Here is a 108,956-nt window from a genome sequence, read left to right as displayed (position 1 = left end):
GCCCCAGTACAAGGAATAGGGCTGATAAATAATGAATCAGCATCTTGCTCAATTGGTGGTGTTTAAAATTCTTTTCAGGTGAAAAATTACCACAGTTTTGTGCTCATGGCAGATTTCAAAGGGAGACTTGAAGCAGAAAATCTTTAAGGGACCCCTGCACAGCCAAAAGTTCTTTTCAGGCTGAAGTACACAAAATATTTAGTAACCAGGACTGTAGAAGGACTAACGAGGAGATCCAGGGCCTGGAAAAAGGCCGTTTCTTGAGCTTATCCTTGGGGTCTTATGTAGACAGGCTCTATATACACTATACACATGGTTGGTGGGAATCAGCAGCAGCTCTGGGGGACCTGGGCGATCAGGTAGGCGTCCAGCTCCTGGCACTGGTAGAGGGCTACGCTGTCCAATACCCACTCTCGGGTCACCACCGGTGTCTCACCCATCTGCCCAATCACTGAGGACAGAGAACACAAGCAAAAATTAGTGTCAATTCACATTTTACCAGACCAGACTCAGTCAGTCTAGCCTGGGGGCCTGGTTGTGAGTTCTCACGGTTACTGAGGAAGGAGCAAGAGTTAATTTTAAGCAATACTTCAGGACATAGAACATTCCTCAGAAGGCTGAGGAGTGGCTGCTGGTGAAAGCCTCCAGCTTCTGACAACTTTAGTAACACGAGCTCTAGTCTGTTAAAAGAAAAGTCATCACAAGAGAGCAAAAGAGTAATGAAACTTAATGATGGGGAAACATATTTGCAATATCTTAAGTGAAAAAGCGAAAGAGTATGATGAGCATGATCACATTCATGTGACATATATGTGAACATACACTCTCCTGGTAGAATTTTATGCATTCATGTGACATATATGTACACACACACACACACACACACACACACACACACACACTCCTGGTAGAATTTTATGGTGATCATCTCTAAGTGGCAGGATTACTGGGATTCTTTTATTGTTTATTTTCCTTTCTATTTCATGTAATGAATATTCATATTTAACCCACCAATGGATGTAGTTCATGGATTACTTTTAAATGCAACAAACAACAAAAAAGTTTTAAAAGGACATTTTAGCCATTCATTCATTCAACAAATATTTGTTGAGCACCTCAGATGTGTTAAGAACTGTGTTAATTAAGCACCAGGTAACCTGTGGTGACACAGGACTCCATATGACACAGACACATGCTTGTGGCCTTCTGGAGTCCCACACAGGTGCACCATCCACTCCAGTTGATCTCAGCAGGAAACTTAGACCTAAAAACACTACAGTGTGTTTGCACTACAGTAATCTGCATACTTAACGTGGGCTCTCTACCCCACACTCCTCTGGATGAATGTGTGACAGCAGGACTTACCATGGGAGCCGCTGTCCTCTGTCCAGGCCTCTGGCTGCATGACCACAATCGGGTGAGTGCCCTGCATCCCCCGGGAGGAAACAACATTGAGGCTATCAGAACAGGACTTTGGGAACGGTCACTTCACCATTTCCTGATGTGTACTAAAGCAGGCTGCTCTGGGGCAACTGCACAGAGGAGGGGGAAGGGCACATGGCAAAAAGGACTGGAGGGAAAGAGACTTCCCTCAGTATTTGAAACACTTTTGGCTCTCAGGTCCTTGCCCGCCCCTTACAGATGGAGTCTTCTGGCACAGACACGTGGTTGGAGAAGGCTTGGGGGGAAGACAAGCTTCCTGGGCTACACTGAGGCACGAAGGGGTGGTTCACGGGGACTGATGGGGGCCGCCTCGCTCAGTCACCAGACAGAACACCGTGTCCTCCCCCTGACAGGGCACCAAACGCTTACCTCGCTGAGGGTGAACGCTGAAGGCTCCTTCACCACAGAAGCCCCACAAAGCTGCACCATCCACTCTAGCTGATCTGCATGGGCATTTAGACAGAAAATCACCACAGTGACCTACACATTCAACCCTGGTCCCGTACCCCACACTCCTCTGAGAGAAGACTTACAACAAGACTTCTCGGTGGGAGTCCCTATCTCTTTGCCCCAAAGGGACAGAAAGGCCTTAAAGTAGAGGAGTATGGATTCTAAGTTTATTTGTCATTGATATGCTACCTATTTTGGTTATCAGTCCCCATAAGGCCACTTGGTAGATAAGGTTTAATAGTCTCTGAAATAAAACACAAGACCTAATTTCCATTAATTTGCTAAATTGCTGGCTAAGATACTGTGAAAAATACCTCCTGTCTTCCCTACCTCCTTGCCTAATTCTATGCTGGTAATTGACAATCACAGCCACTGAGAGCACCGTACTCAGTGGTAATTACTGTAAATGTCAAGAGATGGGAAGACAATTTATTAAAAAAAAGAAAAGAAAAAGAAAAACCCTTGTAATCCTGGACAGACACTCAGTATGTCAGCTGGAAAGGCTAAATGGTAAGCTGGTATCAACAATGTCAGGGGACTAGAAATCAGATGAGATTGTACCTGGATTTGACTTGTGCCTGGAAAATTAGGAGAACTGACCAATGGGTGGCTTCTGGACCCCTTTGGGTACTCTTTTCTATCAACCTATTTCTGGAGATTGCTAAGGTGCTCCTCTTTGTTTGAATATATTGAGGTCAACTGACTCATCTCCAAAATGATACCCACTAGAGGCCCTGGTTTTCATTATACCAAAGTGCAAAAACACTGGGAAGTCTATGTGTGGCATGTGGAAAATTCATAAAGACTCAATCAATAACCAATAAAGAAGACAGAAGCAAAATTACTTTGCCAGGTTTTCTTGCTGCCAGTCATCATGTATCCCTGACCAGATGGCAAGACCCTCTTCTGAAAAGTAAGAGGTCTTGATCCCAGGGGCAGAAGTGGGCACAGGGGTAGAGGTAGTTACCTTTCCTTTGGAAAATAACAAACCAAAACTACATATATACCAGGGCCTAGGCATCACACAACTCCACAGTGGAGCCCCACAGCACTCCCAAACAACATTGCATTTAGCGTCAAATTTAATGAGAAAATGTTTATCAAGCCTTCCCCTGCTCTGGGCCTATACAGGGGGCATATGCAGCTGCTGTGCTTTCTTCATTATCAAATGAAGATGGTTTAGGACGAACAGAATATCCCCCTAGCTTATTTCTCCCCCCTTCTTAGACCAAAGAGTAGGTAAGAGCAGCTCTACCCCATCTGAACACAGAACACGCTGTGTCCTAGATATTGATTCTTCACTGCCTTCTAGCTCTTGAGAAGGGGCACAAAGCTACTTTATTTTTTTTATTTTTTTTATTTTTTTGGTCACGGTAACATTTAGGTCCAGTTTTGTCTGAGAGGTAATAGAGAAATAGAACAACCTCTCACCAATGTGAGGAACCCCCATAAGATGATCCCTCCTGTACATTCTGTTATGTAAGGGGAAGGCTGGTGCTGGACTCTGCAGATCTCTGTCTCTTACCTGTGGGCATGTTGGCAAAGGGCCCATAGCAACAGATTTCTAGGCCCCTGAAGATCTGGGATAGAGAAAAAAGAAACAAAAAACATTGAGTTTTATTAAAAAACAACATAAAGAGACTCTCAGAAAATAAGTACTTCCTTTTTTCTTTTCTTTACCATCTGATAATTTCTGCTGCTACTTCCCAGAGACAATCAGCCCAATGTTCAGAACACTGGGGGAACTTAGGAGACGTTTCTGAAGTGTGTGTGCAGCTGATCTGCTCTCCAGTCATGCTTTGTCAGTCAAGGGCTGAGCATCCCGCTTTGCCGTCAGTCATGCCCAGGCTTCTCCCTGATGACTTTTTCTAGGTGACTCCACTTGTTAGAGATGAGAGGGGGAAAAGGTCCTTATTTTGTTTAATGGCAAGAAATTCAGCTTTTAGCTGACATTTGATGTTTATTCAAACTTGGTACATCAGTACTAACTAAATCTACATGACTCTAAATGGCAGAGAGGTCTACATCTATTTTCTATGTCCACCCCCCTTCTGTCCTGGCCTCAGAGCATCTGTTCCTGCCTCCACACTGCTCTGAGAACGCCCACTGTTCTTTGAGGAACAACGAAGTGAAGCCTGGTTCTGCCTCCCCTTACCGAGCTGACCTGACCGCCTGGTTTCCAGGAGACAGACCACACCGCACCTCCTAGGGGCCTCTTCCACTTACAGTGCTCAACAGCACCATGCAAAAGAACTCTCTCTGATGATGGAAATGTTCTATATTTGTATTAGTAAGGTAGCTATGAGTCACATGCAGCTACTGAGCACCTAAAATGTGGCTGAGATAAGTGAGAAACAAAACTTCGTATTTTATTTTATTTACAATTTAAACAGCCCATACGGCTGGTGACTACTGTGTTGGACAAATTCTTACACATGCACTGGCACTGGCTCTTAGGAAAAGACTGGGGTATCATTTAAAAGAAGAAATCTATTTTGTGACAGTTGGCTGGATATATATCATTTGCGTAAACCTCGTTTCCTTCACCTTCTTTCTTTCTCCTCATTCCACTAAAAAAAAAAAAAAAAAAAAAAATTGCCTAGGCCTAGAACTCGCCTTGCTTCAAATATAAGACTGGGGTAGAGAAAAATCAGGAAGTTAAAAGCACATGATTACCTTTTAAGAAATATCCTACCACCCCCATTATAGCCAGAGGGCAGAGGAATGAGAAAGGACACTAAAACAGATCTGTTTCTGTTTTAAGCGACAGCTTCCATCTGTGCCTTTCTCGCCGTATGAATAAACTGAATCCCCAACCTGTTAAGAGGACCTAGATGCTCATAAGTTCTCCCTGGGCAGCCTGCTGGAGCCCAAAGTCGCTGCAAAAAATACAAAAGACTGGAATTCTTTTCCACCCGGGCTGGTTCTCACTGATGAGTATGTCTAGTTATGGGATAAGAAATTTGAAGTTTCACCTCTATAAATACATTTCTTTTCCACGAGAAAATACTACGGTGATAAATTGTATCTTCAAATGTCATTACTTGACCAGGTCCTTTGCATCACTGCCACCCCAAATGCAGGAAAACCCCCGAAACACTGAAATTTCCTTTGAAGGAGGGGAAAATCTGGTGCCAATTCTGCTTGAAGAAGGGGAACAGAAACAAATGGCTGCTTGCAGAACTCCCCTGGGTGAACGCAAAAGCAGGGCCACAGCTTTCCTTGGCATCTGGAAGTTCCTGGAGAGGTTAAAAAGGTGAGGGTGGGCTGATCCCAAGGGTTCAGAGTTCCAGGGCTTGATTTGTGATCATCTCCCAAAGCAGTTTTCCTTGGAAAATCACCTCTTATTGGTTCTCCCTCAAGTTCTGTAAAGGGACAGAAGGGGCTCCTTGCAGGGATGTTCTGAAATGCCTGGCGGTGCACTTGAAACAGGGAGAAATGCAGACTGGAAACACACACACTCAGCTGGGGACCTAAGAAAGCTATCGGCTTAGGCCTGACAGGCAGGTTTGAAATCTTGCCTGAGCTTCTCCCTCAGGGCAGGACATAGGCTTGGCCACATCATTTGCTACAGGATGATCTGGGGCACATCACTTGAGTGTTCCTGGGCCTCTAGTCCTTGATTTTCAAAGATGTTAGACTAATCTATTTTTCTCCTCGGGGAAACGTTCTATAATTTCCCAAGAAACTATAATATTGTCATTAAGAGCTCAGATACTGAAGCTAGACTGCCTGGGTTCAATTTCTAGCTATGGGTTCACAATTGGCTGTGTGAGCTCAAGCAACTTACCCCACTCTCTGAGTAATTTTCTCATTTATAAAATAGGCATAATTACTGTACACGTCTCAGAGGTTTGCTGTAAAATTGTTAATCAGTTAAAATACGTCTGAGTATTTAGTACTGGTATACAGTGAACACTGTATAGATGTTAGCTACTGATTATCAATCACTTTCTCTTCCATGCATCCACTGACCGCGCTGTGTACATCGCCTTTACAGCACTTCCACACTGCTTTAGAGCAAGACACTATGGTGAAGTGCAAAGGGCAAAGGCTTAGATTCCTATCTGTTTCAAATCCCAGCTCTTCCACTTATCAGCTGAGATTTCAACCCCAGGTTGGACTAAATTACACTGCTTCTCTAAACCATTCATAACATGGATGTAATACTTATTTACCTTGTTGGCTAGAACGAGAAAAGAACCTATAGGGAAGTACCTAGCAATATGTAATACCCCTTAAAAGATAAACTAAGGGGGCTGGAATACATGCGGAAGGCGGGCTTTACCTTTCTGTCCTGGGATTCTCTTGCTCGCTTTGGACCTTCATGGTTCCTTCCATTGACAACATCTCCTCTGACTTCAAAATCACGCTGAAAGAAACCAAACCCAAGCCACAGGGGTCAAAGAGAAGCCTCCTTCACTGGAAGCAGAGTAGATGAGTTTTATATAAGGAATTGAGTATTGCTAGGCTGCTTCCCCCAAATCACACTTTCTGGTGGACTGGATGAAATGACCAGCATCTCAGATGCTGAAATCAATTCCCTGAAGCAAATATTTGTGGGCAGAAATTAACAATTGGTTTTTCACCTCACTGGGACTTAATGTATTTTAGTTTTCAACATCTATGTCCTCTCAAAACATTCACTTAGCATTTAGATTAGACTGCTAATACGTGCTGTTATAAAGATAACTAGAGAATTCCTGACCTCTTAAATCAATTGTGTATTACCATCTAAGAGCTTCTCAGATTTGCATTGAGAGACTTTGTTAATGAAGCCAAAATGATAAAATATATTCAATACATTTAATACATTGAAGAAAAAGGCTTTTCTTAATCACCATTTTGATTGGTCAAGGATGAGGATAATGGGATTGGGGAGGTTACACCTTTTGGGGGAAATGTATGGAAGAATGCATAAAAACAATCCTGACTAAAACTCAGATTGTAGGGGAAGATCATATCTGTTGCCAAGAGTATTACAAAATAGTCATGATAGTATAACCACAGTCTGAAATGAGGGGAAAGACTACTTAACACTTCCTAGTCACTTAGGAGAGAAGAGTCTGATGGTAAATGTCATCTATTTGGAAATGACTCTCAAATTTATAGGCTTGATTATGCCCCTGTCCCTGCTTAACCTCTCTACCTAGATGTCTAGCATATATGCCCAAATTTACGCATCTAAAATGGAGCTCTCTTTTTTAAAAATTGATTTTATTATTGATATCATTTAAAACAGAGCTCTTGATTCTAACCCCCCTCCCACTATTACTACTACTAACATCCATCCCATGGTTTACCCCCTCAACACCTCCCTTTACCTCATGTTGCAAATTTAACCCATTAATAAGTCCTATCTCCAAATATATGTCAAACCAATCTCTTATTACCACCTCCATGTCTCCAATTACCTTACACAGAAAATTCAAATTCCTTACCATGATTTACACCAAATCCTATCTCATCTGGCCTTTGTCTCTAATTTTCTCCAATTCCTTGTCTCATCTCTGCTCCCTACATATTATTTACCAATTACCACCTTCCAGCTACAACTCTATTTTTCTTTAACAAACAAGCTCATGCCTTCTTCATGACCTTTATGCTTACTGTTCCTCTGCTTATGCTTTGTTACCTACATTTTTCAAGGCCAATTCTTTTCTGTGTCTTAAACTAAACACAAAAAGTAGCCAATACCTGCCTCCAGACAGCCACTAACCTGCTATTTGTAGTATTTATTGGTATCTTAAATGTTCCTTATTATTGTGTATTTTCCCTCAACAGAACAAAAATCAGACAAGTGTATGGACCTGTCAATCTTGTTTACTGCTGTATTCCTGGTGCCCAGCACACAGTAGGCTCCCAATAGCATAAGCTGCTGAATGAAAGTTCAAACTAACAAAAACATCACTTAATTAATTATGAATACACTGAATAGTACACAACAGTTTAAAGCTTCTTGCTAGTTTTATTTTCCCTGATCTGTTGTCACCAGCAGCTCTTAGATGGCTTTGGTCTAAAATTATTCCTCCTCCTCCATTCATCTTAGTTACCTCCCACTGTTCTCAGTATCATAAAAAGTAACATCTCTTTGATGGAATTTGATTTCAAAACAAATAGATTTGTGTATCAGTATAAAGGAATTTTCTTAACTTTTTTTGGGGGGAGGGGTTTTATTTTTATTTATTTTTAGAGAGAGGGCAAGGGAGGGAGAAAGAGAGGAAGCAAAAACATTGATCGGCTGCCCCTTGTAGGAGCTCTGACCAGGGACCAAATCTGCAACCCATGCATGTACCCTGACTGGGAATCGAACCGGTGGCCTCTCACTTTGTAGGACAATGCCCAACCAACTGAGCCACACTGGTCAGGGCTGCTCTGCATAACGCTTGATGAGTCCTATCATCAAAGGAAGTCTGTGGAAAGTTGTACAAAGAAGGGAGCAGCTAAATTTTCAGTGTGTGTATGACTCAATGGCACCAAGTTTTTTTTTGATTAGTTTGTAACATTAAGTACCTACCTCATCTAGAATCTTTCTTTCTTTAATAGACTGGGTCACCCCTAAAGAGATCACAAAAAAGACAGGTCATAATGCAGAAGAACATGCTCTTTTCATCAAGGTGGACAATGAAGCAATTCACATGAGAGCTCGGGAGGAATAACACTGAGCAGAGGTCCCCTCTCAATAAAGCCATAGCTCTTTAATAAGACTTGTAGCAGAGACTTCCTTTTGGAGACATAGTTGATGCTTAATCCAAACATTATAACAGTGCCTGCTGCACACAAATTTCTGCCTATTATTAAATAAATCCCTAGTTCGTATGTTAACCCTAACATTGCTAGGAGCAATTAGGTCTTATTAGTTATAAAAAGAAACCCATTTTCCCAACGTCACCAGCTTATCTGAACAAAGAGACATGCACTAAAGATAAAGCTAGTTTAGTGTTATCGTTAAAGACCTTTTGGTAATTTAGATTCAGCATCAGCAAAAAACCCTTAGGTGTTAAAATGCAATTCTGAGGTGTTAAAGGGAGGAGGAAAAAAATACACTGTACTTACAGAAATAGCTAACTACCCATTTTCCTCCTGCAATTCCCAGAAAATATTTCAGTGTCCGTTCACAAACAAACTCAGCATCTGCAGAATGAAAAATATCTGAAGGATTAGCAGAAGTTGAAAACAAAATCAGGAAGTGCTGCTCTAACAAGCTAAAGAGGTCCAGCTCCATATACTTGAAATCAATCTGGATCAATGATTCCAATATCCCAGTGTTAGAATCAAAGGCTGGAAGCACCTCTAATTATAACCAACATGTGCAGATCTTTGGAAGCTGTTAAAGACTGATAGGAAGTTACAACCAGAGAAAATGTCTGCCCTATCTTCTAGATGCCAAGACTAGCTAGAGACATCGATTACCGTATTCAGGGAATTATCCACATTGTAATATTGATACATGTGGATGTGGAAGATCTATTTTACTGGATGGCAAAATGTGGAAGGAGAAGAGTATTGTTGAAATCCTGTATCTGAAATGTCAACATAAATTACAAATCTTCACCCCCAGATTTCTACCTGGGAAATCCTAATTTCCTAATTCCTCTGAGAGGGACAGGAAAATAAGAGTATTTTCATGGCTTTTCTCCTTTCTACCTAAGTATTTCAGAGACTAGTAGCTGAAGAATCACTTATTTCCTAGTATTTCAAAACCCCCTTTGAAGAATAAACAAACTGAAGAAAGAAATACATTTAACTAAATCCTAAACACAGCAGCCCATCTGCCAGTAGTAGCAATAGCCACTCTTCCTCACAGAATTCTTTACAAATTATTAAAATCTCTTCTTTCATCACAGTTTTATAGATTTTTGTTTAACTCCTGCAAAAGTTGATTTTTAAAAAAGATTTTATTTATTTTTAGAGAGAGGGGAGGGAGAAAAACATCGATGTGTGAGAGAAACACTGATCAGTTGCATCTCCCGCGCCTCCAACTGGGGGCCTGGCCCACAACACAGGCATGTGCCCTGACCAGGAATCGAATCCGTGACCTTTCTTGTTTGCAGGACAACACTCAATCCACTGAGTAACACCAGCGGGGGCAAAACTTGATTTAATAATATGCTTTAAACTCAGAAATTTTAGCTCATTTCTAGTTCAAAAGTTATACTGCTTTTGAGTTTAAAGATTAATTACTTCAGATTAAATTTACATTTTAAAGTTTCCTTTTCACCTTCCAGGAGCCTGGATGCAAACCTGTAGCTTAAGATACATTAAACTTTAATGACATTCATTTCTAAAATAGTACTTGGTTCTAAGCACTGAAGACTGGCATTTGGTTCCTGTATTGCCCTCTGACTCTGTGGTATGATCTACATACAGTAGAAATCTAACATCTTAGAAGTTCTAAGGCAATGTGCCCCTGGCAAAGAGTCTGGACCCTCTACTCTAACACCTGTAGCAATGCCAACAGAGTGGACCATTATATTTCCAGAGAGCGAATTTTGTTAGAAAGCTTTTAAGAGCTGCATCTCCTATGCATGTATTGGTTTTTGCTTCCTGGAGCCCATGAACTAGTCTAACTCCCAGATAACAACTCTTCAAATATATGAAGACAGTGGGCTTCATTCCTCCATCTGTTCTTCAGATAACCTTGTTCTGAATTTAAAAATAAATAAATAAATTATTTATTTATTTTTAGAGAGAGGGGAAGGGAGGGAGAAAGAGAGGGAGAGAAACATCAATGTGTGGTTGCCTCTCATATGCCCCGTATTGGAGACCTGGTGTACAACCCAGGCAAGTGCCCTGACTGGGAATTGAACCAGCAACCCTTTGGTTTGCAGGCCGGCACTGAACCCACTGAGCCACACCAGCCAGGGCTAATCTGAATTCTTTTTCCCCATCCTCATCATTTACCTCTGGAAAAATGGTCACTAATGTGTCAGTGACCAGCTGAAAAAAAAGGCATATGGTGCTCAAAACAGAGCACATACCTTCCAGGCAGTCACTCCATCCGAGAGTAAGTGAGGGGTGGGGAGGGCAGTATCAGGATTTTTACTTCAGTTGTTCCAGACATTAGGCTTGTATTAATGAGGCCCAATTTCAAACAAGCTATTTAGCAGCCCTGAAATGTTTACTTAGATTTAGCTCATGGTCAACTAAAAGCCTCTGAGGTCTCCGTTTTCATGGGAGTCATAATTAATATTTAAAAAAGGAGAAGCTGAAGGACAAATGAATTTTTCTTTTGTTGTTCCTTTTTCACATGATAGGCTCTCTCAGAGCTTACACTGGACTTGTTTCCTGAAAAACTCTCAACCACCCTCAACCTAGTGCTTGTGTGGAGCTAGGACATGGAATTGACATGGAGGCAGGGTTTCCAGCCACCCAGATTCTGAACACTCATTCCTGTCCCATTCTCCTCTTTACCCCGTCTGCTCCTCCAGGACTTGCGCTCTGCCTTCCCAGAAAGCCCGTCACACAGAGTAGCTCAGGCAGGGTGGACTAACAGAAGTGGTTCATTGTTCTGGTTCACCACTCTCCAAATCTTTTTTTTAAAATTAATTTATTTTTTATCCTTACCCGAGGACATGCTTATTGATTTTAGAAAGAGGGAAAGGGAGGGAGCGAAACATCAATGTGAAAGAGAAGCATCGATTGGCCGGCTGCCTCTCGTATGCACCCCGTCCAGGGACTGAACCTGCAACCTAGGTATGTGTCCCAGTTGGGAATCCAACCCCGCAGCCTTTCAGTTTATGGGACAATGCTTCAACGAAGTGAGCCACACTGGCCAGGGTGACTGCTCTCAGATCCTAACCCAAAACTATAGGATGTCAGGAAATAGCAGAACTATTATTTTTCTTTCACAAAATAATAATTGATGGACTAAAGGAAGACTTTCATCCCATGCTATGCTTAACAAATACTCCCATTTCTTCATGTAGTTCTATGCAACAAATGAGACACATGCTATAAAGGTTCTTGGTGTACCTGTTTTCATAATGACATGAGTAGTCTCTTCAGTAATCAGGTTCGTTAAAGTGATGTGGTGTTTTCTGGCAAACTTGTGCACAAGCATCTGAAATCAAATAAAATATTATGTTATTATAAATTACCTCTAGTGCATAGCTTAGGATATTAGTTATCTTAACTTTGAATCTCCATTTTCCTCAGAAAAGGTACATTTATTCGAACATGTCTGAAGCCTCAAAGTAAATAGCAATTTAATACAAATTATGTACAAATCAGAAGAAGAAATTCTAAAGTAGTTCATGGTAGCAGACATGAACTATAACCAAGGACTCAAAATAATATTAATATTCCCCTTCATAGCAGATATCATTGTATTCCCTTGCAGAGTGATACTCTACTATAATTTAGATTTATCAGCCTACACTGTACAAGCTGAGAGGTAACTAGCTTACACAGAAAGTTATTCTACAGATATATGGCTTAAAAACAAGATACAATCCTCTGATAGTTATAAAACATTCAAGTCAAGAGTGCAAAAACTATCAATTCCTCTTAAGGAGAAGAACTGGAAGAGACTCATATTATTCCCAAAAGAAATCTAGAGCCATCTCACTATTACTTATCAACGAAAAAAAAAAAATCAATAGGCAGATAAAGAAATTAACCAGATCCATTATGAACACAGTTGACATAATTAGTAGCTACTGTTTGGTAAATAACAGTGTTTACCAAGGCCATCATTTATTAGCCATTGCCACCCATGCCAACATTTATGCGCTGCACAATACCGCCATGGCAGCGATCAGTCCATCTTTCTTCCATGCTGCCTCATTCCATATTGCCACAGGGCACTAAAAAGGCAAGCTAGAGAAGATAATGATATCCTCCCCGCTTTTGCCACTGCCCTCTGCCTGGATCATTAGCAATTCTGAACTGATTAATTGCTGAAATCCCAGCCTTGAAACAGTGTTCAGTGAGAAGAGCAACTGCTGAAAAGATCATCTTAATATGGGCTTCAGAATTAATCATGTGTAATGCAGTCAGCAGCTTTCATAATAAATTTACCACACTTCAGCGAGTCTGAATAGAGCTGAAAAGTTTTCCTCTTTGCTTGTTTAAAGACAATGTGTACCCAAGCCACTTATAGTCTAATCTGCAGCTCAGATTCGCCCATGGCAAGAGAGATTAGATCATTTTAGCCTTTTCTGAAAAGCCGAACTCACAAAACATGGAATGCTAACTTTCAAAGAGTAAATGGGAATTCTAGGTATGTAGGCAAATGATCAAGAGCAACATAGACACAGCTATGAATTTTCAGGGCAAATAGCTGGTCTGGGCACCTGGTTTTGAAATTAGAATTCTGGAATTACTGATGAGAATTTATTCATTGTACCTTCTAGGGCAGACATAGCTTACTTTGCCCTTTCAGCAGAGGGACACATCTGGCCACAGAGAATGTGATGCTGAGCTTAGAGAACTTAGGATGAGAATGAAAGATGGTTCTTATCCTAGGAAGCATATATTGAAAAAGATACTAAGAATGACTGGGTCATCTCTCAGTGTGTAAAAAATTACACCTACTACTTAATCCATTTGACATTCTAGTGTGTCATCTTATTATGGTTCTTTAAGATATATTCACTCAATTATTTTATTATGAAGTGATACCAATGGTGATTAGTTACGGGGAAGGTAAATTTCTAAGATGTCTAAAATTTATATTCTGTCCAAGTAGAAACAATGTTTCATTGGTCTCAATATTTTAATGGGTATTTTTCCACAGTGTGAAACAAATTCCTGTTTCCCCCATGAGGAGATCAAGGAGATGTCAAAATCCTAATAGGAAAAATGGGTGTTGTAGGGTGGAAGTGATACGTCAGGCTATTAAATACCTGTGTGACAAGCCAGGATTAAGGCAAATAAATACTGGAGAAATGTCATTATCTGGCAGTGTTCTTGGAACCAGTTTGAATTTAGTTAATCATGCCTGTTCATTCTCTCAGATGTGAGTCAAGGTGGGGAAAAGATGCCTTTTGGGAGGACAGCTACATCTACTTGCTTTTTAAAATAAAAATAAAATTAAAATGTTCTATATCATACCCAAAACTATAATCTAATATTTAATAATTATTTCCTTAAGTGAATATATACAAAATAACCCACGTTACAGTTTTATCGAGGTCCAAAATTTCTGAAATTAGCAATGGAAATTAAATTACATAGAATTGCTTCTATTTCCTAGATTTCTTCCTCTAAGTTATGTATTTGTAGTACATTATTCAAGTCTCAGTTATTAGGGAAATGCATATGGATATACTTACAAATTCTTTTGGGGTCAGGCCTGATGCGACCATAGATATTCTTTTGTTGACTGTTTTTGTTGAAGATATCACTTCTGGCTTCTCCCTGCTCACACTTTCTTCCCCCACATTACACCCAGCAGTACTAGTAGTTTGAGCCGCATCTGGACTCTTGGCAGATTCTTCAACTTGAAATTGGGGTAATTTCAATGGAGGGGTTGAAGTTGGTATACTGGAAACATGAACTGGCTCTAGGGCTCTGTCTTCACAGGAATCAGACTCTGGGTCATCAAAGAGTCTGATTCCAGATTCTAGGGAAGGAGTCCCCTCTGAAAGAAATGGGGGGGAAAGTTTAATTTATATGACAATAAATCTTGAACTACAAAGTCTAATCTCTGCTAAGAATTAAAAATATAGATCAAGCCCTGACTGCTGGTGTGGCTCAGTGGGTTGGGCCTCATACCACAAACTGAAAGGTCACTGGTTCCCGTCAGGGCACACAGATTGTAGGCCAGGTCCCCAGCTGGAAGCATGCAAGAGGCAACCTATCAATGTTCTTCTCGCACACGTAAGTTTCTCTCCCTCTCTTCCCCTCTCTCTAAAAACAAATAAATAAAATCTTAAAAAAAAAGATAGATCGAGTTAGGTTAAAAGAAAAATGGGTGTGCTAATTTAATTAATACACTGTTGGTGGAGGTGCAAAGTGGCTTAACTTTTCTAAAGGACTATTTGGCATTATATTCCAAAAGTCTTGTGTGTTTACACTTCCAGGAAATAATTCAAGTTTTTAAAATGTACCCTAAAGAAATAAAAGATGCACGCACGAGTTTAGTCATAGAAGTGTTCCCTGCAATATTTTTTATAAAAGTTTTAGAAACAACCTAAATGCCTAATAATAGATTGGTACATCTATTCCAATGGCGTACTCTTCATCCATTACGTTTAATTACAATAAAACAGAGAAACGCACACACCTATATGTTCATTGCAGCATTGTTTACAATAGCCAAGAGTGGAAGCAACTCAAGTGCCTATCAATGGATGATTGAATAAATAAAATGTGATTTATACATACAGTGGTTTTTAAAAAGCTAAATGAATAGCTTTATAAAAAGAAGAAAATCCTGTCACATGCTACAACCATGGATGAACCTTCAGGACATTATGCTAAGTGAAAGAAGTCAGTCACAAGACAAATACTGTACTATTCCACTTATATTAAGTATTTAAATACATATATATTTAGTCCTTGCCCGAGGATATATTTATTGAATTTTACAGAGAGAGGAATGGAAAAGCGGGGAAGGGGGAGGGAGAGAGAATCATTGATGTGAGAGAGAAATACCCCGGCACTGAACTTGCAACCTAGATATGTGCCCTGACTGGGAATTGAACCTGAGACCTTTCAGTGCACAGGATGCTCCAACCACACCAGCCAGAGCCACTTATATGGGGTATTTAAAGTAGCTAAACTCTTGGAAACAAGTAGAATGGTGAATGCCAGGGAATAAGGTAAGGAGAAATGGGGAGTTGCTGTTTAATGGGTACAGTTTCAGTTTTGCAAGATAAACAAATTCTAGAGAATAGCTGCACAACAATGAGAATATACTTAACACTACTTAACACTTAAAAATGATTACCATGATAAATTTTATGTTTTTACTGAAATTAAAAATTTAGAAAAAAAGAATGCCTTTGATTTTAAGATGCTATCCTATTTTAGAGTCCTACCATGAAAAAAATTTGCATTTTAGAATCCATGACATTCTATATTATAAGGTATGCTTTCTATAATTTTGGTCATTTATTTTATCTAGTTTTAATATTCCTTTTTATTATTTATATTATCTAACTGTTTGGCAATGCACATATAGTGCTTTAGCAAGGAAGGGAACAAAAGGTTGAAAATGAGAAATATTCAATTTTTGTTTTGTCATCCATGATGATATCAATTACCTTTTTCACTTAATAAATCATCAGGTATCATTACCCGATTAAAAATAGAAGACCATCGAGAAACATTTCAGAAATTTCACTCCATCAGGAAGTAAGCTCAGCTAAGTAGAATGTGTGAGATTCTTAAAATGACCCTAATTAAAACGGCCAAATACCACATTTAGATGACAAAGAGCACCTTTTATTATAATGTGTTTTTGAGGATTCATTTAAAATTTTCTTTAGTAATTCAAACTTTGATTCACAAGCCATAAAACACACCATTCATTTAAAGTGATTTATAAGGCATAGAATATATAGTCATTTATATTCATTTATTCAGAAAATAAGAACTTACTTTGGAGAATTGACTCATTTTTCAATCAAGGACTGGCCTAAAATTTTATTCGAGGGCTCTAGAACTCTTACCTAACAGTTGAAATAAAGTATTTAAGAGGACACCAAGACTCTCTCATCTTCAAAAAGAGTTAACCCAATATAGACAAATTAACAACTGCAATAATTTTCAAGTAAACTTTGACTAACATTCCAGCTATTTTTAAAAAATGAGTTTAAGTATACCAGATGCATTCATGATATACCAGTACATCTGAAAGATAAAGATGATGAACCAGAATATCGTTAAGTAAGATTCAGAGTAAAATAAAAGTGTTTTCTCCAACAGAGCAGAGGAGATATTACCTAGATCTTGTCTTGACAAATAAGACTGCTCCATTAAATCTTGGGCCTCAGACTTGGTCAGCTGTTGCTCTTCTATATCAATACCTTTGATGAGCTCCTTTTGAGATGGGCAGCTTCTGTTTTGAAGACTCTGTGAGTAGCTGTGCATATACCAGTTATCATCTAAGGACTGGGATTTAGAAGGAGAAGACCTAGAAAGAAGGAAAGAAGAAAACTATCACCACAGCTTTGTGTGAAAAGACATATACTTTCTGGGCAGCCAAAGCATAAGTGAAACAGCTCATTGTCAGAGCTATACTCAAATGATGGCCAAAAGTCTGAATTCATGATTCCCAACATGTCAGGGGTGACAAAGAACGTCTCCCCCTAGGATCTGGTCTGAGGCAATAAGTATATCTCTTTGTTGTTTAAAAGCATGTCAGCAAATTTCAGCAAATTATCTACCACCACTCAGTGAAATTCATGAGTTCCCAGGGATCTCTCATGAAAGTAGAAAGTTGATTAATTTTGACATTGTTATACTCATTCTTTCTACCCAATTTCAGCAAAATTCATAGAATCATCCTTATTTCCTGCCTTTTCAACGTTAAGTCATTCTAAAAACAAAAGCCAGTTACAAAATATAGTTAGACAACTATATTCAAGTAAGTAACTCCTTTACTCTTTCAGATTTTAGGACTTTGCTAAATAAGATACTTAACAGATTTTTTAAAAAAAGATTTTATTTATTTAATTTAGAGACAGGGGAAGGGAGGGAGAAAGAGAGAGACACACACACACATCAATGTGAGAGAGAAATGTCAATGGGTTACACCTTGTACGTGCTCCAACTGGAGACCTGGATCACAAGCCAGGCGTGTGCCCAGACTGGTAATCAAACTGGCAACCCTTCAGTTTGCCAGAGGATGCCCAACCCACTGAGCCACACTGGTCAGGGTGATACTTAACAGATTTAAAGGACCCCAGAGATCAGCTACTTAATTCAATCAATTATTGGGTATTGACTGTGAGGCACTGAAACTAGCCGTGTGGATTAAAGATGAGCAAGACCTAAACTGCTGCTCTTAAGTAGTCTAGTAGGAGAAATTTCAATCATATGTGTAGGTTCTTTAACAGGAGTCTCTTAGAGGAAGGGGGAGGAAGGGCAGAAATGTTTGGTCTAAATATTAAATAGGTGGTTAGCTTAACTAGTTAAAACTTGGCAATGAAGTCATTACCTCTAAACATGGGTCCAATGACCCATAGACATGAACAATAGTGTGTGGATTACCTGAGGGAGTAGAGGGTTCTAGGTGGAGAGGGGCAAAGGGGAAAAAATTGGGACAACTATAATAGCATAATCAATAGAATATAATTACAAAATACATCTTTAACAATAAAAATAAACAAATGAACACGTGTTTAGTGACTATGGAGGCCAGACCTTTTAATTCTGTCGCAGCCACAGGGCCGATCCTCAGCCTCAAAAATACATCCTCGGCCCAATCCAAGAGGATTGGAAAATAAGGCGTGATGAGATTTTTGACAACTTTGTCATGATTATCAGAAAGATAAATATACTTACACTCAGTAGGAACTCAAATATGACTTCCTTTTCCTTCGTAGAGCAGTGAGATTTGACTCTAATGACCCTGAGGCTCTTTCCTGAATTATCAAATAGGAATAATATTGTCTTTTTACCTTCACAGTGTTGTCATAAAGATCAAATGAGAAGTAGGTTTTTTTTTAAAGATTTTTTTTTTTTATTGCAATGTAAAAATATAGAACGCTTCACGAATTTGCGTGTCATCCTTGCGCAGGGGCCATGCTAATCTTCTCTGTATCGTTCCAATTTTAGTATATGTGCTGCTGAAGCGAGCACTAAAGATTTTCTTTCTTTATTTTTAGAGAGAGGGGAAGAAATGGAGAAAGAGAGGCAGAAAAATCAGTGTGTGGTTGCCTCTCACATGCCTCCAACTGGGGCCCTGACCCCCAACCCAGGCATGTGCCCTGACTGGGGATCACACCAGCGACCCTTTGGTTTGCAGGCCAGCACTCATTCCACTGGGCCACACTAGCCAGGGCCATATTTTTGAAAATATATACAGTACAATACAGTCTAATCTCAATAGTGATTTGAACAGATACACTTAAAGACATTATGAATAGTTTCTGGAGTGAATAAAGGCAAAAACTTTTCCTTTAATTAGGGCAACGGCTTCCTAGGAGAAATCTACCATTAACCTTCAGGCTTGTTTAGATTTTAGTTCTGTGCTTTATTCTGACCTTCAGAAGGAATGGATGTATCTTGCATTTCTCATGTTGTAGCTCATGCCTTGTGTAGACCCAAAAAGCCTATATACAATTATATAAAAGAAGTATTCTAGTCCTGGCTGGTGTTGCTCAGTAGATTGAACGCTGGCCTGCAAACCAAAGGGTCGCCAATTCAATTCCTGGTCAGGTCCCTAGTTAGGGGCATGCAAGAGGCAACCAGTTGATGTGTCTCTCACATTGATGTTTCTCTCCATCTCTTTCTCCCTCCCTTTCCATCTCTCTAAAAATAAATGTAAAAATCTTAAAAAAAAAAAAAAAAAAAGTATCCTAGAGCAACGAGAGGTTAGAAATGTCTGTGTACAAAAAAACTAGAGACAGTATGGTGAAAATATTTAACAATAAGGGTTCAATATAATTAAAGATGCTACTTAGATACCTTAATTTGACGTTTACTACTTCTTACCCTTCCACTCCTGTTTCTTTATTTTTACTGGTGGAATTATCCAGAGACTCTTGAAGCTTGTCTGAAGAAAAGCTTTCTGGATTCTGACTTATAGGATATTCACTACTTTTCTCTGATGGTAGTGCTGTTTTAAAAGGAATGAGAAAACAAAGAAATTTACTGTTTTGTCCTGATAGTGATAATTCAGGTGAGTATATCAATTTTTTTTCAAAAGCAGCAACCTGTGACAATCAAATTGGTTTTTAAGCAAGCATATCAGACAGAATTTTATAAACACAAGTGAGCCAGCACCAAATGGAACTAAAAAATAAATAAATAAATAAAAGGAACACTATACGGTTGGGTAAATAAGGATTCCCAACTGAGACGAGACTGAAAAACCCATAGATTTACATTTTTTGGCCTTGAATGATAAGAAAACAAGAATAGGGAAATTTTTTTTTTTTTAATCTCTAATGAAATGAAATTATACTCAAATCCCCTTAGATAACAGGGAATAGAAAGTACTGGAAAGCAAAGAACATTCCCTTTTCCATCCTTACTGCCTCTGCATCCAACGTTATAAAACGGGGTGTGAGCTTTTACACGTGTGGGAAAACAAGAGAGAAGGTGTCACACGAGAAAGAAAAAACAGGTGAAATTTTGTTTCATATTTTCAATTAGTAAGAAAAACAGAAAAAACAAAAAAACCCCATATACACAAAAAAACCAAGGTGCTGACTTTTTAAGGAACCCTGACTACATGGAACTAATGATGAAATGGCACAAGAAAGGAAAAAACACAAAACAGACCCAAGGCAAAGATCTGACACGTTAGTATATCCTTTTTATTTATTAATTCCTCCAAATGTATTACTGTGCCACTGCTTTCTAGGAAGTAGCTTAAAGGCAGAAATATTTAAAAAGCAAAAACAAATACTTAAAAATTACAAATGTCTTCTATCCATTAAAAAATCATTGATGACTGTAATTTATTTCAAGCTTTTATCAGAAGAGCTAAAATCCATAAATTGAAGCAGAAAATGTAAACAAAGGGCTGTATTAATTAGATTGTTTTTTAAGACACTGTGTGACCTGGGGGGAAATCATTATTGATTTCCTGAGTTAATTCTCAAATGCATTATTTATGGTTTTCCTTGTGCTCATCTCTTCTGGACCTGTGAATTTCCAGCGGCACAAGAACTCTGCCTCAGAGCCACCAGCTGCTGAATATAGGCAGAGTCTAACTATGCAGGTTTTTCTTTCAACTGCAGATGTAAACCTTTTTAATACAGGTATAATTTTCCCCCAAAATATAGGGTGATAATTGGTAAAGGGTAATGTGCGGTTTCTAAGGAATCATGCCAAACAAAATTAACCACTGGAAAGGGTTATTAAACAAAGTAAAAGGGTAGGGAGGAAGCCTCAGACACACAGATAGTAAAAATTCCTTCCATCACATTTGTACATTTAGCATATGAGGTCCTCTTTTCACTACAATGGGATAAAGCTATGAAGAAAAGTTAAACTGAGTTAGAATTCGATTACTCAATAGTACCTAAAAACATGGGGCAAAAATTTTTCTGTTCTTCTTTTCCCTTAATCCTTATTTCAATAATGCAAGAATCCAGAGCCCAAGTACTGGGACAGTACCATAGTCCCCCTTAAATCATTTCCTTGTCTGGGGACCTTAACATGTTATATATTTTTCATGGGTAGGGAATATTGACCAGACAAAACATTTAATAAATTTACTGACTGCCTATTGTATGCCAAGCACTATGCAAAGTATTGGGAGAATCAAAGGAAAAGATATTGGGGAAGAAGAAAAGAGATATGAAGACATGATAAACTATAAAATATAGAACCCGTAACAAAATTCAACTTTAAAAAGGACATACGCCATCCACCCAGTTGATTCAGAACTTCCAGGGGAGGAGCCTAGGAATTTTTAACAAGTACTTCCAGGAATAAATGTACTACGGGATAAAAGAAGCTCAGATGTGTCTGAAAATCACTTCCCTTATAATGGACTATGATCTTACAAATGCTAATATTTGCTTTATGAATAACAGGTAATCCAGGAGGAAAAAAACACCAAAGTGCCTGATATAAAATAACTTTACCTGCAGAGGGAGGCACACATAATTTATAATGGGTAAGTAAACACATTTGCACAAAAATATTTTTTATTGTTTTAGGGAGAAAGAGGAAGTGGTGGAAGAAAGAGAGAGAGATACACTGATTTGTTAACTCACTTATTTATGCACTCATTAGTTGATTCTTATATGTGCCCTGACCAGGGATCGAACCTGCAAACTTGGTGTACTGGTATGACGCTCCAACCAGCTGAGCTACCCAGCCAGTGCTCCACAAAAATATTATGCAGGCTTGAGAATGACCCTTAGATAAACAATAGGGCAGATCTATGCTGAGGGCAGAACATTTGATGCAATGACCCTACAACAATGAATTAAGTTTACTGTAAAGGATAAGGTAAAACCTAACAAAAATGTTTTATATAGAGATTCAGAAATTTTCAAAAACGTTTAAATCTATAATAAAAATATATGAAAATACAGCATCTATAAAATTAAAAAAGAAAGCCACAGAGAAACAGTTTGTTTACAGATCTTCAGGAAAAAATAAACACCCTTCCTCCAAAGATGAGATAGATTTATACACATGATCAAAGCCAGACAATAATGTTTTATAAGTTGTGCATAAAAATTAAGGGTCTGGTTTGTTTTTAGACTGAAGGTGGTAAAAGCACCTCAAAGAAGAGAATTGTACTGGGGCCTAGACTTTGGGCTTCATTATCTGGGGGCTGAACTAATGAAGATACGGTTACAAAGAATGCATTTAAGGATATACATTTGAATCACTGCCATAGCAACAGATTTTCTAACTTCTCACACATAAGGTACTGTTTCTCCCAAACATAAAAATACCCCAAGGCACACTCCCTGACCAAGGCCACAATTCTGAGTAATTAAGAGTTGAATTCCTAGAAAGACTCAAAGGAAGGCCTTATTGCCCCAAGTATGACTCTGGGAAGGAAGTGATGACTTGGACACTAAGTTAGCTGGGTAGGTATCACTGAGATAGTCATGAAGAACACTTAAGGAGGTCTCGCCACACCTGCCTATTCATAAGCACCAGCTCCCCCTCTGAAACCCATGCCTGTGCCTAACCTCTCATCTACTTGGCTACATATTTGCCCTATTTAAAAAACCTGTCCAATGTGCTGTCTTCCATAATGCTCCTTCCAATTATAATGGTACCTCAGAACTCACTGTCTTCAGAACTCGTCAAACCTGGTACTTGCCGCATTTTGACGAGAAATGTTTCAGCACTCGGCACTTGCTCGCCACTGATCGTACTTGCTAGAACTTGTACAGGTCATAATGCCGCCCCACAAGAGAAAATGCTTCATCAATCATCACTTGCTTGCTACTTGTCAGAACAAAGTAATGATGAGTACCAAGGTACCACTGTAAATATTCAAAATTTCATTTTATTGTCCTTCATTTATGCCACATTATCCCTCAGCTCAGTTCTCACTTCTTAAAGGAGGTCAGCTCTGATCAACTCCACCCATTTTCTTCCTCCAAATGCCTCCTCAGAGATCCATCTGGCTTTGTCAATAACTATAATGCTGGGATAAAGCACCTGACTGCCACATAATTGGGATTTCTGTGATCAAGATGCAGTTCCTGAAGTAAAGGGCATCTCTTCCTATAAACCAGAAGACACATGGAATAGGGCTTGTGATCTGGCACCTGTACTGTAAGGAATATAAGTGTTTTCTTAAAAAATAAGCTTTCTAAACTGATGGGGTTACCTACTTCCAATCTCTCCCATGACACTCAGCTTCCTATGGACTCCTCATGGGTACTCAGTCAGACAATGACATTTTGTGACTACCTTGGCCTCTCTGAATGGTAAATTAACTGTAAGCAAGTACTAGATCCAAGGCTCTAAAATCACCCATGGAGTGATGCAAAAAATATATGCTGAGCAAAGATCATAAAATGTTCAAGCTAGGTCCACATTTTTCTGGAGATAAAGATTTAAGAAGGGGAAGATTTTTGCTTAAGAGGAATTTAGCCAATATTTCAAACCTTTTTCTGATGTGTTTTGTTCCAGATCTAGTGGGTCCTCAGAGGCACAAGAATCAGCTATGAGGGAAGGGGACCTGTTGGAAAGCTGGCTCTCCTGCTGCTCCAACACAGCTTCCAGGTGGTCCATTTCCTGCTTGATCTTTATCAGGTTATCTTGCATGGTATCTCTCTGCTGCAAACACAAAAAAAAGACAGAAAGTTATACATTTTTAGAAACTTGCCAGAGCGCAAGACTATGTCATACCAATTAATTTTAGCATGGGAATTAAAATCACCTAGTATGGTATTATAAATTCTGGCTGAACAACTTTTAATCCAACCATATTCATGCAATTAATGCCCATGAAATTATTTCAGAATGATATTAAAGAAGGAAAAAAAGTCCCTCAAACTCTCCCAAATAGATTTGCTTTATTGTGTTGTCATTTTGAATCTGATTACAGCACTTTCTTTTAAAAGTTCAGGAGCAAAACAAATAATTAAGGTGGTTAAACACTTTTGATATTTAAAATTAGCATGACTCTGCCCTGGCTGGTGTGGCTCAGTGGACTGAGTGTGAGCCTGTGAACCAAAGCGTCACCAATTCAATTCCTGGTCAGGGCACATGCCTGGGTTGCAGGCCAGGTCCCCACTGGGGGGCATGCAAGAGGCAACCACACACTGGTGTTTCTCTCCCTTTTTTTCTCCCTCCTTTCCCCTCTCTCTAAATATGAATAAAATCTTTAAAAAAATAAAATTAGCATGACTCTGTTAACATTTACACAGGCTATGTTTCAAAGATTTAGTATAGTGGGATTCATAGGAGACTTAGGTTAGTCCACATAAAAATGTCTGCTCTCTGGCTTGTGAGAACACTTCTTTTTCTGGGATTCTTTGAACATTCTGTTTCAAACAGAAAGAACAAAGAGCTAATTCATTAATTTATCTACTTGTTCATTTAACAACTATTTGTTGATCATCTATTATATATATGTCAGACACTGTCCTAGTGCTGGGGATAGAGCCCACATGGTACTGCCATTCTAGATGGTAACGGTGTACCCAGAGAGCTTCACAGAGAAGGTCCTGTTAGGGAAAAGAATCAACAGAAATAGCCCTAGGAAACCATGTAAGGAAAATTATTGTTTCAACTCAAGATAATGGGCTCTTCTTTGTATATGGGGCTCATGATGTTTATTTCCCATTTCAGAAGGATATCTGTTAAGTGTAAGGTTTTTGATAAACAAAGCAAAGTATCTGATAATTAAGGAGATTTACAAAATATATCTTTATTCCTTACTTTTAGAAAGAACATTAATGGTCACCAGCAAACCCTGGGGAAACACAGATTGTTTCACCTTCCTATTTCTTCTTCTGATCCCTGAAAATGGCTTTGCCCTCCACTAAAAACTAGCCATCTACTTTCTCATGCTACATGGAGGTAATAGTTTTCAGGACATTTTTATGACCAGAAATGTATTCCCCACTCCACAAAGGCTTCCAGTGCTGCCCTGACACGGGTTTGCTGCCAAAGTCTCCAACAGCGCCATTGCCACCATGTGGCGCTTGTGAGTAGTTCCACTGCTAATCAAAAAGCCTGACGAAGTATATTTCGAATGAAACCACAGCCCCATAAGCTTTAGAAACTGTATTCGACACTGCTGTTATGACCATTGCATCTAACCTCCACGTGGCCATTAAATAGGTTAGAAAATCAGAAAAAACAGTAATGGGAGAATTGGTTAACTTTCCTTTGGGTTTTTCCAAAGGAATTACTTTATAGTTTAGACAATTCTCCTGTAGGCAATTACATTTGGGAGACCAAAACCAAATTGGTTACCAAGTTTTCTTCATTCCAATTCTTCAGTTTCTCAAATTAGCCCTACTCTTCCATTTCCCATTTTGCTACTCTGATTTCTACTTATAATACAGCTACATTACTGTGAAAATTCCTTAAAAGCAAGTTTATCATGCCTTTCTTCCATAAGGACCTTGGTCATGTACCACTGCTAAGTTAATGCTTTCTGAAAACTACATAGTTGTTGCTCATTACAGCCTGCAGAAAAAAGTCCAAATTGCTAAGTATAGCATTCAAAAGGCCCTCCATACCCTCTCATCTTTTATTTCTCCCCCGAACCATCCAAATGCCCTGTTTTCTAGTCACACAGGACAATTTTGTGCTTCCTAAGCATTACATACCCTTGTGCCTTTGCCTGGATTGCTGCCTCCCTTCTTATTCCACCTTGAAAAATTCTCACCTCTCAAGGCCCAGTTTGATTATCTCCTTCAGACGTTTCCACCAACAAGAAATATATCAACAGATGATTCCTCACTACTTCATTTGTACTACTAATGCATCACTATACCAAAGTGGAATATATGACCCTCCCTCTGATACAGTGGTGCTTCCATATGTTTTTGCTATAGGATAAATGGGTTTTGATAGTTTAGCAGCTATCAAGGGTGTCCAACCTTCTGGCGTCTCTGGGCCACACTGGAAGAAGAGTTGTCTTAGGCCACACATTAAATACACAAACACTAATGAAAATTGATGAGCAAAAAAAAAGAAAAAGGTTCTAAGTAAATTTACGATTTTGTGTTGGGCTGCACTATAGCCATCCTGAGTCACATGTGGCCTGTGGTTTGGACACCTAGCTTACTCATTAAATTCAGTATTAGTGAGGTTGGTGGTATGTATATATGTATGAAATAAAAGGTTGTTTGAGTTCTATCTAAATAAGTGATTATAGCCCTGGCTGTTGTGGCTCAGTGGAGTGAGCGCTGGCCTGCGAACTAAAGGGTCGCCGGTTCAATTCCCAGCCAGGGCACATGCCTGGGTTGCGGGCCAAGTTCCCAGTAGGGGGCATGTGAGAGGCAACCACACATTGATGTTTCTCTCTTTCTAAAAAACAAATAAAATCTTAAAAAAGAAAGGTGATTATAATGTGATTTGAAGAGACAAGGCAACACGCACAGCTATTACACCACTGATTCTAAGGGATGATATAGGCAAATGTAAAATTGCAGGATGCATAAGAATACAGAAGACACCATACAAACATACCTACGCATGCTTTTTACCTGAGTGGTTAAAATATCGCTCTGAGAGGACAGCCCTGAACAGTCTTCAGAGAGGCTTGTTTCACTCTCATACTCAGATGCTGCTTCATCTTAAATGATAATAAAAATAGAGATTCAGATATAAAAATAGGCCATACTGCAATTTGCTGTAGTTATTTCTTCCCATTGGCAGGACAAATACCACTTCCATGTTACAAAAAATGATTATACTCCTTGTTTTGGGACACCTGGATTTCCTCTAGAAATCATAACAATGAAAACCAGAAGCAAGTCCACCAAAAATAAGGGCATTTAGAGATGTTCCAGCTAGGTAAAGGACTTTTAAGGAAAAGCACCTTAGAAGGAACATGCTTACAGTTGAAGAAGCAGTTACTTTAATTTTATTTGGAAACTCATAAAATTTGCTCCCTCAAAGGATAAGCACTTAGCTCATTTCTATAGAACAGACAGTTCCAATACCTAAGTTTGAATCCACACTCTGCTCTTCTTGATTATCCTCTTCCAGGTCTGTTTCCCTTTTGTCATCGTCTGAAATCAATTCCTTGTCACTTAGAACTTCTCGGTTTTCAGACTGATGGCTCACTTGTTTAGAATGAGAATCAAACATCAAGAAAGAATCCTGGGTGTTTGTATTAGCAGTGAAATCTGCTACACTGCACTGTGAGGAAAATAAGCTAACAGAACATTTCGCTTCTTCACTAAGGTGATGTTCCTGGGATGTGTTTGCTGACATTACCTGGTTACTGCAATTATTTAAGCTACTCTTTAAAGATACTTGGTTCTCTCCTGTTTTCTTAGACAGACTGTCTGTGGCAACAGCATTATGCCTGGTAGATGGGGAAGGTATATTGGTTACTTTACCAAATAGCAAATGTTGGAAGCAGGGTAGCTCTTCATCCTCACTAGACGTGTCCTCTTCTGAGGACTCTAATTTCCTGGCCCGTCTTGGGTGACCCTTAGCCAGTGCATGGGCTAAGGGACTAGGGCTCTTTCTGAATTCTTTCTGGACACTTTTGCTAAAAACAGCAGATCTTTCTTTAATGCCACTTTCCACAAAGCTGTTATTCTCCTTTATTTTGTCATCATTTAACAGGTCATCTGGTGTCTCAGAACAAACCCGAGAAGCAGGACTACTTCCCATAGGTTGTTCCAAGTTATCTAAAGTTTGACAAGGAGAGAAATCTGCATCGACAGCCTGAACTACTCCTCCATCTTCTCCTTGCCTTTTTATTTCAGGATGATTACAATTACTTATAGGAAGGCTTGGCTTATATACTTCAGGTTGCATGAGACCTACTCTGAGAATAGCACTTAATCTGGATCCTCTGTTTCTACCTGGTTCTGCTTGAATATTTTCACCACTGGAGCCTACTTCATTAGTACTGCTTGAGCTGCCTTCTTTAAAAGTACTTTCTCTAATGTTATTCTGGCTAATTCTGCTCACTGTACTTTGAATGATGTTCTCATTTCCCATTGCTCTTTCAGGTGACATTGAATGTTCCTCAAACTTTTCCTCTGACAAGTTTTTCTTACTTACAGTTTTAACAGATGACCTGATGGGAGAAATGGGTGGTATATGATACAGGTCTTGTGAAGTTCTGTGTTTATTTTCAATACTGAGTTCAGTTTCATTGCTTCTGAACTGAGATGACTGACAAAGCCTAGAGATTCCTTTCATACTGTATTTGGCATACTCTCCTGACTTTTTATCTTTCTCACAAACCACAGGAAAGCCTGCAGTTGTGTGAATTGCTGGTACGTGCTCGATTTTAGATTCTTTCTCTCCCTGATTTTCTTCTTTTTGTCTACATTCAAGAGTAACTTTTGGACTTTGATTCCTTGTAGATCTGGAGTGGGCATAAACGGTTGCACATTCCTTTTCTGGATTTCCTGGGTTTGAAAACAGAGCAAATGACTGACGCTTTGAAACCTTAAATGTATTCTGTAAACACTGTGTATCAAGTTCACTCTCTTCCATTTCTATGCTTGTCTCCTGAACTTCACATCTCAATAGATCCTTAAAGCCCTCTGTGTCATTAGAACAATCATGGCTAAGTTTCTTTGGGTTTTCAATTGCTGCACACCCACCCAAACATTGATTTGGTGCCGTTTTTGCCTTCCCGGGGGTATCAGGTGCCAGTAGTGAGATGCTATCCTGGGTGTCATAATCAGTTTCAGGTACCAATAAAATATTGGGACTCTCCATAGATCTATCAGTTTGCAAACCTCTTCTTCCACTGAAAATCAAATCTTTGAGGTCTTTGGTGCTATTAGACACTTGAATTGCTCCTGGGTTCTCTTCTACTTCTTCTCTTTGAAGGTTAGAATTGACAGACTCTTTAAGTTTATTAGAACTTGAACCACTAGTAAAAATACCAGATATGTTTGTTAAATTTAGTTCTGGAAAAGCATCATTGGCAAGTCTTTTATCTATTTCTTCATTTGACTTGTTAGTCTTCTTGGCTCCAGTTTCAAGTTCTTTATCTTCCATGAATTGAAGCTTTTTGCTGTGTCTCACTGGTATTTGGTCAGAATTTTTTTTCTTCAACTCTTCACTGCTAGAACAACTATCAATTTGTAGCTCAGTATGAGTAGGTGGGCTTGGATTTTTACTGACTACGAGTTCAAGTGCATAAACATGCTTGGTAGTGGTTTTCCTCCTCTGCTTAGTCTTCTTGGGTACTTTTGAACTATGGATATTTAATTCTAATTCCATATTGCTTATGCTGCTGCTTATAGGTTCAGCTGTAGTTCTGAATGCAGATTCTTTTTCCAATGATTCTGTTGGGTTAGCATTTTTCTCTTTCTGAGCATAATCACCTTTTGTTTCATTTCCATGACCATTATTAGTGATAGCCATCACATGACCACTCTCTTCTATTTGGTCAGTTCCTTCAATTATATTTTCAGGAGTCTTATGACCAACTGTCAAATCTACTTTCTTGATAAAATCCTCAGGATGAAGGCCTGGTGTAGTTCTCCGTTTACGCCTTAGTTTATTTGTGAGGGGACGCTCTTGTGTTATCCAAGGTTCCGGAGCAGATGCTCCTATAATTAGATTTTCATTTATGTGGCTCAAGTTAGGGAGGCTTGCCTTCCTCCGATAGGTTTTCCCAAATATTTTATCTTCAATGTTACTTTCTACTGGTTTGGAGTGGACTCTTTCACTTTCACATATTAAAGCACCATGAGGTTCACTGGCCAGTGAGACTATTTTCTCTGGAGAACCAGAATATTCATCTACTTCACTTGGAACTTCTAGTGCATCAGCTACTTCCATATTTGATTCAGACCTCCCTTCACGCGAGCCATCAGAAGTTAATGTTTCATCACGTCTGGAAAACCACTCATTAACTTTCTGTATGCTACTACCCCGTGTTATCCAAGGAGCATCCTGGGAATCTCTAGGACGGTCAGAGCATGGAGATTCTTCTCTCCCATTCAGGGGATCAGCATTCAGAACTACTCTCTTCTCTGTGCTGGCAGTCTGCCTATCATTACATGTTTCTTTACTTTCAGCCCATCTGCTCTGCTGGCTCCTTGCTAAGCCAGGCTGCTTGTTTTTAGTACAGAATTCAGCCTTTTCTACATTCATCCTGTCTTTAGTGAGTAGTAAACTGCTGTTCTCATGCTGTAATGAGCTGGCATGAATACTTGTGCCACGTGGCTCCACATGCAAGTTTGAAACAGAAATACCCTGATACTTTTCTGGAAGCTTCTCAGTTGCATGCTTCTTCTCAGTGATGGTCAAATCTTTATTACCAGGCTGATAATGTTCAATATTTGTTATATCCTCAGAAAACTCACAAGTAGCTGAAAGTATACAAAAATAACAGGTGATCAACAAGTAAATTATCATGAAAAGATATGTACTTAATGCAACTTGGGAGTAGAAATGAAATGACTGGCTATTTTTAGAGAAACTGTCTTTTTAAACAACCAAGTATACTGAAGATATAGCTCCTACTCTTTCATGTAATTCCTAGATTCTCATTAATTCCAATCAAGATAATTAAATTTAAATTTCAGAATTCTTCCTATTCATAAACCACACTTCCTATTTTTGTAACCTGTAACAGTGAATTAAAAGCAGACTTTGGGCTAGACATACTGTGCGCTGTTCTATCTTCAGACTCATACACCCTATATTTAAATACCAGTACACAAAAGACGAAATATAAACACATAAATTTAAAGTAAAAGACAACAGCCGACTACATAGGGTACTATGACAATCACATCAGTCTAGTGCCATTAAATAGATCAGGCTGTACCATAACATCAGAGAAAGAATGATATTCTACCTCTGCCAAGAGATGTTGTAAATTTTAAATGTCCCAAATAGTCTTCAGACTCATCTAATTACAGTACTGTATCTACCCATTCTCTCTTCAGTGCCTATTATGTTGGGAAGACTTGCCATTACCGTTTTTTGCGGAACTCAAACTGGCTTCAGCCCTGGCTCCTTGAGGGGTGATTTGTAACAATTCGTGATCTCCCATACTATAGGGAAAAGACAAAGGCCTTGATGAGAAACACTAGTCACATGCTCAAAGAGTTGTCAAATGAACGAAATCAAGTATTTTAGCTTGTTTAGGTAGGGTGGCAGAGAGCTGATCAATTTAATTCACTTTTTGAAATCTACTCTTTAGTAACTACTCGTCAAAATGAAAGTGTCAAAGACTGACATACAGTCACAAAAATCAGAGGGCAGGAATGCAGAATATTGCTTTATGGACATGCAAATGAGAACCAAAATTTAAATGACAGCTCATTTAAGTACAAACAATAACCAAAATATAGTAAACCAAAACCAAACAAGAAACATTCCCACAAAACTTAAATATATATCTTAATGAGGATGCAAGAACAAAGATATCTAAAAAAAGGGAGTACTGGGATGAAGCAGACATCCCAACAGAATGCAAAGAATGCACCCTTCTGCCACTCTGCCTTCTGTACTTCTTGTCAGGCTAAAAACCACTTGCTCTCAATTGAGAAATTAGGAAAAAGCTATTTGCAAACAAATTCTGATTGGCAGTGACATCATTATTGTTCACACAGATACCACAGATCTTAAGGTTGAGCAATAATTCCTAAGGAAAGCAATTTGCCAGGTAACACAGTTCGGGGCTGCTTGTAGATTATTATATAAGTTACAGAGGTAAAGTTTGAGAGATAGATGAAATTAAAAAACAGAGGAAGAAAAGAATAATGGAGTCCTTTAGCCCTGACCAGTGTGGCTCAGTTGGTTGGGTGTCACTCCACAAAGCAAAAGCTCACCAGTTTGATTCCTGGTCAGGGCATATGCCTAGGTTGAGGGTTCGGTCCCTGGTTGGAGCGTGTATGAGAGGCAAATGATCCATATTTTTCTCTCATATCTATGTTTCTGTCCCTCTCATTTTCCCTCCCTTACCCTCTAAAAATGAATGAATGAATGACTGAATGAATAAAGCTTACAAAAAAGTAAAATGGAGCCACAATTACCACTGTGTCGGTACCAGTGTACATGAGGAACTAAGCTAGCACAGAGCAGAACCATCCGTTGGGAGTGAGTCTGTGAAGAGCTGTTATTTTAAACAAAAGACTTTAAACAAACAAAAAGGGTATATTTCTCAGCTATAAAATGAGATTAAAGTAGATGGTCTATTTCAGTTCCATAATTCTAACCTAAAACAATACCAAACCTTAATATTAACTAAATACAATGCCAGCTTCACAGACAAAAGCTCTTTGACTCACCTGTAACAACTTGCCTTATTAACTGTATCTTCAGAAGAATCAGATCCTAAAAAATTCACCAAATACCAAATCAATAAAAGAATTTTTACTGAAAAGTTAAACTAAAAAAAACGTACCTTTTGCAAAACAGATATTCATTCAAGAAATATTTACTAAGCACCCACTATATGGCAAACACAATGATATACACGTCAGACAATACAGAGAAGTAGTTAAAAGCACAGGCTCTGAAGCCAGATTTGAATCATGGCTTTGCCACTTACTAGCTTCACTACCTCTCTGTGCCTTAACTTCCTCATCTGTAAAATAAATATAATAATAGTAACAACCTCAGGGGTTTGTCAGGCCTCTCACATTAATTTTATAAGTAAAGTACAACAGTGCCTGGACTACACCAAGTGCTCCTAAATGTTAGCTATTATAATTTTGATTATTGTTGTGTCACAAAAATGATCAAAATTAAAAAATTGTAAGTCTAGGAACTTATGATTTTAAGAGGGGGAAAGACATACCAATAATTTCAAGAGAATCTGATTCAAGTGCTACGGTAAACATAAGGTGGTGCTTGGGAGCCCAGAGGGCCACTCTTTCTGATTATAAGTGTATTCTAAAGGATAAGACAGAGAAAACTATTTGAACTGAACTCAGCTCTTCTTAAAAGTCTTTCTAGTCTAGTACAATTTATTTTGGATCCTTCCAAATGCTGTAGCCAACCCATCATGTTCTTTCTTATCCATCCTTCCAAAGTATAGTAAGTCCTCACTTAATGTTGTCAATTGGTTCTGCAACTTCAAGCAAACCAATTTAAACATATAACAAACCAATTTTATCATAGAATGTTATAAACAAGAATTACTTTCCTCTAGAATCTCATTATGTTGTAACAAAACAACATTGAAAGAAATGTTATTCAAGGACCTGCTGTATATTTACACATACTTATAACCAGACACCTTTCTTTTGTTCTCTTTATAAAGGAAGGTTCAAGGTAAGAGCTTCATCTTTTGCATAATTTATAAAACAGGCCATAAAGCTAATAATACAGTTTTATTTTTACTTCCCGAAGTTCGCTGCCACTGTGTCAATTATCACCAAGGTTTCTGGTAAAACTGTAACACAAAGAATCTAGCAGCTACTATTCTAAACTTAAAAAATCCCAGACTCTTACCCAATTCAATGTAGACAGACTTATTCTGAGATTGAACCTGCTGCTTTGTCCTCAGTGATTTCACAATTTCAAGGTTAGAGAGTTGGACACCAAGACTGGTTTCCTGCTAAGCAGTAAAAAATAATCAACTAATTATTGATCAATTCTTTGCTTTTTTCCTTCCCCCTGAAGAGAAACTCAAGGTCATAGAAAACACAAATAGACCATAATAAATTAGCTAAAATTTATGACACCTAGAAAAATCACTTGGCAAACTACACATCAAAATGTATGTTATGCTCTAATGGTTTGAATATTTTTTTCTACTGTTGTTTTAAATTTTTCTAAACAGCATATGTATTATCTGTGTAATTTCTTGAAATATAAGAAAAGCACATGCTGGGCCCTAGCCAGGGAACTCAATTGGTTAGAGCATCACCCCAATACACCGAGGTTGTGGTTCCAATCCCTGGTCAGGGCACATATGAGAAGCAACCAATGAATGCATAAATAAAGTGCAACAACAAATTGATGTTTCTCTCTCTCTCTCTCAAATCAATAAATTAAAAAAAGAAAAGCATATTTTGAAGCTAATACTTTATAGTATAGAAGGAGAATAAGATTCACTTATTACACATTTCTAATCACATCTGATAACAGGGCTGGCAACGAAGATAAATTTTAAAAAAGAATAAATAAAAACAACAAAAACCCAGCAATCCCAAGTTCATGCAGTATAAGAATATTTAAAAACCCACCCTGGCTGATGTAGGTCAGTGGATTGAGTGCAGGCCTGGGAACCAAAGGGTCTCCGGCTTCATTTCCCATCAGGACACATACCTGGGTTGTGGGCCAGGTCCCCATTAGGGGGCACATGAGAGGCAACCACACATTGATGTTTCTCTCCCTCCCTTTTCCCCTTCTTCCCCTTCTGTCTAAAAATAAATAAATAAAATCTTAAAAAATAAAGAATATTTAAAAACCCAACATTACTCCAATGAACTTTCCCTTTTTCTTTTTGAGCCTTTCAACATCTACTGAAAAATGAGCGCTGATACCGTAAGAACTATTATTTTTGAAATCTCCATTACTCATTCACATATGAGTAACAACAGAGTAAATCACTCATTTTTTTTTTTTGACAATTACACCTTTTAAATTGAAGCAATTTTCAAACATAAAAACTGATTTTCTTTTTAGGCAACTTTTCAGAAGAAATAAAATAAATACACTTCCTCAAACCTGGAGGATTGCCATACTAGGTACACAAACCTTCTCTCAACTTCTCTAACTCTTGTTCATTAGGACACTTGTCCAATCACTTAATTTACCATTTTACCTTGTTCACTGACTTATTATATAAATCCATGAGCATACAGCACATTCACTAATTCACAATACTTAATAAAGAAATTTTACCAGAATAAATGAAAATGGCTTTACCAAGGTAGGATTTTCAGGTTCATTCTGTTGAAGTCTTAGGGTGCGGTTTCGGTAACCCAAACTTTGGATGATAGACACTTCCTCCTTTAGACACTCAGGAGAGTTATTCCCCTTTTTTGAAAAGTTATAAGTATTTGCAACTGTGAATTACAAGGGCAAACATATTTATAATTGGAAATATATATTACTTGTACTCAAAGAACCAAGAGAAAGACAATACATTAAAGGTTACTTATAATTTTTTAAAATCAACTTTGGAAATTCCACTGCTAGGAAACAAACACACAGATCATCAAAGCTATTTCTACTCCTTTTTCCCACCCTGACACTGAATCTAAGATACCAACAATGTAAGAAGCACCATTATTTTCTATGCCATTAAGAAAGAAACACACAATGACACACCATCGATGATAAAGTGTCCTCAACTTTGGAGACCTTAAAATGTGACAAATATGTATCTTAGGATTGATAAAATAGAGTGTGAAACCAGTGGGAATGATTTAACAAATAGATTACAGATGAAGGGCTAAAATTAACCTAGACCAGGGGTCCCCAACACCCGGCCTTACAGGGAGGTTCACCTGAGCTCCACCTCCTGCTTCCGCCCCTCCCCCTGCCTGCCCCGCCCCATCCCGGCAGGAGGTGAGTGGGGTCCTGAAAGTGATGCTCCCCCGAGCTCCACCTCCCGACCTCCCCAACACTGCTTGAGCTCCTTCACCTGTCCCATTCCCTTCCCTGGTGGCCTGTCTGTGGTGCCAAAAAGGTTGGGGACCGCTGACCTAGACCAAAAGGTCTTATCACCTATTCACAGTAAATAATTGTGTAAACCACCTCCTGAGTTTTAATGACAGCCACTTGAGCATTGGCCCCTGGGGCTATACAGCACTTACATTGCAATCCTGTGTCAAGCTCAAAAGCATGAATGATTTTCAACAGCTCTTCAACAAGTTGACTAAATCTTGTACTTTCTTGTAGGCTTCTGAAATTAAATTATTTGACAGACACTTAGCAAGTAATTATCAACTTTTTAAGGACACTAACATAAGGAAAGACGTGTAAATTAATTTAAAAAAAGAAGTAGCAGCAGTAGAAAAACTATATTCAAAGAACAGAACTAATAGTGAAATCATATAATCAAAACATCATTGACATCAGTATTTTTATTTTTTATTTTTTTGACATTCAAGCCTACCAAAAGCCTGTAACTATCTAAAATAGTACTCTGAAGACACAGCAGATATAAATCCACTGCACAGAGAACATGCTATTCTTAACATCTAAACCCCATCCACCCAACCTCTCACTTCTAGCTCTCAGGGATTCTGTCAAATGATGATTACATTGTTTTAAAAGCACAGACGTCCAAAGAAAGGTTCTGATTTAAGAAAGTTGTAGGAATTCATTTTCTTTACATATCTGAGTGACTACTATATGCCAAACACTGGAAAAACAGTATTGACTGAGACAAAGCCAGTGACCTAATACAACTTAAATCCTAGCCAGAGGGATGCACAACATATGAATACGTGGTATGTGTATATAATTAAGCAGAAATTGAGTGTGCAAGGAAGAAAAATACAAGGATCAGGAGAAATGGGGGCAGTCCTACTTTAGGTAAGATTGCAAATTCTTGCACCACTCAGAAGCATTAGAAAAAGGCAATGAATTACTAATACCTGTATAAAGTACCATAAAACTTCCAGGAAAATAACTTAAGAAATAATGTATTATTTCAGCTAAACACCCTGTTACACATTTTTCTACTGAGGAATGGTTTGATAGGAACACCAGCTATGGTGTTAAGGAATTTCTACTTTTTCATGTTGTTGCTTCCAACCTCCCATCACTACCCAATTATATACCTTTTGGTTATATCATTCTTGCACAAAGGACACTGTGAAGGCCCTTTCTTCTGGTTGAGAAGTTTCAGCATACAAAATCTATAAATTATGAAGAATAAAAAGAATAATTAAGTTACTTTTTTGTAGAGGGAATATTCAAAAGGCAAATAGCAATGAAAAAAATCTCACAACTGCCATTAAGAGCCATTTTAAAGGTAATGGTAGGTGAATTACAACCAATGGCTTTAATTGTTTTTAGATGCTGGATAAGCAGAAAACCAAACCACATAAGCAATGATCTATGAAAACTGAATTTACATGCATATGGCTTACTGTTTTGAGCAAATATAACTTATTAAATAATGAGTTAATAAGGCATACTTAATAATTATTTCATGCTGTATAATCAGACATAAATGGTAAGTATTTCAAGTAAGATGACTATAATTAGTTTAAAAACTCAGCACCTCACTACAAAGCTACAGTCATCAAGACAGTGTGGTACTGGCTAAGGATAGACATATACATTGATAGAACAGAATTTAGAGTACAGAAATAAACACATCCATATATGGTCAACTGATTTTCAACAATGGCACCAAGACAATTAAATGGAAATAGTCTTACCAACAAATAGTGCTGGGAAAACTAAATATCCACATGCAAAAAAATGAAGCTAGACTCCTACTTCACATGCTACAAAAAAATTAACTCAAAATGGATCACAGCACTTAATATAAAAACTGAAACTAAATCTTTGTGGCCTTGGGTTAAACAATGATTTCTTAAATAAACAAACACCAAAAGTACAATCAATCGAAAGAAAAAATAGATATATTGGACTTCATCAAACTTAAAAATTTTTGTGCTACAATACCACAAAGAAAGTGAAAGAACAATCAACAGGAGAAAACATTTGATAAGAGACTTGTACCCAGAATATAGAAAGAATTCTTACAATTCAATAATAAACTGAGAAATAACCCAATTAAAAATGGACAAAGGATTTGAATAGACAATTTCTCCAAATAGTCAACAAGCACATGAAAAGATGCTCAATATAGTCATTATGAAAACGCAAATTAAAGCCACAATGAGATACCACTTCACATTGTCCAGAACGGCTATAATTAAAAAGGCAGGTAAGAAGTATTGGAGAAGATGTGGAAAAATTGAAATCTTTATTCATTGCTGGTGGACATATAAACCAATGCAACCACTTTGGAATAGTCTGACAGCTCTTCAAAATGTTAAACAGAGTTACCATATAGACTCCACAATTCTACTCCTAGATTTCTTTCCTGGAGAAATGAAAACAATACTTCACAAAAAACTTGTACACATTTGCACAAAAAAAATTTTTTTATTTTATTTTAGAGAGAAAGAGGAAATGGGCGGGGGGTGGGGGGGAGAGAGAAACATTGAATTGTTATTCCACTTATTTATACATTCATTGATTGTTTCTTGTATGTGCCCTGACCAGGGATCAAATGCTGTTAATAGCAGCATTATTCATAATAGCCAAAAAAGTAGAAACAATCCACATGTCCATCATCAATGCACAGAAAGACACAATGTGGTACATCCACACAAAGGAAATATTATTCAGCCATAAAAATGAATGAAGTACTGATATAACCTGCAATATTGGATGAAACTTGAAAACATTACTAAGTGAAAGAAGCCAGACACAAAAGCCCACATACTGTATGATTCCATTTATACGAAATGTCCAGAGACAAATCTGGAGACAGAAAGTAGACTTGTGGTTGCCTAAGAGGAGGTGTGAAGTGGGTCTAGGGAATAGCGGCAAATAAGTAAGAGTTTCTTTTTGTGGTGATAAAAATGTTCTAAATGTAGATTGCAGCGATGGTTGTACAACTCTGAATATACTAAAAAAACTAAATTGTACACTGTAAATGGGTGAATTTTATGGCATGTAAATTATATCTCAAAAAAATGTTTTTAAAAAACTCAAGGCAGGGAGAAAACATATTCATTTTTATATTCACAATGCCTGACACCGTGAGGCATAACCAAGCTCCTCACGAGAAGTCTAAGGAATGAAGAAGGCTCCAGCCTTCTAGGACACTTGGGCTTTTAGAAAGGCTCCGAATGTAGAACAATTTTGTTGGTTGTCTCAGACAATGAATATGGCTAAGACTTGAAGAACACAGGCAACAACATATTCTAATGCGTCAGCTTCCTTAACCAAGAAAAATATCACTTCCATTGGCTGGAGGTGTCTATAAAGACTGATGTTCCCTAAGAAAGAAGACAAAAGAAAACTCAAAAGAGAGACAGAAAGAAAAAAAGGGACAAGAGCAGCAGAGATAGTGATGGTTATCCATAAAAACAGAAATTCACTCATGCAAGCAATGCTTACTACATTTCCAACATTGTTCTAGATGGAGGGGATTCAGTGGGAAAACAAAATAAAATCCCTGCATTATAAAGGACATAATATTCTGGCTAGGGAGGTAACCAGGGAATGGAGTAAAGAGCTGATATTGACACTGAAGAGAGCCAGAAAAGACAAGATTAAGGATGCTGAAAAGGCAGCGGGATTGGTGAACCAGCCAGCAGACACTTACTAGCCAGGTCCTTTAACACACATTGCCCTCTCTTCACCCATACAAAATCCTGAAGTATTACTTTATATCATAGTAGAGACGTCGCAGATCACACAGTAACCAAGTGATGAAGGTGATATTGGATCTGAAATTGAAGTGCAGCGAAGCCCATGGTCTTCCTACCAGAGACTGAAGGTAAATAGGTATATGGTCAAGGAGACTCAGAGGACCTTCTTCACCTATATAGATGCTTTACCTGGTAACAACTACATGGTTTATAGAAAACGGTATCAAAAAGCTACCTGTATTGTATGTTAATCACCTTTAAATAATCACAAAATAGAGTCTACCACTCCCTGAGAAAATGCAACTACTACCTGTAATCTACCATAATGGCTTTCGGAGGCATCAATGCATTATAGTGGCAAATGGTACAATTCAACAATTCTGGGTGGAAGTAAGGAATTCCCTAAACATAGTACTGCAGAATACAGTAGCTAAGCTATAGTGTTGTAGCCTGTAATAATCACATAAATAACAGAGGAGCTTGGTATATGTAGAAATCAACCAACATATGGGTTCCAATCTTTCTTTATGCTAGAAAAAGAACATATGCTTAACGGTTGTTAACTCGAAAGTGAAAATGGACTTGTACATGACTCAAAAAGACTGAACTAAGGAAAGTATTATCATATCAACAGAATATTAGTATACCTTTCAGGCTCAGAAGAACTTATTAGATTCTGTTTTAGAGCTCTGGGGAGTTTATGTGATGTACCAATTAAATAAGGACACATACATAAGTTTTACACAAGGTTCTTGGCGAAAAGGTCTGAGACGTTTTAGGCTTCTTAGATTTCTAATGCTTAAGGAAAGGCAATGCTCTTTTAAGTAAATGCAGTATGTTTTCTGAAGAGTAGCTTCAACTTTGTAAGAAAAAGCTGATGAAAAATAGTAAAATCATGCTGCCACAAAATAATTTGGGGAACTTTTCAAAATACTCACTTTTGAACACATCTATCTATACCCTGAGGAGTTTAACAATATTATGGCAGCTCATCTAATTTTGAGTTACTTGTCCAAGTCTACCCTGGCAGGAAGCAATAAAGTAATAGTTCTTTTTTTTTTTAAGATTTTTATCTATTTACTTTATAGGAAGAGGAGAAGGAAAGGAGAAACAGAGGGAGAGAAACATCAATGTATGGTTGCCTCTCACATGCCCCCTACTGGGGACCCGGCCCACAACCCACACATGTGCCCTGACTGGGAATCAAACTGGTGACCCTTGGGTTCGCAGGCTGGCACTCAATCCACTGAGCCACATCAGCCAGGGCTTTAAAAAAAAAAAAAAAAAAAAATTAATAGTTCTAAGTCTAGGCAAAATAAAGATGGGCTGACTTTTAGCTACCTTTGATTATAATGGGTGCTCTGGATTGCTTCGACAGAACTAAGATTATGGACCAATACAGTCCCTAGTTAAAGTAAATAAGTAACAAGAGAGTCCCACAGCTTAGCATTCACTTACGTTGCTGGTTCCAGCAAACCTTGTCAGTTTCTATAAGGCAGCTGTTTTCCTGATCAGACCTCTTGTCTGTACTTTAGTTCCAACAATTAAGAATCTATCATGCGCTCTTTACCTGGAAGAGTGTGCCTAGGGTCCTTGCCTGGTATCACAATCCCATGGGTCAAGGTTCTTGTCTCCTAGGGACAAGTCTTACCCCTAACCTTTAGCATCCTATGACTATATCCCTGCTACTTTTCTTCCCTTATAATCAGCACTGTGAACTTCTGCTTATTTCTGCGGTTAGACTCCTGAGAAACTATGTTTGATTTACTTGCTAAATTATCCATTTCTTGCCTATCTTGCCTACTTCTGGATGTCTGACATATCAAACCATTTCTAGACTCCAAAATTCCCTGATATTATGATCTAATGTATTTAGCCATGAAATCTCCCAATACTAACGCACCACTTATCTGAACTTCCTTAGTAGTCTCTAAGACTTGCTTTACTTGGTCTATCTGGTCTTTAGGCCTCAGCCATCCCTGGTCTGGCTCCTCTTACTATCCTCCAAATAAGTGTATATGAAGGTCATCATTCTAGAACACTGCTTCTCAAACTTTAATGTATATAAGAATCTCCTGGGGACACTTGTTAAAATGTAGATTCTCATTCAGTAGGTTTGGAATAGCGCTGAGATTCTTGCAAATTCCCATGTGCTATGGTTGCTGCAGGTCCATGAGTCCTACTTTGAGCAGTAAATTCCTAGAGCTGCATTGTTCACCACAGCTGCCACTAGATACATGTGGCTATTGAGTACCAGTAATGCGGCTAGTCTGAACTAATATGTGCTGAGTATGAAAAAACACAGGCTCTTGAAAGCGTACTACAAAAAAAAAAAAAAAAAAAAAAGTCAAACAAATATTTCATTAATATAGTTTATAGTGACCTGGTAAAATTTTGGTCATAATTGGGTGAAATACAGGTATAAATATATAATTAATTTTTAAAAACTTTTTAGTAATGTGCCTACTACAACATTTAAGTTCCACTCATGGTTTCTTTTATATCTCTTTGGACAATGTGGTTCTAGATTTTCCAAAAAATATTACACATTTCATTTGTTGTTTGGAAACTGTAAGACAATGCATGGACAACCTAAGTAACTTTTTTCTAGACTGGTACTATTACGTTGTTTGCATATATCATGAAAGATTTCAGAACTATAGGCTTACCCCAGTCAATAATGGTATTTTATCATTAGCAATTAGAATTCATCCTGTGAAAATACAATTAATGCTTGGAATATTTTTCCCAGCTTTCTCACATAGGGATTGAAGTGTTATTCAGATTATAAAGGTATTACAGAAGAGGTTTCAGGAAAAGGTTGATCTGTCACATGGGTATTATACTAGACTTTTAAGTGTGTAATACAACACTTAACATACGGCTGGTTCTTCTGCTTACCATATTCTCCACGTTAGGCATTACAAGGCTTTCTCACTCTCCACTAGTTGCCAACTTTAACCCTTTCAATCTCAACAGATGTTTTCACCTCCAACTTCACTGAGATCAAACTACCTCAACTCCCCCTGCCCTACCTCAAAATCTTTCTGTAGAATTATTCTCCTTTAAAAAAAAAAAAAAAGATTCCATCCATTTATTTTTAGAGAGAGGGGAAGGGAAGAAAAGAGAGAAGAGAAACATCTATTGGTTGGGACCTGGCTGGCAACCCAAGCATGTGCCCTGGTGGGGAATTGAACTGTTGACCTTTTGGTTAGCAGACTGACACCCACATTAAGCTACACCAGCCAGGGCATAGAATTATTCTCCTTTTCTTTCATTACTGCTTATGAATAATAACTTCATTTTTCTTGCATCCATTTTCTATTCCCAATCCCTTCCACATCCTCCTGCAAATGTCATCTCCCTTCTGAAGGGCTTCTTCCTTTTCTCACACAACTACTATACATGTATACAAAGTTAGTTCCTTTTTTTTCTAGACATATTCTACTTTCTTCTCTTTGTACCTCTGCTCATATTATTTCCTCCGCCTGTAATTTCCTTCTTCCACAAGCTCTCAAAGTAATGAATAAGTTCATAATTTAATTTTTCCTTTATCACTATAATATTATGTATTTATCACCCAAGGTGACAGGAAAGCACACAATATATTTCAGAAAGTTTCTCTTCAAGAAACAGACAAAGTTCCACATTTAAAAGGTTAACCTTCAGCTATCTGTAACTTTTTAAATACTATGACTTTTAAATTTTGTTTTACACAAGTATCAATCCATGAAGAAATTGGTCCTACACTACCGATAGTTTGAGAAACTTCCCTCTAGACACCACAAAAGTAAAAATTTCCAGAAGCAGCGAGGTAAAGCTGTGCTGCCCTGGCACCTGACTGAGGAGAAGGGCCTTACAAATCAGAAGGAAGTTATTGGGAACGTACCTAGGCCAGTGGGGTGACTTGAGAAAGGGGTGAGAGACAGTGGAAATGGGCTCGGATCCTTGTTAGGACCGATGAATAGGAAGAACACAGAATGCAGAGGAAGGAAAGGGCCAGCCCGCTGGCAGACTAGTGCTCCGATGATATCCCTCCAGAACGAACAGGTTTCCCTGAGCTGCAGCCAGCCCTCACTTCTCTTAATGCAGACACTCTTCACATTTTTTAAGTTATGAAAACATGCTAATAATCTGATGAAAATTATGGTCTTCCCCCAAAATTGCACGTGCTCATAGTTTTTAATATGAGTACAGCCAAACTTAAAATTAAATATAATTCTAGGACATTCATAAAAACCAACGAATCCCAAGTTAAAAACTCTTGAAATTTAAAAATTCCTGAGAAGGTACATAACAAGTTGATCACTGAAGTTGTTTCTGGGGAAGGAAGAGGCAGGCAGGGATTTGGAGTTAGGACGGAATTACAGTCTGTGCTAGTAAACTCATTACTGTGGGCATGGCTTGCTCTTTCAATTGAAAAAGAAAACAATACTTAAATTAGTTGGCATTCAGGGCAAGTCTCAAATTATAGCTTAACATCACAGAAGTGAGAAAACCCCCTTGTTCCACCAAAATACCTACCAAACTTTTTCCTGAAATTCTTCCATCAAGAAACATTTTCATTTCAAAGGGCGAGATTCTTAAAAATGTAAATATAACTTAAATCATTGGTATGAATGAATTTCAGCCTAAATATAAACTGATATCAGATCCTTTCCTATCTTTACAAGGATTATGAAGCAGGCAAATGCTGAAACTTAGGACAGGTAAAGTGGGCCCTAACTGGTATGGCTCAGTGGACTGGGTGTTGGCCCACAAACTGAAAGGTCGCCGGTTTGATTCCCGGTCAGGGCACAACCCTGTGTTGCAGACCAGGCTCTGGGCTGGGGACATGTGACATGCAAACTGGTCAATGTTTATCTCACACATCATGTTTCTCTCCCTCTCTTTCACCCTTTCTTCCCCAGTCTCTAAAAATAAATGAATAAAATCTTTAAAAAAAAGGGGGGGGATGGGACATGCAGAATGTACAGAAAACAAAAATTGGCAAGGCCAAAACACATTTTGTTTATTTCACAATTGCTTGCAATCTGCTTTTACCCATGGACACACACACACACACACACACACACACACACACACACACACAACAGCTGTTCAAAGTATGTTGATATCCCACTAGATAAACATGTCAATATTTTACCAAGAACTATGGCTACAACCAACTTAGGGTGACTTTCTCAGTATTCTCTGAGATAGAATGAAATCAAATTGGGTATTTCTTTTTTACTTGAAAAAGCTAAAGTTTCTATAAAGTTAGGTGTATCCTGTGTTATGAAGAATAAGCACAAAAGGTAATAATGGAGTCATATAACATATTCACACTTACTTGCAAAATATGTGGTCACACTTTGTGGAAACAGGCTCTTTGATTAACTCCAGACTAGAAGGGAAGGGAAAAAATAAAGACAGAAAATGAATGCAGCTCAATAATTCATTTAAAAATAATCTTAGCAAAGAAGTTCAACTTTGAGTGTCTATAACTAAGTCACGATAAGGTTTTAAGTTCATTCAACAAATATTTATTAAATGTCTGCTGGTCTAGGAGCCAAAAACACAGCAGAGAACATAATTCTTAGTCTCACTGAGCTTTCTGACATAAAAATGGAATATGTATTACTCTTTTCAATATTCTGTATTATATCTATAGCATTTAAAAGGTTAGCTAATATTACTTTATATCAATTAGGTTTCAATGATATACTTTTTTGAGCATCAATGGGTGCATATCCTGTATCTTTACACTTTCGGCTCCACAAAGACAAAAACTTCTTGCATTTCTTTTGGATGCCCTCACAGCACTTGTTTTTTTGCATGTGATTGCCTTTTAAATTTCTTCATATGGAAAATTTCAAGCATTTACACAAATAAAACTGTAATATGAACTCCATGTACCATCCCAGTTTCAACAGTTATCAACTCACAGCCAATGTTATTTTATCCATGGCTGACACCCGCACAAGGCCCAGGTTATTTTAAAATAAATCCTAGCCATCATATCATTTAATCTACAAACATTTAGGAACATATCTTTAAAAGAGACTTTTTTAGAATAACCATGAAACATTACTACTTCTAAAAAAAACTTCCTTAATTTCACCTTATATGTTTTAATTTTCCTTGCTGTCTCATAAAAAATTTAATAATTAATTGACCTGTAGAATTCCCCACATTCTGGATTTTGCTGATTGTAACCTTATGGTATGTAGTTTAACATGTTCCTCTAACTTTCATATCCTGTAAACTTAGACCTACAGGCTCGATCCAATTCAGGTTCAATTTTTTGGCAAGAACAGTTTTGGGTACTGTGTACTTCATTACATCACTTCAGGAGGTACATAATGTTTAGTTTATGACTATTTTGTAAAAACAAAGTAATAAATACTAACTGAGCCCTGGCTGGGTAGCTCAGTTGGTTAGGGTATTGCTCAATACACCAAGGTTATGGATTTGATCCTCAGTCACGGCACATCCAAGAATCGTGAATGAATAAATAAATAAATGGAACAACAAATCGATGTTTCTCGCTCTCTCCCTCATTTCTTCTCTCTCTCTAAAATCAAAATAAAAAAGAATTTAAAATACTAATTAAAAAATAAACTTAGAAAAATACCAAAATTTCAAGAAAATACATCACCCAAATTCCCATTCCTACCCATCTATCCACAAACTCTCAGTCTTCCTGAGATTAGTTCATTTATTAATATAAAAAGTGTTTACTGAGCACCTAGTACATGCAAGCACTGTCCTTGGAGATGGAAACACAGCAGTGAACAAAACAACGCCTGCCCTTAATAGAACTTCCATTCTAGTTGTGGTAGAGAGTTGACTGAGAAATAAACAAGAAGGTATGGAAACAGTGCTAAAAAGAAAAATAAAAGTGAATGGGACAGGGAGTGCAGTGTGTTTGAGGGAATATACACAGGTCAGGAAAGGCCTCGTAGAAGGTGACACTGGTGGACAGAACATTGTGAGTAAACAAGCTGTGCAACAACTGAGTAAAGAACATTCCAGCAGAGGGAGCCGAGAGGAGAGACTCAAGCAGGACCATGACTGGTGTATTGAAAGACAGCGAATAAGTAATGTGCTAGGATAGAATGATCAAGGGGAAGAAGTAAGTACTAGAAGAGGTCAAAGAGGGAGCTGAGAGCCTGAGCAGGTAGTTTTAAGTTTTTAGCCTTCATTCTGAAAGCTTTAGAAACTGATTTTTTGTAAAGTTCATTTCAGGCAGGACATCGAACAATAGGTAACCTATGTATGACAGCAATGTGGTTCTTTTCATTAAAATGTTTAACTTCTTAGAAAAGGGTCACAAGAAAAGCTGGGGGGCGGGCGCTCTCCGGCTAGGAGCGTGCCTGCATCTTCCCTGTCCCCCTCTTCTCCCCACCCCAGGCCCTCTACCTTTGCCTTTCCCTCTCCTAAGCACCAAGGGCCCTCCTTTTGCTTCTGTACCTTGTTTCCTGAGCCTAACAGCCCAGCTAGCTCACCTCTACTACCTCTAACTTTCTAAATAAACTTTCTCTTATAATTTGAGTGCCTGGCTCTGAAATTTTTCTTCACCCATCTCAAGGACCAAGGTCCAATTTAGCCAACAGAGGTTAACAGATCAGGGATGAACAAACAGAAAAAAGAAACAGAGAAAACAGGGATAATGCAGAGAGAAGGTAATCAGTAACTATGAAACAAGAACAGGACCCTACTGGGAAAAAAAAGAAAATAGCATTCAGAGAATGGTCCTGGAAATTAAAATTTAGTAAAAATGAAAAAATGAATAGAAGTTTTGGAAAATGAAGCAGAAAATGTCAAAGCTGTCATTTGTACCCAAGTTAGCTTGACCCCAAAGCCCATGAAAATAAAAGATTTAAAAAAATAGCTGGGGACAATGGCCTCGTTGTGAAGGGTTTGGTAACACAACTCTTGTAATCATGGGGTTTCTGACGCAGCACAGGGAAAGGAAAAGAAAAATATCACAGTAAGTCAGAAGGCTGGGTTTCTTCTACCAGATCTCCTTTCTATTAGCAGAGTAACCTTAGGCCAAGCACTCTGCCTGACTGAACCTCAGCTTCCTGTAGGAAACTCACCCACTCTACCAGTCTCTTCAGGCTACGGTGAGAATAAAATTAAACGCCTCTTGGGAAAATGTTCACGACCTGAGATGACTTATACTAATGTTAATATTATTATTGGGACTGAATGAGATTTAAAAAAAAAACAACACAACAACCTGACAAAGAGAACTCTTGATTTGTTACGCTATTCCTCAGATAAACAAGATATCAAAGACATTTGCAGTAAAAGAGAAAGTGGATTTAGCTATACCAACCACATGGCTTTCATTCTCACCACTGACTCAATTCTGAAAATAATTATATTTCAGTATGATAATTACAAGCCAAACTATACAAACATACTCTAAACAAACTTTGAACAGATGAAAACTCCACTATGTAAAAAGGTAGAAACTGTTAGAGAAAAAGTTTGGAGAATGGGAATGAAAAGACAAAAATGAAATGTTCCTCTAATAGGTCCTGATGAAAGTAAATGTTTACTATAAAAATGACTCAAATATTTTAAACACTTTTTAAACCAATCAGTACTTTAGGCTTCCTTCATGTCTACACTTTGAGCTTCTAAAATGGATACATAATTGAAAAAAGCACCTAAGTTAGGTTCCAAAACTAACAAGCACCCCCCCAGGATACACATTTTAGAATACTGTTTTGAAAGTCAAAAATTTTATATAATCACATGTAAAAAGTTAGAAAGAACTACCAATTATCAGAAATAAAATGCCAATAGTGACTTAGGGACCAAATGAAGGCATTTTAAGTCTAGAGACTTCAAAAAAGTTGGAAACCTACTCTACAGCTACCATAAGTATCAGTGTTTCCAGTAATTATTTATTTAGACATAACAGCAAAGTGTAGTGTTCTTGGCTCTGCTAAAAAAAGAAAGAATAAAAAAAGTGCAGTAATTATGATTCCCATACTAGAATTTAAATGAGTTTAACAATGACTAGAATTCAGTTTTATTAATAGTTTAAAAATCTAAGTGTATTTCTAATGGAAAACAGATTTTAAAATATAAGCTGTAAAATATACAACATTTGACTGACATAAAAATTTAGCATTAACTTTCCATCTTGCATCTTTAATTTTTATGTATCTGAGTTTTTTAATTGATGGTTTAATTTTCCATGGAAATGTAAAGTAAATGGACCAAATGCGACACTATTGAGGACTTTTTGATCACTCTTTGTAATTACGAGTTTTATGACTTTTTAAAAGCAATTTTCCCCCAATTGCCATTTTCTGCTTCTCTGGCTCTGATGTTTCATAAATGAGCCTATAAATCTCATTTAGCTCTTGTTTTTGTTTGGCTGAAATGTTGAGGGGCAAGGGAGAAGATGGTTTCTTATAAATCTTGTACCTCTCTAAAAACACAACTTGCATTTTCTCTCTTTAAAAAAATATTTTATTTATTTATTTTTAGTGAGTGGAGAAGGGAGGAAGAGAGGAAAAGAAACATAGGTTGCCCCAGCAAGGGACCTGGCCCTGTAACCCAGGCACGTGCCCTGACTAGGGATCAAACCAGTGACCTTCCAGCTTGTTCGCAAGCTCGTGCTCAAACCACTGAGCCACATAAGCCAGGGAGTATTTTCTTTCATCCTATTTACTTGATTCCAATTATGATAAAGAACTTTCACAAGGCAAAAAGGAAAATTTACTTAAATTTACTTTCCTTTGTTCAAGATAAGGAGCAATAGGTGCAGCTTCCCAATTTATTTTTTGAATGTTACCCACCACTATCACTACGTTAAAAACCACTAAACTATCAAAGAACCAGTTTAGTTTATTATTTAATATCTTCAACAATTGTTTACCAAGTGGCTACTATATATCCCAGGCACTGTTCTAACTCCTGAGAATACGGAAGTAAACAAATAAAAACCTCTGCCCTCATGGAGTTCATATTCCGTGGAGATAGAGAAAAAAGTTAAATAAATATTATATAATGTCAGATACTAATAAGCGTTATAGAGAAAAATGAAACAGGAAATGGTATAAGGAATGTGCTGGTGGTGGGTGGGGGTATTACAATTTCATATAGAAATGTCTGAAAATTCCTCTTTGAAAAGGTACTATTCCAATCAAGATTTGCAAGCCATGAAATTATCATAGGAAGAACATTCCAGAGGAAACACCAAGCATAAAAGCTCAGAGGCAGGAGAGTATGTCTCAAGTCTGAAGAACAGTCAAGAGGCCAAAATGACCAGACTAAAGAGATTAAAAGGGAAAAAGGTAGACAATAGTTTTTCTAAATTGTCTCACTGAATTTTCACCAACAGAATGAGGTGTGGTTTTTAATTTATTTTGTAGGTTTGAGAGATACCATGGAGATCATCAATGATAAAGTTCTTAAACTTTGTTGTGTATGGACCCTTTTTGGCAGCTGGTGAAGCTCATGAACCCCCTTCTCGAAGTAATGTTTTTATTTATTTATTTTTTAAAAGATTTTATTTATTTATTTTTAGAGAAGGGAAGAAAGAGAGGGAGAGAAACATCAATGTGTGGTTGCATTTTGCACACCCTGCTGGGGACCTGGCCTGCAACCCAGGCATGTGCCCAACACTGGGAATTGAACCGGAGACCCTTCGGTTCAAAGGCCAGCGATCAAACCACTGAGCCACACCAGCTAAGGCTATTTTATTTATTTTTAAAAGATGTCATTTATTTATTTTCAGAGAGAGGGGAAGGAAGGGAGAAAGAGAGAAAGGAACATGGATGTGGGGGAGAAACATTGATTGGTTGCCTCTAGCACACCCCTAACAGGGGACCTGGCTCCACCAGGGCATGTGTCCTAACTAGGAATCAACCAGCAACCTTTCCCTTCGCAAGCCAGCGTTCAGCCCACTGAGCCACACCAGCCAGGGCTGAAAGTCATGCTTTTAAATGCATAAAATAAAAAATATAGAATTGTATAAGAAACTAATTATATTAAATTACAGTTTCATTCATAGGCCTCCAAGGGTCATGGAGAGTGGCCAAGTTAAAAGTTCCTGAATACACACAAGAAATCTCAGGGTGATGAAAATGTTCTATATCTTGACTGGGTTACACCAATTTTACTCACATATATAAAACATTTATATAATTATGAATACTTAATTATATAATATTAATTACATAATTATAAATTATAAACACATATATAAATATATAATTATATATAGCAACATATAAATACATAATGGTACATACTTGTATTATGGAATTATATAATTATATAATACTTGTCAAAGCTCATTGACTTACACACTTGCATTTAACATATTATACTTCAATTTTAAAAATTGTGACTATTCTAGTTCCCTCTTTATTTTACAGATGAAGACAAAGGCTCAGTCAGAGAGACTTGTGGCTTTGAGGACGCAGTACTCTTATTTAAGTATACAGGGTTAGTTTCAGCCAAAGGTCCTCCCTAACACCTACTCATTCACAGACACCAATCATTCCTAATTTTATTTTGCCATTATTAAGTATGTCCATTCCAAGTGATCAATCCGGCTTTAAAGATGGATAGACAGCCCAAGTGTCACTCAATCTAAACCAGATCCCTGCCCAAATGTAGAACAAGTCAAGACAGTTGTGTGGGCTAGGAAAGCCATGAGGTTGTGTGTGTTGAGGTGGTACAGAGGGAGGGGAGGAAAAGTGGAGGAAAAGGAGTTACTTTCTATATTCTTGAAGCTCTTCAGTTAAGAAAAGCAGCTTTAATAGCCTAATCTTAACAGACATCATAATTTTTTCTTCTTACTATGTAAGGTCAATTCTGTTCATTTGCCTAGGAGATAGTCATACAAGAAAGAATCTTGAATTAATAAAATCTGTTGACTTACCAGATTGGACACTCTAAGATTTTCTGCATAGCATTAAGGACATTTTGCACTTCTTCAACGCGATCCACACGTAAATTCATCTCTTCCTTTTACAATGAACTGTAACGTATAAACAGATGCATTTACAAGTAAATCACTTTAAAAGTCTTAAAAAACAATAGCTCAGTTTCATTGTCATTTTTTAAACAAGAGAAATTTAAGATTGGAGTGCTTTAAAATTACATCAACCATAGAACTAATAACAAAAGCTCTATTTTTTTTTAATTCTATGTTTTTCATTGTAACTATGACCACTTTAAATTCTGTTTTTTCACTTCCTTTTTGGTCTCTTCCTTTGTCCAAGCAAGGGAAAGCCACAATAGGTGACTGGGTGAGAGGTGGTAGCCTCAGGTTTCTCCCATCATCCTTGCTGTTTTCATTTTCTTGCAAAAAAACCAAAATGGAAAAAATAAAATAAAACCAGCACCAACCAAGTGCTGGACCCCACCCTTGTCCTTCCCCAGTGGCCTACACTCAACTCAGAAGCCTCAGGCACATCCCTGCGGGCAGCATCTGTGACTAGTGATGCAACACTATTTTTCTCTTGGCTCTTCCAGGAAGCGCATTATGAATTCAGTTCTTAAGGGCTCTCCCTCCCACAGAATCCTGCCTCCTCCTCTTCCCAGACACATGCCTGCCCCTATTCTTCCTCAGGGTCGCCTTCTGACATATATCAACCCGTCTCTTCACACTATGGTGTCCTCCAGCTCCTATCATCAGGATTCCCCTTCCCACACACCCCGCCCCCCGCCTTATCCTTGGTGCCTCCCCCCCCCGCGACCCCAGAGTGCACCCCTCCCCACGATTATCTCATATTCAATATCTTGGGCTTCTCAGGTTCCACCCTCCGCCCTCCCCCGCCCGCCAGACATAACACCCATCTTGCAATCCTTCAGAAGTCCCCTCTCTCCACACCTGTTCTTCCCTGTCCCCCAGAGCATCCCTTGGGCCCTCCTCCAAGACTCTCTCACCTCTACTCAGAGAAAAGCGTCTGGCTTTCCGGGCCCAGGGACCCAGTTATCTGAAAAATGTCCCGTACCCCCTCAATCCAGAAAACTGAGTGAGTTTACGCTGCGCAGTCGCAGTTTTAATTTATCTGAAATTCCCGCGCTTTTCCGTTGCCACAGAAACCTGTCGATGCGGCTGAACGAGAGCCTCTCAGAAAGCGAGATGGAAACACGTTACAGAAGGGCGGGGCAGAAAGAGCAAAGTCCGTTGGGGCTCCCAATTGGTCATCCCTTCTGTCCCTGTGTGACGTAATTAGTAAGAGACGGAAGAGAAGGAATTCTCCCGGAGTTTTCTATTAGGCGCCCGCCCTCTCACCTCTGCGCTTGCATTGGCCGTTTATTACGTCACAGTGATTGCTGAATTAAGGTCGGAATCGCTGAGGCCCGAACTGAGCGCAAGGCGGTGCCTACACTCTCACAAGAAGAGTTCTCGTTCCCTCACCCCCTCCGCCGTAATGGAAATCTCCAGTTTAGGTAAATAAAAGGAGTGTAGGCAAAAAAACTACGATTTCCAGCATGCATTGCGGATCAAAAGACCTTCGCCAGAGTGTTCCTTGGAAAGTGTAGTCTTATGGAGGGGAGCTTCCGCCACTGGAAGCGGGCAAGATTCTCAGGGCAGCCCAGATGATAGATTGAAGAGTTCCACACGCTGATGCACGTCACCAGATATGAGTTGGAATGTTAATGTTTTCGTACGTTGAGGGCGGAGAATAAGCTAAAGAATTTACAAGTCCTAGGGAGACTACAATTCCCATCCACCCTCGCGAGTCTCGGGTAAGTATTCTTTAAGGTCACTGACCTAAGGGAACGCAGTGGGTGTCGAACTTACCTGGGAAGGGGACGCAGGTTCCAGCCCAAGGCTGCGCACTCGTAGTTCCGCCCCTCGGCCCCAGTATTTGTTATTGTTTTGCAGTTCTGGCTGCTCTTGTCCCGCCCCCGCAGGAGCATCCTTAACCAATCAATAGGGTGGTAATTTTGAGGGACAAGTAGTAAAAGCCAATCACCTTGTCGGAAACTAAGAAACTGGGGACTAGGCCCGGTCTCTATCCGCCATGTTAGATTTACCCCGCAGGGGTAGCAGTAGAGCTGGCAGCGAACGGTCCCTGCACTGGCTCAGGCGGCGCCCCCCGGGGGCGGAAAGCTGGTAAGGAAGCCTCTGCGATTACCTAGGGGTGGGGTCAGGTCGCACTGAGAGGGTTTGGGGAAGTTGAAAGGAGTCCTTGATAGAAGAGGGGCGACTTTTTCCCGTGTCTGCGGGCAGCCGTTCTTTTCAGTGACCGGATGGGAGAGCCGTACTTGTTTTGAGGGGCTGAGGGGGCGGATACCACCGGTGGGATGGAGGGTTCACGGCTCAGAACGGCAGGCTTTTGCTAATGGAAGGCAGAGATTCACCGGCACGAAGAGGGCCTAGGCAAAGAAAACGAGAGAGTCCTTAGAGGGTGGTGACACTCTTTGGGACATGGAATGCTAGGAAACAATAACTGGAAGACTAAGATGAAGTCTGCAAGGAGGGAAAAAAATGACCACACAGGCTCCTCACAGCATCCCCCTTTTCTTTTTAAGAACCTCATGAAATAGGCTTCTTGGTCAGGGACCTCTGGTATTAAAAAGGTACCGTTTTTCTATTTTGTCAAACACCCAGCTTTCCAGGTCACACATTTTAACGTCCCGGATATCTTCTGCAAGCCTCTGGTGGAGACAGTAATCAAAGCTCAGGTTCCCAGGCCTGCTGCATTAAAGAGGTTTTTGGTATCCTGAAAAAAAACTGACGTAGAGGAAAAGCTGACTTGTGCCAAGCGAAGGTGAGTCAGTAGCATGAAGTTACAATAACGCTATTTAATAAAAGCCGAAGGCCTAGTCGCCAGCTTCATGATTTTGTTGTCTTTAAACCTACAAGGGCAGATGGGCCTAACTATAGCTTTGGTGCTCCGCAAGACCAAGATATGTGCTCTTGCTATAAGAATTTTCACGTATAAGCCAAGTGGCAGTTCTTTGTGAAGACCTGGATGTGATCCAGCTAAACTAGCCTCCCCCACTTCCTGTTTTCTCATCAGCCGACTAACTGGATGAGCTCCAAAGTATCTAAACTAATTTCCAATTGTGCAATTTGAGGAAAGGGGAGGAAGATTAGTTTTCTCTGGATTCGGAAAAGTGTGGAAGTGTGTCCCTCGGAAGTTGAAAAGTGAGACCGTTTCAAGAGTCCCCGCTTTTGGCAGACTGAATCAGTCTCTTCATTTCCCTGAATTTTTTGCCGAAGATTCTGGGGGGTTGACAGGGAATTCTTTCCAAGTTTCAAGGACCTCCAAAACTGCATTCCATATCGCTAAATGTCGGCAGGATTTCTAGAAACTGGTATTAATATTAATACTTTACTTTGGTGTTGAATTTGACTCTAGGTGGAGACAAAGAATGACAAAAAATTGGAGGATAATTATTTTTGTAGTAAAAAAAAATTTTTGATCCTCAGACCTTCAAGGTCTTTTTTAATGACCTTGTATTGTTTCACAGGACAATGCATTATGCTATGGAAAACTGAACTACTTTAGGTTCTAAAGACTGTTTGTTGTAATTTTTACATTTGAGTAACATTTTCAAACAACTTGCACCCACGCTTCTATTTGATCCTTATGATAACATTGTGAGGTTGTCAAAACACAGATATTAAACCTATTTTACAGATTAAGGAATTGAAGCTCAGAGTTTAAATGATTTCCTCGCAGTTATATGGCTAATCATGTGCTGGAGTAATGTGTCTGGAACGCAATTCTTTTCAACCCTTTTGCCCCCTCCCTCATTACACTGTAAATAAACTTCTCGGACTTAATCTTACTCATCTGTCTCCTATTCCTGAATCAAAATCTGGCTTTTTATAGATGTTTAATAAAGGTACAGCAGTGAATGTGTTCAAAAGCTGGCATTTTTCATTACAGCTTATGTTTAGCTTTAAACAAACTTTTTTCATGCAGTCAAAAACAAGTCAACCTAACAACTATAAGTAAACAAAATCCTTAAGTAAAAACAGGCCCTGGTTCGGTAGCTTAGTTAGTTAAAGCACGTTATCCCAGTATGCCAAGTTTGCAGGTTTGATCCCTGATCAGGTACGTAGAAGAATCAACCAATGAATGTATAAGTAGAAAAGTAAATCAATATTTCTCTCTCTTCCCCTTTTCTCTCTCTAAAATCAATCAATAAATTTTTTTTAATTATTAAAAATAACCCACCAGAATAAACATTCCCTTAAGGAATTGTTAACTTCTTAGACATGATAATGGTATTGTGGTTATGTGTTTAAAAATTCTTATCTTTTAGCCTTGGGTGGTGTGGCTCAGTGGATTGAGCGCTGGCCTTGCAAACCAAAGGGTTACCTGTTCAATTCCCAGTCAGGGCACATGGCTGCATAGCAGACCAGGTCCCCAGTTGGGGGTGTGCAAGAGACAACCACACATTGATGATTCTCTGACTTTCTTTCTCCCTCCCTTCCCTTTTCCCTAAAAATAAATAAATAAAATCTTTTTAAAAAATATTCTTATCTTTTAGAAGTACATGCTTAATTATTTTATGGGTGAAATGATGCGCGTCTGTCAAAATAATCCAGTAGGAAAAGAGTATTGCTGTGAAACAATTAGTCCTCAGTTGAAGTTAATTATGGAAGATAACTGTTGTGCCCATAGGGGTTCATGACATATATTTCATTATACATATATATACACACACATATATATGTAGAGAGAGAGAAAAACATTGATGTAAGGGATAAACATTGATTTTTTGCCTCCTATATGATCCCCAGTTGGGGATCGAACCCACAACCTTCTGTTGTATGGGATGATGCTCCAACCAGCTGAGCTACCTAGCCAGGGCTGATTATATATTACTGGTAATCTCTTCTTTTTTATAGGGTTAAGCATTCCCATAATAACTTTTTAGAAAATTAGATTGCACCCTGTCCGGGGGTGCCCTGGTCAGGGCACATACAAGAGTCAACAGTGAATGCATGAGTAAGTGGAACAACAAATCAATTTTTTCTCTAAAGTCAATAAATGTTTTTAATTTTTATGTTAGATTGCTGTGATTTTGTTAAAGCATTTGTTGACTGCAATCAATCCACATTAGGGGGATTGGGGGTAAGTGCAGGAGTGGTAACCTTAGATTAATGTAGTTAGGTGTTCATTACACCCCCACTTTTATGTATGTTTGAAATTCTTCATAAAAAAAAAAAAAGATTACAAAAAACATCTACTTGGATGAAGAGGGTTAAACGCTACCCTGGTGTAGTTTCTTGGCTAATGTTTTGGCCTCTTAAGTTGTTAAAATCGATCTAAAAGAGAACCTGGGTTGCTAAATTTAAGAAAAGACTGCTTTTCCAAGAATTGTAGAATGTTATTTTCAAGTTATTACATAAATTCCCTAATGATAGAGACGTAATCCAACTTTTTTATCTTGATATCCTGCTATTAGAAGATGGTAGATATCTGTTTAGTTAACTAATTATTATAAAGTTTCAGAAAGTTCTAAAGGATTTTACAAGTATTAGATGATTTCTGTGGGTATGGCCAAAACTTACATTCTCTTAGCAAACATTTACACTTGAGATTTGTTTTAAACCTGCGACTAGATTGTAAGTGGCAGGAGAGCAGACATTGTCTTCTTATTCACTGCTATGTCCTCCTAGCTTAGTCTAGCCTATATTAAATCCTCATAAGAATTTGTCAAATATGTATTTATGCAGATTACACTCTTTCTAATGTGTTTCTCTCTTGCTCTTCCTCTCAACTCTAGCCCCACAGCATGGACCCACAGGTTACTCTAAATGTGACTTTTAAAAATGAAACTCAAAGTTTTTTGGTTTCTGATCCAGAAAATACAACTTGGGCTGATGTCGAAGCTATGGTAAGTGTTAACTTTTCTTTTTTTAAGGTTTTATTTATTTTTAGACAGAGGAGAAGGGAGGGGAAAAAGAGAGGGAGAGAAACACCAATGTATGAGAGGAAAAACGGGGATCAGTTGACTGTTGCACACCTACAACCCAGGTCTGTGTGCCCCGATGGTACTCGAACTGGCGACCTTTCAGTTTTGGGGACAGTGTCCAGCTCAGTGAGCTACACCAGTCAGGGCTGTGTTAACTTTGCTTTGTTTCTCCATCCTTTAAGCATAGATTTTGTTCCCCCCTAAAGGTAACTATTTTTAGCAGTGTTGTTTCATAGCTGCAAAGTCTGTTATAATGATCATTTCTGAGCCTTTTGGAAAATTATTTTTAACAAGGGTTCAGTATTCACATAGGAGATGTGTCCCCCAGTAAAGGGAACAAATAAATACATTTCTTTTGAAGAATTTAGAAAGGAATGGTAAAGCTATTTCTTAAGTGAGATAAAACATACAAAACCTATTAATTTTAGAAGCAGTCTGAGGAATGAATTGGTATGGGCCCCACCCTAACCAGACCCCAGAGGAATGTTCTCTTGCCTGAGAGCAAACATGTTAATGTGGTTTGTGAACCATTTAAGATAAAACTTATGTTTTGCAGGCACTGATTGCTTGCTTTTATTGCTAGGTCACAGGTTATTTCAAAGTTGAGCAGAAAAAACTCCTACTGGTGCTTAGACAGAAGCTCTTTTTTGTTTGTTTGTTTGGGGTTTGTTTTTTTTTTTGGTTTTGTGTTTTTGGGTTTTTTTGGTTAATGCTTTGCTTCTTGGTTTACCCTTTGTACTCTTGTTTGATTTGCAGTAGTGAATGTTTTACTTTCTGTATAACTGTTTATCTAACAAAATCCTTTAGTAAAACCTGCTTTTACCTTGTTTTAAAAACCTTTTAACTGGTTATGTTTTACAGCAACTAAAAAAAAAGAAAGAAATCATGAAGAGACCATAAATTGTGGTCTAATCTAGTCCTCTGTCCTGCACCAAATAACTTCTTTAACTGTCCTAGACAGATGGTTATCTAGAAAGTTGGACCTTGTTTGTTAAATGATCTGAAAATCAGTTACTTTTTTTCCTAGTAGTTAAATTAGCTGAAAGCTTGCCTTTTTTCTTTATTGTAAATTGTTAAATTATAAAAGTGTAATATGTGCCCATGTTATAAATATAAGTGAAACAATCTAAAAAAGTTAAAATCCCTCCATTGCTCCTTCCTGCATCCACTGTTCCCAGCTCTTTGGGGTAATCAATGTTAACATCTTTATATGTACTTAACCACATTTCCAATGTTCATACAAATATCATATTAGGATCATATTATAAACATTATAGTATGCAGCTTGCTTTTTTTACCCAACAATATATTATGAACATACTTTTCAATGAATAGATAAGAATCCAAGCTCATTTTCTTTTAAAAGCATAGATTGTCCACAGTATAATTGGTATTCTATTATAATTTAACCATCCCTTATTGAAAGATTATTTATAGTTTTTTTTAATTGACATATTAGTTTCAGGTGTATAACATAATGATTCTATATACATACCGCAGTAAATCTAGTTAACATCCATCACCACACATAGTTACAGTTTTTTCAACTGGAAGTTTCTATTTTTTGACCACCTTCCCCGCCCCCCTCCCCCGCCACCTCTAGCAATCACAATGTATTTTCTGTGTGTCTGACTTCCTTTGTTTCATTTATTTTTAATGTTCCACATGTAAATGAAATCATACATTGTCTTTCTCTCTCTGACTTACTTCACTTAGCATAATGCCCTCAAGGTCAAAAGATTTTGGGGTTTTTAAAAAAAATTTATTTTTAAGAAAGGAGAAGGGAGGGAGAAAGAGGGAAACGTCAATGTGTGGTTGCCTCTCGAGCACCCCCTACTGGGGACCTGGCCCACAACCCAGGCATGTGCCCCAGGCATGAGAATTGAACCAGCAACCCTTTGGTTTACGGGCAGGTGCTCAATCCACTGAGCCACACCAGCCAGGGCAATGGTTTTTTGTTTTGTTTCGTTTTAACCACTATAAAATAAACTACAAGGGATAGTTCTTTGTGTATAATTTATGCACTGTTCTGTAGGATGAAGTTTCCCAAAGTGGGATTAATGAGTCACAAGACATGTGATTTTAATACCTAATGAATATTGCCAGATACTCTGCAAAACAGTTTTGGCATGTCACAGAAATATATTATACTAACCTAAATTTTTGACAACATTGAATGTTATGGCTTTTTTTGTTTGGTTTTTTTTTTGGTCATTCTGTTGAGATGACATTTCATTGCCTTAATTTGCATTTGTTTTGACTACTGTTACAGTTTAACACCTTTTCATGTATGTTAGGCATATCTGATTTCTTTTTCTATGAAATTTCTATGCATTTTTGCCCACTCTGCCTGGGTTGTTAATCTTACAATTAGCAGTTTTGCTGATGCTTTTTGTATTGCATATATTAACCTTTTGTCTGTTGAGTTGCAAATATTTTTCCCAGTCCGTTGTTTGTCTTTTGACTTTGTTTATGGTGTTGTTTTTAACCGTATGAAATGTTTACTTTTTATGCCTGTCCTGTCTTTTATGACATACAGGTTTCTGTTACAAACCAGCTTTTTGATATCTTGATCACAGAGTGTGTACATTTCATTTGCAGGTAAAAGTTTCATTTGATCTGAACACTATTCAGATAAAATACCTGGATGAGGAAAATGAAGAGGTAAAGTATATTATGGTACCCATTGCCAGGTACCCAGAAAGGGATCTTATTTCTCAGGACTGATTAGGGACTCAGAAAGTTCAGAATGCTGTTTATCTCATTTGTTTAGTGGTTTAAATGTATTTGATAGTTGAATGTTCTAAACTGACTTGTGATGTTTGAGATGGAGTTGAGAAAAGGGGAAGCAACATGGAAGAAGAAAATTTGAGACACAGCTTTTAAACTATACAGTGACCTTAAGTTTAAATATAACACAAGTTGCCATTTAGTTTATAATAAAAATGATAATGGCCAGTGGTTACATTGTGTCAGTCGAAAACCAATACTATGTTTTAGGTACTTTATTGTCATTGCTATTTACCCATGAGGAAACTGATGCTCAGAGAGGTTAAGTAAGTGCCCAAAGGCACAAAAGCTTGGAAGCACAGTAGAGTAGGGGTTCATTCCATACCCTCAGGTTCCAGAGCCCAGGCTCCTAATTACTATATTATGCTGCTGCCTAGTGTACCTGAAATAAAAAGAGGATAAAGTAGTTAAGCAGTAACGTTTCTTAATTAGTAGTTACAAGTAGTTCATGGTACTGGAAAAGCTAAACCCCTGACCTGAGATTTTGCACGTATCCTGTGAGGCTGGTCCTAGAAACCTCCTCTGAGAGGTTTATAATCCACTTTTGCTTTTTTTTCTTTTGCAGGTATCCATCAATAGTCAAGGTGAGTTAGAAGCCTTCATCAGTTCATGGGCGTATGCATTTCCATATACACTCAATCTTGCAGTATTCATTTTAGAGTAGAATTGAGTATACAATAAGTTGACATTGTAGTCACTCATCCATGGGCATTAAGTTGCATAGCAGATTATTATTTTATAGCAATTTTTTGTATATCGGTAGGTGCCTTTCATTGGAGCCTAAGTACAGCTTCCGTGGGAGGTTCTCTTATATTTAAGATGCTAATTTTCTGAAAATATGCCTCCGGGTTCAACACATATAATTTGTTCTCCTGGTGTTGCGTTTTTCTCTGACTTGGTATATATGTTAATGTCAATTGATAAACAAATGGTATTCCAGGAGCTTATTTATAAGATGATTGTTCAGAGGTTAGACTGCATTTTCCCACAAGAACAGTGTCACAGTTGAAGGTTAGGTTCCCAGGCTAGCCTCCAAAGGCTTATTTTAACCAGCCGAAATAATACTAACACTATTCACGAACTTCCCTGAGTCCTGAGCTTTACTAATCCTAGTGTGAGGGAGCTGGGTAGAGGTTTCATAACTGGGAACCTTCAGTAGCAAAGAGAGAGGGATTTAAACGGGAGAACTAACCTGCAGGGAGCTTCTGTTGCAAGGTGGTAAGAAAGGGGATTTGTCAGCAAAAACATAGTAGCTGTTCATATGTAAGGAATGTAATCTAAGAATTCTTAAAAGTAAGGATTGGCTATACTTAATAGAACCTTTTGGGCTGGTGAAGAAATATCACAGTGTGTGTTTTTTGTCCTTTCAGGAGAGTATGAAGAAGCACTTAAGGTAATGGTTTTTGCATCTTATTTTCAAGTAATTTTTAAAATATTTATGACGAAAACTTGAACCTGAATTCCATTAGCCATGAGGAGAAACTAATAAATACAAACAGAGAAAAACCTATTTTTAGGGAAACTGTAGTGAGTACAGCATACAACTCAGCAAAAGCCAGCTCCTAACACAAAGGCTTTTTTCAGTTATTCTGTCTCATTTCTGGTCTCGGTGGCAGCATTTAAAAATACAATGAACTCTCTGGAATGGTGCTTTCTGGTTGACATTTTTAATCTTCCTTCACTTTGATCCCCATATAGAATGTTGCAGTATAATGTGGGAGAATTTAAGGTATAAAGCATCCAGTTACAAACAATCTCTTGTTTGTCAGTGATGAATTAGAGCATTCCTCAAGGTCACTTCTTCAAGGTGTGCCAGCTGTTCTTTCATTACCGCCTTTGTATTTAAGGTTTTTCTTTAAAGTTTGAATGTCCTTATGAACTTCTAGTCCAAGAGTAAGCTATTTTCCATAATCACTTTTGGTCTAGGGAGAGAAAGGCAAGATTTTTCATTGGGAGTTGGAGTTACCCTTTTTGGTCTCTGGTCAAAATTGCTGTTGTGAGTGCCTCTTGTTTCAGTAGTTTAGCCAGTGTCCTCTCGATTTTCACTCAGAAATCTTATTTACCAGCTGATCTCTTGGTTTCGGGTATTCAGACCCTTCCCTAGATTCTCATAGTCAAGATACCCATTTCTGTTAATAATTTCTCATGCTTCATAATTTTCCCTATGCCCCAATTTCATGTGGTCTTCCTATTTCCTCTGCTTTTAAGCTATTCCAGCATGCTGTTCCCCCTATATACTCCATCAATTTTCCACAACTTTTCCTGGTTTTCTTTTTTGCTATTATCAGAAGCTACAGTATTTTCATTTTAAAAGTCTTCTTGAGATCTTCAAAACTAATACCTTTCCCACAATCACTGTTAGTTTACCTTGCCAGTCAGAAATCTTGGACCCCAGGAGTCTAGAGTTTATAAAAGGCTGTCTTTTTTCAGGAATCTAGACTTTATATATAATAGTACTATTTAATACTTAAGGTCCCATGTTTATTTTTGAACACTTTTCCTTGAGCAATTTTTTTTCTACAAGCTTTTCCACACATTTTACTAAACGTTTCTTGAATTATGGTCTAAAATAGGGTTTGACAAACTATACTTAGTGGGCTGGCCATATATTTTTATAAATAAAGTTTTATTGGAACACAGCCAGGTTCATTACTTTTATATTGTCTGTGGCAGCACTTACAGCAGAGTTGTGATAGGAACTGGCCTGTATGCCTCAAATATTTATTATGTAGTCCTTTAAAAAGTTTGCTTACCCCTGATTTAATTTTTATTGGCCATGGAATGGTGTTTTAAAGTGAAATTTAAGAAGACTAACGTAAAATATTGAAGAATAGCTCTTGTCACTGGGTGACAAGTTGGGGGAGCTAAAACCCCCATGGACTTCTAATTTTTTGGACACTGGAGTACCTTTATTGAACCTCAAATACTCCTTGAAGTACAGTGTTCAAAATAGGATTTTTAAGACGTCCTTCAAAAAGGAGTGACCACTTAAACATGGATTCCAAAATACTATTCTTAGTGGGAAAATAAACTCTCAACTATAGGACATAACTTGAAGTTTCTTGGGTTCTGGTATTCTGGTATTGACTTTTTTGAAAAGCTGAGATTGAAATCCACAAAGGAAGACCTACATAAAAACCAATTAAGCAGAAAAGTAGTAACCCAGTTAATAAAAACATCTCACCTAATAAAGTGCTGCACCGAAAACCTACTTTTGTGTTCTTAATTACAAAACCATTCCTAGTTAACATTCTTGGCAAAGAAACAGCAGGCTGACATGGTATATGTCACTTTATGTAATTAAACATTTCCCAGCATATTTTACCACACCTCTTCTGTTTGAGTGTCATTTTTGTTAATCTTTAAATTTTTCAGTTATAGTTGACATACGTTATTAGTTTCAGGTGTATACCCCAGTGATTAGACATTATATAACTTACTAAGTGATCATCCTGATAAATCTGGCACCATCTGACACCATTATTGACTATGTTCCTTATGCTCTTGTTTACATCCCCATGTACAACGGATTTGTACTTCTTAATCCCTTTACCTTTTCCACCCATCTCCCAAACCCCGCTGCCATCTGGCAACCATCAAAATGTTCTCTCTGTCTACGTTCTGTTTGTTTATTTTGTTTTTTAGATTAAATTATTGATAATGTATTTATTGCCATTTTATTGTTTATATTTTTGCCCATTTTATCTCCTTGTTCTTAAAGAAGACTCTAACATTTCATATAATACCGATTTGGCAATGAACTCTCTAGCTTTTACTTGTCAGAGAAGCTCTTTATCTGTCCTTCGATTCTTTTTTTTTTCCCCCTTGTCAAGCAAATGAATTTATTCAGGAATAACAAAGAATTGCAGTTCTGGACAAAGGGTCTAATGGTGAACCCCACCCAAATCCAGAGGACAAAAGAAGGGACTATTTTCAGGGGTTTTTTTTTAAATAGATTATAGAGAGGGAGAGTGAGGGAAGGGAAAAGGGAGAAGGAGAGTAAAAGAGAAAGAGAAACATCAATTTCTTGTTCCAGTTATTTTTGCATTCATTGGTTGATACTTGTCTGTTCTCTGATGGGGGAACTGGGATCAAACCAGCAACCTTGGTGTATGGGGAAGACACTCCAACCAACAAGATACTGGCCAGGGCAGGACTGTTCTTTTGAATGGGGGCTGTTGTAAACAAAGAATTAATTGGAGGAAACTGGGAGTTGGAAGTGCCACGGCTTTTCATTGGCTGAGCTATAACAGTATCATTGGTCAAGTAGTTGCTGCACAGGAAAAGATCTTCCTTCCTGCTGGAGTAGCAGAGTAGAAAAGCTGCTTCGTTTTTCTTTCTTTCTTGTCTTGGCCATCTTTGGGAATGTTTCATGTGTCTGGAATCTCTCTGCATCCACGCAGGGCTTCAAATATTAACTCATTATTTTTCAAAACTCACATTGTTCTTCAATTCTAAATTTTAACTTTGCTGGATAGGGTAATCTTGGTTGAGTTCCTTGCTTTTCATCACTTTGAATATTTCTTGCCAGTCTCTTCTGACCTGCAAGGTTTCTGTTGAGAAACCAGCTGGCAGTCTTATGGGAACTCTCTTGTAGGTAATTAACTGCTTTTCTCTTGGTGCCTTTTATTTTTAAATCCTCACCTGAGGACTTGGTTATTGATCTAGAGAATGGGGAGGGCAAGAGAAGGAGATGAATAGCAATGTGAGAGAGAAACATCAATTGGTTGCCTTCTCGTATGTTCCCCAACCAGGGACTGAACCTACAACCTGGGCATGTGCCCTGACCAGGAGAAGAACCCACGAACCCACAAACCCACAACCCCTTGGTTTATGGGACATCGTTTAACCAACTGAGCCACACGGGCAAGGGCTCTTGCTGCTTTTAATATTCTGTTTGTCTTTAACCCTTTGCATTTTATTATTTTTTAAGATTTTATTTTTATTTTTTTAAAGCTTTTTAAAAATTTATATTTAGACGAGAAGGGACGGAGAAAGAAAGGGAGAGAAACATCAATGTGTGGTTTCCTCTTGCGCGCTCCCAACTGGGGACCTAGCCCACAACCCAGGCATACGCCCTGACTGGGAATCAAACCAGCAACCCCTTGGTTCACAAGCTGGCGCTTAATCAACTGAGCCACACCAGCCAGCTCTATTTATTTATTTTTTAGAGAGAGGGGAAGGAAGGGAGAGAAACGGCCAGTGTATGGTTGCTTCTCACACACCCCCTACTGGGGACCTGGCCCACCACCTAGGCATGTGCCCTGACTGGGAGTTGAACCTGCAACCCTTTGGTTCGCAAGCTGGCACTCAATCCACTGAGCCATACCAGCCCAGGCTTTTGCATTTTAATTATGTGTCTTGGTGTGGGCCTCTTTGGGTTCTTCTTATTTGGGACTCTTTGTGCTTCCTGGACTTGTATGCCTATTTCCTTCATCAGATTATGGAAGTTTTCTGTCATTTTTTCAAATAGATTTTCATTTTCTTGCACTCTCGCTTCTTCTGACACCCCTATGATGCAAATGTTGGTATGCCTGAATTTGTCCCAGAGGCTCCTTACACTGTGCTGATTTTTTTTTTTTTTTTGGATTCTTTTTTCTTTTTGCTGTTCTGATTGGGTGTTTGTGTTTTTGTTTTTGCTCGCTTATTTCTGAAATCTCTGATTTGATCCTCACCTTCATCTTCTCCACTCTTGATCCCTTATAATGTGTTCTTCATTTCAGTTAATATGTTCTTCTAGAGTTTTGTTCTGTTCTTTCATTTGGGATGTGTTTGTCTCCTCATTTTGGCAGCTTCCTTGTGTTTGTTTCTATGAATTAGGCAGAGCAGCTACATCTCTCAGGCTTAGTAGAGTGGCCTAAGGTAGTAGGTGTTCTGTAGGGTCCAGCGGCACAGCCTCCCTCCCCAAGCAGGGTACTAGAGATGTTCTCCCCTCCCCGTGAAGGCTGTGTGTACCCCCCTCTTGTAGTTGAGCCTTGCTTGCTGTTAGCATGTCAATGGGAGGGATTTACCCCCAGGCCAATCACCTGCAAAGATTGGCTGCAACCACCTACCTGTGACGCAGTGGAGGATCAGTTATGCAGGAGCCCACCCCATAGAGCAGGACTGACTTCAGCAGGACTCTGGGGTCTGCTGAGATCGCCCCTTGAGTTTGTCGCTTGTGGAGGTGGGTGGTGGTGCTTCAGTGTGCTCTAAAGCTGTCCACTGTGTGCACTGGCTCTGGGGTCTCCCAGGAGGTGCAGGCCAAGGTCAGCCACCCCCAGAGCCACCCGGCGTGAACTACAAAGCAATCTTCAGATGGCTGCTACTTGTGCCAGGCTTAAAGGTATCCAAGCTGTGAACTGAGTTCGGCTGCTGTTAGTGCCCAGCCTGGGGTCGGTTCGTGAAAAGTATGGGGCTCACTGACACCAGCTGCAGCTTGTTGAAGAGATTTTAGGAAGACCTGAAGCTTGAGCCAAGACATGCCATTCGTATGTCTAGATGGGCCCAAAAGTTGGGTGGGGCAGGGCAAACAGTGTGAGCCAAATTGTTGGAGTCTGAGATATGACACCTGCCTGCCAGCTCTCTGGGGAGAGGGCTCATCAAAGGAATAACGGCCCCTGCCAGCACTGCTGTCTGGGAGAAACCTGCCTGTCCCCACCAGCTGTTGCCCTCACCCTAAACTATTTAGTTCCTCCTCTTATGTCTCTGGTGCCTTTCAAACTGCTGCCCTAGTGCTGGAGCTCAAAGGGAGTGAGTTAAGTAAGTCCATGTGCTGGCCCTTTAAGAGGAACTACCTGGGACTCCAGAAGCCCTATGTGTCATTTAGCCACAATCTCCACTGGTTTTTACAGCCAGAATTTATGGGGACTTCTCTTCCTGGTTCTGGAACCCTGGGCTGGGGGGCCTGGTGTGGGCCTGGGACCCTTTGCCTTCTCAGTGGGGACCTCTGCTGCTGAGATACCATTCCCAATTTTTATCTCCCACACGTGGGTCGGAGACCAGCCTGTTTTATGTCTTCACCTCTCCTCTCAGTCTCATTGTGGCATCCTTTTCTTTTTCTTTCCTTTTTTTCTTTTTTTTAAGATTTTTATTTATTTTTAGAGAATGGGGAAGGAAAGGAGAAACAGAGGGTGAGAAATACCAGTGTGAGAGAAAAACATTGATTGGTTGTTTCTTGTATGCACCCCAACTAGGGATCAAACCCACTCCCCAGGCAGGTGCCCTGACTGGGAATCAAAGCAGTAACCTTTCACTTTGCAGGGCAACACCCACCAGCTGAGTCATGCTGGTCAGGGCTGGCTGCTTTTTTAATTCCCCAGATTTCAGGCAGTTCCAAATGATGGTGGTTCTGTAGTTTAGTTGTAATTTTGATGTGGTTGTGGGAGTAGGTAAGTATTCCATTTACCTACTCCACCATCCTGACCAGAGGTCCTGTTTAAGTGTCTTTGAATTTTCCTTTGGGAAAGGAGAATCACACAGTTGTTTTTATTTCATAACATATGCTCTCAGATGGCAGTTAAGCAGGGAAACCAACTGCAGATGCAAGTCTATGAAGGCCACCGTGTTGTTGATGAAGCTCCAACCCCAGTTGTAGCAGAGAAACAAGCAGGTGCCAGGGCAGGGAAGAAGCCACTTGCACATTATTCATCACTGGTGAGAGTTTTGGGATCGGACATGAAGACCCCAGAGGACCCTGCAGCACAGGTATGTCTCTACAGTCTTTTTACTTTTTTTTTTTTTTAAGATTTTATTTTTTATTTTTAAAGAGAAGGGAAGGGAGGAAGAGAGGGAGAGAAACATCAAACGGTTGCCTCAAACCCCCTACCGGAGAACCTAACCCACGACCCAGGCTTGTGTTCTGACCAGTCAAACCTTTCGCTTTGCAGAATGTCACCCAGCCAACTAAGCCACACCAGTCAGGGCACTGCAGTTTTTTCACCTTAGTGTTTCATTCTCTCTAGTTTAAGATTTGAGCTCTCCAGAAAGATTGGAAGTTAGGATGACCATCTCGGGCTGACTTCTTTTTTCTTTTAATCCTCACCCGAGGGTTTGTTTATTGATTTCCAAAGAGAGAAACATTGATGTGAGAGAGAAACACTGATCATTTGCCTCTCGCACTCGCGCCCAACTGGGCATCAAACCCGCAGCCTGGGTCTGTGCTCTGACCAGGAATCAAACCGTCAACCTTTTGGTGTACAGGACAATACTCCAACCGAGCCACCTGGCCAGGGCTCTGTCTGACTTTTTGAAATTGGTAACAATGGTAACTTCTGCAGTGGGGTGGCAAACTCCTTCATATTGTCTCTCTCTCTTTTTTTTTTAAACCACGTTTTATTTGACAACAACAACAAAAACCCTCATAATAATACATTTCAGGAAAATTGTTTTAAATACAAATAAAAGATAACTTCCAAGATTTTGGATTGTGTTTTCTTGCGGCAGTTTCCACTTGCTCCACGTGATGCAGACCAGCCTCAAGACAAGCCCCCAGACTGGTTCACAAGCTACCTGGAGACAGTAAGTGTTCCCTATGACTTGGGGTTTAGCAGCAATGTGTGGGATGTGGAAGAAATAGAAAGCCAAACCCAGATGGCTCCTGCCTCTGGTAGCGAATAATTTCCAGTCTAGAGTAGTTCCAGTAAAGAAAGCTCTCAACTTTTGCAATCATGTACCGGAAAAAGAATGCATTTAATTTTTAATTCTAAGGATGTAATGGAGAGGGACAAATCTCTATGCTTGAGAAGGAAGAAGTTGGAAATTTACTCAACAAAAGGATTTCTTGATATTTTCTTGAACTATTTTAGCTGTGGGAGAAATATACCTTCTTTTGCTATGTTTCTGTCCATTCATTCAGTAGATACTAGCAGTTTATTATGTTCTTACATTATACCACAGATGGCGAGGTCTCAGATCTATTTGGTATCTTCATGCCTTTTCTCAGGATTGGAACTGAGGGATTTTCCTACCCCCTGCTCCCAATCTTCTGTTCTGTGTTCTAGTTCAGAGAGCAGGTGGTTAAAGAAACTGTTGAGAAGCTTGAACAGAAATTACATGAGAAGCTTGTCCTCCAGAACCCATCCTTGGGTTCCTGTCCCTCAGAGGTCTCAATGCCTATTTCAGAGGAAACACTGTTTTTGCCAGAAAACCAGTTCAACTGGCATATTTCTTGCAACAGCTGCCAAAGGAGGATCTTTGGTGTGCGCTACCAGTGCAGGTAAGCAGTAATTTTGGGAATGAATAGCTATTAGTAGACCACAGAGCAGGCCTTCCTGGCATTATGGGTAGGTAACGGGAAATTGCATGTACTCTTATCTGTGAGCATCAGATATAGCAGGTCTGGATTGGAGACAAGCTATTCTTCACCCACAAGAAAAAATAACTGTCCAGACCAGCATGGCTTAGTTGGTTGGAACATCGTCCCATTACCAAAAGGTCGCCAGTTCAATTCCTGGTCAGGGCACATGCCTGGGTTGCGGGCATGATCCCCGGTTGGGACATGTGCAGGAGGCAGCCAGTCGATGTTTCTTTGTCACATCGATGGTTTTTTCTCTCTCCCTCTTCCCCTTTCTCCCAAATGAGAATAAAATAAACTTTAAAAAGGAAAGGAAGAGTAACTATTTGAATAACTATTCAGGCTGTTGGGTTCAGATACACTTTTGAATTAACAGCCTCAGATAAAATTATGTTCCCCAAAACAAAATTAGGTCACCAAAAATTGTCTGCCTGTTCTAAATACTTTCATACCTTGTTTCCTCTCATAGATTGTCCTTTGACATAGATATAGGTTAAATGTTACTGTACTCATTTTATTAATGAAGAAGATTGAGACATGGCATGTTTGAGTGGCCTAGCTGGTAATAGAGCAAATATGGAAATCTTGTCTCATATTTCCCTACCTCAGGTACTTCCCACTGAGCCATTTCTTCTCCCCATAGCCTATGCCCATCTTACAATATCTGTGAAGATTGTGAATCGGGTCCATATGCCCATGACTCCAACCATGTCCTGCTGAAGTTGCGGAGACCTGTTGTGGGTTCCTCTGAACCATTCTCTCACTCAAGGTTCTCTACTCCTCGTCTTCCTGCTGCCCTGGAACAGGCCAGGTGAACCAAGTATACATAGGGTGCATGTTCTCTGTCTGGCCCTCTTGGTTCTAGTGACAGGCTGTGAATCACAAAACTACAAATAGTCTACTTATTTGCTGCCCGTTTCTAGTTGATGTGCAATGATTGGGACAGTTATCCAAAGCTAATGAAATGAGAACTGTAGAAAGAGGTTAAGAAACTGAACTGTATACCTGAAACCTATATAATTTTACTGACCAATGTCAACTGTTTCTTAATTTTCTTTGTCACATCGATGGTTTTTTCTCTCTCCCTCTTCCCCTTTCTCCCAAATGAGAATAAAATAAACTTTAAAAAGGAAAGGAAGAGTAACTATTTCTTTTTGCAATTAAGAAAAAGAAAAACTAAACTAGAAGTGGACTCTGATAGAGACTTCAGGTGGCTCAAAATAGCTTCAGGATTTGTGAGGTTTGTTTTTAATACTGTCCTTTTTTTTTAATCTCACAGGCTCCAGAAACAAGTTGACAAAAACTTTCTTAAAGCAGAAAAGCAAAGGTTGCGAGCTGAGAAGAAACAGCGTAAAGCAGAGGTCAAGGAACTTAAAAAGCAGCTGAAACTCCGCAGGAAGATTCATCTGTGGAATTCCATCCATGGACTCCAGAGCCCCAAGTCTCCCTTGGGCCGACCTGAAAGCCTCCTGCAGTCTAACACCCTCATGTAAGCCCAGGGCCAGGGTGGGTGCCAAGACTTGAGGTCCAGCCCTCGAAGACTGGAACTTCAGCCAACTTCTGTGATATTTACTTGCAGATTAACACCCAAACTCTTAAAATTCCCCATTATCTGATCCTAACATTTATTTTGACACTTCCTTTGTTCCTTCTCCAGAAAGACAGAAACCAATAAGGTTCAGAACTGGTGGTGTGACCTCTTTTCACTGCAGGCAGTCTGGAAGGAGTAAATACTTTAAGCCTGATTCTTTGGTGGTTTTATTTATAGACTCTTTTAGTTATTCTCATCATAGCTTTTTAGCTCAGAAGTCAGATCTGTCTTCTGTTTATAAAAAATGTTATCAGTATTATAAGTCAAATGCATTAGTACATCCTCAGGAGTCAGAGTCTCAGACTACAGTGTTGGTTACTTAGAAGCCATCACACCCAACAGCAGGTGACTGAGTGTCTGAATTTCTGTGCAGGCTCCCTTTGCAGCCCTGTGCCCCAGCCATACCAACCCTTAGTGCAGCATTTGTGGATGAGAATTTGCCTGATGGGACTCACCTTCAGCCAGGAACCAAGTTTATCAAACACTGGAGGATGAAAAATACAGGAAATGTAAAGTGGAGTACAGACACAAAGGTATTTTTCCCACAGAAATGTAAAGATGAAGTGTGATTTGAAGTGACAGAGTGTTCAGCTGACAAGCTTGCTTTTTTTCTCCTGTCACTGTTCATTTCAGCTCAAGTTCATGTGGGGAAACCTAACTATGGCTTCAACAGAAAAGAAGGATGTTTTGGTTCCCTGCCTGAAGGCTGGCCATGTAGGAATTGTGTCTGTGGAGTTCATTGCCCCAGCCTTGGAGGGAACATACACTTCCCATTGGCGTCTTTCTCACAAAGGCCAGCAGTTTGGACCTCGGGTCTGGTGCAGTATCATAGTGGATCCTTTCTGCTCCACAGAGAGCTCTGATAACATTGAAAAGGGCGTGATCAACCCAAGCAAAACTGATGATCTCACCTGCCAGGAAGAGGTGAGCATTGGAAGGGGTGACCAGAACTAAAAGAGCCCACTCACAGTGGTCTGTCTTTCAGAAACCTGGAAAGGCTGGCTTCCCCCCACCCTGCCCCCAACATGCTTGTGTTGGGTCTAGTCCTCGGGGGCTTTGCCTGTGTATCCTTAAGATCTGGTGCTGACGCCCCCACTACTTTGTATCTCTTTGTAGTGATGCATTGCCAACCTCTTTGCTGTGCTAGGGAAGGCAGGGCTGCCTGGCTGGCCTGTGGAACTGCTGGACCGATGGCTTTGCTCCTAAACATTCATCTCTTCTGAGTGTCCCTTGTGTGTGTTCCCTAAATACTAATGAAGCCTTGCCCTAGTTGTTAGTGCAGTTTTTTTTGTTTTTGTTTTTGTTTTTTTAAGGCAATTTCCCTGTATTAGTTGGGCACTTTTTTTAGAGTGTTTACTGTTTAAATTTAGTTACCCAGTGTTAGTGTCCTAGTTTTGACTGTTGTTACTATGGTTGATCTAAGTTGTCATTGTGGGAAGCTAGGTGAAAGGGAGTCATAAGTGAACCCTGTACTATTTTTGCAACTTTTCTATTAAGTCTAAAATTACATCAGAACAAATTTAAAACATGAGATGTCATGTTGTTTGTGAGCTTGCCTTTTTGAGTTCTGTTGAAGGGCCTAAAATTTGTCCCAATGGTTTTTTGTTTTTTTTTTTTTCTGTAGGAAGCTTTTCTTCTGGCTAAAGAAGAAATTCAGCTAGGTGAGGCATCTGAGCAGACAGAAGGGAAAGGAACCTGCATCTCCCAGAAGACAAAAAATGTTGCCAGTGAGAGGGAGCTCTACATCCCATCTGTGGACCTTTTAACTGCCCAGGTGGAAGACTGAACACTTTGAGGGGCAAGGGACAGAAATATTGGGGAAAGAGTTCTTAATTTGTTGAAGAGAAGGTGGTATAATCATAGATGGTGCCCAGAAATTTAGAGATATGCTCACTGTGATTCTATCAGATGCATTGAATGGCAAGGAGATATGTAGAAACAAGTTTTTAAACAATGTTTGTTCTTCCAATTGGGAGCTCAGTCTTGTGCTTCATCAGAACTTCCCTTTAGCTGCCTCTTCATTTCTGCCTCTGGGTTCTCCTTCACGCACACTGCCTTTTCTCTCCCCTGCTATTTGGTTATTTGAACATCTTAATTCCCATTGAACTCCTCTTCTTTGTTTTCACTTGACTAAGGTAACACATGAATTTGAACAAAATTTAGCCTAGGATAATGTTTAGTCTAGGATAATGTGCAGCTCAATGGTCTGCAAGTCCCATGAAGACAAAACATGGCTCCAGTGTGTACCACCTAACATTGCCCATTTTTCCCCCAGGATCTGCTGTCCTTTGAGCTGTTGGATATAAACATTGTCCAAGAGTTGGAGAGAGTGCCCCACAACACTCCTGTGGGTAAGGATGTCACTCAATCCACCTTGTTTATTTTATTAACAGGCGCAAAGGAACCATAGCCAAGACTCTGGGTACTGTTTTATTCTGAGTAAACAGATGGCAAAGAGTACTCACCCGATGTGATGTTAAAACCACACCCATGTGTCCATTTTCCCTTTTTTCCCTGTTGTCTCTCAGGCAACACTTCAGGTTTGTGTAAGGCCTCTCCACCATGGTTCTGTCTTAGACATGGCCTTCTGGACCAAACAGTTGTTTATGATCCTTCCTGCATTAAATCACATGTCTGAGATACTCACCTAATAGTCTGGAGAAATTCTTTGCAACGGGCCTTGAAGCATGCCTGGATCTATTTTAGCCCTCTAGGAAGCAAGAAACCTATGAGCTGCTGCTCCTGGACACTGACTTTTGATGATGTGATGCTTTTTCTTGGTTGATGGTTCTCCTGTCTTCATTCTCCAGATATGACTCCCTGCATGTCTCCTCTGCCACATGACAGTCCTTTAATAGAGAAACCAGGCTTGGGACAGATACAGGAAGAGAGTGAAGGGGCAGGATTTAAAGCACTCTCTGGTAAGGGGTTAAATATTTGTAAAGCATTTGCATCCTCCCCTTCCATACCACACCCTGTTTTTACACAGACTGGTGCCCCCTCCACCCCCCGCAACTAACCTTACCTTAGTGTGTAAATGGGTTTTCTGTAGCGTCTCATTTTTTAAAGTCTCCTCACCTTGACATGGCACAGATAGCAGCTATTCCTTGACATAGTATCAACATGGGTACAGGACTGGTGAAAGGTTCTCAACACTTTAAACGCCAAGCATAGACAAGGTTCATGTCTTCCAGGTTCCACGGCGTCAGTGAAGAGGAGGGCTGACAATACTACTTTAGTAGAGGAGGCAGAAGATGACCTGAGCGGGACCCAGTTTGTATGTGAAACTGTAATCCGATCCCTTACCTTGGATGCTGCCCCAGATCACACCCCACCTTGCAGACAGAAGTCCCTGCAGAGTGAGTGTCTTGAATTCCCACACCAGGAGGGTGGTACCTGAATTGTGATGGTCGGGCCTGAATAGGTAGTAGTCAGGTCTGACCACAAATAGGTGTCTTTACTGAGAGTGGATCTTTCTTACAATTCAGATCATAGTTGTTTCTCTAGATTTTACATACTGTACCTGGCCGTTTTAGATTCAGGAGCAAAGCAGCCACTATAACTCATTTCTGTACTTACTCAGGGGCAGAATAACACCTGCAGGCCACAGGAACAGCAACGAGTTGTGCTGCCTGGCTCTGCAGTAAGGCGTCTTCCTGTAAACTGACAGAGCTTCTTAGTAGAGTCCTCCATGGGCAGCTGGATTGTCTCCTTTCTCCAATGGTGGCAGTCCAGGAAATAGTGGGCAGGAGCAAGAGTACAGAAATAAGTTTCTCCAAGTTAAATTCTGCTATAAGAAATTTCTTTATAACAGAAGTTTCTAGATACCAGATACGTAGAACCAATACCGCATATTTCAAGAACTATACAAAAACTCAAATCCTAGTACATCAAAATAATATGGGAAAATCTCTTGTGTTTATTATAATGAAATTTGACCTATAACTTTAAATATTATTTGTTTCACTTTTGTTTAAAATACATGCATAACAAAAAAGTTCTGGAAGGACTTAAAATGTTCACAGGAGTTATCTCTAGGATTATAGGTACTTTTCTTCCCCTTCATCCATGTTTTGCCAGTTTTCTGCCATGGCTACTCATTAATTTGCAAAGAGGGAGAAAGTAGGCCTAGAGTCCTACAATACTCACCACCTAACACCTTCTCTTTTTATAGCACTGCAAGCTAGCGTGTCAGTTTTGACCCCTGTGTCAGTATATTAAACATTACGTGAAGAGGAAAAGGGATGGGGCCTCCCTGTTTTAAGAATCATAGCACTTCTCAGAAGCCTGGTTGCTTCTGCTTACCGTGTTTTTGTGAGCTTCATTTCTATCCAGCTTTACATAGGCTTCAGACTTAGATATGGCCATGATACGGTTCCAACAGCAACCCTTCCCTCTGAACCGTCCCTCTCTTCTGGCTTTTATAATTGTAGCTCATGACCCACAAGGCTTTACCAGGTAAGGGTAGCTCCAGGGGCTGCTTTTAGCTTATGCCTTAATATTGGTTGCTTTCATCCTTTAGTGAAATTTGCCTCACCCGAAGAGGGACCTCTTGGAGATGAGAGAGAGGAGATGGTCCGTGTCACTGAGGAAGAAGCTGTTGTGGAGGAGGAGGAAGATGAGCTCAAAGACGAAGTTCAGAGTCAGTCCTCTGCCTCTTCGGAGGACTACATCATCATCCTGCCTGAGTGCTTTGATACCAGCCGCCCCCTAGGGGACTCCATGTACAGCTCTGCGCTCTCGCAGCCAGGCCTGGAGCGAGGTGCTGAAGGCGATCCTGGGGTTGAGGCTGGGCAGGAACCAGTCGAGGCTGGGGAAAGACCCCCTGGAGGGGAGAACCAGCCGCAGGGGCACAGCATCAATGACATCCTCATGACCTCACAGACTCTGGACACAGTGCCCCTAACCCCAGAGGTGGTGGGGCCTCCACCACAACTGCCCAGGTACCATCTACACCCCCCTCAGCTGGGCTGTTCTTCAGAGGTGAAATAAAGAGAGAGGAATCAATTTGATCTCAAAACCTGTTTTATTTCCGCCCCCCCAGCATGGAAAGAGACTGTTTCCCATAGTAAAGTCTGAATTTAGATGAATAAAAGTTGTACTTCCTAGTATTTGTGGATTCTGGATTCAAAGAAATACTTGTTTTAGTTAATCTTAATTATCTGAGTATCATCTATCTACATGTTTTGATCATTGAAAGCCAATTTTAAACACAAACATCCCTGGACCTTCCCTACCTATTCTATTGACTCATGGGCAAAGGCAGCAGAAACTCAACTCTTATTAACCAAATAAAGTATAATTAGGCAGTTTGATCTGTTAGGGAAAGAAAGAGTATACTGTAAAACCAGAGAGAAGTTATTTCTAATTCTCTACTGGATTCTGTGTCATTGCTTTCTCATAGGATGGAAAATAGTAGAGCCTTGACTATAGTTTAAACCATTCTCCCAGGGAGCTGTTTCCCTTTATCAGCACCAGCTAATGTATGGGGAAGTGAGTAGACTACAGCCCGTCTTAACTGTGGCTGAAGAGGAAACCAGGAGAATGAGCCCTTCTCACCTGATCCCTAAATACAGACATGTGATCTGGACCAGAAATGTGAAGCTTCTGTAAAGAATTTGGCACTACTGTGCTTTGTGTACTGTATCCCTACCATTACCACAGGTGCCTTTTCAACTTACTTTCAATATTGTGTCTTTCTGAAGGAGCCCTCCTTGTGCACAGCTTCATGGCTCCCCAGGAGTGGATTTACCAGTTACCATACCAGAAGTTTCTTCAGTCCCTGATCAGATCAGAGGAGGTAATGACCAGCCTGAGCTGTATCTCTTTTGCTCCTTTCTAATGGAAACCAGGTAATAGGCACTCTGTATTTGTGATTCTGGGCAGTTTTTAGAAACTTGCCCTTTCACTCTTTCTGTGCTCCTCTAGCTTAATATTTATTAAATGAGACCTCATAAAGGTTGGCATTGTGCTGCAGTAGAAAGAACACAGGCTTTAGAGCCAGACCAGTCTAGGTTCTAGCCCTAGATCCACATTTCCTCACTGTGTGACCTTACAGTGGTTTGGCAGGTTTGTAAGGCCTGCAGGTCTGTTTCCTTACCTACAAAATAAGGAAATAGAACTCCTTGAAATTGTGGGTAGACCCTCAGAAGTCACTCTCCACTCTTCCTCAAAACAACAAAAAAGTAGTTAAAAACTCATAAACCAGTATGATAGGGTTATAGAATTCTTCTGATTAAATAAACGGTCACCTTGCATTGCATTCTGGACAGTGTCTCCTTATCCCTTAAACCACCTGGGAATTTTCCCAAATATTTAAAAAAAAAATAAAAGGCATTAAGCACTGTGATCGGATTGCCACCTGCCTCAGTGATAGCCTTGCTAAAAGGTAGGAAACACTAGGCACTGTGGATGCTGCTTCTAACCAACAGCTCTTTTGCTTTTAGAGCCCAGAGGCTCATCAGGACTTGTAAACAGCAGACAGAAGAGCTATGACCACTCAAGGTAACTGGACCTTGTGCAGCCTTTCAGAAGCAAGTGGATATCCTAGTGTTGCTTCTGCATAAACAGCCTCTTGGAGCATGTGCCACTCCAGAGAGCAAAGAAGGAGGGCCATCATTCCTTCTTGTGCTTCTTCCTCCTAGAGCTTGTGAGCAACAGAGAACAGAGGGCTAAAGTCAATGTTCAGGAGTGCTCACATTCCACACCAGAAAGGAGTGCTCGCAAATGCAGCTTGCCCTTAGTCCCAGAGGAGAAGGCAGGAAGGTCAAGCCCAATGTGCATCTTAGTAACTTTTCCTTAGACATATCGGCCTCTCTGCTCCCAATCATCTCAGAGCCTTGTCAGGGTGGGCCCCTCCCTACGGGGTCCAGAAACATCACATTTCCTTTGAGAGGTGTGTCCTCCGAGATGATAATTGAGCAGACAGATTGCCAATACCCTGCTGTGCCCGTGACCACACTGATTTTCATCTGGGCCTGAAAGCTGGCACGCTAACCAAAGTGGTGTGTTTTCTGCAGTGCCTGTATCTCGCAGCAGTAGAACTGGGCCCTATGTTAAGCCAAGATTGGTAGCTACAAAATTGATATGAAAACAGTTACATTCTTTTTATAGAACTGATTTTTTCTAAAGGAAATCTCATTTTCTTTTAAGTGGTAGCGCTTAGACTCTTTTGTAGGAAGATAACAGTTTGTGTTTCTTTAGGGAGATAATATAGTTTTCCTCCACAGGCACCACCATCATGGGAACAGCATTGCTGGAGGACTGGTGAAGGGGGCTTTGTCAGTTGCTGCCTCTGCATATAAGGCCTTGTTTGCCGGACCACCAGTCACTGCACAGGTCAGAGCATGTTTTATTCTCCCGAACCATATCCACGTCATCAGTGAAGACAGTGTCATCTGTCTGCGTTGGAGAGTAGCATGGCATTGTATGAAGCACAAGCTTTAGGTTTAGTCTTTGGTTGACAGTTCACTACTTTTGCTGTAGGACTTTGGCCAAGTTTCTTAAGGGAGGAAAGGAAAATAATGTTTGTTGAGGAGCTATTATGTGTAGCGAGCTCTTGAAGTGCTGGCACTACCAGATGAATAAGACCCCAGTCCTGCCCATAGACAGTGGGAAACAAGTGAAGTCAACAGATGTTTACAGCAGAGTGTGAGATACTGTGTTGACATTCTTGACAGCTGGAACACCTTAGCCTGGCGTGGGTCCCTGGGCCAGACCAGGGAAGACTTCCTGGTAGATGGTGCCTGAAGTAAGTTTTAAAGGACAAAATAAGTGTTTGCCAGGAAAGAGAAATAGGAAGGGCATTGTAGGCTGAGAGCGGCTAGTAAAAAGACTTGGAAGTGTGAGTCTGGAAGGTGAATTTGGGCTAAGACAAGTAAGAAAAGACCTTAGCTAGGCAAGCCGGTGCTGTGTTAAGTGGTTTGGAGTTTATTTTAACACTAGTGGGAGGAGCTATTGAAGGGTTTTAGGGAAGTAATTAACATGATCAGATTTGTTCATTGTAAAGTTATTTTAGTGTGGAGGCTGGTGGAGCTGGGAAGTCTATTTGAGAATCTATGTGTAGAAAGATAGGAAAGAAACAAATGGCAGAACTTGGAGACGATGATTAAATGGCTAGAAGTCAAGGATAAATCCCCAAGTTTCCATTTAGGCAATCAGTAGTATCATTCATTAAGAGACGATGTGCAGGAAGAATATATTTAGGCAGGAGGAGAAGAAAATTAGGTCAGTTTGGGCAGTGCTGAATTTGAGACACATCCAGGCAAAGTTATCCAGGGTGCAGTTGGGTATGTACATCTGGGTCACAGGAGAGATTTGGCCTGGAGATAAAGTCATTTGTATACAGGTTATAGCAGGAGCCATGTGATTAGATGAGATTTTCCAGGAAAAATGGGGAAGGCAAGAAGCAACCTTTAAGGATCATGGAAAGAAGGAGCGCCCCTTCAAAAAAAACTTGGAGGCACATGAAGAGAGAGTTCTGTGCTGGAGTTTAGGAAAGGGAGCCTTAATGAGGAGGACATGGCCAGCAGTGTCAGAAATGTGAACAGGTAGAGACGACTTTGACAGTGAAAGAATGCCTCACTGAACTAGTTGGGTTACCTGCTCTGGCTCGGGAGCTCAGTCGGTTAGAGCATCATCCCAATACACCAAGGCTGTGGGTTTGATCCCCGTTCAGGGCACATACAAGAATTAACCAATGAATGAATGAATGAATAAGTGGAACAACAAATCAGTATTCCTCTTTCTCCTTCCTCTCTCTCTAAAATCAATAATTTTTTTAAAAAATAGATGGATTACCAAGGGGAAAAGAGAGTGAAAGCATGGATACATAAATCAGAGGGAAACATTTTTAAAGATGGGCCAGTAGCAAAGGAGATTAACAAGATGAGAGGATAATTAATAGAAAAAGATCTCTGAGCTAGAGGTAATAAAACACAAAGCAAAGTAAACTTGGAAGGATTAACTTGGCAAGAAGGATGGATCATTTATTCTGAAATAAGAGGGAAGAAGAGAACAGTGTGATATTACATATAAAGGGAAATGACAGTGACTGTGCTCAACACATTTACATACTTTCTCATCTTAATACTCTCAACATGCAAAATTGGGGGTACTCTTATCTCCGTTTTCATAAGTAAGGGCAATTGATACTCAACACAGTTAGTAAACGCTAAGAGTCAGGGTATTCCAAGTATTAGGATTTAAGGTTGTGTCTACCATGGGGCGTGGCCCAAAGAGGGAGTAAATGAATGTTAACTCCCTCTTACCTGGGTCGCTTCTACCAAAATAGTAATAATAACAAAGAAAAAAAACCTAGGCGGTCACCTAGGATGTAATTTTCCAAGCAGTGTTTTGTCCAGCTCTTTGGTATATCTGATTGACTATCCCATACCAACTTCCAGTAATAGTCTCTTCTCTTGCTTATACTTGTCCCATTCTCACAATTACCTTTATTTTCATAGGGCTTCCAAAGCTTGTTTGCATCCTTTCCTTCACTGGGCCAAAGAATATTTCCTCCTAAAAGTTCCCTCCGAAGCCTTCTCCTCCTAGGTCTAAGGACAGTTCATTAGTTGCCCGATGAGTACAGACCGTGCCTACTATAAAACAGGGCCTTCCGTGTTTTCCCCCGCTCAGGTGGCCTGTTATCAGGTGTACAGGACTGCCATGCCCTTGCATCTAACCTAATATTTTGAATAAATCTGGAAATATTAGTATGACTTAGAAAATAAACACATAAATGTTATTCTGCTTTTCTTGACTCTACACAGCCTGTAGTTTCTGAAGATCAGACAGCAGCCCTGATGGCTCATCTCTTTGAAATGGGATTCTGTGACAGGCAGCTGAACATGAGGCTGCTGAAGAAACACAATTACAACATCCTGCAGGTTGTGACAGAACTCCTTCAGGTCAACAACAATGACTGGTACAGCCACCGCTACTGAGGAGTAACCATGTATTAAATAACGTTGCCTGCTGCTCAGAGATGATCTTTATTGTCATTGGGGTGTGGGTTAGAAGCCCTTGCTTATTTTTTAATCTGATGAGTCTGTATAGAGCCCATCATTGAACTGTCAAGACAATACCTGTATTACAATATTTTTTGGAGCAAATGAAAGACCAGAACATAAGTTTTCACTTTAGACATTGAATGAACAGTAGGAAGACAGCTTTTCAGTTGGAGAACTCCTTTCTCCATTTTAGTGCGTTGAAGAGTATAACTTGAACTTCCTATACAACCATTTTTCTTTCTGCTTGTGTTGAAGTTGAGTATTTTTCTTGGTTAATGTGGATGTTTTTATGAGGGTTATATGTTGTCAGTTTTTAAAAGAAATTAACCCTGAAAGTTGGTTTCAAGAATTACGCAGAATTTCTTTACCCTACCCCAAGCCTTGTAGTTACGTGGTATTGAAATGATGCCCAGAGCATGATAGGAATGTTCCTCTTCCTTTCCCTAGCAGAAGGTCATTTCCCTGCAAGACTTAGTAATTGGCGTCGTTGCTAAAGAGCCCATTGATAAACTTAATATCTACCTTCTGGGTCTCTGCACTTCAGTGAAAGGAGGAGGTACTGATAGTATGCTAATTAAACCGCCAGCACCTTTTGAGCAGTGTCTATTGTAGTAATTTTGCATACATTTTTCTTTTATTTAAGGGAGAAAAAAATTAGGTAGTGTGAAATATTTTGCTAATCCTATAGAGGAAAGAAAAATTTTATTAAAGGAAAAGTAAATTTAAGTTACCTTTTTTCTTTTGTCAGGACAGATCTTATTTACAGTAGTAGAGGGAGGGGGAGTAGAAACAAGTGAAAGGTGAAAGGCAGGCTCCTGTGTTAACCTCAGGAAAGTTCAGGGTGGGGCACGTAAGTGTGCCGTGAGGCACAGGAAATCCTGATGACTTCCTGAAAGTTTGAAATCCGTTCAAGGGTACCTATCAAGGGTATCTAGAGAGTCCAGAACAGAGAGAAGAGGCTGGTGTTTTCCAAAACTTGGTTGGGCGGAAACATTGAAAAAGTTTTGGTTTAACCCCAGGATGAGTGGAGTGGGGAAGAGCTTCCTGAGGTGCAGGTTCTCACTGTTTGAGTCTTGGGTACAATTGATGAAGAAAGAGGTTACAAAAAAAACACTAAAAGATATATTCATGAAAGTAACTTAAAGTAAAAGAATCTTGCCCCAGCCTGAAGGGGGGAAGGATAGTTAAATAGTATTATTTAACCCGGTTGGTATTTATAATTAATGATTTTAATTAATCATTAGCCATAATGATGATGTTTATTTACAGTATAACTCTCGAATGCTAATTAATAAGCCAGGATTCATACTGCAAGCCAAACAGGCTGTTCATTACTTAAAACCTTTTTATCCGGGCTTCTGGGCAGAGACTGAGCGGCAGAGTGTGTGTAATTGGGTTGATGTGGGGCGGGGCCTGTCTGACCATCTGTGTCGTATTGTGGGGATGCAAGAGGGCGCTGGGTCCTGTCGTCCGCCCCTTTGTACGTGTACGTAACCGCTGGGGGGGGGAAATGGTGAAATAAAGGTTCTTTGAAACTCCCACCTGAATTGGCTGGTCCTTGCGGAAGTGGCGTCCGGAGCCTGAACAGCCTTTGAAGAACCCGGAGCATCTCTGGCCGCTGCATCCGGGGTGGGGCGGGGCCGGGCGGGCACCGGCCTGTAAGGGCGGGGACGGGACGGGGCGGAGCTTCCCGAGGCCGACCGTCAAAGCCTGGGTCAAGCCCCAAGCTCCCGTGCACACTTTCGATTCTGCTTGCAACCGGTTCTGTCGCTGTGTGACCTGGGGATGAGGGGGGTAAGGCGCTCCTTTCTGTCTCTTTGGGAGGCAAGGGTCAAGGCACCTTCCGTGCCTCCTAGCCCGACACACAGGCGCACACGGAGACCAAACTCGACTAACGGCCACTCAGGGTGTCTGGTGGGACGTGAAATCTCTCCCTCCATGAAATTTCAGTCTCTCCGTCAACTCCTACCCTCCCAACCCCACCCCAGCGTGTGGCTGGCCTCGGAGTAGGGCGGGAAGCAGCTTGGCCCTCTGGGGGTGCTACGGTCGTCGCTGCTCTTCACTCCTGCCAACGCGGTGCATTGGGTCCCCAGGACTGCTGAAGGGGCCCGGTTGCCCTGGCCAGCCCCCGCCGTGGCTCCTCGGACCACCCTGCCCTGCAGGCCCTCCTCCCCATAGAAGCAGTCCCAAATCTGTTCTCGCAGCTGAGAGGAGCCCTGGATCCCAGACCGAAACCAGGTGAGGCTCCCTTTATTTTATTTTTTAATTTTTTTTAATTTATTTTAGAGAGCGAGGAAGGGAGACAGAAAGGAAGAGAAAGAGAAACATCAGTTTGTTTCACTTATGTATTCATTGATTGTTTCTCATGTGTGCTCTGGGGATCGAACCCACAACCTTGGCATATCAGAGCGATGCTCTGGCCAACTGAGCTACCCAGCCAGGGCCATTCCCTTTATTTTACCCCAAGAAGTTCTGAGTGTGGCTTGTCTTGCCCACTCACAGTGCTACACTCGAGTTTGGGGGAAGAAGCTAAATTTAACCTTGGCCTTTCCCAGTGAGAGACCCCGACATTGCCACCACCTGCCCTGAGGCGTTCTTTCCTACCCCACCTCAAAAAGCAGTGAGGAAGATATTTATGCCACCTTCCAGGATAATTTTAGGGTTTTTCCCCCGTTCATGTGACCAGGTTAGCCTCCTTTCTCATGTTTCAAAGAATCCCTGCCTTCCTATTACAGCCTGCACCTGCCCGGGTTCAGGACTGGAAGCTTTTCTTCCACACCTGGGCTGGGAGACCCCGGGCATTTCTGCCTGGGTGCTCTGGAGATGTCTTCAAAGTCCTGTTCTTGCACAGAAAGCAGAAACTGGACTGACTTCCTTCCCCTGCCCTATCCAACTTACTTCCCTTGAAGTAAATGGCTGCTCAGCAACTTTCCTAGCGGGGAGGGGGGAATAAGTGCTCTGCCATTCACACATGAAAGTCCCTTAAAGTGAAATAACTTCTCCTTTTCTGTTCCCTCTTGTAGGCAGATTGAGCTCTCCTACAAAAATGAAATGAATTGAAATGCATTGAGATTTCCAACCTGAGAGTCCAAAGTAACTGCTCGATTTTCCATACCCCAGCTTGCTTAGGCTTGAACTTGCTGAAAATGTGGTGGGACTCCTTGCCAATCTTGAGAACCTAAAACTAGAGTGACTTTCAGCATTCAACCCCTAATGTTAATAGGTCAACATTAACAAGCTTAGCACTGAACTTGGTTCTTTTCTCATTCACGAAAAAGCGCCCTGAACGATGATGGGTGAGATATTCTCCCAGCTGGGCTCTCAGGAGGATGAAAAGAAGCCCATCCTACCCCCTGCCTCAGCCATTGTCAGCAAGGCTGCCGGATACGCCAGCAAGGGTAGCAGCAAGTGTTTTCCTTCCCCTGCGTCTTGTGAAAGGGCTGCTGGTGCCAGCTGTGTGACTTGTCCCACCTGCCAGGGCAGTGGGGAGATCCCTCCAGGTGAGTGGCTCAAGGCTCCGGAAGTAGCCTGAATCCAGGAAATGCTCTTAGCGGTCAGCTGGCCTATGGTCAGGCGCTTCTGAGACTCCTTGAATGGGATTGGGTCTCCCAGCTCTGGTCCCCCAGTTGTAGGCTGGCCAGGGAGATGTTAACCCCTCGTGCCCTGGTGGTTCTCCCTAGCCCCAGGGGGTTTCCAGCCTCTCTGCTCCCTTAGGATTCAGGGAGCTACAAATGACTTCAAAGAAGCTAGTCCCTGATTTGCTGGTGGCTTGCAAAGGTTCTTCACATGTGTTTATGAAAATCTCACCTTCATTCTGGAGATGGTAAAATGAGCTGCCAACTTCAGCAGCGCAGCCCAGTGCCTCCTGCTCTGGGTGGCCTGCTTCTGACGTTGCTCTGTGGGGTGGAGGGGTACTTCTGGCAGGCTGGCCCAGGAAACATTTGTCATGGGCACTTCCCGGCCCTCCCTCTCACTTCTTTCTCTCTACAGAGCTAGAGAAGCAGCTGGTGGCCCTCATCCCCTATGGGGACCAGAGGCTGAAGCCTAGGCACACGTAAGTCCCTCTTTCTACCCCTCAACTCCACAGGCTGTTGCCCGTGGTGGGTGTTCCTCTTTGTCTCCTCTGTTCTGCCTCCTCTATTTTTTCTCCATTAATTCTCCCCTAAAAAGCCTGAGCCTCACTGGGCTCAGATGTACTAGTCCCATTTCTGTAGATTTTCCTGATGTAAGAAATCTGGGACATAGCTACCTAAAGCCACTTGGTGTCCTTCTCATGAGCACCACTGTCTTCAAGAAGCATGGCTCCCTTTGGAAGACAGAGAGGACGTCTTGAGCCTGCGAGTCCTTCCAGGGCAGAGGGAGGGGCCCTGGCTGCAAAGGGTTTGGGGAAGTTATTTTTCTGAAGAGCATCCCTTGCTGTGGCAGTTCAGACCTGCTTGTCCTGTTCCCAGTAGAGATGGAAAACCAGCTGCTCCCTGTTCGGAGACACTTCAGAAACTCAGAGGCAGCCCCGACTTTCACTGGGGCTGGGATGGGGGTCGTGACCCTGATTATCATCTGCGTCCATTTGCCATGGGTCCCTATAACCCCTTCCCAGGGCACGTCCTCCCGGGGCCCTGCGGGGGACTTCAGTCTGGGAGCCAGCACCCAGCCCTTCCCACAATGACACTGGGATCTGATTCTAGCAGTATCCCTCATGAGAGACTTGCGAGGTGCTACCTCTTTAATGCACGTCTCATTTTTTTATTAGATGGACAGATGATGCCCTGTTCTGAATATTCAGAACTCTCAAAATTCACGTGGACTAACTTTTTCCAGGGGTAACGACTAACATTTGTTTAGCTTGAGCTATGTGCCAGGACCTAGGATTGGTGCTTTTTTAAATGCCTTAGCTTATATCAAATCCTGTGAGGTAGATAACAATTATCTCCATGCTACAGACAAGGAAACTGAGGCTTAGGGTTGCCCAGAACTACTGGAGAGGTAGGCATAGAAAGCTGGGAATGAAAGCTGAGCTCTCTGCCACCCAGTCCTGCGCTCCTAACTGCTCTGGGCCACTTGCGCACATAGGCTGGTCCTACACATCCAGGGGGCTGAATATACATGTGGGGGTGGGGGGGCTGGGTGCAGAGGAGAGCCTTGTATATGGAGAAGAGTGTCTGAACGCCCCTGCCTGAGTCTCCTCGGTCCTCTCCAGTCCTCTCCCTGGGCCCTGCTTTCCCCACAGGAAGCTCTCCGTGTTCCTGGCGGTGCTCATCTGCCTCGTGACCACCTCCCTCGTCGTCTTTTTCCTGTTTCCCCGGCCCATCACCGTGCGGCCTGCGGGCCTCAACTCCTCCACCGTGGCCTTTGACAAGTCTGATATCCACCTCAACATAACGGTGGGTGGATGCCTGCGCCCCTGGGCACCCAGAGGGTATGAGAACCCCAGGAAGAAGCAGGGGCAGCCTTGAGCACCGTAACAGGTTATGTAGGATGGGGGACTCTCCACAGTGAGGGGTCAGAATCAGGGCCCCAGGAATAAGTCACAGGGTGTGATGGCGGTGGCTGCCTGACACTCCCTGGGTGGCCAGGCTGAGGCTGGGGCTGGGGCCTGAGGCAGCTGAACGTTTTGGTTGAAGAGGCCCCTCACTGCTAAGAGCCCCTGCGAGGGGCCGCTGCTCCTCCGCAGCGGGGGACCATGCTGGGGGTGGAGCTCAGTCAGGCTGGGGGTTTTGAAACTGTTTGACTTCCCCTTTCCAGAGATGGCCGCTCTCACCCTTCCCTTTCCTTGTCCCCATCCCGCAGAACATCTTGAACATCTCCAACAGCAACTACTGCCCCATCACTGTGACACAGCTAACCATCAAGGTTCTGCACCTGTCCCTCGTGGTGGGCCAGGTCTCCCACAGCCTGCTCCTGCACATAGGCCCTTTGGCCAGTGAGCAGGTGACTCCCTGTCCCTGGCTAGCCCTGCCCACAGGAGTGTGGGTGTGTGTGGGGGTGGGAAGGGGGCAGCGGCGGAGTTGGGGCTGAGCCTCTGCCTGTTCGGTTGACAGGTGTTTTATGCAGTAGCCAACAAGATCTTGGATGAAAGCACATAGTGAGTGTTCCTTGATCTCTTCTCCCTCGGTCTCTCTTCTGATTAGAAACCTGGTTTTAATCCCCACCAGACCTCCTGATTGCTTAGCAAACTCTGCACCCAGCATTTGGCCTGCACACTGGGCTGAAGCTGCAACGATTCAGGATCCCCTCCTGTTTGGACCTAGATTGTAATGAAAAACAGGCTAGAATTTGGTTAATCTTAACAATGTGACCTTCGGCTCTTCAGCCCTAATTGCTGAGAAAGATAAGTGTCTTGTTTTCTGCCGAAGGAGGGCCCAGCTTGTGCTTGGACCAAGTGGGCGGGGATTGGGGGAGTGATAGTGCAGAAAGGGTGACATACTCATCTTAGGTAGAGGGAGAGACGGGGGTGGAGTGGCATTTGGGGCCCCTGATGGAAAGGAGCCAAGAAGGTGCGGAGGCTGGGACCTGTGGGGCTCTAAGCCTTCTGTTAGACTACTCAGTGTGAAACATGGTCCACTGTGTGTGTGTGTGTGTGTGTGTCTGTCTGTCTGTCTGTCTCTCTCTCTCACAGCAAAATCTGTAGCTGGCTCAAAATCAAAGTCCACCATGTGCTTTTGCACATCCAGTAAGTAGTGCTTGGAGCCCTTGTATCCCGTCTCGGGCCTCTGACTCCGGTTTCTCCTCAGCCCCGCCTTGTGAGAGGAGAGTCATCCAAGCTGACCCCATGAATCTTAGTTCTTGGGAAAAGCAGGTCCAGCCCCTTCTGTATAAACAACCCACCTTGTTTATAAGCTATTAGTGTGACAGCCGTAGAGCCATCCAGAACACAGGTGGGGCAGCAACCCCAGGTGCCTTAGCAGAGTGGGGAACCAAAGAAAGGGGGCAGTACCTGAGGGAGCCAACCCACCCTCCCCAGTCTGCAGAGCAGGGCCTGGGCTTTTCTCTTCCTCCCAGACACAGCAACAAAGTCGCTTCCTCTCCAGGGGCACCGTGACCTGTACCTACATGAGCCATTCAGAGCAGCTGGTCTTCCAGAGCCATGAATATGTGGACTGCCGGGGAAACATGTCAGTGCCCCACGTGCCTCACCTTCCGTGACCTCTCTGCCGTCTCCAAAGTCTAGGCACCTGCCAGCCTGCTCCGTGTCTCTCAGCTCCATGGTGCCCAATGAAGGACTAGGGTGACTTTGCCAAAGGCAAAGCACTGCTCTATCATACCCTCCCGTCCCCCGCCGCATACACACCCCCTCAGCACAGGAAGCTTTCTGTGGAAGTTAAGTGTACACACACACACACACACTCACAGCGATATCCTGATTTCCACAGGAACAGAGGCCTGGCTCTTCTAGGGGCCGCCCCCAGGTTTTCCCCTTGGTCTGTTGAGGAAAGTTGGACCTGATGTTTCCTTGGAGTCCCCGGAGGGGCTCCTCCCCTTTCTTGCCCAGCTTCTCAGGTCGAGCCTTCCTCCTGCCTCAGGATGGAGAAAGCTTTCCTTGTATCTGGCTTTAAAAACATGAATTCTTTCCAGGTTCTCCACCTAGTGATAGGAAAGCAACTGGGGGACATTCAGTGCTGTCTCCAGGGTCATTTAGGGTATGCGGGTGCTCTCCTGTGCCTCCCTGCTTTGGTCGTGTGACAAAGTGATGGTGATGGTCTGCTTCTCCCCAGGAATTTGTCCCCTGCCCATCTGACAGCTGGCTTGGCCCAGGCCCTTTGGTTCAGCACCCTTCCTGGGTAAAGGCTGTCCTTGTTCCCAGGAAGACAGCCATTCTTCAGCCCAAGCTTCTCTCCGTAAAACAGCTTTATTCTCTTCACCGCAGGAGAAAATTACTGGGGGAGGAGAGGGGAGGGAGGGAGCGATGCACCTGGCACCACTTGGGCCACATGGGAAAGTCAGACAAAGCCAGAGTTGTTTTAAAATGCATTTATTGAAGGAGAGCCCATGTGAGTGGACAAAGCCAAACGGTGGCCTGGCTGCCGTCTCCCCGGAGGCCAGCGGAGGTAAGGCTCTCGGTTCCCAGCCAAACGGCTGGGCTGGGCTGGGCTGGGCTGGGCTGGGCTGCGCCAGGAGCTGCCTTCTGCTCCCGGAGGCTGCTGCTTTCCTTTGGGCCTTGGCCGTCTGGGGCAACACATCAGGAGGGACTGGTTTGGACCCTCTCCACTTTGCTGTCACTCAAATGAAACTAAGCTCCAGGTATTCCAGGTCCCCCTGGGCTCCAAGTGGAGGCAGTTTCTGTTCTTGAGCTGAGCAGAAATGGTGTTTGCTCATTCAGGTGGCTATGGTTTTTATTGGACAGGCAGAGAGATGAGCTGAGGTGACGGGGAAAGCTGAGCTTGAAGTAGGATGGATGGAGAAGGGGAACCAATGACAGAGGCTGGTGACTGGCTGCCTCGGACCACAAGAAGGAGGCTGTGCTGTCTCTGCACTTTGATGTCTAAGCAACTGGGGTCAAGGCGGTGCTGGCAAGAGCAGAGAAGTCCAGGAAGCCGGGTTAGAGCTGCTGTGTGTATACATCACTAAATGTAAAGAATTTATCTTGTAGTCAATAAAGTGAATACTTAGTGTTTCAAAAAAAAGTCCCCTGGGAGTGAAAGGGGAGCTGGTGGACATGCTGCATCTCAGCCTGCTTCCTGAGCTCCCAGTGGGCGTCAAGCCCTCCTCCCCAGGCCCTGAGCCCCTTGGTCATATTTTCAGGCTTCAGAGTGATGGCTCCCAAGGAGCTTGCTCCCTCCCTTTCGCTCACTGTTCAGCTCTAAGGTCGGTCCCTTCTAACTTTAGTCCTGTCCTGTGTCCCCCCCCACCCCCAACCCCAGCGGCTTCCCTCAGGAAACACGGCACTGAGGCGCTCCTGTCTGACCAAAGGCGATGCTGTGTGGGCCATAAGAACTAGCCCGAGGTGTCCCCTTCGCTGGCCCCAGATGGGAGAGGCGGCCGGGCTGGAGGCCCCTGGTGTCAGCTTCAGGAACTGGCAAGGGAGCCGCCTGGGCCTTTGGAGCCTCTTGGCTGTCCCTGCTCCTTGGAAGAGCTGAGACTCAGAAGGGTCCTGTGCAGTTTGGTGGGTCAATTTCCCTCCCCTTCCAGGGTCAGGAGCCCTGTTCCTGAGGCTATAGCTCCCCTTCACTCTGAGCTCTGTCTCTCCATTCCTGCCATTCATCACCTATCCGATAGCTGAGTGCCCACTGTGGGCCAGGCATTACACTGGACTTGGGGGGTCCCTGTCTGCCACCTCTTCCCACAGCTGCCCCAGACCTGCTCTGGTGGGAGGCAACCCCTCCTCCCCCAGCTATACGTCAGTAAGCATCGGCTAGGGGGAAGGGGTCATGGCTTCTGGGAGAGTCAAACCTGAAGCCCCCACAGAACTATCATTGCTTTAAAAAAAAAAGAAAAGAAAAGGCTAATAGTGGCGCTATAGACCTGGGAGTCCAAGGCCAAGCTCTCCAATTGGCTTTTCACTTTCTTTTCACCCTCTCCAACCCCTTCATGGGTCTTCCTGCCCCCTTCCCTCACCCCAGTCTTACCGAGCTGGCCAGCCTCACTTTTTTTCCAGCAAGAAATCACATTTCCTTCCCAACTAGCCTCCTGTTCTAGAGTAGGTCAGCAGGGTATGGCTTTTGGAGTGGAGATGTTGCTGGGTGGTGAAATTGCAGGTGCTCTCTGTTTTTTACTGATGGCCAGTGGGGTCTTGGGCTCCATTTCTGGATCACCACTGCTGTATGTAATCCATTGACTGAGAAAAGGAAGAAACAGGAAGCAAAATAGGTTAGTTAGCAGTTTCTGAGCCTGCTGGTTTCACAGTGTGAGCCTTTCGGGGCCAGAGGACTCAACAGCTCCGTCCTCATCCTAAATGGGTTAGAGGTGAGCCAGGCTCTAAGCTGAGTGCTTTTGATGCCTTCGCTTGTTAATTGCCACATGTCAGTGACCATGAAACCTCTGTGAAGGAGGTGGTGTTACCGTTACTAGCTTCTGGAGGTTCAGAGATGAAGTCACAGTACTAGGGCGTGGTGATCCTGCCTGAGATCAACACCCGCCGGACTGGCGGTCTTGAGTTCCTCCTGCTCCAGCTGTCTCTACCCGATCAGCACTTCCAACAGCCTCATCATTTGCTTCTCTGCCACCTGTCCCCTCTCTCCAAATAGATTGTCAACCCCTTCACTTATGCTTAGTGCTTAGCAACAACTCCTATGTAGGCATTTTTAGGGGCTAAGGAACAGGAGAATGGGCCATCCAGCAGTGGCTTTGACATAATTACAGCCTTGGCCAGTGTGGCTCCATTGGGTGGGCACCATCCTGCAAAGTGAAATGTCACCAGTCTGATTCCCAGTCGGGGCACATGCATGGGTTGCAGGTTTGGTCCCTGGTCGGGGCATGTGCGAGAGGCAATGGATTGATGTTTCTCTTCCTCTCCTTCTCCCTTTCCCTCTCTCTAAAAAATAAATAAAATCTTTGAAATAATCACAGCCCCTCCCCCTCTCCTGCCAAGGATGCTGTCTAGACTCTCCACAAGCGCGCTCAGACACGCAGCTGGAGTCTGCAGCCTTCCTCTCTCTGTCTCACCTTGAATCGTGAGTCCCTGGTGCATTTATCCAGGCACGGTTGGTCCGATGTCCTGAAACCTGATGACAAAACAGAGCATAGGTTGCACCTCTGGCAGTTTTCGAGACTGGAACAGGGCAGAACCAGACTCTTTACTACGTGGCTGGGGGACCTACATGGAGCCAGGCACAGACTGAGCCCACCCTGAAAGTTCCCAAGGAGGAACTGTGCTGGCCTGCTCCAGGACTCACAGGGCTCAGGGTGTCTGTTGCAAAGGCTGCAACTCACAGTGTATCCTCAAACCGCCCTCATCCCCTCTGTCACCCTGGAGGAAGGCCTAACAACTTCTCGGCCACCCTCTCCTGAAGTTGGCACCCTTCTTTGCAGTGCTACGTCAGTGCACACACACTTAGAGGGAGTGGCCAAGTTAAGGCCAACGGGCTCTGGGGAAAGTCAGGGAGGGTGGGGTAGCAGGTGTGGATTCTGAACTATAGGGCTGGGACGGGGGGCTTCCCACTTACCAGGACCCTGAGGGGTTTTCCACCCTTCTTGGAAGTTATTGTTCAAGTAGTTGGATTGCTCTCCGTCTTGATGGGTCCCCACTGAGCCATGCTGGGGACCAGGCTTTTGGGAATTCTTGCACTGGTGCATGGAGGTGCACTGAGGAGGAGGGTCTTGGGCATTTTGTTGCCGTTGCCAAGATGGTGACTGTGGCGGTGGCTGCACCTGCACCTGCGACAGCCACTGCTGCGCTGCTGGCCTCGGCAGGGGCGGCTGTGATTGCAGCAACGATGGCCGCACCTCCTGCTGTGACTCTGCAGATGCCTGGGGTCGTTTCTCGGACTGGTATCCCTGCTCTTGGAGTGTCTTTGGTTTCTGGCAAGAAGCCCCGGGCAAGTGACATCCTTCTCCCTCCCACCCAGTCACCCAGCCGCCAGATGCCATGGGGAGCAAGACAACCAAATCCAGAGGAAGAGGTGTCCGAGGGTCTCTGCTCCCTGGAGTTGGAGGCCGAGGCCAGAGTGTGGGCTATCTCCCTTCACCCCAGAGCTGTTCCTCGGGTGACAGTGCCCCCAGTGCCCCCTGGCACAGTCCCTGCCCAGGAAACATCAGTCTCTGAGCACCTACCTCCTTAGCTTGAGAATTGTGCACTGAACAACAGTTTGCAGGGCAATGAAGAACAGTTTGGTGCAAATACTTTGAAACAGCCCTGGCCAGCCCTGGCTGGCATGGCTCAGTGGATTAGGCACTGGCCTGCAATCTAAAAGGTCACTGGTTCAATCCCCCATCAGGGCACATGCCTGGGCTGCAGGCCCAGTCCCTAGTTGGGGGCATGTGAGAGGCAACCAATGTTTGTCTCATACATCTCATACATTGATCTTTCTCTCCTTCTCTTTCTCCTTTCCTTCCCTTCTCTCTAAAAATAAATTTTAAAAATCTTTAAAACAAACCCAAACCAGCACTATCCAATAAAAATATAATATGTGCCACATGTAATTTTAAATTTTCTTGTAGCAACACAAAGAGTAAGAAGAAAGTTAAAAGTAATTTTAATAATAATTTTATTTAACCTAATACATCCAAACATATAATCGATAAAAATATTACATGATTTATAGTCTTTGTTTTTGTACTAAGTACTTAAAAGCCAGCATGCATTGTACACTTACTAGCACATCTTATTTAGGACACAACAATTTCAACAAAAATAATTCAGATTTAGATTTCATCAAATTTCCAGTTGAAAAAGTAGATTCACATATCCAAGTTGTTCCAAACATGAAGCTTTCCAATACGTTAACTGAGTATTTATTTCTAAATTAATATTTAAATGAACTAAGTGTGTATAAAACTAAATTCAGTTCCTCAGCCTCACTGGCCACATTTCAAGGGCTCGATTGCATGCAGGCTGGTGGCCGCCCTATTGGACACCGCAGCTTTAAAACCTCCCACGCCTGAGCTCCCTCAGTGCCCCTCTAGGGCTCAGCAAAGCTGAGTGAGTCACCCCAACACACACACACACACACACACACACACACACAAGTTCATCCAAGAGAGCACCAAAGGACCTTGCTTTCCTCCTATCCCCAGCTAAACAATGTTCACAAGATAATAGATGGCTTCCTAGGGGGTCTATCTTCCCTCCCTATTCCCTGAGGAACTTGACCCCTCCTCACGCACCTCCTCTTGCTGTTGCTTTTGTTGGGCCAGCATCCACCGCCTCCGGTCCAAAGCCATCTGCCGGCGGCGGGCTTCCCAGTGGTAAGCGCTGCCCATGGCGGTGGAGGTGGGCGGGGCCCCAGGCAGGGGACGGGGCAGGCTGAGCCCGGGACGCCGCCGTCGCCCCCACCACCGCTATCACCTCTCTCACCCCAACCCCACTGCCTGTCACCAGAACCACCTCACAATGCGGCCACTACCACGACAACAGGGCAGGACCCCCTGCCCCGGGGAGGAGGGAGGTGCTCTTCCCAAGCCTCCCAGAGAACCCCTGTCATGCACCTTTCTTTCCAGGGCCCTGAACAGGGGGAAGACGCTTCCACCACTAGCTCTGAGTCCCACATGGCCCCATGGACAATTCCGAAGTCAGCTGGCTTTTCTCTCTGGCTTTTCTCCTACCCTTCCTAGGGTTCCGGCATCTTCATCCGGCCCTCTGCTCTCCCCGCTCCCGCAAAGGTCTCTGGAATTGCCTCTCCCTCAGTCCCCCGTCTCCTCCTGTGCTGAGTCAGGAGGAAACAAAATGCAAAGTCCAGGTAATTCTCCTAGGGCCGAGCCCGTGAAGTGTGGGGTGGCTGATGGGAAAGTGCCCTAGTCTCAGGATTGGTAATGCAGGGCACAGGCCTAACATCAGGCTCTTCCTCTGACTGGGCAGACCCCACCCAACCTCTCCAGGCTGTTTCTTGCCTGTAGAATGGGAAGGATATTACCTGTTACCTTCTTCAGAGGACAAGTATCAGGACCAAATGGATTAATAGATAAGAAATGTACAAGAGGAACTACTTGCAGAGCTACAGGTTGGTACTGAAACCAGAAAAGCTGGCATTTGGGCTGCCTGTCACCTACCAAACCCAATAAATAGAGACAGGGATTGACTTTTTAGGTGCACTTTACTTAGGTGGCCTGAGATCTGAGAAGATGGCGGAGACTTTCCTTTCAAGCCAACCTTTTTATAACAGAGAACAAAGTGTGGTGAGAGGTTTGGAACTCAGGAAAAATTAGATTTTAAAAAAACTGCAGCACTCACGCCCTGGGCAGCTAGCTGTGCCCCAGGGGGTCGTCTGTCTCTCCCTGGAACACAATGGCTCGGATGCCACCTTGATCGTTTATGGTCTCTCCTGGAGCACAAAGGTCAATCGCTGTAGTCTCCTGGGGTTAAGGCGGGCCTTACCTGCAGTTCCCGAAGCAACAGCTTTTCACATGCATTAACTTCTAGGTTTATTAACTATTACCTGACACTAAAATTTTCCAACTTTTTGAGTCCCCCATCTGTATTATTTATTATCCTACCTGACTTGTGTCCCCAGTATGTGGAGTGGCCAGGGGAGAGGATCATTTTCTGCTGCCCAGAAAGCTTCTGGGGACAGGGGCTGGGCAGACTATTGATGTACCTCCTACAAGTACATTCCATTACACACAGATATAAATCGTGAGTCTGGCTTTAGGGCTGAGGGCAGGGTACAGGTATAGGTGAAAGAAGGGATTTCATACCCAGTCCCAGCCTCAAACACAGGGTGCAGGGAGCAGCCCTCGAACTAGAGAACAGGTGCCTGGAGAGCCTGTCAATTCGGGTACCCCGTGTGGTGGGTCAGCTTGGGCTTTGAAGTCGAAGACTCAGACTCAGGTTCAATCCTAGCTGTGTTGCCTTCTAGCTGGGAGGACTTAGGCAGGTCCCTCAGTGTCTCTAAGCCTTTCCCCAAGAAGGCTGTGAAAAGACTCCATGGAATACGTGGAAAGTGCCTGTCCTCACAGTGGCACAGGGCTATGGCCAGCTGGTGGCTCTACTGAGGGGCCCATAGGGCACTGCACCTTGCTGGGTCTTTCTTCTCCTTTGCTAGCACCCAGGGGTGTCAACTGCAACAATAGATGACAAAGGTTTCCAGATGCAGATGATATTGAGGCTTCTCACTGGACATTTACCTTCATATAAACTAACTCTAAAAATATTGAGATGGAAAAAAATGATAATAGGAGGAAGAGAGAAGCACTCAACTTCCCAATTAAATGTGAAAAGGAGGAAGTGGGTTCTTGTTTGCATCTCTTCCTCTCTCACTTTCCCTCTTACTCTCCTCCTACCCTAGAAAGAACAAGGATCAGATTGCCAGATGCTCAGGGTAGGGCAGGTGGAGTGGGCTGAATTTAGGGAAATGTGCCCAACCCCCTGAGCCAGTCCTCAGGCCAAGGAGATTTCAAGGCAACTCTGCAAAAATGGCGCCCCTTCTTATCTTCCTTTCTGAGCCCCACTCCTGCCTCCCCTGTGCACACTGTCCCCCAACCCCACCTCGGACTTCCCTCCAGTTCCAGGATTCTACTCCACATCCCACTCTGCTCCTTCCAGTCTGGATTTTAACTGATATTGGCTGTCAGGGAACTTCCTATGTTGTCACCTAGCCACTTGCATTTTTAAAGCAAGCTTGTCATTATTCAGGACCTAGAATGCTTTGCAGGGGAAAGAACAAAGTATAGTCAGAAGCAATGGGCCAGGTAAGTCCTGTGAAGTACCAGCTACATTATTTATTAGACGTGCAAATGTGGTCTAGTTCCTCTATCTCTCTGATCAGTTTCCTCACCTGCAAAGTACGGGTAATAATACCTCCTGGAGGTACTGTGATGATTAAACGAAATAATTCCTGTCACACATGGGGTTCAATAAACCAAGGTTTTTATTATTACAGTATCCCACAAACGTAAGATGTTATTGATTGCGATAGACACCATTACTTTATGTACCCCCTAAGCAAGAAAGGAAAAAAAGAAGAGAAAAAAGACTCACTGCCATGTAAACAACCGGCAGAGTCTTCTCTTGGCATCGAATGTAAGACGCATCCTGGTTTCTCTTCTTTTTTTTTAGAAAAAAATTTTTTTTCTTTTATATCTAGAGAGAGGGGAAAGGAGGGAGAGAACTACTGATCTGTTGCCTCTTGCACGCGCCCCAACTGGGGAAGGAACCCGCAACCCAGGCACGTGCCCTGACCGGGAACCGACTGTGCTACCTGCAGGGCTAAGCCTAACCACCTGACGCCCAACCGAGAGCCACCCCAGCCAGGGCCATCCTGGTTTCTGAGAGAGGAAGATGTGCATCTTGGAGTGGATGAAATCGGGCACCATCATGAAGTACGACCACCTCTGTGGCTCTACTTCATGACACAGCGCCCCTAGGCGTGGCGAAGCGCAAGTAAAGGAGCGGAGTGGCCCCCAGCCGGTTGGGTTCTTAAACACAGGTCCAGGCTTCTGCATTGTGGCCTGAGCAGCAAGGTTTCTGGCTTCTTGAAATCAGCCTGCACACGAGGCTGTCTCCAGAAGGTTCGGTGAACCCGAATCTCCTTTCTGAAACTCAGTTTTCTCATTTGTTACATGGGAATCATAAAGCCTGACATGAACCACTTTCCTCACAAAATGGATGGGAATGAGGATCCTCCCCTAATAGAGATGGAAAAATGGCCGCCTGGGAGAAGGGGCCCCTTCGTGCTGGGGGAGGAAGAAGAGAAAGAAGGCTGAGGACTTGGGGATGTCCGCCTCAGCAGCCTCAGCTTCTTCAGATGTCAAATCAAATAAATAACATTTTTTGTTTGGGATTGTTGAAAGAAAATGTGAGGATTTGCCCTGGCCTGGTGGCCGAGTTGGTTGGAGCATTGTCCCAATGCGCCCAGGTTGGGTCAATCCTTGGTCAGGGCACATAAGAGAGTCAGCTGGTGGGTAGGTAGAGCGATGGGTTGATGTTTCTCTCTGGAGCCAATACTTTTTTTTTATAAACAGAAAGAAAGAAAAAGAAGGAAGGAAGGAAGGAAGGAAGGAAGGAAGGAAGGAAGGAAGGAAGGAAGGGAAAATGCGCATCTGCTGGCACACCAGTGGCTGTTCGATAATGGCAAGGAAGTTTTGAAGCCCAGGTCTTGGTTGAGTGTAGTTTTTTGGGCTTTTTAAAAAAATTTTAACTTTAAAAAATCTTTTTTTTTTAAAGGCTTTATTTATTTTTGGAGAGAGGGGGAGGGAGGAGCGACATCTATGTGGCGCATTGCCTCTCATGCGCCCCCTACTGGGGACCTGGCCCACAGGCCAGGCACACACCCTGACTGGGAATGGAACTGGCAACCCTTTGGTTCACAGCCCAGTGCTCAATCCACGGAACCACACTAGCCAGGGCGTTTTTGGGATTTTTAAAAGTTTAATTTCATTCTTCTTGAGTCTAACTAGTTTTATGGATCCAGTCTAGCTGGCCATGGAACTTGCTCCCCAGCACACAAACTCTTATGTTTTAGTCACAGGATCCTGAGTACACTGGGGATGAGAGGAGTGTGGGGCAAACATTCCACGGTCCATATATTATATATACTCCCTCAACCTCTACCATATGTAAATCTCGGGAAATCATACATCCTGGTTCTCAGGGCTGGAGTAACATTGCCTGTCAAAGAAATACAATGTAACAACCCCAAAGCTCTGTTAAAAAGAATCCATTTTTTGTTCCTGTCTCAAGAAACATTAAAGAGAAGCCAATTAATAACCCTTGGCAACCTAGTTTTTTCTATGCTTTTTTATTATCCCATCCACAGCTCTCCTCCCATCCCAGAGTTCTTGGAGGGTCCTAGTCATAACTCAAAAAGAAAGAACGAGGATTTAGCGTACATGTAATGGGCGCCTTCCTTTCTCTGTCTCTCACAGCCAGAAGATTCTAGAAACTGCTTTGCAGACTGTGCAGGGAGTTAGAAGATAAGAGGGCGAAAACGGTGGTGAGAAATTGGGTTTCAGCTATTGATAGCTGGAATCGAGAACCTGAAAAATGCTGCTTTTCCTTCAGACTCTCCTTCAGTCATCAAGTCCTGTAGGAAAATGCTTCTCAAATTTTAATGTATATGCACATGCATTGTAGGAGAGTTTTGTTAAAAATCAGATTCTGTCCTGGCTGGTGTGGCTCAGTGGATTGAGCACTGGCCTGCGAACCAAAGAGTCACTGGTTCAATCCCCCATTAGGGTGCATGCTTGGGTTGTGGGCCAGGTCCCCAGTAGGGGGTGCATGAGAGGCAACCACACATTGATGTTTCTCTCCCTTTCTCCTTCCCTTCCACTCTCTCTAAAAATAAATAAAATCTTTTTAAAAAATCAGATTCTGATTTGGTAGGTGTGAGGCTCATGGTTTCATGGGGGTCTTTTTGTTTTTTAATTGACTTGAGAGAGAGACAGACATGAATTTTTTGTTTTACTGATGTATGCATTCATTCGCTGCTTCCTGTATGTGCGCTTATTGGGGATCCATCAACAACCGTGTGTGTCAGGAAGATGCTCTAACCAACTGAGCTAGCCGGCTAGTCCCACATTAAGGCGCTCCTAGGTGACACCAGTGCTGCTGGTCAATACCACATTTTAAGCAGCCAGGCTGTGGCAAAATGTCCCACCTTGAAATAGTTTTAAATTAAAAAGGGCCATAAAGCCCTGGCTGGTGTGGGTCAGTGGATTGAGTGCTGGTCTGCAAACCAAAGGGTCGCTGGTTCAATTCCCAGTCAGGGCACATGCCTGGATTGCGGGCCAGGTCCCCAGGATGGGGCACATAAGAAGCAACCACACATTGATATTTCTCTCCCTCCTTCTCCCTCCCTTCCCCTCTCTAAAAATAAAGAAAATCCTTTAAAAAAAATAAAAAGGGCCATATGCCCTGACTGGTGTGGTTCAATGGGTTGGGTGTCCTCCCCCAAACAAAAAGATTGCTGGTTCAGTTCCTGGTCAGGGCACATACATGTGTTGTGGGATAGGTACCTGGTTGGGAGTGTGCCAGAGGCGACCGAGCAATGTTTCTTTCTCTCTATTTCTTCCTCCCTTTCCCCTCTCTCTAAAATAAAGAAAATCTTAAAAAAAAAAAAAAAAAAAAACCCAAACCCAGGACATATGTACTCCTAACTATGCTGGCTGTTGCTAGAAAACAAAGTCTCCTTCCCTACTGCCAAGTCAGACAGACTGACCTAGTTTTATTGCTAGTCTCAGAAGTGTAGACTTTTGAGTGAATACTTTTGCTTTGTAACTGGGGAAAAAGAGAGGGTGAGAAAAGAACTGAGGAGGGAGAAGGGTCAGAGAGAAGAAAGAGGAAAAAAAATGATATCCCTCCAACAAGGTATCTTCAACTAGTTGTGAAAGCTGATGTGATGGAAAGAACATGATGAAGCTGTCGAAGAGGTGAGGGTAGAAACTGCGAAGGCAGGACAGCTGAGGGCGAGGAAAAAGAGAACAGTGGAACCTAGACCTGAAGAGGCGGCCCTGCCCAGCTGCCAAAAACCCAGCAGCCCGCTGATGCCTCAGACAGAACCCGTAGGAGCACCTGGGGTGGTCGGCCTTGGCATGGGCAGGCAGACATTGCCCGGCTGCGCACGGGCCCCCCAGCAGCCTTGGGGAGCGGCAGCCAGGAGAGGAACGGAAGAGCACGGCGGAGGCCCCTTGCCGACCGCAGGGACCGGGTCCCCTTCACCTGTGTGATCCAGGACCCACACAGTGGCAGGCACAGAGTCGGTGTGCACCGAGGAATCAGCTGAACCGAAACGTGTTTTAAAAGCCAGGATATCAGAAGGTGTGTGGTGGTGGTGTGTTTTTGAAAGAAAAGCCTAAATATGCATGCGTCCGGGACAACTGGGGTAGCCGTCCGGAAAAAAGTAAAGTCAGCTCTATCCTAGTACTCACATCCCAGGACACAGGCAACGTGGGACAGAGATGGAACGCAAGAAGGTCAACGAGTCACAGGACAGCGGGCAAAGGATGTGAACGCTCGGTTCAGGTGAGGAAAAGGGCAGCTGACCTTGGGCCCCCGAGAAGACGCACGAGTTTGCTGACAGTGAGAGACGCAACGGGACGCCGTGCTCAAGTTCGACAGCCCCGACGGTTGCGCAAAGTCGTTACCACCAGCCGGGAGGTCTGCTCGCTCGCTTTCTACGGGCGCAAATCGCGTCATCTAATATGTGTCCCTGTAGTCATTCAACCATACTAAGTATGGTTGATACTAAGTATGCGGTGTATGCCACGCACTGCCCTAAGCACAGGAGATAGACACGTGGACGAAAGAGACAAGGACCCCCGCTCTGGAGCTTACACGCTCTCAGGCTACAAGGCGATGCACAAGGAAATGAGTAGAAGAATGCCAGGCGCTAGGTGCCGCGGAGCAAAATATGCCCCGTAGGGGAGCACGGACAGGGGCCCCGGGCGGATAAGGGAAGCCTGAGCACAGGACTGTATGCCAGCCGTTAACAGTCTCATTTTCTAGATGAAGAGGCTGAGCTACGGAGAAGTGACCCGCCGGAGATGTTTCCCTTTGTGTCCGGTTCTTACAGGCGCCGTATACCGTACGGCGGTCATGTCTCATTCTTGCTGGTAGCGACGCCTACTAATTTCGCGTCTCTTTCTCTCCAGTTTACAGATGCGCTGCGGCAGGCGGAGGGCTAAGCGAGGAGGCCGAGTCGAGCGCCGGGCCACACGGCTGCCGGCTGCCGAGGCACACAGGGGTGGGGGGCCCCCGGTCTCCCAGGTCCGCGCTCTCAGCCGCCGCCGCCGCCGCCGCGCCCCCCGCCCCCCGGGCGGCTTGGTTGCCGTCTCGGCTGAGCCGAGGCTTGCGCGGCAGGCTCAGCAACACTCGTAGTGAGCTGAGCACACGATCACGTTTTTGTCTCTTTTTCGGTGCCTCTTTTTCTAGGCCCCACGCTCTCGGCTTCATCCTCGGCGGATTCCGCCTCTTCCACTAACCAGCCGTGCGGTTTTCCGCAGGTTGCTTGCTTGACCTCCCGGTCTCAACGACTCCGCCTGTAGGTCCGCTTCGCGAGTCTGACAGACGAGGGAAGCACCTAGCCCAAAGAAAGCCTGGTCCGAACGATGAGTGTTTCCTATTGTATCGTCTAGGGGCACTGCGACACCATACAGGCTCAGCTGTGTCGGTGTCACAGCCCTGACCCTGACACTCCGCTGGAACCTCGTCGGACACATTGTAGACGACTAAAGCAAGGCCTCCTCATTAACTCCATGTATGTTCCCTCACTCCCACAAGGTAGGCATTAAGGTTCCCACTTCTCAGCCGGGGACACTGAGGCTCGGGAAGTGAAGGAGTGTTGCCCGGGTGCCCTGCCGACAGAGCAGGGCGGGGGTCCTGGTGACCAGGGAGGGAGTCAGCCCTCGCAGGGCCGAATCTCCGGCATCAGCTTTTCTCTCTGCAGCCCCTCCCTGCCCAGCGACCCGGGACAGGCGGTTCTCGGGCCGAGTCCTGGGCCTGGAGCGAGCCAGCCCCAGGGAACCCTCTTGTCTTCACAGCGATGACCTGCCGGCTTCCTTCGGAACTAGGACTCCTCTGCTCCAACTCCCGCCCACCGACCGCTCTGATCGCAGGCGCCCGAAGCGCCTCGGTTCTGTCGTTTCGCGGGGGCTTGTTCGTACCAGCGGAGAGCTGGGCCACAGCCTAGCTTCCGCTCATGCGCGGAGTGGTCGTCCGGAGGCGGGGGAGGGGGAGGGGGAGGGGGAGGAGGGATGAGAGCGACCCGCGCGGAAAAGGCGGGGCATGCAAATTGGCACACGGTGGCCGTTTAGCCACCGTGCCAAGCGGGTATAAAAATTCACTTAAAAACGTAGAGAATTGAAAAAAATTTTGACGGAATCTAATGTTTCCTATGTATGTGTCAAGATAGTAGGAAGGTAAGACTTTGCTTGAGGGTGACCTGGATCACCGTGAGTGAAATAGGGGTGACACGAGGAGGGTGCCGGCGAGGGCCGGGCACTCGGCATCGCTTCTCGGCCTTTTGGCTAAGATCAAGTGTAGTATCTGTTCTTATCAGTTTAATATCTGATACGTCCTCTATCCGAGGACATTATATTAAATGGATTTTTGGAGCTGGGAGATGGAATAGGAGCTTGCTCCGTCCACTCCGCGCATCGACCCGGTATTGCAGTACTTCCGGGAACGGTGCACCCCCCTCGGGGGACTATTACTGAGGTGTGAAACAGCAGACGTAGGGCCCTCCGCTTCGCTGGGCTCGGGTGGCCTTGTTGGGGACGTCTCCCGGTGTCTTTTTCTCTCCCATCTTTGCGTTTTTCTTTCCTCCTCGCTTGTTAGTTACCTGGGAGGGCCGCTGACTGTAGTACTTCTGGTTTTGTTTCCGCGGGCCCCGCGCGGTGGAGCTACTGTGCTTCTCTAACTTGATTTTGAACTCTTGTTGTTCCCGCTGGCCTGGGTTGGTGTTTTTACATCAGTGACTTTTTCTTTTTCTCTTTCTGCGGCTTCGGTTGCAAGTGACAGGGCTGCGCAGCTGCCGGGAGCAGAGACGGGCCAGACTGCATCGTTCTTGCGCTCAGGCACCGTGCGTCCCACCCACGGTAGGAGGGACCAGCAGCCCTGTCGCAGATGGCCCCAGTACCAGGCAGGGCAAGGAGCGGGTGAACAAAATGGTTGGGGGGAACCAAGTTGGTGAGAGCAGAAATGGTTTGACACAGGGTCTGATCACACATCGTGGGATGGGGAGCCTGAAGCGTCGTGTCAAGTGCCAGGCCTAAGCACACTCCTCTTCACCGTCTCTCATGCTGCACTCGTTCAACAAATAATTAGCAAGGGCCGGGCACACTGTCCTAGGCACTGGGGGATAGAGCAGCAAAATGTCCACCATCAGGGTGAGGAGCAAATAACCCAATAATGTACGTTTACGTGTGAATAGACCCCCATGTCTGTGTCTATATGGATGTGTCTAGATCTATGTATCTACCTACTCCGTGTGACGATTATGGGTGCCTACAGTTACGTGGCAGCTGGGAGAAAAAGCCAGGTAAAATGGGATGTGAAGCAGCAGTGCCGGGCAGGGGCAGGGGGAGAGGAAGAAGAGGAGGAAGACTGTTCACCTCATAGAACTGGCAAGTGAATTAAATGAGATAACACATGTTACAGTGCTCATCCCAGGGGCTGGAACAGGGAAGGGCTCAGGCAGCACCCTGCGATCAGGCTTTCTGTGCCGCAGGGTGAAATGGCCGATTGGGTTTCAGTCTTACATCCCTGATACCTTCTAGCTTACTTTCTGAGGTCAGATGAAGGAAATAGACCTCCCCCTACCCCTCAACTGAACTGCGGGTCTGTTAGGAAGGACAGTGGGGAAAGGTAGGTGCTGACTGGGTCGCCGTCAGTCTGTGCCACAGAGGGGAACTTGGAGGGTCGGGAGGAGGAGCTTAACGCATTGACTGGCCTGGACGTCCAGAGCATCATCCCCAGCAGTCACCTCCCTCCTCTCTGGTGTTCTGCCACTCCTGGCCAGATCTTCCCCCACCTTCCCCCCGGTTCCGGCCAGCAACCTCCTAACTGGGCACCGTTTACTCAACTCAAACGTTTTCCGAGCACCTACTATGCCCGGCACTGGGCTAGCGCTGGGATCTAGATAAGTACTGATGGAGTCACCGTCCGCAGCGACCTCCGATTTCAGTGAGGGAGATAAAGGATTGCCCCAAGTGGGGGCGAGTGGCGTGCTTGTACTGTAATTACGCACGGGCTGGGATGAAATACATAGGTGAGAAAGAGGTGAAGGGATACGATGTCGCAGGCGAAGGGAGCTTGATGTGCGGAGCCCAGGATATGGTTCATTCACAGAAGCACCGAGAAGACGACGGTGCTGGAGTTGGAGAGAACCCCACCAGCTGCCTTGCCGGGGTCTTCCGATATGGCACGCCCCCCCCCCAAGCCCTTTCGCTCCCCTGACTCAGAATGAGCCCCTCATTCTGTCCTTTCGGTTTGGTACAAAAGACGAGCTCGACCTCCCAGCTGAGATTCGGAGACGCCAGCCACGAGGGGGAGAGTCGGCCCCTCGTAGCCACGCCTCCTGGTGGGCGGGAAAGGGCGGGCATGCAAATTAAAATGGCGGTTCACCCCAGAAGGACGGTGCAAGAAGAGATATACAGTTTCTCTTTAAACTATAGGGAATTTAAAAATCGGCACAGGGTTTACTATCTAGTGATGCCATGGTGCTGCCGAGGGAGGGAAAGGAAGCGAGGCCCTGACTGCCGGTGACCTGGCTCACCATGAGTGAAATAGGGGTGACACGAGGAGGGTGCCGGCGAGGGCCGGGCACTCGGCATCGCTTCTCGGCCTTTTGGCTAAGATCAAGTGTAGTATCTGTTCTTATCAGTTTAATATCTGATACGTCCTCTATCCGAGGACATTATATTAAATGGATTTTTGGAGCTGGGAGATGGAATAGGAGCTTGCTCCGTCCACTCCGCGCATCGACCCGGTATTGCAGTACTTCCGGGAACGGTGCACCCCCCTCTCGGGGGAAACAACCCGTGGTGCTAAGAGTAGAAGGTGTCGCTCGGGTCTACTTCTTTTCAGCGAACTTTTAGTTATGTCCCGGCCCCCCGGCTGTCTAGAGCTTCGCTTTGGTTTCTGAGTGGTCATACAAAAGAGGTTGGAAGGGCCTTGCCCAGCTCTTCGGAGGACTGCTTCGCGGCTCCCCCGCAATGTCGTTTTTTTTTTTCCTCTCAGGGAAGCTTGCAGGGACGGAGCTCTCTCCCTGCGCTGAAGCTGGATGGGGGGACGGGAGCGAGGGGAGAATCGATGTTCGGCGTTAGTCCTTCCTCCCGTGCCCCCTCGCCCCCAACCCCTAACCTCCCCTACCCGCGGCCCTTCGGGCCCTGTGGCTCTGGCTCTCGCTCTCGCTCTCCGCTGCCCGCCCCGCCGCCCCCGGCTTCGCTTGGGGGCTCTTGGCGGGGTTGGGCGCAGGTGAGTACTGAACAGCACTGGTTGGGCCCAGCCAGCATAAGGCCTTCACAGGCTCCAGGGAAAAGCGTCCCAGTTCCTTGTCGGCCTAGGGGCTCAGGCTCTTGGCCTGGGTCGTGATGGGGTGCCAGCTGTAATCACGTCGGACGACCTGCCACCTGAGTACATGCACGAGGCACGGCCTGGGGCTTGTCTAGGGCCATCGGGCAGGTGCAGTCGGCCACCTTGGTGGCATATCTTCCACCTGGGGCTGTACGTGCCCGTTGCCAGGAGCCTGCTGATCTGCGTGCAGCCACCAGAACCAATCTCATCACACCCTGTCCCAGGAGAGGTCAGTCTGCTTTACCTTGCCCTCCGCCGGAGGTTGGCCCAGGCCCGCGCTTTTGGTTTCTGCTAGAAACGGGTAACGCGGATGCCGGGGTAAACGAGTGCGCGCTGCCTGACGTTGGGCCTCCGATTTAGATGACGTCAATCCGGTCCCCCCAGGTAGCCCTGACCTCGCTCTGCCGGACCCCTACAGTCCAGGCCTTCCCCGAGAGGGAGAGGACGCCGTTCTTCCAGGCCTATGGCAGCGCTTAGCCACCTTGGCTGCATGCGTCGGAATCTCCCGGTGGCCCGTCAGAACCACGGTGATGTCCCAGCACCACCGCAGAGCACCGGAATTCCAGTCGCTGAAGCCGGTGCGCTTCAGAGCTCTCCAGGGCTCTTGCGGCTCTGCAGCGGGCCTCCAGGAGCGCTCCTCAGAGTGTCCCGCGAAGACGCCGCCGCCTCGGGGCTACTTGCTCTGGGCCCATGCCAGTCTTCAACCCGCTCCTGCCAATCCTCTCATGAGTCGGCTTATGACCGCACCGGACTGGCTTCGTGTTAACACCCCGGTGGGCACTCAGTAAACAGTGTGGACTGAGGGGACAACGGAGTTAGTTCCCTGGTTCCGTCACAGACGGGAGGCCGTTCAGTCCCGAGGGGAGGCCTTTGGGCCCGTGTGGAACTATGTTGAGGGCAAGTTCCCGTACCTTCCTGGTTGCGTCGCCCCTCTGCACAACCACATGCGCCCCCTGTGCGCCCCTGCCCCCGAATTTGTTTGGGATGTCGAGACTGATGACACCACACACGCACCAAGAGGGTATGAAAGGTGTGTGACACAGCACGGGACTTTCCGGAGAGAGCAGATTTGAAAATGGCCTGAGAGCCAGGAATGGAGCCCGGGCTGGGGGGTGCCTTTCGGGGTGGGTGAGCGGAGGTCCTGGGGCGAGCCTCTCTTAGCAGCTTGCCCAGCTGCCGGGCGCGAGGGGACGAGGAAGAGGGGAGGCTGAAAAGCTGTCAGCAGTCAAACGTCCCCACGAAGCCACACTTACCACATGCTGCGAGCTGCTTTCTCCTCTGTGAAACGGGGAAATGGAAAAGTGCTTTCCTCGGGCACGGTGCCTCTCTGTCACTCTGCCTTCCGCGGTGGACAGTCAACAACTCCACTGGATCGGTCTGATGGCTGGCCAGCCGCGTCTTGCTTCTGCAGACAACGGTCCCCCCTCATTCCCCGAGTGGCCCCCCTTGCTTTACACCTCTGTGTTTTGCCCACGTTCTTGCCTCAGACTCCAGTGACCAGATTTGCGACGGGAAATGTTCCATTCCGACGAAAGTAACCCGGGCCACCCCCTGCTTAGGACGCAACCGCCCGGGGACCCGAACTGTCGGGCAGAGGATGGCCGGCCGGAAGGACGCGGGCGCGAGCCGAGCAGAGAGGTCCTGAGCAGGGAAGGGAGGGGCTCGGGATTCGGGCGGCCGAAGAGCCGCCGTAATCGCGACGTGGGCGGGGGGGGGAGGGGGGTGGCTGGCTGAGCGCGTAGGAGGCAATGCCTCCTTCATCGATCGGTCGTTGAGCGTGCATGTGCTGTACGAGCCGGGGTGAGGTGGGGTGTGTGTGGGGGTGTGGAGGGCAGTGAACAAAACCAAGGTCTTTCAGGCGCTCCAGCCGTGAGAGCTGCTGCCCTGTACCGGGCAGCACCGGGCAGCACCGGGCAGCACTGGGCAGCACCGGGCAGCACCGGGCAGCACCGGGCAGCCGCCCCGCGCCCCCCCCCCGCCCCCGTCCCCGCCTCCTGTGGCCTGGGTGCTGGATCCCTACACGCCTGCAGGTGGGCCCCCAGCCGGGTTTGGAACCACCGCGGTGGGGAGGCTGGAGTCCGTCGCGTAGGCCACGCCTCCTAAGGGGGCAAAAGGCGGGGCATGCAGATCAGGAACGGCTGTTCTGCGTCGGGAACGAGGGAACTACCAGGGATACAGGATTTCGGGTTAAAAATGTAGAGCACCAAAAATCTGCACGGGAGTCCGGTGACATCCACAGCACTGTGGGCGACGCAAAGAAATCAGACAAGGAGTGAAGATTAGGGTTCTCACCGTGAGCTGAATATGCGTGACACGAGGAGGGTGCCGGCGAGGGCAGGGTGTTCAGCATCGCTTCTCGGCCTTTTGGCTAAGATCAAGTGTAGTATCTGTTCTTATCAGTTTAATATCTGATACGTCCTCTATCCGAGGACATCATATTAAGCGGATTTTTGGAGCTGGGAGATGGAATAGGAGCTTGCTCCGTCCACTCCGCGCATCGACCCGGTATTGCAGTACTTCCGGGAACGGTGCACCCCTCTCGGGGGGAAAAGTAACTTGTGGAATGTCAGCTTTGTTTCCTTTTCTCTGTTGTTCTTCGGTCAGCCTACACGCTCTTCTCTTGTTGGGCTTGGGGGTGCCGTAGGCCCTAGGCAGCACTTAGTTAACCTCGCGAGGCCCTCTGGTTGGGTCTGACGCCACGGAGTGGGGGCGCCCTTGTACCAGCCCACACATGCACATGCGAGCGGCATGAGTCATGAGTGGGACGCAGGGAGATGGACGTGTAATGACACCTAATAAGTTGCTCTAGACCAGTTACAACAAGCATACGAGTATAGGTAGGCTCTCCGCCTTCATGCTTACAAAACAGTAACGTGAGGTTTTGACAGTCACAAGGGTAAGAGTAATTACTTGCGCTGTTTTACAACAGCCAGGTTAGGGTGACAACATGCATAAACCTCAAGGGCGCTATGCTAAGTGAAATAAATACGCCAGACAGAGAGATCCTAGGCTGCAGCTCTCGTCTGCGACGTCTAAGATGACTTCGGAAGGTCCAGCTATCATATTCATGACCCATGGCAGTCATATGGAATGAAAGAAAATGCCCCCCCCCCGGGCCCCCCACGCCTTGTAAGAAGGCTTCCAAGGGCCCTCACATAAAATTTCTTCTGGGCCCTGGTTGGGTAGGTAGCTCAGTTGTTAAGCATAGAGATTCTGTATGTTTGTTCGTTTTTAATCCGTGTTTTTCCCCCTTTATTCATTTGAGAGAAACGTCGATTGTTGTTGTTGTTGTTGT

The 108,956-nt window shown here is 42.9% G+C and overlaps 3 protein-coding genes and 4 non-coding genes across 10 annotated transcripts; 5 read left to right on the top strand and 2 right to left on the bottom strand.

Annotated features, from left to right (window-relative positions):
* Window positions 1-304: 304 nt before the first annotated feature.
* Window positions 305-53,335, bottom strand: BRCA1 (BRCA1 DNA repair associated). Its single transcript, XM_054593639.1, is given in 24 exon segments — window positions 305-343; window positions 345-451; window positions 1,366-1,426; window positions 1,813-1,886; window positions 3,419-3,473; window positions 6,182-6,265; window positions 8,411-8,451; window positions 8,950-9,027; window positions 11,869-11,956; window positions 14,172-14,479; window positions 16,788-16,978; window positions 19,504-19,627; window positions 23,607-23,778; window positions 26,667-26,755; window positions 30,363-30,479; window positions 31,093-31,169; window positions 32,409-32,454; window positions 33,577-33,679; window positions 34,999-35,138; window positions 35,892-35,980; window positions 36,864-36,941; window positions 44,815-44,868; window positions 51,382-51,480; window positions 53,257-53,335. Coding segments are annotated over 23 exon segments (2,295 nt in total). The 5' UTR covers window positions 51,462-51,480; window positions 53,257-53,335.
* LOC129087087 (U6 spliceosomal RNA) lies at window positions 18,542-18,648 on the bottom strand. Its single transcript, XR_008530870.1, has one exon. It is a non-coding gene; the product is annotated as a U6 spliceosomal RNA (small nuclear RNA).
* NBR1 (NBR1 autophagy cargo receptor) lies at window positions 52,845-82,595 on the top strand. 4 transcript variants are annotated; one of them, XM_054593636.1, is made up of 22 exons: window positions 52,845-53,201; window positions 54,070-54,229; window positions 57,207-57,317; window positions 59,997-60,059; window positions 60,751-60,769; window positions 61,556-61,578; window positions 67,677-67,871; window positions 68,610-68,684; window positions 69,167-69,381; window positions 70,103-70,270; window positions 70,739-70,948; window positions 71,424-71,583; window positions 71,684-71,974; window positions 72,675-72,824; window positions 73,326-73,401; window positions 73,861-73,971; window positions 74,245-74,409; window positions 75,573-75,993; window positions 76,756-76,850; window positions 77,497-77,554; window positions 78,280-78,388; window positions 80,821-82,595. In XM_054593636.1, the coding sequence occupies exons 3-22, from the start codon at window positions 57,216-57,218 to the stop codon at window positions 80,992-80,994; spliced, it is 2,880 nt and encodes a 959-aa protein (XP_054449611.1). In that variant the 5' UTR covers window positions 52,845-53,201; window positions 54,070-54,229; window positions 57,207-57,215; the 3' UTR covers window positions 80,995-82,595. The 4 variants fall into 4 exon arrangements, with proteins under 4 accessions (XP_054449611.1, XP_054449610.1, XP_054449612.1 ...); XM_054593635.1 differs by lacking the exon at window positions 52,845-53,201 and adding an exon at window positions 53,439-53,571; XM_054593637.1 differs by lacking the exons at window positions 52,845-53,201; window positions 72,675-72,824 and adding an exon at window positions 53,439-53,571.
* A 1,757-nt stretch (window positions 82,596-84,352) lies between these two features.
* Window positions 84,353-89,004, top strand: TMEM106A (transmembrane protein 106A). The gene is made up of 7 exons (XM_054593607.1): window positions 84,353-84,560; window positions 85,051-85,114; window positions 86,288-86,441; window positions 86,848-86,988; window positions 87,099-87,142; window positions 87,677-87,730; window positions 88,089-89,004. The coding sequence occupies exons 1-7, from the start codon at window positions 84,353-84,355 to the stop codon at window positions 88,201-88,203; spliced, it is 780 nt and encodes a 259-aa protein (XP_054449582.1). The 3' UTR covers window positions 88,204-89,004.
* A 13,588-nt stretch (window positions 89,005-102,592) lies between these two features.
* LOC129087101 (U2 spliceosomal RNA) lies at window positions 102,593-102,783 on the top strand. The gene has a single exon (XR_008530883.1). It is a non-coding gene; the product is annotated as a U2 spliceosomal RNA (small nuclear RNA).
* Window positions 102,784-104,917: 2,134 nt separating this feature from the next.
* On the top strand, window positions 104,918-105,108 carry LOC129087100 (U2 spliceosomal RNA). The gene has a single exon (XR_008530882.1). It is a non-coding gene; the product is annotated as a U2 spliceosomal RNA (small nuclear RNA).
* Window positions 105,109-108,009: 2,901 nt separating this feature from the next.
* On the top strand, window positions 108,010-108,200 carry LOC129087085 (U2 spliceosomal RNA). Its single transcript, XR_008530869.1, has one exon. It is a non-coding gene; the product is annotated as a U2 spliceosomal RNA (small nuclear RNA).
* Window positions 108,201-108,956: the final 756 nt, after the last annotated feature.

This window comes from Pteronotus mesoamericanus, unplaced genomic scaffold (genome assembly GCF_021234165.1).
Source record: "Pteronotus mesoamericanus isolate MK-2021 breed Mesoamerican mustached bat unplaced genomic scaffold, CSHL_Meso_final scaffold_476, whole genome shotgun sequence".
Classification (NCBI taxonomy): domain Eukaryota; kingdom Metazoa; phylum Chordata; class Mammalia; order Chiroptera; family Mormoopidae; genus Pteronotus; species Pteronotus mesoamericanus.
The sequence above is the reverse complement of the archived record's forward strand: the minus strand, read 5'-3'. Positions and strand labels throughout refer to the sequence as shown.

Bases quoted from the DNA above. Each gene is read 5' to 3' on its own strand.
- NBR1 (XM_054593636.1), top strand. From the start codon at position 57,216: ATGGACCCACAGGTTACTCTAAATGTGACTTTTAAAAATGAAACTCAA. The intron at 61,579-67,676 runs GTAATGGTTTTT...ATATGCTCTCAG, and splicing joins AGTATGAAGAAGCACTTAAG to ATGGCAGTTAAGCAGGGAAA. The intron at 70,949-71,423 runs GTAAGCCCAGGG...ATTTCTGTGCAG, and splicing joins CTGCAGTCTAACACCCTCAT to GCTCCCTTTGCAGCCCTGTG.
- TMEM106A (XM_054593607.1), top strand. From the start codon at position 84,353: ATGGGTGAGATATTCTCCCAGCTGGGCTCTCAGGAGGATGAAAAGAAG. The intron at 85,115-86,287 runs GTAAGTCCCTCT...CTTTCCCCACAG, and splicing joins AGGCTGAAGCCTAGGCACAC to GAAGCTCTCCGTGTTCCTGG. The intron at 86,442-86,847 runs GTGGGTGGATGC...CCCATCCCGCAG, and splicing joins ATATCCACCTCAACATAACG to AACATCTTGAACATCTCCAA.